The 112,421-nt window shown below is 44.4% G+C and overlaps 5 protein-coding genes across 9 annotated transcripts; 3 read left to right on the top strand and 2 right to left on the bottom strand.

Annotated features, from left to right (window-relative positions):
* Positions 1–3,963: 3,963 nt before the first annotated feature.
* On the top strand, positions 3,964–7,896 carry GJA8 (gap junction protein alpha 8). 3 transcript variants are annotated; one of them, XM_072138853.1, is made up of 3 exons: positions 3,989–4,116; positions 5,087–6,110; positions 7,683–7,896. In XM_072138853.1, exons 2-3 carry the CDS (start codon positions 5,097–5,099, stop codon positions 7,689–7,691), a joined length of 1,023 nt encoding a protein of 340 aa, XP_071994954.1. In that variant the 5' UTR covers positions 3,989–4,116; positions 5,087–5,096; the 3' UTR covers positions 7,692–7,896. The 3 variants fall into 3 exon arrangements, with proteins under 3 accessions (XP_071994953.1, XP_071994954.1, XP_071994952.1); XM_072138852.1 differs by having other exon boundaries at positions 3,964–4,031; positions 5,087–7,896; XM_072138851.1 differs by having other exon boundaries at positions 5,087–7,896.
* A 9,241-nt stretch (positions 7,897–17,137) lies between these two features.
* Positions 17,138–21,961, top strand: LOC140119624 (aquaporin-3-like). The gene is made up of 6 exons (XM_072138858.1): positions 17,138–17,508; positions 18,988–19,114; positions 19,953–20,090; positions 20,304–20,422; positions 20,838–21,055; positions 21,325–21,961. Exons 1-6 carry the CDS (start codon positions 17,386–17,388, stop codon positions 21,518–21,520), a joined length of 921 nt encoding a protein of 306 aa, XP_071994959.1. The 5' UTR covers positions 17,138–17,385; the 3' UTR covers positions 21,521–21,961.
* Positions 21,962–21,982: 21 nt separating this feature from the next.
* On the bottom strand, positions 21,983–30,669 carry GTPBP8 (GTP binding protein 8). Its single transcript, XM_072138859.1, has 7 exons — positions 30,510–30,669; positions 28,140–28,482; positions 26,583–26,681; positions 26,367–26,497; positions 26,166–26,265; positions 24,645–24,763; positions 21,983–24,497 (listed from the first exon to the last, which is right to left on the bottom strand). Exons 2-7 carry the CDS (start codon positions 28,464–28,466, stop codon positions 24,419–24,421), a joined length of 855 nt encoding a protein of 284 aa, XP_071994960.1. The 5' UTR covers positions 28,467–28,482; positions 30,510–30,669; the 3' UTR covers positions 21,983–24,418.
* A 172-nt stretch (positions 30,670–30,841) lies between these two features.
* GPR89B (G protein-coupled receptor 89B) lies at positions 30,842–53,332 on the top strand. Of its 3 annotated transcripts, XM_072138856.1 has the most exons (16): positions 30,842–31,024; positions 32,952–33,084; positions 33,331–33,390; positions 33,602–33,705; positions 34,591–34,697; positions 35,020–35,121; positions 35,241–35,361; positions 37,473–37,553; positions 46,610–46,719; positions 47,053–47,141; positions 47,999–48,091; positions 48,429–48,524; positions 50,286–50,375; positions 50,464–50,529; positions 52,257–52,512; positions 52,553–53,332. In XM_072138856.1, exons 2-15 carry the CDS (start codon positions 33,043–33,045, stop codon positions 52,461–52,463), a joined length of 1,368 nt encoding a protein of 455 aa, XP_071994957.1. In that variant the 5' UTR covers positions 30,842–31,024; positions 32,952–33,042; the 3' UTR covers positions 52,464–52,512; positions 52,553–53,332. The 3 variants fall into 3 exon arrangements, with proteins under 3 accessions (XP_071994957.1, XP_071994955.1, XP_071994958.1); XM_072138854.1 differs by having other exon boundaries at positions 30,843–31,024; positions 52,257–53,332; XM_072138857.1 differs by lacking the exons at positions 30,842–31,024; positions 32,952–33,084; positions 33,331–33,390; positions 33,602–33,705 and having other exon boundaries at positions 34,601–34,678; positions 52,257–53,332.
* Positions 53,333–55,540: 2,208 nt separating this feature from the next.
* Positions 55,541–63,065, bottom strand: PDZK1 (PDZ domain containing 1). The gene is made up of 9 exons (XM_072138860.1): positions 62,965–63,065; positions 60,470–60,681; positions 59,824–60,025; positions 59,520–59,656; positions 58,439–58,634; positions 57,767–57,963; positions 57,321–57,632; positions 56,423–56,797; positions 55,541–55,995 (listed from the first exon to the last, which is right to left on the bottom strand). The coding sequence occupies exons 2-9, from the start codon at positions 60,677–60,679 to the stop codon at positions 55,936–55,938; spliced, it is 1,689 nt and encodes a 562-aa protein (XP_071994961.1). The 5' UTR covers positions 60,680–60,681; positions 62,965–63,065; the 3' UTR covers positions 55,541–55,935.
* Positions 63,066–112,421: the final 49,356 nt, after the last annotated feature.

Here is a 112,421-nt window from a genome sequence, read left to right on the forward strand (position 1 = left end):
CTGTACTATACAGGGGATACACTGCTCTGCTGCTGTACTATACAGGGGATACACTGCTCTGCTGCTGTACTATACAGGGGATACACCGCTCTGCTGCTGTACTATACATGGGATACACTGCTCTGCTGCTGTACTATACAGGGGATACACTGCTCTGCTGCTGTACTATACAGGGGATACACTGCCCTGCTGCTGTACTATACAGGGGATACACTGCTCTGCTGCTGTACTATACAGGGGATACACTGCTCTGCTGCTGTACTATACAGGGGATACACTGCCCTGCTGCTGTACTATACAGGGGATACACTGCTCTGCTGCTGTACTATACAGGGGATACACTGCTTTGCTGCTGTACTATACAGGGGATACACTGCCCTGCTGCTGTACTATACAGGGGATACACTGCTCTGCTGCTGTACTATACAGGGGATACACTGCTCTGCTGCTGTACTATACAGGGGATACACCGCTCTGTTGCTGTACTATACAGGGGATACACTGCTCTGCTGCTGTACTATACAGGGGATACACTGCTCTGCTGCTGTACTATACAGGGGATACTGCCCAAGCTCTGAAGAAGAGCTCGGGCTCTTACTTCTCAGTCTACGCTTCAGCCTTCAAGCTGGAGTATTTTAAAGCAAAAATTGTGCCGAAGTCTACATAAAGCCAGGCTCATCTCACATGCAACGAGTGGTGTTGCTTTTAATTTAATAGTAGATAGATAGATAGATAGATTAGATATGGAATAGATTATAAGCCACATGTATCACTCGTTTTTTCTGTTGCTTTTGCGCCTTTTCATTCAGGCGCACCGTGTTTGCGCCATTTTTGCAATTAACCGCCAAACTAGCCGCGCAGCAAAAATAAGCAGCTTTCCCTCATCTATCTTACCAATCCAGATGTTTTATCTGCGCCTAATGATATTCATCACTTGCGACTTTTCATTTAGGTGCAAAAACGGGCGCAAAAACACTCGAGCCCGAAGGTGGCGTTATCTGAGAAGTAAGCATTGAGCCCCTTTGCAGAAGAGCTCATTTCTAGCAGCAGAGCTCAGCCAGACACTAGTACATATAATACAGACATTACACACACTACAGACACTAGTACAGATAATACAGACATTACATACACTACAGACACTAGTACAGATAATACAGACATTACATACACTGCAGACACTAGTACAGATAATACAGACACTACATACAATGCAGACACTAGTACATATAATACAGACATTACATACACTGCAGACACTGGTACAGATAATACAGACATTACATACACTGCAGACACTAGTACAGATAATACACACATTACATACACTGCAGACACTAGAACAGATAATACAGATACTACATACACTGCAGACACTAGTACAGATAATACAGACATTACATACACTGCAGACACTAGTACAGATAATACAGACATTACATACACTGCAGACACTAGTACAGATAATACAGACATTACATACACTGCAGACACTGGTACAGATAATACAGACATTACACACACTGCAGACACTAGTACAGATAATACAGACATTACATACACTGCAGACACTAGTACAGATAATACAGACATTACATACACTGCAGACACTAGTACAGATAATACAGACATTACATACACTGCAGACACTAGTACAGATAATACAGACACTACATACAATGCAGACACTAGTACATATAATAGAGACACTACATACACTGCAGACACTAGTACAGATAATAGATACATTACATACACTGCAGACACTAGTACAGATAATACAGACATTACATACACTGCAGACACTAGTACAGATAATACACACATTACATACACTACAGACACTAGTACAGATAATACAGACATTACATACACTGCAGACACTAGTACAGATAATACAGACACTACATACACTGCAGACACTAGTACAGATCATACAGACACTACATACACTACATACACTACAAACACTAGTACAGATAATACAGACATTACACACACTACAGACACTAGTACATATAATACAGACATTACATACACTGCAGACACTAGAATAGATAATACAGACATTACATACACTGCAGACACTAGTACAGATAATACAGACATTACATACACTGCAGACACTAGTACAGATAATACAGACATTACATACACTGCAGACACTAGTACAGATAATACAGACATTACATACACTGCAGACACTAGTACAGATAATACAGACATTACATACACTGCAGACACTAGTACAGATAATAAAGACATTACACACACTACAGACACTAGTACAGATAATACAGACATCAGATACTCTGCAGACACTAGCACAGATAATACAGACATTACATACACTGCAGCCACTAGTACAGATAATACAGACATTACATACACTGCAGACACTAGTACAGATAATACAGACATTACATACACTGCAGACACTAGTACAGATAATACAGGCATTACACACACTGCAGACACTAGTACAGATAATACAGACATTACATACACTGCAGACACTAGTACAGATAATACAGACATTACATACACTGCAGACACTAGAACAGATAATACAGACATTACATACACTGCAGACACTAGAACAGATAATACAGACATTACATACACTGCAGACACTAGTACAGATAATACAGACATTACACACACTACAGACACTAGTACAGATAATACAGACATTACACACACTGCAGACACTAGTACAGATAATACAGGCATTACACACACTGCAGACACTAGTACAGATAATACAGACATTACATACACTACAGACACTAGTACAGATAATACAGACACTACATACACTACGGACACTAAAACAGATAATACAGACATTACATACACTACAGACACTAGTACAGATAATACAGACACTACATACACTACGGACACTAAAACAGATAATACAGACATTACATACACTGCAGACACTAGTACAGATAATACAGACACTACATACACTACAGACACTAGTACAGATATTACAGACATTTCATACATTACAGACACTAGTACAGATAATACAGACATGAGATAAATTGCAGACAGGAGCTGCAGACTCTTACAGACTATTTACAGTTCATCACCTTCTATTTACAAAACATTCTGCAGAATACTGAGTTCACAGCAAGAGAGAAGAGAACTTTGCAGAATGTTGCAGATACTACAGACAAGTGTCCCCCATGTAATTCTGCACAGTATCACCAGTGTGTCTGAGGGGGATATTGTGCAGAATTACAGGGGTGCAGCAGGAGACCAGCACTGGGGGATCCCCTCCAGGAGAAGCCACTGCTGAGGAGGTCACTGGGTGCTGGGTGTCAGACACCTGGGTGCTGCTGAGGAGATCACTGGGTGCAGGGTGTCACACACCTGGGTGCTGCTGAGGAGGTCACTGGGTGCTGGGTGTCAGACACCTGGGTGCTGCTGTGAGGGTTATCTTCATTCTGGGCTGTGGGAGAAGCAGAGAGGAGCTTGTAGCAGGATCACATGTAAGAGCCCGAATCTAACATTGCGCCTAAACTGTGTTAAAGTAAAGTGATTAATAAGAGGCAGAAAATATACTTATCACAGATGGTTGTAGCTTGTGATAATTCTGACAAAACAGTGCGCCCGAATTTAGGCGCAACTACTACACTTAGGCGCACAAAAGTGATGAATGTGGCCCCATGTATTATCTACATGGTAATGATAAAAGTGAAAATAGATATGAGACATATACAGTAAATAAACAAATAGATTTTACTATTGGCAAACATGGAGTTAACACCCTATGAAAACCTATGTACAGTTTACGCCCGGTGATTGGTGATAATTCCTCACCTCTCATATTCCATACATTCCTACTTCCCACTGCTGTGTCTGCCCTGGTCTTGCCTATTGTCCGTCACGTCACCATTTGTGACCCTCTCATAAAGGGCGTCTAGCCCGGAGCTTAAATATTGCAGGACACTAAAACCCACCCATCAGGGTGAATCGAGTCACGTTTGCTTAGTCGTGCGATAAGTTTGGGACTTTAGGTAGGAAAGGCCAGAGACAAAGGTTCACTTTTGACAGCAGGTTGCCAAGAGTGGGGACGTCTTCTCCCGTGGAACTCTCACTGTGGCAAGTTGCCCACTTTGTACCATTTATGTGTCCTAATATCTTTCTGTATTCAGAGTTTCTTATGCTTTTTATGTTGTTTTTTTTTGTCTTCTGCTACAGTTCTTTTAACTTAAAACCTAAAATATGTGTCGTTTAGTAAGATTTAATTGTGTAGATACATAATGTGGGAGATGCTTTTGACTGAAATTTTTGAAAATCCTTAACTGCTTTGTTGTAAGTATATTTTGTATTATTTTAGTCTAGATTGCAGATTTGAGTAGAATATTGTTTGTTTTTGTGCTCAGGTTTTTGTTTTATTTTTGTGCTTTGCCTAAATTCCATGTGTAAGTCCTGTTGATTGAGCAGTCCATGTCTCAACACTGTAACATGTTTACATTTTGTATATTTTTGTTTACATTTTTTCTAGTATTTCAAAATTATCAATTTTATACATTATGCTTCTATTTTATACCTATTTTATCACAAATATTTCAACCATTTTTACGTGAAATCTATTAACATTATATATATGATGTAAAGTATTGTAGATTTCTTTATTTTTGTGCTAGAAATTACATTTAAGAGTTAATAGTGCCATGTTGAGTCTTATTTAGAGAATTGTATTGTAACAATGGCCAACTCTCTATATTCCAAAATATATGAAGACCCACCCACTGTCCTATCAAACTAATCATATAGCACCATAGTCACACAGTAAGTAAGCTCAATTCAATAGACCCCCCAGGTAGGTTGAGGTGTCACATGGGAAATATGGCTGTAGTTGTAGATTTGTAAAATTATGTTTGTGAATGCAACTTATTGTTTTTTATACATTTTACATAATTTATGCAATATATTATAACGATAGGTATTTGTATTGATATTATTAATACTATTGTGATTAGAGACTCTTTGTTCTACTCATAAACTAACTCATGAATCTAGTAACATTTGTATATATTTTTGTGTGTTTTTTTTTAATTTTTTACAGCCTGTAGACAATGGGAGACTGGAGTTTCCTAGGGAATATTTTAGAAGAGGTCAATGAACACTCCACCGTTATCGGCCGGGTCTGGCTCACTGTCCTGTTCATTTTCCGGATCCTCATCTTGGGGACTGCTGCCGAGTTTGTCTGGGGTGATGAACAATCTGATTTTGTATGTAACACTCAGCAGCCTGGTTGCGAAAATGTCTGCTATGATGAGGCTTTCCCACTATCCCACATCAGACTGTGGGTGCTGCAGATCATCTTTGTCTCTACACCATCCCTGGTATATGTGGGCCATGCCGTTCACCATGTTCGAATGGAGGAAAAAAGAAAAGAACGAGAGGAAGCTGAAATGAGTCGGCAGCAAGACATGAATGAAGAACGGCTGCCTCTTGCTCCTGACCAAGGGAGTATCAGAACTACTAAGGAGACGAGTACCAAAGGGATCAAGAAGTTTCGCTTGGAAGGAACCCTCCTAAGAACCTACATCTGTCACATTATCTTCAAAACCATTTTTGAGGTGGGCTTTGTGGTGGGCCAATACTTCCTGTATGGTTTTAGAATTCTGCCCTTGTACCGTTGCAGTCGTTGGCCTTGCCCAAACACCGTAGACTGTTTTGTCTCCAGGCCTACTGAGAAAACTGTATTTATAATGTTCATGTTAGCCGTGGCTGCAGTATCACTCTTTCTAAATGTGGTGGAGATTAGTCATCTCGGCTGGAAGAAGATTCGCTTTGCATTCCAGAGGAGTCCAGATCAACAAACAAATCAGCTGTTTGGAGAAGTTTCACATAAGCCATTGCACTCAATTGCCATTTCTTCAATACCTAAATCTAAAGGGTACAAGCTACTGGAAGAAGAAAAGGTTGTCTCCCATTTCTACCCAATGACCGAGGTTGGATTAGAAGCTAGCCCGCTTCCATCTCACTTTAATAGTTATGAGAAAAGCAGCACAGGCCTCCTTGACGACATCTCGAAGGCCTATGATGAAACTCTGCCCTCATATCGACAAGCTGAAGAGCAAGAGGTGGTGAAAGTACAAGTGGCTGAGAACTTAGAACAAGCACCTTCTGAGCGTGCCCCTTCAGTGAGGGCCCCTTCGGTGCGTGCCCCCTCTGATCGTGCACTTTCTGAAAGAGCACCATCCCGTGCACTTTCTGAGCGAGCAGCTTCAGAACGTGCTCATTCTTTGCATGCATTTTCTGCAAAGTTGCATTCCAACAATGCAATCTCAGAAAGAGCACCTTCTGATCAAGCAATCTCAGAACGAGCAATTTCTCGGGCTGCTTCTGAGCACGCCCCTTCTGAGCATGCACCTTCAGAGCGAGCCTCATCTCGAGCAGCTTCTGAGCATGCTCTTTCTGAGCATGCAACCTCAGATCGAGTCCCATCTCGGGCAACATCTGAACAGACCCAATTTGAGCGCACTCCCTCAGAAAGGGCTTTGTCTCGAGCAGCTTCTGACCATGCCCCTTTTGAGCGTGCACCCTCAGATCAAGCATTATCCCAGGCTCCCACTGAGCAAATACCTTCTCGAACAAATTCTCTCAATGCTCAATTAGATAACACAGGTAATGACCCCCCTCTAGATAATATACACTCTCCAGTAGCTTCTGATTCAACAAATTTTGGCCAAGTTCAATATGAGCGTGCACCATCAAGGGCTCTGTCAGACCATGCTGGATCTGAACACTTCCCTTCCGACCATGGGTTCCCTGAACCTTTGTCTGAAAAAGCAGATGTGTATGAAGTAGAACCTCCAGTCCCTGATCTGCCTTTACTGAGTTTCGAGTTAGTTCCCGATTCCAGATCCCTCAGTAGGTTAAGTAAAGCAAGCAGCCGAGCTCGATCAGATGATTTAACTGTATGAATGGAATCGGTGAAGCCTAAAATGTAAAAAAAAAGGTACGCAGATTCAATTTGGATTCTGAAGGTGCCACACGGGTTGGTTCAGAAGAAGGATAACATAAATGACAAGTGCCGGGATACATCACATTGTATGTTTTTCACAATTTCACACAATATAAAAAGGTTGTTCTTAGTTTTAGTAAGTGGAGTAGTATTTAAGGATTAATACTTGGGATTCAATTAAATCTCTGTGAATATTAAAGGCTAAATTCCAGAAAAAAAAATAATATTCCTTTAATCAGACCTAAATTTGACCATAAGCATCCAACTACTGAGCCAAAAACTTTATATAGGAATTACCTCGTAAATTGATACCTGGGATAATGCATAAATATAACGCATGCATATTATGTAAATACCAAAAATAATAGTTATACGGTCATTAATATTTAATACTTCATGAATCCATAAAAAATATAAATGTAAAAAATATTTAAATTTAACAAAAATAATTACAAAAATATTACATTTCAACTGTGAAAAAATAACTTGAAAATATTATTTTTAAAATAATACATTTTTAAAATATAATTTCTTAAAAAAATTTCTTTTAAACTCTAATGTGCTGCTCACAATAAAATCATGTCCTACTCCCCGACGGAACCCCCCCCCCCCTCCTCTGCCTAACCAGATCACTTTATGTTTTTTTTTTCTTAATGTTATAGTCACCAAACAACTTTTTTCTTCCCAGTGGCTGTAAGTTTCCTCCGGATCCCTGCTGTAACTTCCAGTTCAGTGTCAGTGTAATGCAGCACAAAAGGAAGAAAAATCATAAAAAAAGGTAGCGGCAGGCGCATTTCATATTTTACACTTTAAAAGAATTGCTGCAGGATAGAAGCCTTCTACTTTAACTTTTTCGCACAGGAATGTCAGGGAATTCCAAGCAAACAATGGGTTCAGCTAAAAAAAATTATGAGTTTACGAGTTTAAGAGTTTCCTTTTGTATTTTTTTTAAGGTTTTTCTATTTTTCTTTTAGTTTTTGGATATTTTTGGGAATTTGATATTATTTTTAATTGTATTTTTAATCACAGGGAGGGCTATCACCGATATTTTAAAGCCTGGAAGATTAGAGAGAAAATTCTTATGAAAATTTGTTTACAAAAATGTCAAAGGGTTAAAGGGACAAATTATGTTATCAAGACACTTGCACACCACATGTGCATGAATCCATTCATTCAAAATGAATTATGAAACTAAAGTGCATAATTTATTAGGAATTTTTCAAATTTTTTGATGCAAAATATTTGGGGGTTATATAGTATAATATGTTTGTTTAAGATACTTGGTTATTTTTTTCCCATATTTTTCTACACAGGTTGAAGAAAAATGTCATTTCAAATTAATCCTATAAATTGATTTCTTTTTATCAAAGTCTAAATTCTAACACTACCATCTTGCATGCATGAATTATGTTTTTCTTACGATATGTTTGAAAATGGGACTCTAGCTCTATATTAGAGGTCTTCTTAGGATACTGAAGTCTGTTCCCAATCTTAGAATGGCAAATGATAAAAAAACGGAGTGAATAAAGGAGAATAACTGACTAGCCATAGAAATAGACAAAATCATGTGTTGGGTAGAAGTCTACCGGCTGGTAGGCCCGAGACTGTATACATGTTTTCTTAGAGCCCTGTGTTGGTCAACTTTTCCCCAGTAGTTTGGAATGTTAAAGATTTCTTGTTACTAGCTCTACAGTAGAGATCATGTTATATGTGACCACTGATAACTGATGTCTAATCTTTACAACTTCTCTGTTTTCTATTATTTCAATGCTACTCCTGGTGAATTTTCTCGTCCTTCCCTGTGGACGGCTCTGAGCTCTTTTCCTAGGTAAGTAAATATATAGTGAATTTTGCCAATCTCTGCATTTCTTAAATGAAAATTTATAAAACATAAAAACTGCTATTTTAAACATGGATCAATAATTAATAATAATAATAATGTATGTTTTAATTTATCATTTTAAAATGATATTTGTAATGTTTATGAGTTTAAGATCATCTCAGTTTGAAAGATTTTTTTGGTGCCAATTTCTAAAAAGTTTTTTTTATTTAACTCTAAATTGAAATGTAGGTTTTTTAATGTGTTTTAACATTAACTACATTTTAGATCTGTAATACTGTATATACATATATTTTTTTTTACATTTTTGGGAAAGATTATGGGGTATATTATGGTTAGGTTAAAAGTTTTCCTGCACTGTGCAATGAATTCAATTTGCATTTTGAAGATATACATATCTTTTCTTCTTTTTTTCTTCAATGAATTTTATAATTACTCTGTTTAGAGGCATTAAATAAAACAAACCCAATATTTACTGAAATTTTTTTAAAATCTTTACTGTTTTAAATTTCACACTGTTTACAAAATATGTATTATCGGGTTGTCGTTTTTTCTTTTAGGGACTTGTTACTAAACGTCTCTGTTGTCTTTGTCTCGTGTCCTTTAACTCCTCTATATAAACATTGCCGCCAGATCTATTTTGGATTTGCTGAAAGCAGAAAATCTTTTCCTTGTTCCTAATGCACATTAAATTCCTAAAAGTTACTGGAGCTTGTAAGAATAAAATCTGATGTATAACTAGACTTCTGTAAGACCTCTAACCTCCCCTCTAACCTCCCCATGAACTTTCAAAATAGAGAAAAGTCATTTACTACAATAGAAAAAAAATAGGCTACAAAAGGCTACAAAAGTAAAACATTCAGAATGTGGATCTTGAATATTGTAAAAACTCTACAGAGGAATAGTCAGTTCAGAGGGGGACCTGGCACTGAGAGTTAGGACACTTAAACCTCCACAGGTCCTTGGCCATTATAGGACGCCGTCCTTTTTTGTTTATGTTTTCACGTTTTAATAGGAAATCTACCATCTTGAATCCACTTACGCCATTAGCTCTAGTGGCAGATTCCCCAGGATAGCGCGCCGCTGGCCATGTTCTATATTAGTTAATTTACGGCCTTCTTTGTCCTAAAAAAAACATTTTAAAAAATAGATATTAACTGCAAGTGCTACGGAGTGCATCACCATTTCCCCCCTGGCAATATTACACCCATCGGAGCACTGCTTACAGGTCCCGTTACACATACTCAATGTCCTTTGCAGACCATATTTACCCTTAGATCTCACATAGCACACACTATAAACCTTTTGCAAGTGTTTCACTGCTGGTTTATACTGATTATTACATGATGCATGCTCCTCCATGTGATATAAGCTGTAAGAGTAGTCAGTATATAGATCCTGTATGTAGACACTACACAGTGCTCAGTGGATTTACAAAATTTCATAATGAGAAAGCAACTGGCATCATGGGAACTGTGGGCAGACACATTTACTCAGCTTCAGGGCAGTTACAGGAAGAGTTCAGTCCACACCCACTTCACTGATGCTGAAAAAGGTTTTTGACAAGCAGTTTTCAAACAAAAAGTGCCATAACTCTGGAATGAAAAGGGTGAGCAGCACAATGTGTGCTTCATTCTGTATGTTTTTAAAGGTAACTTGTAACTAGATTTCAATAATAAGCCTAATAACAAGTTTCCATAGAACTATACTAACTTGCCCACACTTTAGCTAAATAATTCATAGTTCATACCCTCAGAAAATGAAGTTTGTAAGCCTGCCTGTCACCCTGCCTGAAGGAGCAAGGACTCCTAAGGGCGTGTGCTTTTCATGTTGCATGTGATCAGATTTTGGCGCAGCAGCACTTGCTTTCATGCGTCAGAAATCATGGGGCGGGCCGTCTGATTCGGACTGAGCGCGGGATTTAAGATTAAAATTGTGTCGCAACCAATGCACTTACATACACCAGGAAGAAGAAGGTGAACTCCGGCGGACCTGAGCGGGGAAGTGATATTAGGCACACGATGTTAGTGAATGCCGCATTGTTGTTGGACAATGCACTTTCAAGAACTCCTCCAGACAGGTAAGTATATGCGCCCCACTGTGTTGCATAAATAGCACATGCCCTTGGGTCACCCTGCTCCTTCAGGTAGGGTGCCAAGTAGGCTTACAAACTTCATTTTCAGGGGGTAGGGACTGTGATTTTTTAGCTAAAAACAATGTGGGCACAAGTGAGCAGAGTGTTATGGGAACTCGTTATTAGGCTTTTTAGTGAATATGGTGACAGGTTCCCTTTAAAGGGGGAGTCACATGTGACAATTTGGTAAAGGTCATTATAACATTGAAGTTACGCTTTATGTCTCATAACCATTTAAAAATGTAATTTCTAAATCTAATACAATCTTTATCCTTTTTTTTCTCAAACAGGTGTCTCAAGTGTACAGCTCCGTGTAGCCTTTTCCTTTCAAGCTGATGTGGACAGTCCTTCATCCCAGTGAAACCTGCTCAGGGGCCACTTGAGTAGATGTCCTTTTCTAGGGCCATCACTTCAGGGGCAAGGCTTGTTTACATAATAACCAGGTCCTATCTGGAATGGACCGGTGCCAAGAGAAATCGGAATAGCTTGTGCTCTGAGCACAAACCCTATTGTGAAACCTTTTTACTATATCTCATCACAAGATTTTTCCTATGTGGAGAATTTCAAAACTTTTTACTTCTTGATTTTGAATTTTTTAGGGACAGTAGTGACATCCTTCTAGAAATAGTACCATATCTGGTATTTGGGTTTAAGTTGGGACGAGGGGTCATGAGTGGTGATATGTGACTAATAGAATGACCACTGAATGTCACATTGGCCAGATTGCAAAGGATAATTGAAGGTATTGGTGTATATGAACACAATCGGTGACTGTGTACAACGGAGACGGCCATTTTGAACTGCAAATCAGTTTAAACCTATTGCATTTTGGTGCAAATTGCTTTAAAGATTTGCAACATCTTATCCGATTTTTCTGGAACAGCATTCCGATGAATTTATTATCTGACATTTACGAAAGTATACAGCTCCTATAATGAGATATATGTCTCCTAACAGGACCACAAACAAGCCAATATGTCTGATCCTACTCGCTATGGTCAGTTTGTTTGGTGCCTGTAAATGTGAAAACATATAGGACTGCATAGGAGCTGCATACACAAAACATGAATTTAATATCTATGATGTACATCTCAAACGTAACTCATGTTAAGTTTTAAGATATATTATGAGGGGAATGTTTGAGATAAGTGTGAGTAACAGCTCCACTCTGACCCAAAGGCTGTGTGTGGTATTGCAGTCTGGCCACATTAAATTATAGCTGTAATATCAGACAGATCAGAGATAGATGCAAATAGATTGTCCAAATAGTGTGGACTGTCCCATTGTTTCCATCCATTGACCTCTGATTTGGATATGGGCACAAGGTTATTAAAGATTTGGAATACACAAAGTGATATTGTATCCCCAGAAAGCCGTTCATTGTGATGCCCTGATAACACACAATGTGAAGGTGTAACAGAATGTGAAAATGTGGGGTCGGGGGGGATTATTCAGGACCAGGTTTGTGAACTTGAATACACAACAAATGATAACCTCTGTTTGTATATGTTTATTAATAAATCATTGTTTCTGAATATTCTGGCCTTGCCGTACACTGACTACTTATATTGTACATCAACCTGTACACCATAGTCTCTAGGTCTCATAGTCCCTGCCCTTGTCTGTGTGTAAAATCTCCCAATTTCACTCAGAAGCATCAGCAGCTTCATTCAAGGCATTATGGAGAGATACTAAGCTGTGCTGATGTGAATAAAGCACTTGGGGTGAGATAGAAGCTGACTATTAGCTACAGGAGATGCTGTCTGTGTTTGTGACTCTCCTCTCTCTCTCACTCACCAGTGTCATATAGGACATTATACCCAGGTCCGCGGACGAGTGCGTGCAGCTACCAGGAGCTCCGCGCTGAAGATCTCAGGGTAGACGGAACACAAGAGGCTACTGGAGCATGGAGGAGCCGCGCCGTGTAGCCTCAGCTCTGGCTACTCCAAGCCCCAGTAACCTTGTTAGACAATTAGCTGAGTTTAAAGGTTCTGGTCGAGTTCAGTGGGTTTCATCCTCCTCGTTGCTCTTCCTATCACCACATGTCCCTTCATCCCCATGTCCCTCCGGCTGTGCTGGGGTTAAAGAGGACCTTTAACCCTAAAAAAACGCTTACTAAAGTAAGCAGCTCCTAGCACTACCCCAGATGTAGCAGTGTTAAACGGCTAGCGTTATTGGAACTTCCGAACACTGCAGCGCCAGAGCCTCGGAACACCGGACCAAGCTTACAGCGGTCCGGTGTATTCATGAGGGGGTGGTCCGAGGAGGCGGTGACTTCTGCATGAAGCCTGGCCTATGGTGTGGGAGGGGGGTCCAGGGAAGAAGCAGCGCCTTGGACTGCCCACTCATGAATACCCTGGACCACTGTGAGCTCGATCCAGTGTTCTGAAGCTATAGCAATGCAGTTTTTTTAGGTTATCAGGTCCTCTTTAAGTTATGTCTGTCCTAGTACATAGGACACTGCACATAGTACACACTGCACACAGTACACACTGCACATAGTACACCCTGCTCATAGTACACACTGCACATAGTGCACCCTGCATATAGTACACACTGCACATAGTACACCCTGCTCATAGTACACACTGCACACAGTACACACTGCACATAGTACACCCTGCTCATAGTACACACTGCACACAGTACACATTACACATAGTACATACTGCACATAGTACACACTGCACATAGTACACACTGCACATAGTACACCCTGCTCATAGTACACACTGAACATAGTACATACTGCACATAGTACACCCTGCACATAGTACACACTACACATAGTACACACTACACATAGTACACACTGCACATAGTACACTCTGCACATAGTACACCCTGCACATAGTACACACTGCACATTGTACACTCTGCACATAGTACACCATGCACATAGTACACACTGCACATAGTACACCCTGCACATAGTACACACTGCACATATTACACCCTGCTCATAGTACACCCTTCACACAGTACACACTGCACATAGTACACCCTGCACATCGTATACACTGCACATAGTACACACCCTGCACATAGTACACACTGCACATAGTACAACTTGTACATAGTACACCCTGCACATAGTACACACTGCACACAGTACAACTTGTACATAGTACACCCTGCACATAGTACACACTGCACATAGTACACCCTGCACATAGCATACACTGCACATAGTACACACCCTGCACATAGTACACACTGCACATAGTACAACTTGTACATAGTACACCCTGCACATAGTACACACTGCACACAGTACAACTTGTACATAGTACACCCTGCACATAGTATACACTGCACATAGTACACAGGACACTGCACATAGTACACCCTGCACATAGTACACCCTGCACATAGTACACAGGACACTGCACATAGTACACACTGCACATAGTACACAGGAGACTGCACATAGTACACACCGCACATAGTACACCCTGCACATAGTACACAGGACACTGCACATAGTACACAGGCCACTGCACATAGTAAACACTGCACATAGTACACAGGACACTGCACATAGTACACACTGCACATAGTACACAGGAGACTGCACATAGTACAAACCGCACATAGTACACCCTGCACATAGTACACAGGACACTGCACATAGTACACAGGCCACTGCACATAGTAAACACTGCACATAGTACACAGGACACTGCACATAGTACACCCTGCACATAGTACACCCTGCACATAGTACACCCTGCACATAGTACACCCTGCACATAGTACACAGGACACTGCACATAGTACACACTGCACATAGTACACAGGAGACTGCACATAGTACACACCGCACATAGTACACCCTGCACATAGTACACAGGACACTGCACATAGTACACAGGCCACTGCACATAGTAAACACTGCACATAGTACACAGGACACTGCACATAGTACACAGGACACTGCACATAGTACACCCTGCACATAGTACACCCTGCACATAGTACACACTGCACATATTACACCCTGCTCATAGTACACCCTTCACATAGTACACACTGCACATAGTACACCCTGCACATAGTATACACTGCACATAGTACACACCCTGCACATAGTACACACTGCACATAGTACAACTTGTACATAGTACACCCTGCACATAGTACACACTGCACACAGTACAACTTGTACATAGTACACCCTGCACATAGTACACACTGCACATAGTACACCCTGCACATAGCATACACTGCACATAGTACACACCCTGCACATAGTACACACTGCACATAGTACAACTTGTACATAGTACACCCTGCACATAGTACACACTGCACACAGTACAACTTGTACATAGTACACCCTGCACATAGTACACAGGACACTGCACATAGTACACCCTGCACATAGTACACCCTGCACATAGTACACCCTGCACATAGTACACAGGACACTGCACATAGTACACACTGCACATAGTACACAGGAGACTGCACATAGTACACACCGCACATAGTACACCCTGCACATAGTACACAGGACACTGCACATAGTACACAGGCCACTGCACATAGTAAACACTGCACATAGTACACAGGACACTGCACATAGTACACACTGCACATAGTACACAGGAGACTGCACATAGTACACACCGCACATAGTACACCCTGCACATAGTACACAGGACACTGCACATAGTACACAGGCCACTGCACATAGTAAACACTGCACATAGTACACAGGACACTGCACATAGTACACAGGACACTGCACATAGTACACCCTGCACATAGTACACCCTGCACATAGTACACCCTGCACATAGTACACAGGACACTGCACATAGTACACACTGCACATAGTACACAGGAGACTGCACATAGTACACACCGCACATAGTACACCCTGCACATAGTACACAGGACACTGCACATAGTACACAGGCCACTGCACATAGTAAACACTGCACATAGTACACAGTACACTGCACATAGTACACACTGCACATAGTACACAGGACACTGCACATAGTACACACTGCACATAGTACACAGGACACTGCACATAGTACACAGGACATGCGTTTTTTAATGGACTGCTTAAAATGGACCAAAAACGGTTTCAAAACGCCATGTGTGTCTTCACCCTAAGATTAATGTCCCCCCGGGTCTTGTTACTGTTCACATTTGTTTCCATTGGTTTCCAGGGTGGTGGCACATGTGGCGTTTTGAACCCATTTTTTGGCCGCTTTTAAGCAGTCCGTTAAAAAACTTTTGAAAACGTATCCGTTTTTGACCATTTTTCTCAATGACCTTAATTAGGATAATTGGAAAAGGGACAAAACGGTCAAAAAAACGGCTGCGTTTTCAACGCACTGCTTAAAAACGGCCTATGACGGGTTCAAAACTCCGCGTGTGCCACCACCCCTAATGTGTTTTAAACCCAATCCAAAGCTCCAAATGTGAGCACATGTTGACATAACATTGTGTTTTCATTTCGAAACGTAATGTTAGTATGTATCATAATAAGAAATAATCTTTATTTATACAGCGCCATGAAGTTCCGCAGAGCTTTATGGCCGCGGTCACACGTACCGCTAGACGTCCGCTCATAACGCAACGCTAGTGCAGAGGGGGAGGTTCTCTGGAAACACATGTGCGTTCGGGCTGAGGACCTCCCCCTGTGCGCTAGCGTCGCGTTATGAACGGACGCCTAGCGGTACGTGTGACTGCGGCCTATAAATTATAGGAGATGTGTGGCCACTGTTGGAGCATTTGGAATGCGTTTCAAATGCATCAAAAAAAGCGAATGTGGCCTCAATCCCTGAGGGCGCGTTCACATGTTGCATTTTCATTGCGTTTGAAACGCATTACAACAGCTGATGAGAGGTAATTTGCCTAATTACATTACCATTTACATTTGTAAACAAAATGTTAACACACATGTTAACAAAACAAAATGTTAACAGTGATGTAATTAGGCAAATCACCTCTCCTCAGCTGTTGTAATGCGTTTCAAACGCAATGAAAACACAGGTCAAAACGCAACGCGTGAACGCGCCCTGAGGAGCCCTGTCCTCTACCTGTCTAGCAATTAAAGTGTTAATGCAGTAAAAAAAAGATCCATTGCATGAAGATGAGGCTGAGATCTGGGCTTGATTTCTCCTAATCAGAGGGATAAAGCATATAAGGTGCAGCTGCAGGACGGAGCAGAGGACAGGATCAGACCTGGGTGGCTGCAGGACGGAGCAGAGGACAGGATCAGACCCGGGCGGCTGCAGGACGGAGCAGAGGACAGGATCAGACGCGGGCGGCTGCAGGACGGAGCAGAGGACAGGATCAGACCCGGGCAGCTGCAGGACGGAGCAGAGGACAGGATCAGACCCGGGAGGCTGCAGGACGGAGCAGAGGACAGGATCAGACCCGGGTGGCTGCAGGATGGGGATAGAGCACACGGACACGCACTCCCGGCTCCTCAGAAAGTTCCAATTCAGGTTCAGGACAAGTAACCTGTATGTGCGCTGTGGGCTGGCCGAATTTTTGGGGACTGTTGTGTTAATTGTAAGTAGCATTTCATTTTAATATTACTAAGCGAGCTTTAGGCTGCGTTCACGTGCTGCGTTCTGTGTGCGTTTAATGTTTTCAAACAGCTGATGAGATTTACCTAATTACATTGCGTCAACAAAGGCCGCGGTCACACGTACCGCTAGGTGTCCGTCATAAAGCAATGTGTGAGAAGCACATGTGATCGGCTTAACCATCGCATGCGTTTCCCTGTTAGCGCATGTGCGTTCAGGCCGAGGACCTCCCCCTGTGCGCTAGCGTTATGACAGATGCCAAGCGGTACGTGTGACCGCGGCCAAAGCGCTAGCAAACGCAAACAAAATGCAACGTGTGAACGCAGCCTCAGGACCTGCATTTTGATTACAACAGAGGAGAGGTGATTTGCCCAGTTACATTACTGTTAACATTTGCGTATACAAGATGCATTGTAAATGCAATGTTAACACGTGGTGACCTTGTGTTAACAAATGTAAACAGTAATGTAATCAGGCAAATCACCTCTCCTCAGCTGTTGTAATGTGTTTCACACGCAATGAAAACAGACCAAAACGCAACGTGTGAACGCGTCCTCATCATTACCATGCGTTTTGCTTGTTTGAATTGAGTCGGATGGCCCCGTCTTTTCTACAACAATTTTATTTTTCTTTTAAAAATAAGTGGAAGCAGTGAAAAAAACTCAATTTTGGCAAATAGTTTTGCACAAATGGAGGGTAAAATATGAGATCAGCCATAGGAGTTTTGTATGTTTACCAAGTGTTTGGCTGGTTTGAATCCGTTTTTGCTCATTTCTGGAAGTGTAAGCAGCTGTGTTAACACTTAAACAGCTGCTTAAACCAACCAAACACTTGGTAAGCAGGTGTCTACAAACCCACCAAGAACGCACTGAATCTATGATGAAGTCGGGGGAGAGGAGGTTTTGAGATTGGTGTGAAAAATGGAAGTCTTGGTACAAGTCCACATTTCCAAAGGAGATTTTTCGTTTTTTTTTTTTATTTTATATCCAATTTTTTTTTCTACGATTTGCTCAAATATTGGAGGAAGAAGAAACTGACAACAATGTAAACTCGTTGAAATGAATGGTGGGAGAGGGAAACATAATTTCAAAGCCAAAGTGCAGGTGGGATCTGGCCCAGAGATCGCATTGACGCGCAGCAGTTATGTGCGTTAATGTTGCTGCGTTTCAGGGTTGGTCCGGTTCTTCCACCAGACAGGGAGTCCTGTAGTTTCTAAATGATGCAAAGACTCCCGTTCATTGCACGTGCTCAGTCTGTGGGTTTTGAATAGCACGTGATCCGATCTCAGACTGAACATGCTCGTGTGGAAGGGGCCGTAGACGTTGGATTTCCCACGTCCTACACGCCATGCACAGGCGACGTAATAAGTATTTGCCCCTTTTTGCTGTTGTGCGTATAGTCCTGCCAATATAAGACTGTGACCTAACAAAAGAGAACTTTATACTGTTTCTATTCCTCACAGCTATTTGGTTGCGGTTCCGTGGCGCAGATGGAGCTGAGCGGTACCGCCAAAGCTCAGTTTCTGAGCGTCAATATGGCTTTTGGTTTTGCAGTCACTGCTGGAGCCTATATCTGTGCCGGAGTCTCAGGTGAGCCGCGCCGTATAGACATGAGCTACAGAAAATAGTCAGTGTTGTAAAAGACTTAACGCTTGGTATTTTAGGAGAACCTGTCCAGTCCATTTTGGATCCCAGATCAACTACAAGTCCTTATGGACTGGTGATTTAGGGTCCCAAATCAACCTTTTTGACACCTGTAAATAGAGAAGAATTATATAACCAGTTTTATACTTTCGTAGATGTGAGACCGATGAGGCACATCTGAAAAGAAAAAGTTCCTGCGCCGATTCCTCCCCTCACGAGGCGGCAAATGAAGCCAAAATAATACTCCGGCTTCATTGCACATGCGCCTCACCGGCGGTGCTTGTGCCATGAAGCTGGAGTGTAATATGGTGGCTTTACTTGCTAAAACGCACAAAAGCCGAGGTGCTTCCCCTTCCCCCAACTGACCAAATGCTTAAAAATCATATAGGGCCATTTGGAATGCTAAATCACCAGTCCCTGAGGACCTGTGGGTGGTTTAGTGTCCCAAATTGAGGCAATGTATTCTCAGTATAACTGGAGCTGCTTTGTGAAGGCCTCAGAGGTTTGTTAGAGAACAATAGTGAATAAACGGCATCATGAAAAGCGGAGGACACACCAGACAGCAGAGGGATAAAGTCTCGGAACTAAGTAGAGCAGGGTTAGGCTTAATGGTGTCCGTAGTAGTCATGCGACTGAAGGCCCTGATGGCCCATCTAGCAATGTAAACTCTAACTGCAGGCTATACCTGAACAGAGTTCGGGTGAAGCATTCAGCTCAGCTCGACACCCTGCTGGTATCACCTGCGATCAGTGCTGGCCCCCTAATCTCTCCTTTCACCCTCCAGGAGCCCACCTCAATCCTGCCGTGTCTCTCTCCATGTTCCTCCTGCAGAAGATGTCCGGGAGGCTGATGCTGGTCTACTGCCTGGCACAATTCCTCGGCTCCTTTGTTGGGGCAAGTCTTGTCTTTGCGCTCTACTTTGGTAAGAAAGCGACCAATGTTTGTCCATAAATTTTGACTTTTTTTTTGGGGGGGGTCCTAGCTTTACAACACTACTTTTTGGGGTCTCTAAAGGGATTGCAAGATGTTCTCTGTGCACTGGAATTCTTTCCCTAGGATTGGAGGTTAATTAGAAGTTGTCTTTTCTCTGTTCTCTTGGCTTTATCAACCTTTTGTCTCCATTGATACCATCTAGATGCCCTTCATGCTTACAGTGGTGGCAACTGGACTGTATATGGACCACAGGCAACTGCTGGGATATTTGCCTCCTATCCATCAGAACATCTGAGTGTGATTAATGGACTCTCGGATCAGGTATGGCCACACAGGGGAATGTAATAAGTTGTTGGATATATAGATCTGATGTAAACCTGGTATGGTGGCCCGTGAGGCCTCTATCAAACTGAAGGTCGTGTGGGAGGAGCACTGTCAGGACACCCTCGTCAGCCAGCTATTTGGAGCACTTTGTGGGTATCCTCTGAGTCCTGTGTGGAGGAGTTGACCTTTGTCAATGATGGTTCCTATTATTGGTTGACACTTTCTTCTTTTAGCCAAAGGCCCATAAGCCAAATAACCAATGAGAATACCAAATCTATAGGTTGTCTTATGATGGCTTCTCTTTATGCACTGCATGTCACTTCAACATAGTTGCTATAAGATGATCGGCATAGGTAGTAGCGTGACCTGATATGTAGGAAAACCCTCTGACTTCACATATGTTCTTCCCCAGGTGATTGCCACCTCTGCCTTGATGATCTGCATCTTGGCCATCATTGATGAAGACAATAATGCAGCCCCCCGGGGACTTCAGCCGTTCGTTATTGGTCTTGTAGTTCTACTAGTTGGTCTATCGATGGGATTCAACTGTGGATACCCCATTAATCCAGCCCGGGACCTGGCACCTCGGATCTTTACATCATTTGCTGGCTGGGGTCTTGAAGTCTTCAGGTAGGTTCTGATCATCCATTGGGTTTAATTCCTTTTACTATAGAGAATATTCACTTTGTTTGGATGGTTGCAGTATTTGGCAGAGCGGTTAAGGTCTGTGATGACCAAGCCAATTGCATTAACTATTTTGAAGGCTTCAGAGCTAAAATATACTGGCATCCCCTGCCGGCTCAGTGTCTGAGCTTCAGTTGTATTCTTGGAAGAGCCATCTTGGCACCAAGCACACTGTGGTAGCTGTGGTCTTCTAGCATCAAATGTTTGTCTTCCAGGGCTGGTGACAACTGGTGGTGGGTGCCAGTACTGGGCCCCATGATTGGCGGGGTCATCGGCACCTTTCTCTATGAAATACTCATTGGGATTCATCATTCTGCCGACCAACAGGATGAGGATGAAGATGAGGACAAAGAGGAGAATGGAGGACGGCGTCATCCACCGGAGTATGAGCTGGTTCAGTCATCGGCTTAGGTCACGTGGTGGTCCCCTTGTAAAACTTTAAGCTGATGGATTTTTTTTTTTCCCCCTAATGGGTCTTCAGTAGTCTTGGTATCAGCATTTGATTGGCTGCATCCAATCCTTTCCTTCTGTCTTGTCCTGATCTAGCCATGTGGCCAGGGTAGGTATCGGGTTTTAAGGCCGGGCCATAGGACTTCCTTTTGGTCCACAAATCCTCCTGAACATCAGACTGAAAGCTGTACATGGGGGTCCATAGTCACCAGTCTACAGCTTGAGCATGACCCTGGCTGCATCCTTCCTCGTAATATCTGTAATTTTTGGTGTTTATTTGGTGTGTGTGACTACTTTTTAAAATTGATTTTTATACATAGATTTTTTTACCTTTGATCAGTTCTTGATTTCAAAGAATTCTGCGGCGTTGCAAATTTTCAATAAAGTTAACAAGAAACTGGTTACGATTTGTTTTTATTTGGAGAACATGAATTTTTTTTTTTTCCCATGTTTGCACTGGACCCTTAGTGGCATCCACAATACATCAATCCTCTTTCCAAATAGTCTGACCTGCATTTTTTATATTTATGCAAATTGCTGCATTGTTTGCTTCACCTGACCTGGTGGTTCTGTTCTAACCGGGTCAACCTTGTATCCTGCTATGTTCAGTACTATGGGAGTGGTCAAATTTTAGAACAGACTACATTGGTATCTCTGGCACTCATATTGACAGTCAACGAGGATGCTGGAGATACTAGAGCGTTGTGCTTGGCAATGTGACGCTCCCTGTGATGAATATAGGCCTGATGTGGGGGGGGGGGGCATTGTACTCATCACCCACTTTCTCCAGCCTTATCTTGAATAGCCTAATTGAGTCAAAGCTAGAAGTTTCATGAACTTTCCGGGAGGTATAGCCTCAAGGTTTTCTTGAGACCTGCTGGCACCAACTGTTTCCCTCCACTCTTTAGACAAAGGAAATATTAATATCCCGGTCATGGAGTTATGGTCCATCTTGACCAAAGGCCACATACCCTGGCAACCCCAATTCCAAACATGTATCGCACACCTGTGTCTTAACTGGGTTCTACCAAGAACTCCAAGTTTCTGGTCCTGATACCAGGTAGGAGGGGTCCTAGAGCCTTCCTATGTAGGTGTCTGCACCTATTCTAATCAGAGCACCACTTGGTATCATAGTTTATACGGTTGAAAAAACCCCCACATGTCCATCAAGTTCAACCAAGAAGGGAAGGGATTTAGGGGAAACAATTCTATATAACAGAACCATCAGTGTTATTTAGGTGTAAAAAGGCATCTAGACCCTTCTTGAAGCTCTCTGCTGTCCCTGCTGTGACCAGCGCCTGAGCTCTGCTATTCCACAGATTTACAGTTCTCATAGTAAAAAAGCCCTGTCACCTCCGGTGATTAAACCTTGTTTCCTCCAGACTTTCCACCATACTTTTTTGTATGGACCATTCATATATTTGTTATTCATGTCCCCTTGTCTCTTTTTCCAGACTAAATAAATCTAGTTGTTTTAATCTTTCCTCATAACTGAAACCCTCTGTACCCCTTATCATTTTTGTGGCTCTTCCTTGCACCCTCTTCAGCTCCAGGGCCTCCTTTTTATGGACCGGAGCCCAGAACTGGACAGCATATTCCTGAGGGTCAATACCACTTTTGATACATGACAAGATCCTACTGGCTTTAGAGGCAGCTGACTGACATTTTGCTGTTATTTAATCTATGATCTACTCACCCAGGTTCTTAACAAGGGACTCTCCCAGATTTACTCCCCCAAGGACATATGTTATACGTGGATTCTTAGCCCCCAGGTGCATAACCTTACATTTATCCGCACTGAACCTCAGTTGCCAAGTAGATGACCAAACACAGTTTGTCCAAGTCACCCTGCAGCCTATAGCATTAATAATGTGCCCATTGTCTTTGCCGGTGGAAGGATCACCAAGTGTGGACTGTCCCCATAAAGTTAACTTGCTGTGTGCTGATACTTGTAGTTCTACCCATGTGTTTTGTACTCTGTTTATATATAACATATGAGAGAATTATCTATTGTGTGTATTGTTTGGCTTGTGTGCCCTTAGGCAATTCAATCTAAAATTTAACCCTTATTGCTCTTATATCTCAATCCACGAATCCCCACATCCGTGTCTCGGTTGAATATATGCTACAAGGTTGGCTTCTCACCCGATATAATCCCGTTACAGACCAGGTTTATATCAAATAAGAGCTAGAGGCGGCCTCCTGGGCTGATAAGGTTCTGTTTCACTAAGGCGAGTGACAGGTCTCTGAGCCATTCAGGGTTGTGAGCTAGTATTGTGCCATATCTGGAGGTTGTGTGGACAACTATAACTCACTTCCTGCACCTCACAGAGTACAGGGAGTGTCTAGAAGAACGAAATTTGACCTTGTGTAATCCTCAGGGCTCCAAAAACGTCACACTGCCATTGCAGGCTTGATGTGGTGCTGTTGATTTATTAAGAAGAAAACCATTTGCAGTCTCAGAAATTGGTCCCACACTGATCAGATCATCCTCATCAACAGGATAGGAGATGACAATCAAACTTGGCGTAACCCCTTTCACCAAGGGTCTTGGCATTTAGGTGTACACTAACAGTATCACGTCCCAACATGAGCTCTGTTCTCCTCTACTACACTATAGCTGGACCATCCTCCATTGCTTCACAGGTCATAAGCTGTGTAATGGAAATAATTAGTCGCTTCACTGGGATCCAGATTCTAGTTGGTGAAGAACATACACCTTGATACCACAGCATTGTGAATGTGACCTTATATGTGGAACACCAGCCCCATTAACCCCCTAGACCACCGCGCTACAAGGCTGTGGCTTCCTCTGACTCGTCTTGTAGAAGAACCAGTTGAAGTCCTGGTGATGACTTCTTAGCTGACTTTCTGAAGGTTTCCTGTTACGTGGGCGATGAAACATCTGAGGAGATGAATCCCTGAGAAATGGAGAGAGCTGGAAGAGAAGATTACAATATAAGAACCAATGAGTCTCTAATAACATCCTGATCACAGGTCTTCGGTCCTACTACCTGGGTCATTCCACCAGGAGCCAGGATAGGACTCAGGCTCCATGTGCATGGCTACAAGAGATCCACATTACCTGACTATGAAAGGTTGTGGGAAGCAGCCCTGCGTCTGAGACTTGATAAATTCATGAATCTGCATGTACTGCGTGACCAAGACAGCCGGCCGGGATCTGTCCATCTTTGTCATGACCATCTGCAGAAAACAAACGTCCTGTATTAGTGACATCTTAAATGAATTTTGCTAAGAAAGTTGTGTTAAAACAACCTTGGACCAACTTCCTGTGGCAGTGATAGCGAACCTTTTAGGGACTGAGTGCCAAAACTACAGGCAAAAGCCATATATATTTCACAAAGTGCCAAATGCCAATTTAAACTCACAGGTTTCAAAACGTATTGGTGTCCTCAGGAGACCAATACAGTAGAAAGAAGGAGAAATTCAGATTATTATTGTAGGTTCCATCTAAGACACAGGCCATCACAAACCCCGAGAAGGGACTACAATGATAATCCAGCTCTGTCCACACCCACTTGAGTATTGAGTCCTTAATGCTGACCTTTGTGCTGGGTGATGGCCTGGGTGCCCACAGAGAGGGCTCGGAGTACCACCTCTGGCACCCATGCCATAGGTTCGCCACCACTGTCCTATGGGGTATCAGTCTGTTACTGGTGACCATGGCCAGTGTGTGGCAGCCTACCAGTGACTTCTGTAGCCATGAATGTTACGTCCGTGACTAAATTATTCAAACAGCTCTTCTCCTGCTATTCTAGAAACAATCCATCCCATGTGTCCTACGCTCAGTACATAACTTCCTGTATTTCCTTTCCTGTAGACTATTCCTTACATCACTAGTTGGAGATAATAAACATTATCTTAAAATCTTGACTGAACACACCCAGTCCATGTGTATAGGACAGCTTTTCTGGCAGGGTCGGCTCCAGGTATCAGTAGGCCCCTGCGCGACAGAGCCTCAGTGGGCCCCTTTACAGTGAACTCATATAGTGACATAAAAAAATTCAGAAAATAAAACTTACTCTTCCCTAAAAAAAATCCCTAGTATATCCTACCAAACAGCCCCCTCATGGTTATTTACTATAAAGCCCCCTCCCTTCCTACGGACTCATTGGATACAGCCTCCCTCACTCCTATTGATTCCTTATGTGAGCTCTGGGCCCTGGCTCTTGCCCTGTTCTCAAGGGTTAGTAACAAGCAGACAACAAGCTGACCCTCCCACAGATGGAGAAAAGCAGATAAAACAAGATATACAGTGACTGCTTTATCTGCTATAAAAGTTCTAGTTACAAGGGCAATCAGCCCAGCTACAGCAGTTATTCTGACAATAATTGGTTGATATTTAATGCTTTATCAATTATATGACAGTCAGGATACTCACTGGATGCTGCACATCTGAATACTGATGCTGTCATTTACCAATTCCTTCCTATATCCTAGCACCCTGTGGCCAAAAGGCCCTGACCGATGCTGTAGGTAGAAATCCTGTGTCTAAGTGACGCGGTTAGCTCTCGTGACCATGCGCACTGTCTTTCTATCATCTGTTTTACACAGTAAACGTTGCTTCCGGATGGACTGAACTTACAGCATAAGGAATTCCAAACTCCTCACACATCTCTATAGCGATAAGATCCGCTTCCTGAATCCCGATCGACCCGTCCACCAGCAGGAATGTTCTTTTTAGGCTGAAAGATAAAAAACAAAAAAAAAAAAACACACCTTCCAATCTGATCCAAATGTGAAGACTGGAGTACAGGCCGGTCCTCTATGGCCACACACTACATACTTGCGTCGCTCCTGTATATAGGCTTCCACCATTTCTGTGAAGTCCTCAGGGGCTCTATAGCCGTAGCCCGGCATGTCCACCAGAGTGAAGGCTTTTCCCACTTTGAAAAAGTTCATTTTCTTTGTGTGGCCCTTATCAAACGATATAGAAAGGAAATCTATAACTGGGCAGTATGCGGGCCGATCATACAATTCACAATCTCGAGTGTGGACTTACCGGAGTTTTGGAGACTCTCACTTCAATTCCTGGAACTAGAGCAAACAAGGCCTTGATCAGAGAGGATTTCCCCACATTACTTCTCCCTATGAAGCAGACCTGGAGAGATACGGACATGGGACTGACAACAGGAAGGATGGCGGGTATCATAATACAGTATATTAGGACCCTGTACCCCAAGCTCTTCCTATCTAGGCCCTTTATATTGTGCCAACGTTTAGAAGTCCTTTTAGTATAAACTATTGTGTACATATGGAATAACACTACTATATTGCATTGCTACTATTGCATTGTTTAGCACTTTTCCCTTCCGCAGGCTCTATCATTAAATCTCAGTTGTCTCAGAGCCGGTAGGTGGAAACTAATAGTTGCAGAAGCTTCTGTCTCTCTCACCCGCCTCCTTCCTCGACTCCTATGTCGATACGTAATCTGGGACTTTCCTGAGCCAAGCGCTTGTTTTGGTCTCCTATTCAGAGAGTATGTCTGTATAGAGTCTCATGCACACCACCTTGTGCTCAGCCTGGCTGGGACACAGGTGTGGCACGAGGTTGGGTGGAGGTGAGCGCTTCTTATGTCTCCATTCTCCATAGGAGTCTGGTGGGCACAAATCCGCAGATCCTATCACTTGCAGCCACAGTGCATTGAAACCCAATGATTGGTTGTCATAGACTACAATGGTGGACGTGACCTGGTGCGGCCACCCTTACAGTCATGTGCATGGGGCTGAGGAGCAAAATGAGGAAAAGAACCTGATAAGCAGCGAAAGAAACACTTTCCTTCGATTAGACATGACAAAGTTTCACTATTTGTAGTATTTATTTCAAGTATTTGCTTAACTTACGTATAAAGGTTTGGTTACATTTGTCAGTTGCAGACACCTCCCGTTTAGAAGTCAGTGGCCATGGACCTGACATGGGAGGTAACCAGAACAGAAGGGGTCAGGTAAGCTGATTATTTATTTCTAATGTATAGTCATGGTTTGTTTTCTGGGCAGACGGCTGCTTTAAAAAGGATCCATGCACAAGGTTGGGACCCATAAAACTCCAAACTGTCTTCATGTAGCTGGGGATTTGGGTCCCAAAGCTCTGCAGGACCTTACAGCTGCCGGTGCTGTGCTCCTGAGAACATGGCAGGGCTCTAGTGACTAGCACACACTCCAGATCCTGGCACGTGTAGTGGGTTCAGGGGGGATTCACCAGACGCCTATCATCTTTTCTCTCTAGAATCTCGCAAACATGTCATCCCAAAAAAAGGTTTGGGGCCCTATATCCAGCTCCACGGAGACATGCTGGTGATTTAGGCCGCGGTCACACGTACCGCTAGGCGTCTGTTCCTAACGCGACGCTAGCGCTCAGGGGGCGGTCCTTGGCCCGAACGCACATGCATTTCCAGAGAAACACATGCGATCGGCTTATCAATCGCATGCGTTTCCCTGGAAACGCATGTGCGTTCGGGCCGAGGACCTCCCCCTGTGCGCTAACGTCGCGTTATGACGGACGTGTGACCGCGGCCTCAGGGCTTTAAGGAACATATTGGTTGATAACTACAATACCTCACCTCTGGCTGCTGCAGCTCGGGTGTATGATCCATCCTGATAGCAGAGGTGACAAAGTCAATGACATGTTTAGCAGTCGGCCTAAATAGACTCTCAGCGGTGGTTATTTCCTCGATTGTCGGATCAAAAAGTCTGAAGTTACTACGGTCAATGTCCGGGCTCAGTAGTTTCTCCAGGTCCCTCGTGGGATAGACAACGCTGTTACACTTCTTCTCCTGCAGCTTCAGCACAGTCTGGATAGAAGCTAAACTTGTATTATTTCTCAGCAGCGGTCGCCATACTGGAAAACATGCGGCGAGCAGACGGCTGCTCCCTAATATAGTCCACATCTCAGCAGGAGACTGCCTGGAACAAAAGAAGACAATTTCAGTGCCCGTGGCTGAGGGCGCGTTCACACTTTGCGTTTAGGTTGCGTTTGAAACGGATTGCAACAGCCATTGAGAGGCGATTTGCCCAATTACATTACTGTTTACATTTGTTAACACACACGTAACAAAATTCATGTGTTAAGGCATTAACATCACGTTTACGATGCATTTTGTAAACGCAAATGTTAACAGTAATGTAATTAAGCGAATCACCTCTCCTCAGCTGTTGTAATGAGTTTCACACACAATGAAAACGCAGGCCAAAACGCAACGTGTGAACGCGTCCTAAGGGTGGAGAGGAAATGGTTTCATATACTCCCCCTACATATTAGAAGAACTGCCAAAGGAAACCAGAAAATACTCTACCGGGCTGTCCTAGGAAACTAAAAATGGCCAAATATCAGGAAACCGAGGGCTCCCGAGTCCTGAACATGGATTGGATTATGTCTTGCACTCTAACACAATGCGAGTGGAATACGTTTTTCAGTGATCCATAGCTATGGAAAACATAGATCACACGGGTGAAAAACTGACATGGTGAACAAATTCTGACAAAATAACTGATGGAAAAGTGCCACTTTTTTCTGCTTGTGTGAAAGGACCCTTTCACTTGTTCAGTGAAATGCTGCAAGCGCCTCCCAAAATGGGCGATCCTGACTTTGATCAGCAGGATAGAGCGCAGCCTGTTAGGCCCCTTCCACACTTGGTTGCAGATCATGTCAGAGTCTGATCAGGGTGCGATCAGGGTTTGGTCAGTGAAAAACTGACAATTTGCATCGGACTTCAATCAGTTTTCAGTCAGAGTTTGTTCAGTGTCTCAGTTTTTCACGCGCAATTTCAATGCATTTTTAACACACAGGTAAAAGGACTCGGGACTGAGCTCTATCTTTTCTACGGCAATTGATGCGTGAAAAACGCATTGCACTTGCGTTGGACTTGCAAGTGTCTCAGAGTGCAATGCGTTTTTGATGCGTCTCCATAGACTTCTTTGGTGCGTTTTTCACACGCGTGACATTCAAAAGTAAAGCATGCTGAGATTTAAACGTGCGTAAAAAAAAATGCAAGTCTGAAAAGACCCATTGACTACAATGGGTCAGAGTGCAATGCAAGTTCTGCGCATCAAAAGCGCACGTGAAAAACGCAAGTGTGAAAGGGGCCTTAGTTTACTTCTGCTGCCCTTTCACAGGAGCGTTACTGAAATTATCAAAATTCCATGTGGGGAAAAAAATTTGGCATCAGATTTCAATCAGTTTTCTGTCAGATTTTGGTAAGTGCGTCCGTTATTAACGTCATTTTTGTGTCAGAATTTCATCCATTTTTCACAGTGAAAATGCATATGTATTATAGCAAAGCTCCTCTCGTTGTAGTTCCTGATGCAGTCAAAATGCATTAAAAAAGCAATGTGTGAACACTGACTTGATTGGAGGGATTTATTTGGGGGTGGGGGGTCTGACATGAAGTAGACGTTATACAAGTTCCAGAAATACTATAATGCGTTACTGTAGCATTTTCATTACCTTAACAACGCAATGTTTACAGACTGTAAATGCAATGTTAGCGTATTGTAAACGCGGAGTACGAAGAAACGCCCACTCAGCAGTGCGATTATAAACCAACAGGATATAATGGGTCAATCACCTATATTTAGTACACATTTGCTTTTGAGATTCTTTCATATGGCAGTCTTATTAACAACACATTATAATGTACAATTCCTTTAATTTGTTATTATTGATAAAGTTTCAGGATTATGTGACCAGCAATAAAGACATTATTTATGGTTTTTCCAGCACTTCCCTATAGTAACCAATCACTTTGCTGCTTTCATTTCTCTGGCATAAAAGCTTGATTTTGATTGGTGGCTCTGTGACATCTGTATGTCATGTGACTTGGCGCTTTCATCCTGTACCTCTCACCCGAGGTACAGAGACAGCGACCGCCACGTGACCTATTTGCCCCTGTCTAGTGACCCTCTCCTCTGCCCCATCCCCGCACGTGACTCACTCTGACCACCGCTCTCCACGGACCCCTGCAGCGTGTCCCAAGACTCCACATTTCAGGTCACATTGCCAATGCTTCACGGTGTCAATAAAGTTATTCTAACTAGAGCTACATGCGGTTGTGTTCCAAGCCTCGATGAGGATGATACTTTTAACCAATCAATAATCAAGGAAAAATTTACGCCATTTGATTGGTCCTCCCTCATTAGCCAAATAAGGTGACGTTGTCTACTGTTAGCCAATCTACTTAGAGCAAGTACAAACAATAGAGAGCTCTCAGATCCTGTGACCGTTGTCCCCTACATGGGAGCCATTTTCGATAAGCTCATTCTTGTTAAAGTACAATGTTATTTTGTCTTCAAAAACATGTCTGCTGGCCCCGGAAAAGAAGGACAATTGGCACATAGGTGGTTTGTCTTGTTGTAGAGAAGCTGAGTGATGTGGACGAAGATAATGTGCGCCAGCTGAGTGTGTGGAAGAAATGAAGTGACAGTGTAGACGGCTGGACCTCTGTATACAGTATGTGGAGGGGACAGGAGATGCTGGGACTTGTAGTATTGATGGCAGGGGATGCTGGGAATTGTAGTACTGATGACAGGAGATGCTGGGACTTGTAGTACTGATGGCAGGAGATGCTGGAACTTGTAGTATTGATGGCAGGGGATGCTGGGACTTGTAGTACTGATGACAGGAGATGCCGGAACATGTAGTACTGATGGTAGGAGATGCTGGTACTTGTAGTACTTAAGACAGGGGATGCTGGGACTTGTATTACTGAATAGCAGGGACGCTGGGACTTATGACAGGAGATGCTGGAAAGTGTAGTACTAATAACAGGAGATGCTGGGACTTATGACAGGAGATGCAGGAACCTGTAGTACTAATAACAGGAGATGCTGGGACTTGTAGTACTTAAGACAGGGGATGCTGGGACTTGTAGTACTGAATAGCAGAGATGCTGGGACTTCTCGTACTGAATAGCAGAGATGCTGGGACTTCTGACAGGAGATGCTGGGACTTCTGACAGGAGATGCTGGGACTTCTGACAGGAGATGCTGGGACTTCTGACAGGAGATGCTGGGACTTGTAGTGCTAATAACAGGAGATGCTGGGACTTGTAGTACTGATGATAGGAGATGCTGGGACTTGTAGTACTGATGATAGGAAATGCTGGGACTTGTAGTACTGATGGCAGGAGATGCTGGGACATGTAGTACTAATAACAGGAGATGCTGGGACTTGTAGTACTGACGACAGGAGATGATGGGACTTGTAGTACTAATAACAGGAGATGCTGGGACTTGTAGTACTGATGACAGGAGATGCTGGGACATGTAGTACTGATGACAGGAGATGCTGGGACTTGTGACAGGAGATGCTGGGACTTGTAGTACTGAATAGCAGAGATGCTGGGACTTGTAGTACTGACGACAGGAGATGATGGGACTTGTAGTGCTAATAACAGGAGATGCTGGGACTTGTAGTACTGATGACAGGAGATGCTGGGACATGTAGTACTGATGACAGGAGATGTTGGGACTTGTAGTACTGATGACAGGAGATGCTGGGACTTGTGACAGGAGATGCTGGGACTTGTAGTACTGAATAGCAGAGATGCTGGGACTTGTAGTACTGATGACAGGAGATCCCGGGACTTGTAGTACTGAATAGCAGAGATGCTGGAACATGTAGTACTGATGAGTGGAGATGCTGGGACTTGTAGTACTGATGACAGGAGATCCTGGGACTTGTAGTACTGATGACAGGAGATGCTGGGACATGTAGTACTGATGACAGGAGATGCTGGGACTTGTAGTACTAATAACAGGAGATGCTGGGACTTGTAGTACTGATGAGTGGAGATGCTGGGACTTGTAGTACTGAATAGCAGAGATGCTGGGACTTGTAGTACTGATGACAGGAGATCCCGGGACTTGTAGTACTGAATAGCAGAGATGCTGGAACATGTAGTACTGATGAGTGGAGATGCTGGGACTTGTAGTACTGATGACAGGAGATGCTGGGACTTGTAGTACTGATGACAGGAGATGCTGGGACTTGTAGTACTGATGACAGGAGATCCTGGGACTTGTAGTACTGATGACAGGAGATGCTGGGACATGTAGTACTGATGACAGGAGATGCTGGGACTTGTAGTACTAATAACAGGAGATGCTGGGACTTGTAGTACTGATGAGTGGAGATGCTGGGACTTGTAGTACTGAATAGCAGAGATGCTGGGACTTGTAGTACTGATGACAGGAGATCCTGGGACTTGTAGTACTGATGACAGGAGATGCTGGGACTTGTAGTACTAATAACAGGAGATGCTGGGACTTGTAGTACTGATGAGTGGAGATGCTGGGACTTGTAGTACTGAATAGCAGAGATGCTGGGACATGTAGTACTGATGAGTGGAGATGCTGGGACTTGTCTCTTCTCTTAGGTTCCCTCTGGAGTAGTGTGCGACATGTGAGGGTCCTCCGCGCTGACCACCTACATCCCTGTATCTGCCCTGGGAGGGGCCATCAGCCGCCATGAGCTTCCTCATCGACTCCGTCCTGATGGTCATATCACAGGTGAGGGGCAGATCCTGGGGCAGATATCTGTCCTGTTATATGAATGGACGCGGTGTAATACTCCCCTTCTCCTGCGGGGGAGCTGTAGGGAGACTGAACACTTCCTTCTAGATTTCCCCACAGCCCATCATCTTATCATCTAGTGACCCTTCAATCAATCAGGCGGAGGGCCCCTTTAACCCCTTGTAGCCTGCTATACATGTTGTGTGCGGGGGTCTCTCATTGCTCTCTGTTTTTGTCTCTCAGCTGCTGTTCTTCGGATTCGGGTGGCTGTTTTTCATGCGGCAGCTCTTTAAGGATTATGAGGTAAGTAGTCTGGAACCTGGGAGACGATCACGTAGTGACAGTGTTTGCGCCCACTAGTGGTGGTGGAGGGTATCACACTGTACCTTATCCTCAGAAAGCCTAATAATTATAATCTTTATATAGCTCCATCATATTACGTAGCGCTTTATGGGCTGCATGTAGATACCTAGGGGTGACCTGGGGTCTCATCATGTGACATAACCCCCCGCAGGTGCGGCAGTATGTGGTCCAGGTCGTCTTCTCGGTGACCTTCGCCTTCTCTTGCACCATGTTTGAGCTCATCATTTTCGAGATCCTCGGGTTACTGAACAGCAGGTGAGTGCGAAACACGTGGGAGTGCTGAACTTTGACCTTCTAAGAACAGGAAGTTCGAATGTTACGGGGTGTTCTGTTTATTTCCTATTACCTAGGTAGAGTATTGGCTGAATGTGGGGGTCCCCCTGGTGGAATTATGACTGAGGGTCCCTAGTACATAGGAATGAGTGGAGCAGGGACTCTCTATGGGACTGATGGTGGAGGCAGTGACTGGAGTGGCTCCAATCTAATTTATTTTGGGGGTACAAGGGACTCCCCTATTTGAGGATCCTCCCCATTTAGCATGTAACGACATAACCCGTGGATAGGGGGAACTTGATGGTTCCCTTTAAGACCTGGTCTAAAGAGTAAAAGCTTAAAGGGAACCTGTCACCAGATTTTGCTCCTTTAAACGACATTTACCACCAGGATGAAGGCTTGTAAACTCAGCACACTGACATACTGTGAGCGCCCACCCTAGCAGGATCTGCTCTTCTTTTAGCTTTTTATGCCCTGGTTTTTAAAAAAAAAACTGTGTATAAAATTATGCAAATGAGCCTATAGGGCTCTGGGCTCAATAGGTGTTTATGGAGCCTTGAGCCCCTCAGGCTAATTTGCATAATCTTTAAAGCTTTTTTTTTCTTTAAAACCAGGACATAAGAAGCTAAAAGAAGGGCAGATCCTGCCAGAGGGGGCTCCCATCACCTTGTCAGTGTGACTGAGTAGAGTCATATTTTACCTGGGATGAGTAAAGTTTAGAGGCTGCAGGGGAAGGACATTCAGACGACCCTATATTCAGTTCTATAGCACCTAGAAACAAGATGCTGGTATCATATGAAAGATATAACTGAACAGTATAGAAATCCCCTGATATGTAGATGTAATATTATATTGTTGTTATCGCAGCTCCCGCTATTTCCACTGGAAGCTGAACCTGTGCGTCATCCTGCTGGTCCTTGTCTTCGTTGTCCCGTTTTATATCGGATACTTCGTGGTGAGCAACATCCGACTGTGTGAGTACAGACCTCTCCCCTCTACTATAGAGCCTGCAGCCCACCTCTGATGAGCTACAACTCCCAACATCTCCTGTACCTTCTGGAATCTCGCGCCCCTTCCGATCCCCTCTCCCTCATAGTAGGGAGCATCATTTCTCCTCATGGGTGACACTGATCAGTCTATAGGTTCCGCTATATGCACCGCTCCTTTCGTGAAAGGGGGTTAATTGACTCCGGAGATGGGTGCAGGACTCATCCTGTGTATATGACTTGGACCATCCCCTTTGCTGTGCAGGTAAGTGGATATTAAGGGGTTAATCCGGTTTTCTCTCCGCCACAGTGCACCGGCAGCGCCTCCTCTTCGCCTGCGTGGTCTGGCTCACCTTCATGTACTTCTTCTGGAAGCTGGGAGACCCCTTTCCTATACTGAGCCCTAAGCATGGTACGTGTGGGGTGTATTTAACCCCATCTTTTATAGCTTTGATTTGGAAGATCATGTACTAGGGGTAGGGAGTATATAGCAGTGTATACACCTCTTATACTGCTCCTCTCTATCTGTAGGAATACTTTCCATCGAGCAGCTGATCAGCAGAGTGGGCGTCATCGGGGTGACCCTTATGGCCCTGCTGTCTGGATTTGGTGCCGTGAATTGCCCCTACACATATATGTCCTACTTCCTAAGGTGAGAGGATGTTCTGTTATAGAAACTTCTCTTTTTTAAAGGGAACTTGACAGCAGGTGTGACCATGAGCAGCCAGTGTTATGTATTGTCCCAGGAGATGTGTAATCAGACCTTTGTGTATGTTGTTAGTAGCTGCAGGACTGTGATATATGGATTTATATTCCAGCTTTGTAGATCCTCCAAGGGCACTGGGGCCATGTCCTCACACTGCTGTGCTCTTTGCATTAAGCTACCCCACAGCCCCTCCCCATCTTCTCTGAGTGACTGCTGTAGTATTCAACCAAAAGCACAATACAACTTTACTCGCACTAGCAGGTACGAGCTGTGCAGCCATTCACTAGAGAGAGATGAGAGCACAGCAGGGGGAGGGGGCTGGCTATATACCAATGACAGGGGGCTGTCTATATACTGAGGGCAGGGGCTGTCTATATGCTGAGGGCGGGGGGCCGGCTATATGCTGAGGGCAGGGGGCCGTCTATATGCTGAGGGCAGGGGGCTGTCTATATGCTGAGGGCAGGGGGCTGTCTATATGCTGAGGGCAGGGGGCCGTCTGGATGCTGAGGGCAGGGGGCCGTCTGGATGCTGAGGGCAGGGGGCCGTCTGGATGCTGAGGGCAGGGGGGGGGGCCGTCTGGATGCTGAGGGCAGGGGGGGGGGCCGTCTGGATGCTGAGGGCAGGGGGGGGCCGTCTGGATGCTGAGGGCAGGGGGCCGTCTGGATGCTGAGGGCAGGGGGGGGGCCGTCTGGATGCTGAGGGCAGGGGGGGGGGCCGTCTGGATGCTGAGGGCAGGGGGGGGGGCCGTCTGGATGCTGAGGGCAGGGGGGGGGGCCGTCTGGATGCTGAGGGCAGGGGGGGGGGCCGTCTGGATGCTGAGGGCAGGGGGGGGGGGCCGTCTGGATGCTGAGGGCAGGGGGGGGCCGTCTGGATGCTGAGGGCAGGGGGGGGGGCCGTCTGGATGCTGAGGGCAGGGGGGGGGCCGTCTGGATGCTGAGGGCAGGGGGGGGGCCGTCTGGATGCTGAGGGCAGGGGGGGGGGCCGTCTGGATGCTGAGGGCAGGGGGGGGGGCCGTCTGGATGCTGAGGGCAGGGGGGGGGGCCGTCTGGATGCTGAGGGCGGGGGGCTGTCTATATGCTGAGGGCAGGGGGCTGTCTATATGCTGAGGGCAGGGGGCTGTCTATATGCTGAGGGCAGGGGGCCGTCTATATGCTGAGGGCAGGGGGCCGTCTGGATGCTGAGGGCAGGGGGCCGTCTGGATGCTGAGGGCAGGGGGCCGTCTGGATGCTGAGGGCAGGGGGGGGGGCCGTCTGGATGCTGAGGGCAGGGGGGGGGGCCGTCTGGATGCTGAGGGCAGGGGGGGGGGGCCGTCTGGATGCTGAGGGCAGGGGGGGGGGCCGTCTGGATGCTGAGGGCAGGGGGGGGGGCCGTCTGGATGCTGAGGGCAGGGGGGGGGCCGTCTGGATGCTGAGGGCAGGGGGGGGGGCCGTCTGGATGCTGAGGGCAGGGGGGGGGCCGTCTGGATGCTGAGGGCAGGGGGGGGGGCCGTCTGGATGCTGAGGGCAGGGGGGGGGCCGTCTGGATGCTGAGGGCAGGGGGGGGGGGCCGTCTGGATGCTGAGGGCAGGGGGGGGGGCCGTCTGGATGCTGAGGGCAGGGGGGGGGGCCGTCTGGATGCTGAGGGCAGGGGGGGGGGGCGTCTGGATGCTGAGGGCAGGGGGGGGGCCGTCTGGATGCTGAGGGCAGGGGGGGGGGGCCGTCTGGATGCTGAGGGCAGGGGGGGGGGCCGTCTGGATGCTGAGGGCAGGGGGGGGGGCCGTCTGGATGCTGAGGGCAGGGACTAGGGGCGGGGGGCTGGTCAACTTTATATTGACTGGAAACTGACCAATGCATTTCCCACCCTAGGCTTATACTCGAGTCAATCGGTTTTCCGAGTTTTTTTGTGGTAAAATTAGGTACCTCACTTGTACTCCAGTATATATTGGAGACAAAAATATTATTTCACATCTCTCCAGGGACTATACCTCACTCTGGCTGCAGTCTGTATGGTTACACCTGCTGATGGTTTCCCTTCAAATTATATGCTTAGTTTTTTTGAATATTTGCTGGTATTTTCAGGAATGTGACAGAAGCTGACATCCAAGCGCTGGAAAGAAGATTACTACAAACCATGGATATGATTGTCAGCAAGAAAAAAAGGTAATACTGTCAAGGACCACTAGAGGGCAGCAACATGTGATAATTTACCGATAAATACAACTGCCATAGAGCAACTAGCAAATAATTATTATTAGTGAAATATTTAATGGGCAGGAACCTGATCCTCATCACTAATCATGTGTAAGGTAAGTGATAGATAACAGGACAGAATGTGGTAAATGTGCCTGTCCCTTTGTTTCCTTCTAGTGAATAATATAACTACTATAATACTGCCCCCTATGTACAGGAATATAACTACTATAATACTGCCCCCTATGTACAAGAATATAACTACTATAATACTGCCCCCTATGTACAAGAATATAACTACTATAATACTGCCCCCTATGTACAGGAATATAACTACTATAATACTGCCCCCTATGTACAAGAATATAACTACTATAATACTGCCCCCTATGTACAGGAATATAACTACTATAATACTGCCCCTATGTACAAGAATATAACTACTATAATACTGCCCCTATGTACAAGACTATAACTACTATAATACTGCCCCCTATGTACAAGAATATAACTACTATAATACTGCCCCCTATGTACAAGAATATAACTACTATAATACTGCCCCCTATGTACAAGAATATAACTACTATAATACTGCCCCCTATGTACAAGAATATAACTACTATAATACTGCCCCTATGTACAGGAATATAACTACTATAATACTGCCCCTATGTACAAGAATATAACTACTATAATACTGCCCCCTATGTACAGGAATATAACTACTATAATACTGCCCCCTATGTACAAGAATATAACTACTATAATACTGCCCCTTATGTACAGGAATATAACTACTATAATACTGCCCCCTATGTACAGGAATATAACTACTATAATACTGCCCCCTATGTACAAGAATATAACTACTATAATACTGCCCCCTATGTACAGGAATATAACTACTATAATACTGCCCCCTATGTACAAGAATATAACTACTATAATACTGCCCCTATGTACAGGAATATAACTACTATAATACTGCCCCTATGTACAAGAATATAACTACTATAATACTGCCCCCTATGTACAGGAATATAACTACTATAATACTGCCCCCTATGTACAAGAATATAACTACTATAATACTGCCCCCTATGTACAGGAATATAACTACTATAATACTGCCCCTATGTACAGGACTATAACTACTATAATACTGCCCCTATGTACAAGAATATAACTACTATAATACTGCCCCTATGTACAAGAATATAACTACTATAGTACTGCCCCTATGTACAAGAATATAACTACTATAGTACTGCCCCTATGTACAAGAATATAACTACTATAATACTGCCCCTATGTACAAGAATATAACTACTATAATACTGCCCCTATGTACAGGAATATAACTACTATAATACTGCCCCCTATGTACAAGAATATAACTACTATAATACTGCCCCCTATGTACAAGAATATAACTACTATAATACTGCCCCTATGTACAGGAATATAACTACTATAATACTGCCCCTATGTACAGGAATATAACTACTATAATACTGCCCCTATTTACAGGAATATAACTACTATAATACTGCCCCCTATGTACTGGGATATAACTACTATAATACTGCCCCCTATGTACAGGAATATAACTACTATAATACTGCCCCTATGTACAGGAATATAACTACTATAATACTGCCCCCTATGTACAAGAATATAACTACTATAATACTGCCCCCTATGTACAAGAATATATCTACTATAATACTGCCCCCTATGTACAAGAATATAACTACTATAATACTGCCCCCTATGTACAGGAATATAACTACTATAATACTGCCCCCTATGTACAGGAATATAACTACTATAATACTGCCCCCTATGTACAAGAATATAACTACTATAATACTGCCCCCTATGTACAAGAATATAACTACTATAATACTGCCCCCTATGTACAAGAATATAACTACTATAATACTGCCTCCTATGTACAAGAATATAACTACTATAATACTGCCCCATATGTACAGGAATATAACTACTATAATACTGCCCCCTATGTACAAGAATATAACTACTATAATACTGCCCCCTATGTACAGGAATATAACTACTATAATACTGCCCCTATGTACAGGACTATAACTACTATAGTACTGCCCCTATGTACAAGAATATAACTACTATAATACTGCCCCTATGTACAAGAATATAACTACTATAGTACTGCCCCTGTGTACAAGAATATAACTACTATTATACTGCCCCTATGTACAAGAATATAACTACTATAATACTGCCCCTATGTACAAGAATATAACTACTATAATACTGCCCCTATGTACAGGAATATAACTACTATAATACTGCCCCCTATGTACAAGAATATAACTACTATAATACTGCCCCCTATGTACAAGAATATAACTACTATAATACTGCCCCTATGTACAGGAATATAACTACTATAATACTGCCCCTATGTACAGGAATATAACTACTATAATACTGCCCCCTATGTACTGGGATATAACTACTATAATACTGCCCCCTATGTACTGGGATATAACTACTATAATACTGCCCCTATGTACAGGAATATAACTACTATAATACTGCCCCCTATGTACAAGAATATAACTACTATAATACTGCCCCCTATGTACAAGAATATAACTACTATAATACTGCCCCCTATGTACAAGAATATATCTACTATAATACTGCCCCTATGTACAAGAATATAACTACTATAATACTGCCCCTATGTACAAGAATATAACTACTATAATACTGCCCCCTATGTACAAGAATATAACTACTATAATACTGCTCCCTATGTACAAGAATATAACTACTATAATACTGCCCCTATGTACAAGAATATAACTACTATAATACTGCCCCCTATGTACAGGAATATAACTACTATAATACTGCCCCCTATGTACAGGAATATAACTACCATAATACTGCCCCCTATGTACAAGAATATAACTACTATAATACTGCCCCTATGTACAAGAATATAACTACTATAATACTGCCCCCTATGTACAGGAATATAACTACTATAATACTGCCCCCTATGTACAAGAATATAACTACTATAATACTGCCCCCTATGTACAGGAATATAACTACTATAATACTGCCCCCTATGTACAAGAATATAACTACTATAATACTGCCCCCTATGTACAAGAATATAACTACTATAATACTGCCCCCTATGTACTGGGATATAACTACTATAATATAAGTATTATAGTGGTTTCCAGCTCAGCTCAGTATTCATCCTCAGTGTCTCTCTTCTGTAGTGGAGACTTTGATACTGCATATAAGATATCGCTATCTCTATATTACAGAGGTCACCTCCTTGCATCTTATCTTGGTCCTGTATATATAGGTGTTGTTATTCGCCACAGAGCTGGAATGAGAGAACATGTTTTTTATTATTACATTGTTTTCCCTTTTATTTTTATATATTTTTAGTGTTTTATATTAATTAACATGCAATATCTTCTGTGTCTATAAATCTTTTACACCTTCCCCTGACCCAACCTCTCAGAGAGGAGGTCGATATCACTCATCTTTTCTAATCTATTGTAAAACCTCTTCCACCGCTGTGATATCCCGGTCAGCAGATTAGTCCTTATGAAACCTTTTGAAACTTTTTGGACGTTGAACTTGTTGTCACTTTGATGCACCCACATCATGCTGCTCTCCATACACTTACTATTAGGAGTCACTGTGCAGTGTTTAGGCAGGGAAACCATCAGCAGGCAGGGTAACTATTACTGACTGATGCCATTTATAACTTTAACATGTGCCTGCCACTCCATCAGTTCTCTATGGCTCCTCTGTGAACAGTGAATGGAGGGAACGTGACCCATACATTCAAGATTCTACTGATCCATAGCTTATCCCCTTTACTGTAGAAGAGGGATTTGTATGTAAATCTACAGGACATGGGATAAATATCTGACCCAATGTATTAGCAGAACGAGGGACCTAAACTCCCCCTGAGCCATCCTATAGTACATAGGGATAGTACTTTGGGACCTCTGGGACCACTTATAAGATCCCAAAAGTCCTAGTCTGTAATGAGGCACAGTTCTAGTTCCTCGTCCTGCAAATACATGGACCCCCGTTGTGAAATATTTATTCCCTTTCCTTTAGATATGATATAAGGGTACTTAAAGTGAACCTGTCATCAGATTTACCCCATTAAACTAGCTGCCCCCTCAGGTTGGGTATGAATTGTCCCTCTTTTATGTGAAATCTCATAAAAAAATCTCCTACAAAGTATCAGCAGAGAAGAGTCATATTTTATCCGAGATGAGTCAACGGGAGAGTAACTTAAAACTCCCGCTATAGTAACTAGAAACGTGATACTGGTGTCATATTAAGGATGACAATCTCATCTTGTGGTCCTGTGATTTACAGAACTGGAGATACAGACAGGTAAAACATAGTTGAACTACAGATGAAGATCCTGTTTCCGCCTTTTTTTTGTTACTGTCTGTATCTCCCGCTATGTAGATAACAGATCCACAAGCCTGGTCTGAAAGATAAGATTCTTATATTTAATATGAAACCAGCAACGAGTCTGGGTGGGGAAGGTTGGTTGGGGTTGTGAGTGATCAGGGCTCATCTTCTTTCATTTCATCTTTTTGTGGATTGTCCTTCTCCTTTAAGAGCCCGGACTCGTCTGTCATATTCTGGGAGTTACAGGCATCATGGAAAAAATGATCATAACGACATGTGGCGCCACGCCAGGACGATAGATATTCGTTATGCCATTAATCGTTTCCTAATCTCCAGCGACATCATTAATACTAATAGCCCTCACTCATTTCCCTCTCTCTCATATTTTGTTGATATGACGGCAGCCATGTTCTTTTCTAGTTCCTTTTTCCCACGGTAGACGCTGTGATCATTCTATTTAGCTTTATCCTAGTCGTATATATTCCTGGGAAAGCTGGGTTAGTTATATTCTGGCGACATCCTCTGCGTCAGCTGTAATAGCGGCCATGTTAGTTATATTCTGGTGACATCCTCTGTGTCAGCTGTAATGGCGGCCATGTTAGTTATATTGTGGTGACATCCTCTGTGTCAGCTGTAATGGCGGCCATGTTAGTTATATTCTGGTAGCCTCCTCTAGGTCAGCTGTAATGGTGGCCATGTTAGTTATATTGTGGTGACATCCTCTGTGTCAGGTGTAATGGCGGCCATGTTAGTTATATTCTAGTGACATCCTCTGTGTCAGGTGTAATGGCGGCCATGTTAGTTATATTCTAGTGACATCCTCTGTGTCAGCTGTAATGGCGACCATGTTAGTTATATTCTAGTGACATCCTCTGTGTCAGCTGTAATGGCGACCATGTTAGTTATATTCTGGTGACATCCTCTGTGTCAGGTGTAATAGTGGACATGTTAGTTATATTCTAGTGACATCCTCTGTGTCAGGTGTAATGGTGGCCATGTTAGTTATATTCTAGTGACATCCTCTGTGTCAGGTGTAATGGCGGCCATGTTAGTTATATTGTGGTGACATCCTCTGTGTCAGCTTTAATAGCGGCCATGTTTGTTATATTCTAGTGACATCCTCTATGTCAGCTGTAATGGCGGCCATGTTAGTTATATTCTAGTAACATCCTCTGTGTCAGGTGTAATAGCGGCCATGTTAGTTATATTCTAGTAACATCCTCTGTGTCAGCTGTAATGGCGGCCATGTCAGTTATATTCTAGTAACATCCTCTGTGTCAGGTGTAATAGCGGCCATGTTAGTTATATTGTGGTGACATCCTCTGTGTCAGCTTTAATAGCGGCCATGTTTGTTATATTCTAGTGACATCCTCTGTGTCAGCTGTAATGGCGGCCATGTTTGTTATATTCTTGTGACATTCTGTTTGTCAGATGTAATGGCGACCATGTAAGTTATATTCTGGTGACATCCTCTGTGTCAGCTGTAATGGCGGCCATGTTAGTTATATTCTGGTGACACCCTCTGTGTCAGCTGTAAGGTCGGCCATGTTAGTTATATTGTGGTGACATCCTCTGTGTCAGCTGTAATGGCGGCCATGTTAGTTATATTCTAGTGACATCCTCTGTGTCAGCTGTAATGGCGGCCATGTTAGTTATATTGTAGTGACATTCTGTTTGTCAGCTATAATGGCGGCCATGTTAGTTATATTCTGGTGACATCCTCTGTGTCAGCTGTAATGGCGGCCATGTTAGTTATATTCTGGTGACATCCTCTATGTCAGCTGTAATGGCGGCCATGTTAGTTATATTCTAGTGACATCCTCTGTGTCAGCTGTAATGGCGGCCATGTTAGTTATATTCTGGTGACATCCTCTGTGTCAGCTGTAATGGCGGCCATGTTAGTTATATTCTAGTAACATCCTCTGTGTCAGGTGTAATAGCGGCTATGTTAGTTGTATTCTGGTGACATCCTCTGTGTCAGCTTTAATGGTGGCCATGTTAAATATATTCTGGTGACATCCTCTGTGTCAGGTGTAATAGCGGCCATGTTAGTTATATTCTGGTGACATCCTCTGTGTCAGGTGTAATAGCGGCCATGTTAGTTATATTCTGGTGGCATCCTCTTTTTCAGCTGTAATAGCGGCCATGCTTGTTATATTGTAGTGACATTCTGTTTGTCAGCTGTAATGGCGGCCATGTTAGTTATATTCTAGTAACATCCTCTGTGTCAGGTGTAATAGCGGCTATGTTAGTTGTATTCTGGTGACATCCTCTGTGTCAGCTTTAATGGTGGCCATGTTAAATATATTCTGGTGACATCCTCTGTGTCAGGTGTAATAGCGGCCATGTTAGTTATATTCTGGTGACATCCACTCTGTCAGGTGTAATAGCGGCCATGTTAGTTATATTCTGGTGGCATCCTCTTTTTCAGCTGTAATAGCGGCCATGCTTGTTATATTGTAGTGACATTCTGTTTGTCAGCTGTAATGGCGGCCATGTTAGTTATATTCTGGTGACATCCTCTGTGTCAGCTGTAATGGCGGCCATGTTAGTTATATTCTGGTGACATCCTCTATGTCAGCTGTAATGGCGGCCATGTTAGTTATATTCTAGTAACATCCTCTGTGTCAGGTGTAATAGCGGCTATGTTAGTTGTATTCTGGTGACATCCTCTGTGTCAGCTTTAATGGTGGCCATGTTAAATATATTCTGGTGACATCCTCTGTGTCAGGTGTAATAGCGGCCATGTTAGTTATATTCTGGTGACATCCTCTGTGTCAGGTGTAATAGCGGCCATGTTAGTTATATTCTGGTGGCATCCTCTTTTTCAGCTGTAATAGCGGCCATGCTTGTTATATTGTAGTGACATTCTGTTTGTCAGCTGTAATGGCGACCATGTTAGTTATATTCTGGTGACATCCTCTATGTCAGCTGTAATAGCGGCCATGTTAGATATATTGTAGTGACATCCTCTGTGTCAGCAGTAATGGCGGCCATGTTAGTTATATTCTGGTGACATCCTCTATGTCAGCTGTAATAGCGGCCATGTTAGATATATTGTAGTGACATCCTCTGTGTCAGCAGTAATGGCGGCCATGTTACTTATATTCTGGTGACATCCTCTGTGTCAGCTGTAATGGCGGCCATGTTAGTTATATTCTAGTCACATCCTCTGTGTCAGCTATAATGGCGGCCATGTTAGTTATATTCTGGTGACATCCTCTGTGTCAGCTATAATGGCGGCCATGTCAGTTATATTCTAGTGACATCCTCTGTGTCAGCTGTAATGGCGGCCATGTTAGTTATATTCTGGTGACATCCTCTATGTCAGCTGTAATAGCGGCCATGTTAGATATATTGTAGTGACATCCTCTGTGTCAGCAGTAATGGCGGCCATGTTAGTTATATTCTAGTCACATCCTCTGTGTCAGCTATAATGGCGGCCATGTTAGTTATATTCTGGTGACATCCTCTGTGTCAGCTGTAATGGCGGCCATGTTAGTTATATTCTAGTCACATCCTCTGTGTCAGCTATAATGGCGGCCATGTTAGTTATATTCTGGTGACATCCTCTGTGTCAGCTATAATGGCGGCCATGTCAGTTATATTCTAGTGACATCCTCTGTCCGCTGTAATGGCGACCATGTTAGTTATATTCTGGTGACATCCTTTGTGTCAGCTATAATGGCAGCCATGTTAGTTATATTGTAGTGACATTCTGTTTGTCAACTGTAATGGCGGCCATGTTAGTTATATTCTGGTGACATCCTCTGTGTCAGCTGTAATGGCGGCCATGTTAGTTATATTCTGGTGACATCCTCTGTGTCAGCTGTAATGGCGGCCATGTTAGTTATATTCTGGTAGCCTCCTCTAGGTCAGCTGTAATGGCGGCCATGTTAGTTATATTCTAGTGACACCCTCTGTGTCAGCTGTAATGGGGACCATTTTAGTTATATTCAGGTGACATCCTCTGTGTCAGCTGTAATGGCGGCCATGCTTGTTATATTCTGGTGATAACCTTGGTTGCTTCTCTACTTTTTCTGTGTGCCATTTTTAATAAATCGTTATACCAAAATCTGCTCATCACCCCTACTTTAAGGACATGTCCACATATCCCATGTCTCCAAAACAGTCTAATGGAGAATCTGTCCATGTTGTCTCCCGTCCCATATGTTTCTATGGGCACTGTCAGGCCCAGTGTGTGTGAACATGTCCTGTTTAGTAATAAAAAGGGTTATTTATCTTGGTCAGCTTTCTCCTGCAGCCCCATAGAAGAGAATGATGCCCTGGCCGACCATGTACACCCTATGTCAGCCATATAGAGCAGTCAGGAACCCCCATACTTATGATTGTTGGGGGGCCCTGTGTAGCCCCACACAGATCGGACACTTATTGCTCTCTTATGGGTAGGGGATTAGAGAACACCCTGAAAATATCCCTTTAAACAGAAATTTTCCTACAAAGATGTAAAGGTGGGAATGTTATATTATTATATAGGGGAGCAGCGGAATATTTGATGTAGTTTACAATTCATCTTCTCTTGACTATTGATGCTCTATCTGCAGGATAGCCATGGTGCGGAGGAATATGTTCCAGCGTGGAGAAGTGCACAACCGGCCAACGGGATTCTGGGGGATGATCAAGAGTGTGACGACATCGGCTCCCGGAAGTGAGAGTATCTTTTATCACCGATGAGAAACTCCTGGTTCTCAACCTTCTACCCCAGTATGGGGCAGAAAACATATATACAATATGGTAAAACAACCATATTGTATAACAGGAGAAGAGTCGGCTAACAAGCCAAGGTCAAAGCCAAAGTAGACAGGACACCATCCAATCAGTCATCAGTGTCAGAAATGAATAAAGGGGCGAAAAATCAATTTATAGGCACTCTATAGGCAAGGACTGCAGCATACTGATGAGACTAGATGACCCTATAGATTGTAGGGTTTTCTGCTATGGCAATGGGTGTGATCCGCTGTCACTCTGCCTCCTTAACTCCTGCCAGACCTGTCTCTGATCCAGCAGGAGGTGGACGCTCTGGAAGAGTTGAGCCGTCAGCTGTTCTTGGAGACGGCCGATCTTCATGCCACTAAGGTGAGGTCCTGTCTACACACAATAGTTTAGTGTCATCTACTATTGTATAACCGCAGTACAGGGGTGCCTGTATGTGATACAAGTCTGTGCAGCATGGAGAGGCAGTCCCCTGTGTGCTACTAACATATGTTCAATTATTTCCTTGTCTATAAATGCTCTTCAAAAAATTAGCTTGTATCAGCTTTTAGCTTTTTTTTCAGCTTTATACTCCAGTCCCTTCCAGAGCTGCAGCAACGTTGTATTGTTCTTACAAGATTCTTAAGGGGGCTCTTATTTGATCCTGGATTAAACATATGCCCTGGTTGGTGATGAGTCCTTCATCATAACCTTGGAGAAAATCCATGGCCTAAATACAGAGAAATCTTGATTTTTTTTTTTAGGCAAATGAGCATTTAAGTGCACAGTGGGCGTGGCCACCAGGTCCAGTGCACCCGCTGGTCCAGGTCCACTACCACAGGGAACTGTCAGTTAATATTGAGCAGGAGGAAGTGCAGCAGACCTCTCGGCCCCGGCCATGCTGCACCTAAATGGTCATTTTCATAAAAAAATTTGATTTCTTTTCATTCAGGATATGGATTTTTGATGCTTATGATGCAGAACGTGCCACCCCTTTAATTACTACAGAGACAGGTTGCCTTTAACTAGTGAAAACTGAATCTGGCGTGAGGCGACTCATCAGACACATTACAAAATACATATGAAATGTCTCATCTTTATGTTTGTAATAAATTTACTTTGGATTTGGGCCATAAGGCAGAATTTGAGTGCAGCTTTGGCTGTGATTGGAGGAGACGCTCTGAGCACTATATGTGCAGCAGTATACGGTGAGATGTTTATGGTCTGTTCTCTCCCCTCAGGAGCGCATTGAATACTCTAAAACCTTCCAGGGGAAATACTTCAACTTCTTGGGCTACTTCTTCTCCATCTACTGCGTGTGGAAGATCTTCATGGTGAGATCTGTACAGACTTATCTTCTCAGTAATCTTCATTACTGGAATTTAAGTAATGTTTAAGACAATGCAGGACCTGAGTTTAAGACAATGCAGGACGGGGCTTGACACCAGGGGCGGGGCTTGACACCAGGGGCGGGGCTTGATGGGACTTTTCATCCACGGTTCATGCTCCGCAGCCTGATCCTTGCACCGGGTATTACACATACATTAGTATTGGGTGTAGTGCAGTGTACGGGGGTAAATATATTAAACCGGCCAATGGAAAGTGGCTCTTAGATCCCCAGATGCAGTGGATTTACTGTAAGCATTTTGTCTCCCGATTCTCTCTTTCCAGGCCACAATCAACATTGTCTTTGACCGAGTGGGAAAGACGGACCCGGTCACTAGAGGGATTGAGATCACAGTGAATTACCTGGGCATCCAGTTTGATGTAAGTGTTTCCTTCTAGACATAGAAATATCCCTGTAAAGAAACCTAATATAAAGCTGACACTTATAGTGTAAAGGAAATCTACCATCAAAGTCCATCCATGATCTATGATAAACCAGGGACTAAAACCAGTTCTAAAATCAACTTTTATAATTATGCTGATGAGCCAGAAGGACTGGGGGTGTAACTGGAGCCCCTCCCTGCTGCAGATGGATAAAGCAGTACATGTAGGTAAAAATATAGTGAATACTTCCTAACTGCAAAACTAATTGAGACATGACCTGACATGAACTCAAAAAACCCTTAAATTATTGCATTAAAGTGTAATAAATGATATCCGTGATTGGACCACAGATCTGATCTCTAAATGAGTTCAGACCCCAAACCTTAAAAGAAATCAGAACCCATATCTATAAGAACTAACCCCTAAAGGAACTCGAAACCCAGATCCCTAAATTCTGTCCCTTATTTCTGAACCCTTATTTCTGTTCCCAGAATTAAAGGGTTAATAAAGGGTTACAAGTCCTCTGCACATCACCTAAAATTGGCTGCCAGTGCTACCTTAATTACAGCAATTTTTTATATGCAAATTAGCTTTTCTGACTCGTGTCTACTGGCTCTGACTCTTCTCTCTCTCAGGCTGGCAGTGAACCACGCCCCATTATTCTGACTGACAGCTCTGTGTCTCTTCAAATCCTTGCTCTGCCTCCTTGTACTTAAGGACTGTCTGCTAATATTCAACTACAGACATATAAAGCTCTATTTACTTTTAGGAAATAGTGTGTCAATTTTTTTACACAATGCCTCATGTTACATTCCTGTCATGTGGCCAGAGTGACATCATCGCAGGTCCTTTAGCCTCCTAACGTGAGCAAACTGTAAACCATGTATGTAATCACACCATGTATGCTATAACATGAAATCATAGCAGCATCCATGGAGGATGAGTAAGAGTAGAAGTCCATGGAGGCTGCTGTGATTTCATATCATTACATACATATATGGGGCACAGTTTGCTAATGTTGGGAGGCTAAAGGACCTGACATGATGTCATTCTGGTCACATGACATGAACTGCTGTATAATGCAGAGGCATAAAGCATGGGGAGGAGTATATGGGAGGAGCTGGGCAAGCAGGACACGCCCTCTCTGATGCCAGGTAAAATAAGATAAAGTTGATTTATGGGAATGTAAGGGGGGGAATTTTTTAGCTAAAATAAGGGGATCAGTCAGTTAGTTTATAGTGCTCTATAGGGACCTCTCACTGGCTGTATATGTGCAAATGTGGTGACAGGTTTAAATTATACTCCTCGTAAATTGATTTAACCTTTAGTCCTGATCCCTGAATAAATTAGACCCTGGGTCTTACTACAAAACAAATCGGACCCCAGTCCTAAAAGTTAATTGAACTACTAACATCTGCGTTAGTTCTTCAGTTTATTTCGACCCAAAACCTGCAGTAGTTAAACACAGACAACAGATATTTCTAACCCCACACCACCTAACAGAACCCTAAATGAAGTCAGACCCCAGACCCCTAATCAGACCTCAAAGCTTTAATTACTGCATTATGGGATGGGCCACACAGTAACTCGGCAGAGGTCCTTATAGTACAGGACATTCCTTGGTCTATTATTGTAGAAGTCGAGGCCAAACATCCATTTTCTTAAGAAACTTTGTTGAGAAACGGAGACGCCCCCTTCCGAACCGGAAATCTAAGGCGGCAGGTGGAGACCTCTTATGTGATTGTCCTCTCTACACAGGTCAAGTTCTGGTCCCAGCACATTTCCTTCATCCTAGTGGGGATCATCATCGTCACCTCCATCCGAGGGCTGCTCATCACTCTGACCAAGGTGAGCGCCGCCCTTGTGGCCTGCCCCCGTGCAGCAGCTGAATACTAAGAACTAATAATAATGACGGGAAGATTATTTCTTGTTGCAGTTCTTCTATGCCATCTCCAGCAGCAAGTCCTCCAATGTCATTGTCCTCCTCCTAGCCCAGATCATGGTGAGTAGATCTCACTTACCTCACACTGAATTTCATCTTTCAGCTACTTACTGTCTGTAGATCTTCACGGAGTAAATGATCTGTAGGATAAACGTAAAAAACTAAAAAAAAAATCCAGAGAACCCCTTTAATGAAAAGTAAAATTGCATAGAACAGTATGCGGGAAGCTCATGGGGCCCCTCTAGTGGCAGCAGCAGGCGGAAGGGATTTTATCTTTTAGCTCTAAGGATTTGGAAAACACCCCTAAGATATATTAGCAAATTAAACCTCACAGGAGGGAAAGGAGTGCCTGGAAATGACATCAGACAGACATCCCCTTTAAGGTAATTCTATAAGGTTATATCTGCTGGGATGTCATGGGGGTTATACTCCACACGCTTCATGGTCCGTCATGTACTTTGTCTGTGTATTCTGTAAAGTTTTAGTTAATTATTGACCTGCAGCGTACAGACATACACTCTCATGTGAAGAGATCACCCTGCTTATATTCCCACTGCCCAGTTAAAGGGATGATCCACCAAATAACATCCTCCTCATCCTTGGGTGCCAATAAGAGGGGTCATCATTAATCAAAAGTCCTATGCTGCGTTAGACGTCAATTGTGACCGATTGTGGTACTACAGCTCCGCCCCATTTACACCAAGGGGACTGAAACGTAGTACTAAATACAGACACAGTGGAGGAGAGGGCGCTGTTTCACTTCTGTATCTCTCACTGACTGCACTGACATTAAAGAACATCTACCACCAGGATGAAGGACTCTATGCAAATGAGCCTGAGGGGCTCCAGTCTCCATTAACACCTGTGGAGCTTGGAGCACCTCAGGCTCATTTGCTTGCAGTCCTTCATCCTGGTGGTAGATTCCCTTAAAGTAGACATAAAGCGAAAATTTAAACTCGCATTACAAAGTTTTAGATCTCTTTAAAAGGAAACTATAAGCAGTTTTTATTATGCTGCCGGTGTTATCCATTGTCCCTAGAGAGATGTGCAATCAGACCTTTGTGTATGGTGTTAGTAACAGCAGGACTGTGATTTATGGATTTGTATTACAGAATTGTAGCTTCTCCAAGTGCACTGGGAGCGTGTCCTCACACTGCTGTGCTCTCTGCTCTTTTGATCTGCTCAGGTTTCCTGTTACATTCATTATGTGGCAGAGGATAGCAGCAGTAGAGCAGTTCAATACAGAGAGCCAAGTGCACAGCAGTGTGAGGACACATCCAAAGTACCTAAATTTTGTCATATAAATCTATATTTCACAGTCCTGATGCTAACAACATAAATAAAGGTCTGTTTACATATCTTGCCGGAGACAATACTTAAAGGGGTTTTCCCACCAAACATGTTAGGCCGCATCCACAGGATAGGGCCTTATTTGCTGATTGGTGGGTTTCAGTGATGAGACCCCACAGATCAAGAGATCTGTACATCTGCCTGACCTCTCTTCGCTCCTCGAGATTAATGGAGTATGCGGCCACGCATGAACGTTCTGCTTCATTCATTCACGCCCCCAGTGCACTTGGAGAAACTACAATCCTGGAATATAAATCCATATATCATAGTCCTGCTGCTACTAACAAGATACATAAAGGTCTCATTACAAATCTCAGATCAACAGATCAACAGTTTGCATGATCTGACCTGCTGACAGGTTCCCTTTAAGAGAATTTTTGCAGTGTGGTTGTGCTGTACTGTCGGCCATGTTTATCCTTCCTACTTGTTTTTTCCAGGGAATGTACTTTGTCTCTTCCGTGCTCCTGATCCGGATGAGCATGCCCCTGGAGTACCGCACCATCATCACCGAGGTCCTGGGAGAGCTGCAGTTCAACTTCTACCACCGCTGGTTTGATGTCATCTTTTTGGTCAGCGCCCTGTCCAGCATCCTCTTCCTGTACCTGGCACACAAGCAGGCGCCCGAGAAGCACATGGCTTTGTGATCAGGGCCACAGAGAGGAAGCTGTTGGTATCTCCTGGTGGTGTCCCCTGGTGGTATCTCCCAGTTGTATCTCCTGGTGGTGTCCCCTCTGTGGTATCTCCCAGTTGTATCTCCTGGTGGTGTCCCCTGGTGATAACACCCAGTGGTATCTCCCAGTTGTATCTCCTGGTGGTGTCCCCTGGTGATAACACCCAGTGGTATCTCCCAGTTGTATCTCCTGGTGGTGTCCCCTGGTGATAATGCCCAGTGGTATCTCCCAGTTGTATCTCCTGGTGGTGTCCCCTGGTGATAATGCCCAGTGGTATCTCCCAGTTGTATCTCCTGGTGGTGTCCCCTGGTGGTAACGCCCAGTGGTATCTCCCAGTTGTATCTCCTGGTGGTGTCCCCTGGTGGTAACGCCCAGTGGTATCTCCCAGTTGTACCTGCTGGTGGTACAGGATCTTTTGGTGGTATCTCCTGTGGTATCTGAGCCTCGTCTGGTGGATACACCCATTGCACATTATTTGGGGATTGACTGTGGAACTTTGCCAAAACTTTGATCCGTGTGACACTGTGCACCACACCCCAACCCGAATTCTAGATTTTATTTTTTGAAGGCCTCTGGAACACTGTTTACTGATGATAATCACTGTATCAAAAAAGTGTCTTATTCAGAATTCACCATTTTGCATTCTTACTTCTTGGCTACACTGGAGGAACATTCCCCGGGCACCCTGAGCTTCCCGAAATAATAGTACAGACTGACACACAGCAGGGAGGAGATGGTAATGATATAACCAATGTATCTGCAGGGTCTGTGGAAAGCTGGGTGAGGCAACCATTAACCCTCAACTTTTTTTTTTCATATTCGCATAGGAGAGCCCCCCCCCCCCCCCCAAAAAAAAAGTCCACCTGCTTTCCTCTCTAGAGATACCCTACAGCCTCATTGTCGGCTCCCCGTCGTGTTGGACTGGAAGTGCTGATGTCATGCTCGTGGTACACGTGACCACTGAGCCAGGTCACATCTCAATGAAGGGCTTGTGACCACTGAGGCTAGGGTATGGCACGGAGGTCACGTGTACAATGAACATGATGGCGGCACATGTCAACAGTCCAATAGGAGTCATTAGGAGTTTTTTTAGGCAATATCTGCCCCCTTATCCGAAATCTACTATTAAAATCCATCATGATGAACCAGGGGCACTTACTCTTAAATCCAGGCACTGACACTAGTAATCTTCTTATATTCTCTATCCACGGCCTCCTTTCTTCTAAAATCAGCTTTTATAATTTTGCAAATGAGCCAGAAGAGCTCTGGCGAGTGTTACCAGAGCCCCTCCGTGCTGTAACTTCACAGGCTGTTACACTGTCTCCCTCTCCCCCCCTGCTCCCTCAGCACTACTCCTCCCTCTGCCTGATGTAACCTCACAAAGTGGGAGAGTGTAACAGCATGCGAAGCTACAGCACCCCAAGAGCCAGTCTGGCTCATTACCATACTTTTAAAAGTTGCTTGTAGAAGGAAGGAGGCCATGGATAACAAATCCCGATACCAGGACCTTTCCCGAGCAATCCAAGTCAATATTTATGGATCTCCATTGTCAAATAGGAGGCGTCAGTTTGTTCAGTCATGTGACTGTAGGGAGTCTTATTAGCATATTGGATACTTAAACCTCCCTGAAGCTATCCTAATCTCTAGTGTACGTTTCAGGGAAAAGCTGGGTGACATTAGTTGGCGCCCAGCTTTCCTAGAAGCAAATAGAGCTTAGAAACGGACGAATCAGCTTAGACGAATAGGCGGACTCATAAATGGTGTCCCATGAATTCACGGGCAGATACTTGAAGATACTTGAAGATAATATAATTTTTTTTTTCTATTAAAAGTTTTTTCTTTTTATGAAAAAAAAACTGGGAAACTGATTTTTTTGTGCGTTGAATAATCCTAGACAAAGATGTAGTCCCGGCTCGGCTGCACCGTCCTTTTGTCTGACCCTAAGGCTTTAGGTGCACAGGGGGCGGGGCCACTATTGCTGGTTGTAACCGTTTTCTTCTCGTTAAGCCTTCATTACATAGACGGCGTCAGTAATTGTGTAATAGGGAAATTCTCAGCAATGTAGAAAGAAGACATCTGGTGCTCCAGCAGTCATGGCCCCGCCCCTAGTGCACCTAGATGCTCATTTGCATTAAGAGATGATGTGAAATTTCTCTAAAATGATCTCTGGGAAACAGGACAGACAATTATGTCTGGATAGAGTGTCCTACACAATGCTGACTCTGATTTGGGAACTGGTCTTCTCTCCATCTAACCGGTGTGATCCTCACCTTAAAGGGATGATTCTAGAAATTTCCAACTTTACCAGGAAGTAAAAAGCCAAAAAATAGATAGAAAACATCTAAAATATCTGCTAATGGATCTTCTATTTCCGGCCGCAGGATTGCCAAACGCCCTTGGACCAGAAGTGCATAGTTACATTGTTCACATGACCATTACCTCAATCGTTAGCTTTATTGTGACCTCAGGAGATCAGTGATTGGATGAGCAATAGACATGTGATCATCTCAAATCCCAAGGAGCGGAACTGCAGTGCTGGAACAGGATATTCGAGATGGACGTAAGGATCCTGTCTGATGATGATGTCTTTAGATCCCTGTATCTCAGGTTCCATAGCTCCCAGAACCACAGGTCTGATACGATTTTAAAGATGAGATTCTGTTCTTTAGGGCTCATTCCCACAAATGTAATGGGAACCGATATGCGACTTCATATACGACGCCTGGTCCCGGTGCGGTGAGCACACGTTGTCTCTTTGCACCGTGACCGTCCAAAATATAGGACATGTCTATAGGCTGCTCTATGGAGAGGGGAGAGGTGAGCCTCTGGATGGGGGAACGTCTTTACGTGAGATGAGTCATTTAGACTCCTATATCATGGGTTCTAAAGCAGCTATAATTGGGAGAGAGAAGTCATTGGTGACTCATGTATTCCGTCCATGTTTGATTTGGAACCCCACAAATCTCATCTTCCTGGACCCCAAAGAAACATGGGACATCTTTCTGTCCAATCGTACTTTCTAAACCAAAAAAAAGGACACAAAACCGAAGTGGAATTCACTAATAGACTCTTTATTAACAACTTTTTACCAGGGAAGGGTGTTGGTCAAGTTGCAGCACCTAACTATTGGACCCCCCCACTGCCGACTCCTACGTCACCACCAACTCAAGTGATCTCTACCTCGCGAGCCTTCAAGATGCAAAACAAGTCGTAAAAGTTAGATATTTTACTGCCACAATGCTCTAAACAGGTTAATTATTACCACACGACCATAAATAATCAACCGGAGACCAAGGAATGATAAGTAACTCCCCCCGCTCCCTTTCGGGTCGGGTGGTTGGGGTCTCGTGGCTTGAGTCTGACAGTATCATTTACTGAGCTGTGTTTGAAGACCAGCCAAGATCTTCATGTTTGGCCAAGCTAAGACCTCTCCTGGTGGAGGTGTCTACAGAGCGGTGTCATCATCACCATCTTTAGGAGGATCATCCACCACCGGTGTATTTTCCTGTAAAAGAAAACCATCACAGTAAACAGAAATTTCTTTGGCTTTCTACAATGCCTAATTTCCCAGAATGCCGTGTGACACAGAAAGGTTTCACAGGGGGTTGGAACGAGGACACATGTCAAAATCACTGCAGGTTATCTGGTTCGAAGGGATGGTTGAAATCGGAGCCAGTCACACGGTGTGGAAAAACTGCGGCTTGTCCTACCCCTAAAACCACCACCTAGTGAAGCCTACACAATATAATACCCCCCGTTCCTATGATACCCCACTCTGTATAATTCCAGGTTCCTGAAACATATCCATCTTTTCTTTGTGGCCTGAAACCGTAAACCTTCACCACCACCGAACAGCCCCCATCCCCACTAATCCACTAATCAACTTTCTTGTTCAGGCCTTCAAAAGTGTAGGTCAAACTGGACGGACTCACCGTTTCGACTGGTTCTGGTGCCGATCTTGCTTTGCTGGGCTGGCTTGTCTGGTTTGAGCTTGGAGGAGGCACATTATTGGTTTGTGGTAGCGGGTCAGCTTTGCTAGGTGGAGCTGTCTGGTTGGAGCTTGCTGGAGGAGGACTGTTGGTTTCCGGTAGAGGGTCAGCCATAGATGATGTAATTTGGATTTTTTGTGCCTTAAAGTACTCATAAGCCTCCTGTGAAGCCACCAATAATGTAACATTCTTTCCTGCTTCTTTGATCTTCAGCACAACATCCTCATAAGCCGCCTTCTCTACGTTGACACCATTGACTTCCACCAAAAAGTCATCTTCTTTGATTCCTGCCACATCTGCGGGACCACCCTTAGTAACCTTCAAAGAGTACCGGGATAACGTCATAAAATTTTAGAAGATGTTTCCGACTACATTACACAAAATTCTTACATAACTTTGTTTCCTAGATGTTGAGAATTCCAAATCATCAGTCTCCTAGACTTGGAGATACCTAACGACCCATTGACCAAAATGCGAGAAGGAATGCGTGGAAAACCCGGTTATCTTTGCCAATGAGTCAACATGGAAGCCCAAAACCACCCCTTAAAGACTCAATTGTTTCCTTCTTCTGGCTTAATTGGGAATTCTTCTGTACCCCCAAAGTTATTGATAATTTTGTCAATATATTAGCCCGGTGCTGTCATCCAAGGACCACCCATCTGATATTTGTCAAAGAAGCATAGATTTAGGGTAGTTTCAGGTAGACAGGTGGGTGGACCTGAATAGACAGTATGGCTTTTCCAGCTTGACCACCAGGATCCCAAAATTACTCCAACTATGACTGGAGCAATGTAGTGGCATCTTGTAAAGGATGCATAGATGGAATCTCCCCTCAACTTACCTGCTTGATAAATTGCCCTGGAACATCTTTGATAGCATTGAGGTTGAAACCAAAACCTGAACTGCCCTTTGTAAGTCTGCATAGTTTGGGCTTGTGTTTTGGGTCAGTAGAAGATGTGGTGGTGGTGGCAGGAGCTGGGGCTGGAGTTGGTGCCGGTGCAGGTGATGGCTTCGTAACTGGTACTTCTGCTGGAGTTGGTGCCGGTGCAGTTGATGGCTTCGTAACTGGTACTTCTGCTGGTTTTGGAGTTTCTGTTTTGACTGGGGTTTGAGCCTTTGAAGTTTTTAGGTATAAAAATGGAGATACACCGGCCTGAAACCAAAAATGACACCAGGTCATGAGGCCCAAGTATGGCAAATTGGGTTTACAACACTTTACAGTTACCTAAAAAAAAAAGTAAAATATTTGAGACCTCCGTAATATATCTACTTTTATGGGGCACCAACCTTGGCATAGATTTCATCTGTTGCTTTGTTGGAGATCAGTAGGGTGGTCTTGTTTCCCCCCTTCTTGATGGCCTCCACCACCTGTTCATGTTCAAAGCTTTCCACAGAGTCCCCATTCACTGCGACAATGCGGTCGTGGTCCTTGAGGCCAACTTTTTGCGCTGAACTTTTTTCTTCTATCTCCACAATAAAGTGACCTGCGAGGAACATGAAGGTCATAAGATACATGGCTACTGTCTTGATGTGTAGCCATGACATTTCCAAACTATCAGCCAAGGCCTTACATCTACATCACATGAGTCCCAAATATGTTGTTACAAATTTTTTGTCCTAAGAAATCTCCATAAAATGTTTTGTCTATTCTGTTAGATAGGGCTGGTTTGATGGGAATTAGCAATCATGTCTTTCTTGTAGCTAGTGGAACCAACCATTGTAGATGGTCTAATGTTTATGGATTCTTGGTGGTCTACCATAATGATCTAGGCATAGATGGAGCTAATAGGAAATTTTTTGGTGGTCTAGGTCAGTTTAGAGGTCAACGATCAATTCAGGTCTTATGGAATTTGCATCCATCAATTTGGAATTGGGTGAACTTGGCAAATTTCAGTTTTCGAGCCCCAAGAAATGTAACAACTTCCGTTGTGTCCACACAAACCGTTTTCCCCCCCTTACCTTTACGATTTTTCTCCTGCCTGAGATAAAACCCGTAACCATCTGCCCCCTTGTCCAGCTCCACGATCCTGGGTGGGCTTGGCAGTAGCTGCGCGGTCGCCTCATCTGCTGTGATTTTTTTCTTTTGTTGTTGGAAATAGTCAGTGGTTTCTTTATCCACCAGGAGGAACATGACGGAATCTCCGGAATCTCTCACCTGCCGGAAACAATGAAGATACTGACTGCATTCACTCAATGCAAAAGAGCGAATTACCAAAAGTTACCAAAATGCTAATTAAAAAAAAATGCCTGATTTTACTTGTCTGTTAGATACTCCAAAAAAAATTATAAAAAGTGATTAAAATAATATTATTTATACAGTGCGGTGCAAAATGTCAAAATTTTAAACTTAAAACAACAAAGGCAGAATTGCTTATCCCCCCCCAAACAGTTACAATAAGGTAATTAATTAGATATATAAACCCCAAAATGTTGGCATTAAAAACTATGGCTCATTGTGCAAAAAACAAACCCTGTACCGTTCCGTTAGAGGGAACCTGTCACCAGGAGTGTTATTTTTTGTAGGTGACAGGTTCCAATAGCCTCTGCAATGATGGATTTAAAAATGCCTTGCTAATCATTTTAGTGCTTTATAAAAGTATATTACACATTACCTGGCTCCATGCCATACCCGTCCGGCGATTCATGTGGGACATTCATCCTCCCCTCCTCCACACTCACCCTGCTCCCTCCTCCTCTCCCCTTCTCACTCCCCCTGCCTACGTCATCTAACCGAGGGACACGGGTTGTTGGAGCACCTCAACCCATGACTCACTGGACGTTGCATGGAGGGAGCCAGGTACTGTCTTTTATAGAGTTCTGAAATGATTCAGAAGGCCAGGAAAGGGGTTTATAAACTTATCACCAACTAAAAATTACATTCCTGGTAACAGGTTCCCTTTTAAAAGGGAAATTAACAAGTTATGGGTCTTTGAATTTAAAGAAAAAACTCTCTGGTGTTAAGGTACAGACCCCACCCCCATCATCAACCCCAGGGGAAAGGCCACTATGGGTAATCTCTACCCCCTGGGTACAATCTTACCAGCTTGACAAGTTCATTGTAGGAGGAATTTTCAACGTTCTTGCCATTTACTTCAACAATACGGTCTCCTTGCTTCACACCAGCGTTAAGCGCCGCGCCACCAGCAGTCAGAGCGTCAAGGTAAAATCCTATAGTACCTGCAGGGGGAGACGTGTCACGAGATATTTTTGTCTAATATTGTATCTCTGGGCCTTCACTTCTACAGAATGGAGCTGCAGTACCAACCATGGACAGGTGTGGCGCTATTTTTTTGCATCCTGCCCCACCCCTTTTTATGTATGGCGGCCATTTTGTGACTTCTTACCTTTTACTGCCTTTAAAGAGAATCCGAAAGACCCTTTGTCTTTAACCACGTAGCAGAGTCTTGGCTTCGGAGACTCGACCTGTCCTGCAGGTGCTTTATTCTCGGGGGGATTTGCTTTATTTTTCTTGGAAATTAAATAGGACTCTTCATCCAGGACGGTCAGAGTCACAGACTGCCCGCTGGCCTGGATCATCTCCACCACCTGTGGACGGTCAAGTTCACCTCCATGAAGTCACCGAGCTAAACATCATGTTCTCTGGGCATTGTCACGAGGATGGACCACTTATTCTCTAGTCACATCCAAAGTTGCATTCTGAATTACAACATGCCTGATTTTTCGGTTCCCAGATAAGATTTCCACCCTCAATAAAAAACAAGTCCCAATGGCCAGGTGTTCATGTGTATGAGGGGAATGACCATGAAAAGCACTAGATGCCAAAGTTTACCACACATACAAGAGGCCACCACACACTGGCTTGTGTTTGTGTGTAGCCATGGGGAGGGGGGGGGGGGGGTAAGTCAACGCAGGAGCTGTAGACTAAAACCTGAGCTCTACACCAATGATTTTACGACCCGAATAATCTGATAAAATAAAAAACACAAGGGAAGTGCTAACAATACTGTACTTAAGAAGAGTCTTCCCTACCTTTGGATGTTCTTTGTCGTCTACAAATTCTCCGTTGACCTTGATGACTCGGTCTCCATCTTTTAACCCAACCTCATCTGCTGTGCTCCCTTTTTCCACCGAGCGGATGAGGTGGCCCGGTGTATCCTGCTCCACACGTAAGAAGAATCCATAGCCTTTCCCATCCGGTTTGGTTAATGAGCACTCACGCGTTTTGGTGTCCAGGGCCATGTCTGTGGCAGAAGAAGACACATATTTATAACATATAGAATATTGTGTAGACTATGGACAAATCGAGGATAAAAATACTGGAGATCAAAATTTTAGAATGTAATGTATAATAACAGTAATATTGAGTAATTTATCAGTATTTTAAGCATATTTCATGAATTGTATATATTCTAAACACAGAAGAAAATGTTTTCGAAAGACAAATGTAATAGAGGACAGGATAATGCAGAGAATCTCCGTGGGTAATTGTTCCATCACTGCAATTGAAATTGCTTGCCAGTTTAGCACTGAAGAGGGTAAGGATCTGTCTCCTCATACAGTGTCTGAAAGGCACTTTTGCTGTGACCAAATCTCATTAGCAGAAAGAATCAAAAGGCTGGACTCGCCTTTGCTGAGGAGCATGTTTTTTTTGACAGATAAGTGGTTCACAGTTCATTTTAGTGATGAAAGCAAGTTTACTTTATTTGGAACTAATGGGAAACATTATATTTGTTGAGAAACTGGGGAAAGACTAAACCCAAAGTGTGTAAAGAAGTCAGTGAAAGGTGGTGGAGTAAGTGTTATGGTTTGGGGAATGTTTTCTAGAGCAGAAGTTGGACCTCTCATACAGCTACATGGCGGAGTGAATGCAAATGTGCATGAGAACCTTCTTCAACAACATGTGGTTCCTTTTCATGCAGGACAATGCCCCCTGTCACACAGAAAAAATTGGTAAAGCCGTTCTTTGAAACAATTAAATGTCTGTCCAGAGTCCTGATCTAAACCCAATAGAAAAACTGTGGGAAATCATTTGTGACAAAGTTATGGCCAAGAAACCCACAACCGTCACAGAACTGTGGAAGAGACTTGAAGAAGAGCGGAGCAGATCCCACCAGAGCCGTATGAGATGTCCTGTGGCCACTGCCGAAGTCATTCAAAGCAAAGGCCTCTGCACTTCCTCCTGATAGCTGACTATTATGATCATCAGTTTTTTTTGTAAAATAAAGGTTTTATGTTGATAAATGTTGGTAATATTGTTCTAGTGGCATGGTGCACCCCATCAAATGTTGATCAATGGAGATCACATTATTTCTAAAAAGAAAAAAATCAAGTGATCAGACCTTGTTCTCTAATTTTGATTTCCAGTCATCCTCTATCTGATGAGATCATTCAAAATGGCCACCACTCTAGAGTTCCTCAGAAGAGATGTGACCTACCCTTAATAGACTTTCCAGAGAAAAATCTCAGACTCTGTCCATATGAAACCAAATATTTTCTTCTGCTCTCTGGGAATACTTGTAATGTCTTTAAGGACAACACAACCCAATCCTGAGCCATAGGAAGCTTTTATGTAGGACCTTACCATGGTTGAGTTGCCCTGGATGTCCTGGTGACTACCAAACCTTTATCTTCTAGAGAGTATTCGCATGACGCCGAAAATTTAGTTCTGTATGTCTTAGTTTTACAACACAACCCAATCCTGAACCTTTTCTGTAGGACCTCACCATGGTTGAGTTGCCCTGGTTGTCCAGGTGACTACCGAACCCTTATCCGGAGACTCTGGAGAATCTCCATCCTGTTAGTATTCACATGACGCTGAAATTTAGTTCTGCATGCCTTAGTTTTACAGTAATTCTTCTCAAATTGCGCCATAAAATTTGGCTACACCATGAAAATAGTGAAGTATAAGCCTTGAAGACCATCACAGGTTGAAGACTATCAACATGGACAACTAAAGGAGAACCCCACCAAGCAGCATCCTATATCTAAGCCTTCTGGGCTCCTGTGAATGTGGCATGGGAATAGTAGGGGTAATATTCCAACAATAAACATTTGTAGAGGTGGGTGCCTCCTCTGGAATGTGGAATCTTCAGGCTCGGGGTCTCTTGGTCTCATTCCTGATGGTGTGGAGGCTTCCACATCCAAGTAGTGAATAATTGGTCTGACTCATGGAGCTTAATGGAGGGTTAGACATATGCAGTCACATATCCATTGATTCTCAATCTAGAGTACCTCACCAGGCTTCACGTAGGGTTGAGGACCACTACTATGGAGATAGCTGGAAGCCACTCCAGTCAAAAGTAAATTTTTAGGTTTTTCTAACGTTCCCTTTTAAGAAACATCACAAAAAGTTACTGACATCCTAAAAGTCCCCAACACGGTAGGAGGAAACAATCTGCTGTCTGCACCAGTAGAGACTTTCCACCAGTTGCTATTTTCTGCATGTGGTCTTCTCCTTCCCGCTCCAGTATACATGTAAATCCCCTAGATTTGTGTCTATTCTGTACACACATGTGGAGCCTTACCTGTCCGATGTGGCTGGGGAGGGCGGCTGGCTGTCCTCTCGCTGAGGATGAAGTCTCAGCTGGAGTTGGCACAGATCTTCTGGACTTTGGTTGGGCAAAGGTTGTATTAAAAGATGATCTATTTAACTCTGCATTAGTGGATAACCAGGGAGCGTTATCTGCTGTCACCGCTGTGGTGACTCGTCAGGACTTTCACTGATCGCAGAAAATAGGACTGTGCAGAAAATAGAGAAAATACAAAAAATCTCTAGAGCAGAGCCGCAAATTCCATAAATGTGCCCATACATATACAACTAAAGATTGGCCAATTATCCTGACTGCAACATACAAAAGGAACAAAAAGGAGTTTCACTACTTTCACTAAATAATCAATGTATTTTTTGTGTGCAATGCAAAGTTACATCCCTGGTCATGTGATGTCACACAGGTGCACAGCTCGTGGTATCCCTGGTCATGTGATGTCACACAGGTGCAAAGCTCGTGGTATCCCTGGTCATGTGATGTCACACAGGTGCACAGCTCGTGGTATCCCTGGTCATGTGATGTCACACAGGTGCACAGCTCGTGGTATCCCTGGTCATGTGATGTCACACAGGTGCACAGCTTGTGGTATCCCTGGTCATGTGATGTCACACAATAGCATGGCTCGTTATATCCCAGGTCATGTGATGTCACACAGGTGCATGACTTGTTATATATCCCTGGTCATGTGATGTCACACAGGTGCATGACTTGTTATATATCCCTGGTCATGTGATGTCACACAGGTGCATGACTTGTTATATATCCCTGGTCATGTGATGTCACACAGGTGCATGACTTGTTATATATCCCTGGTCATGTGATGTCACACAGGTGCACGGCTCCTTATATCTCTGGTCATGTGATGTCACACTGGTGCACAGCTCGTGGTATCCCTGGTCATGTGATGTCACACAGGAGCACGGCTCGTTGTATCCCTGGTCATGTGATGTCACACAAGTGTACGCTTCTTGTATCCCTGGTCATGTGATGTCACACAGGTGCACAGCTCATTATATATCCCTGGTCATGTGATGTCACACAGGTGCACGACTCGTTATATCCCTTGTTATGTGATGTCACACAGGTGCACAGCTAGTTATATCCCTGGTCATGTGATGTCACACACGTGCGCGGCTCGTTGTATCCCTGGTCATGTGATGTCACACTGGTGCACGACTTGTTATATCGCTGGTCATGTGATGTCACACAGGTGAACAGCTAGTTATATCCCTGGTCATGTGATGTGACACACGTGCATGACTTGTTATATATCCCTGGTCATGTGATGTCACACAGGTGCACGACTCGTTATATCCCTTGTTATGTGATGTCACACAGGTGCACAGCTAGTTATATCCCTGGTCATGTGATGTCACACACGTGCGCGGCTCGTTGTATCCCTGGTCATGTGATGTCACACTGGTGCACGACTTGTTATATATCCCTGGTCATGTGATGTCACACAGGTGCATGACTTTTTATATATCCCTGGTCATATGATGTCACACAGGTGCACAGCTCCTTATATCTCTGGTCATGTGATGTCACACTGGTGCACAGCTTGTGGTATCCCTGGTCATGTGATGTCACACAAGTGCACAGCTCATTATATATCCCTTGTCATATGATATCACACAGGTGCACGACTTGTTATATCGCTGGTCATGTGATGTCACACAGGTGAACAGCTAGTTATATCCCTGGTCATGTGATGTCACACACGTGCGCGGCTCGTTGTATCCCTGGTCATGTGATGTCACACTGGTGCACGACTTGTTATATATCCCTGGTCATGTGATGTCACACAGGTGCATGACTTTTTATATATCCCTGGTCATATGATGTCACACAGGTGCACAGCTCCTTATATCTCTGGTCATGTGATGTCACACTGGTGCACAGCTTGTGGTATCCCTGGTCATGTGATGTCACACAAGTGCACAGCTCATTATATATCCCTTGTCATGTGATGTCACAGACGTGCATGACTTGTTATATATCCCTGGTCATGTGATGTCACACAGGTGCATGACTTATTATATATCCCTGGCCATATGATGTCACACAGGTGCACGGCTCCTTATATCTCTGGTCATGTGATGTCACACTGGTGCACAGCTCGTTGTATCCCTGGTCATGTGATGTCACACAGGTGCACAGCTTTTTATATCCCTGGTCATGTGATGTCACACAGATGCACGGCTCGTTATATCCCTGACCATGTGATGTCACTCAGGTGCATGACTCATTATATCCCTGGTCACACAGGTGCATGACTTGTTATATATCCCTGGTCATGTGATGTCACACAGGTGCACATCTCATTATATATCCCTGGTCATGTGATGTCACACAGGATTACACATGCAGAGACATCAGATCTTTGTGTATGTTCTTAACAGCAGGACATATAATATATGATATACACTCACCGGCCACTTTATTAGGTACACCTGTCCAACTGCTCGTTAACACTTAATTTCTAATCAGCCAATCACATGGCGGCAACTCAGTGCATTTAGGCATGTAGACATGGTCAAGACAATCTCCTGCAGTTCTTCCGAGCATCAGTATGGGGAAGAAAGGTGATTTGTGGCCTTTGAACGTGGCATGGTTGTTGGTGCCAGAAGGGCTGGTCTGAGTATTTCAGAAACTGCTGATCTACTGGGATTTTCACGCACAAACATCTCTAGGGTTTACAGAGAATGGTCCGAAAAAGAAAAAACATCCAGTGAGCGGCAGTTCTGTGGGCGGAAATGCCTTGTTGATGCCAGAGGTCAGAGGAGAATGGGCAGACTGGTTCGAGCTGATAGAAAGGCAACAGTGACTCAAATCGCCACCCGTTACAACCAAGGTAGGCAGAAGAGCATCTCTGAACGCACAGTACGTCGAACTTTGAGGCAGATGGGCTACAGCAGCAGAAGACCACACCGGGTGCCACTCCTTTCAGCTAAGAACAGGAAACTGAGGCTACAATTTGCACAAGCTCATCAAAATTGGACAGTAGAAGATTGGAAAAACGTTGCCTGGTCTGATGAGTCTCGATTTCTGCTGCGACATTCGGATGGTAGGGTCAGAATTTGGCATCAACAACATGAAAGCATGGATCCATCCTGCCTTGTATCAACGGTTCAGGCTGGTGGTGGTGGTGTCATGGATCCATCCTGCCTTGTATCAGCGGGTCAGGCTGGTGCTGGTGGTGTCATGGATCCATCCTGCCTTGTATCAGCGGGTCAGGCTGGTGGTGGTGGTGTCATGGATCCATCCTGCCTTGTATCAGCGGGTCAGGCTGGTGGTGCTGGTGTCATGGATCCATCCTGCCTTGTATCAGCGGCTCAGGCTGGTGCTGGTGGTGTCATGGATCCATCCTGCCTTGTATCAGCGGCTCAGGCTGGTGGTGGTGGTGTCATGGATCCATCCTGCCTTGTATCAGCGGTTCAGGCTGGTGGTGGTGGTGTCATGGATCCATCCTGCCTTGTATCAGCGGCTCAGGCTGGTGGTGGTGGTGTCATGGATCCATCCTGCCTTGTATCAGCGGCTCAGGCTGGTGGTGGTGTCATGGATCCATCCTGCCTTGTATCAGCGGGTCAGGCTGGTGGTGGGGGTGTCATGGATCCATCCTGCCTTGTATCAGCGGGTCAGGCTGGTGGTGCTGGTGTCATGGTGTCTTTGGGCCCCTTGGTACAACGCCACAGCCTACCTGAGTATTGTTGCTGACCATGTCCATCCCTTTATGAGCACAATGTCCCCTGTAACATCTGATGGCTACTTTCAGCAGGATAATGCGCCATGTCATAAAGCTGGAATCATCTCAGACTGGTTTCTTGAACATGACAATGAGGTCACTGGACACAAATGGCCTCCACAGTCACCAGATCTCAATCCAATAGAGCATCTTTGGGATGTGGTGGAACGGGAGATTCGCATCATGGATGTGCAGCCGACAAATCTGCGGCAACTGTGTGATGCCATCATGTCAATATGGAGCAAAATCTCTGAGGAGCTTCCAGCACCTTGTTGAATCTATGCCACGAAGAATTGAGGCAGTTCTGAAGGCAAAAGGGGGTCCAACCCGTTACTAACATGGTGGACCTAATAAAGTGGCCGGTGAGTGTATAATAATAATTTTTATTTATACAGGGTCATCACATTCCATAGCATGATGAATATATATGGATTTATATTCCAGAAGTGTTGGACTTGGACCACTGGGATGTGTCCTGTCACTGCTGATCTCTTGGTTGTATTTAACTGCTCAACAGCCATCCCCCAGTGCCCTGAGTCCCTGCTGTAGCAGGCTACTGATTGATTACTGCAGCAGTGCCTCAGAGCACAAGGGAGCAGCTCAAGACAGAGATATAATAGCAGTATCAGTCCTCCTGCTACCAATAACATAAAGAAAGGTCTGATTACACATCTCTCCAGGAACAATAACTAACACTGTCTGCAGAGAGCACAGAGCACAGCAGTGTGAGGACACACCCTTTCAGTTCACAATCATGGAATCTAAATTCACATTTCACAGTCTTGTTGCTACTATAGGGATAACCCTCTGTGAACTCCACAAGTCCGGGGTTACTAGGGTATATTTCTTAGGGGTTGATGGAGGGTGACCCAGTCCCACACTGGTTTGCCACATGTGTCTAATGGATGGGGTTCTGCTAGATCCGTGTCCATTCTATGTACATACCATGGATCCGCCGGTATATGTAAGATAATAAAAGCATAAACCCTGAGCTGTATTGATCCCGTTATCAGTCCCTAAGTTATTATTTCCTAATTATCCAGCGGCACAGAGTGACTCGGGTTAATATGTGCTCTTTTATGGCCGACATTACTACAGCTCTGGAGTGATGAGGAATCCATGGGACCAAGGGTTATGTAAGCGGGACAGCAGCTGATCCTGCAAAAACGGCTAGGATTATACATAGTCTCACACTAATACACTGATAGAGTCATGCAGACGTTGAGATAGTGGAGGCTGCATAGGGAGGACCCCTTTACCAATGGGAGTTGTCCACATCCTGCATGTAATATGTAGTAGACACCAGCAGTGCAATTCACAGAATATAAGGTTTCTCTAAGCAGATACTTATCTTGTCGCCCATTATGGAGCGCCCCACAATCCACTGCAGATATGCATAAAAGCTTCCAGTAATTCCACGAGGTTGACATCAGGAATATGCAAATCAGTTGTCCTGGCATCACCATTGGGTAGGTAGCTCTCTATGGGTCAATGTCGGAGTTTCAAGAAGCCTTGTAAAGTGACTTAGGATTGAGATCAGTTCCATCTGTATCAAGGGTTTTACTCCTCATCAGTGCAGAGCGGGCCTTATATGCTCCCAATACCCTAAGAATTATGGGAAAGGGAATAAGCTAATGCTTTAGCCTGGAGGCAAAAAATGAAAACGATGAGACCTATGGGTCAATGTCCAAATTTTAAGAGATCTGGAGACATGATCTGGGATTAAGCCAAACCAATTCCCATCTGCTTTGGATTTTTGTTCCTCATCAGCGCAGAGAAGGGAACTCGAGAGTCAATGTGGTCAGTAGATGTCTCCTATGGATGTGTATGGATTCTTATAGGCCCATAAATACTTTGAAAGAAAATATGCAAATGAGTTAGTCTAAATACCTATAATGTGACCTTTGGGAAGGTAGGTCAATGCCTGACTTTCAAGAAGCCTTGTGACATGATTTAGGATTGAGCCAAACCGGTCCGATCTGTAGTCAGATTCTGTTTCTGCGTTTTTGCTCCTCATCAGTGTAGAGGATTAGCCACAGCATTTATTCAGTGAAAAACAAAAAAAACCTGGGGGTATCCACACAGAACCTATGAAACAACTTTATTGAACAATGTTAGCATACACCGAATGACAACCATCACTTAAGGGTAACCCAGATGTGCTGTTTAGTCACATGGTGCTGACATATTCTACATTCCCTACATGTACTCATGATATTTCCATGCTTAGTCAGGAAGGAACTCTAGACCAGGTCCCAGGATGAGGATGACTTTCCGGAGATAAGGAAGAATTCCTGACATTTACAGGTATCCTATTATTACCTCCTATCAGAACGGTCATAAATACTCAGCTGAAAAAGACATATGTTTAATGATACCTTACAGATTGCTGCTTAAAGGGGCCGTCTCACCCTCTCCACCAACTCCAACTCTCTGTATAGTTTAAAAGATCTCCCTCCACCGATTCCAGAGCAGCTGGAATTTTTTCTGTACACCCTACCATTCCTGAGCAATCAGCGTCGCTAATATGCAATGGACTGAAAAGTCATGCGCCACCCACTTGTCCATAGAGATAATAATTAGCATATTGTACGCCACAAATAATGGTGCTCATTACTCGGGAATGGTAGGGGCTAGAGAAAAAATTCCAACTGCTCCGAAATCAGAAGAGCAGGACCTATTAAAGGGCGCAGAGAGTGGTGGAACTGTTGAAAGGTCTTTTTTTTACAGGGGATTTTTGAAATAAATTGAAATTGATGAACTATTTAGTGTAGGAGAAGAGGGAAGTAATTACTATGGGGGGGGTGGGGGAATTATCCATCCCATGTCCACCCGTGTTCTGGAAGACAAGGCACATTTAAAGCCCCATTTTCATCGGTTTTGTTGGAATTCCACCCTGTACACAACTTAAGACGTGATGGGATGGGTCAGACCCCAGTCTTAATAAATTCCCCCCTATAGGGCACATTTATCTGGGCTTATACACCTGGTAACTGGAGTACAAACCCTGAAATAGGTGTAATTTCTGGCACCTATATTCCCCCTTACGCCACTATATTCCCCCTCACTTCACTGCTGGATATACACCCCCTTTACATGCCTAGCTGGCATGGGCCAGCTAGGCATGGAAAGGGGGTGTATATCCAGCAGTGAAGTGACCAGACACAGGAGGTTCCTACCCCTGCCTTTACACAAATCATAGCCTGGACCTCTTCAGGTGCAAATGCTACTCCAGGCCAGACCTGGCGTAGAACAGCCCAGCAGCCATTCAGGCTTGACCCTTCTGATAAATTCGGTGGGTGAAGGGGATGGGATGTCACCATGTGCTGGGATACTTACCACCAGCTTATGATAAATGTGCCTATATGTCTTTATTATGGTCTGTGTGGTAACTGGTGTAAGGACTGTTTTGTAAAGTATGTGGATCCCTGGTGGTTAGTGGTAGTACTTATGTATAGTACCTGCTGGTCCAGGTAATATACTATAATATTTGATAAAGTACTGGAGGTCTGCAATCTGGAATATATAGTCTATGGTGAGGAAAATAATTTTCCAAATGGATAATCTGGTCAATAATCCCTGGTGGGCTAGAGTTTTGATTTGACTATCGTTGGTGGCCAAAGTCTTTATAATCTTTGATGGTCCAATCCACTGTATGATCCAGGGGGTCTAGTGGTTGGATTCTACAACTCCCCAGGAATGAGGGATCCACCAACCCCATAATATACAGAAGTGTCATTCACCATTCATGAGCCCCCAAATTCATGAACGGGAACTTGACTCCAGAAAACGCCAGAACCAAATAGTATCAACAAAAAACTCAAACATTTTGGTTCAAATGTTAAAACTCCTAATAATACCTGATAGAAATCTCCATTGTGGTATATAGTATATACTCTGTGTATATGGTAAGTGGAGGTTTATTGCTGTAGGAGACCAGACCTTGAGAATAAGCCGCGGTAAATGCTTTTAGTTAAGATAAAGAGAATGCAATTTACTTGTAGACTTTGTGCCTCGATTATGACCCAGAATGCATTGCTGCCCAATACAGTCCTCTAAACAGGACCATAATATATGCAGCGGAACCCATAGAAGATTCCAGAAGTTTAGCCCCTGCAGCATTGTGTTCCCATACATTTCATAAGTTTAGCCCCTGGAGCATTGTGTTCCCATACATTTCATAAGTTTAGCCCCTGGAGCATTGTGTTCCCATACCTTTGTGTGTGTAGTAAGTAGCAGTAGGACTGGGAAAATTGAAGTTTTACTAAGTTTGCAGCTCCTAAAGTGCTCTGGGCAGGTCTGAACAGCTCTCCGCTCCTTGCAATGAACTGTTCCACAGTCCCTCCCCTCTGCTGAGTGATTGCTGTAAGTATCCAACCAAAATCCTGATACAGCTCCTACTCATGGCAGAGGGGAGGCGCTGTGGAGCAGTGCAGAGAGCAGTCAGCAAAAAGCTCTTCAGGCTGGAAATGCTGAGAGCAGTCAGTAGAAAGCTCTACAGGCTGGAAGTGCAGAGAGCAATCAGTAGAAAGCTCTTCGGGCTCTTCAGGCTGGAAGTGCAGAGAGTAGTCAGCAGAAAGCTCTTAAGGTTGAAAGTGCAGAGAGCAGTCAGTAGAAAGCTCTTTGTGCTCTTCAGGCTGGAAGTGCAGAGAGTAGTCAGCAGAAAGCTCTTCAGGCTGGAAATACAGAGAGCAGTCAGTAGAAAGCTCTTCAGGCTGGAAGTGCAGATAGCAGTCAGTAGAAAGCTCTTCAGGCTGGAAATGCAGAGAGCCGTCAGTAGAAAGCTCTTCAGGCTGGAAGTGCAGAAAGAGCAGTCAGTACAAAACTCTTTGTGCTCTTCAGACTGGAAGTGCAGAGAGCAGTGAGCAGAAAGCTCTTCAGGCTGGAAGTGCAGAGAGCAGTGAGTAGAAAGCTTTTCAGGCTCTTCAGGCTGGAAGTGCAGAGAGAAGTCAGTAGAAAGCTCTTCAGGCTGGAAGTACAGAGAGCAGTCAGCAGAAAGCTCTTCAGGCTGGAAATGCAGAGAGCAGTCATCAGAAAGCTCTTCAGGCTGGAAGACCCACCCAGAGCCATTCAAAAACTGCAGAGCTGCATTATAACTTCACTTTTCACTGCCCCGTCACTAATAATAAAATACACAGAGGTATGATTACATGTTCTATCCAGAAAAATATCTAATAGTGGCTGCAGAGAGCACAGAGCACAGCAGTGTGAGGACACATTCCTCGTACACTTGGAGAAGCTACAATCCTGGAATATAAATCCATATTTCACAGTCCTGCTTCCACTGACAACATACAAAAAGGATTACATCTCTCCAGTGACTGAACTCTGGCAGCAGAAGGCACAGAGCACAGCAGTGTGAGGACACACCCCCAGTGCACCTGGAGAAGCTTGGAATATACACAGTTGTAGAGGCTGGCACTTATCTAGGGCTCGATGGCTGTGTGGCTCTGTAGTATGGTATTTGCCCTTGTATCGAGGGCAATGTATCTGCACTTTTATGGGCACCCCGATGATATGGATGGCGGCTGGCATCGGTACAGAGGCTGATACTTTTATGGCGCTTTATGGATAGTTTATGTATTTGGACAATGGTTTACATTGGTATAGTGCAGTGTAATCGCCCCTTCTATTGGGGGCGCTGTGACAAGTTATGTAGGCTGCATATGGCTGGTATTTTATGGGGCACTTGGGTTACATTGGTAGGGTGCACTGTAAGCGGCACTACTTTTGGGGGCACTGCGATTATATTGGCTGGCATTGTTATGGGAGCTGGTACCGGTAATTGATGATTATAGCTGGCGTACCCATCATGCACTGCTGCCGACACTGTTATGGGGGGCGCTGTGCACTACACAGCCAATGCTTGAGATTCTTAGGAGGTAGGTGACTATGTGACTGTTTCTACAAAGAGGAATGAGACCCTAGTGCGTCTCTATAGATAGGTCCTGGGCCACGTCTACACTGGAGGAGAAAGAAAAAGCTACAGACCCCAAACAGTAAAAACAAAACCCGGGGGCAGCGCGACGCTCAAACTGCAAGAACATTCATCAGCTTCATAGTCTGTAGGATCGCAGGCGCTCACCTTCCAATCATGAGGAAGGGATATCTTGGGATTCTTGCTCTATTGCCTCTGACCTTTACTACCATTCACACAAACCGTAAGTCCAAGGGTTAATGATTGTGTGATTTCACTTATTTTTAAGGAAAATTCTACAGAATCGTCTATTATGTGTCACATAAGTGGGGTGGTCACTAAAACTCAACTGATCCTGCAAAATACAAGTCCCATTTCCAATAATACAAGATGTACAGGATAAGTAATGTCATGTATGTACATAGTGACTGCACCAGCAGCAGAATAGTGAGTGCAGCTCTGGGGTATAATACAGGATGTAACTCAGGATCAGTACAGGATAAGTAATGTCATGTATGTACATAGTGACTGCACCAGCAGCAGAATAGTGAGTGCAGCTCTGGGGTATAATACAGGATGTAACTCAGGATCAGTACAGGATAAGTAATGTCATGTATGTACACAGTGACTGCACCAGCAGCAGAATAGTGAGTGCAGCTCTGGGGTATAATACAGGATGTAACTCAGGATCAGTACAGGATAAGTAATGTCATGTATGTACACAGTGACTGCACCAGCAGCAGAATAGTGAGTGCAGCTCTGGAGTATAATACAGGATGTAACTCAGGATCAGTACAGGATAAGTAATGTCATGTATGTACACAGTGACTGCACCAGCAGCAGAATAGTGAGTGCAGCTCTGGGGTATAATACAGGATGTAACTCAGGATCAGTACAGGATAAGTAATGTCATGTATGTACACAGTGACTGCACCAGCAGCAGAATAGTGAGTGCAGCTCTGGAGTATAATACAGGATGTAACTCAGGATCAGTACAGGATAAGTAATGTCATGTATGTACACAGTGACTGCACCAGCAGCAGAATAGTGAGTGCTGCTCTGGAGTATAATACAGGATGTAACTCAGGATCAGTACAGGATACGTAATGTCATGTATGTACACAGTGACTGCACCAGCAGCAGAATAGTGAGTGCAGCTCTGGAGTATAATACAGGATGTAACTCAGGATCAGTACAGGATAAGTAATGTCATGTATGTACACAGTGACTGCACCAGCAGCAGAATAGTGAGTGCAGCTCTGGAGTATAATACAGGATGTAACTCAGGATCAGTACAGGATAAGCAATGTCATGTATGTACACAGTGACTGCACCAGCAGCAGAATAGTGAGTGCAGCTCTGGAGTATAATACAGGATGTAACTCAGGGTCAGTACAGGATAAGCAATGTCATGTATGTACACAGTGACTGCACCAGCAGCAGAATAGTGAGTGCAGCTCTTGGGTATAATACAGGATGTAACTCGGGATCAGTACAGGATAAGCAATGTCAGGTATGTACACAGTGACTGCACCAGCAGCAGAATAGTGAGTGCAGCTCTGGTGTATAATACAGGATGTAACTCAGGATCAGTACAGGATAAGTAATGTCATGTATGTACACAGTGACTGCACCAGCAGCAGAATAGTGAGTGCAGCTCTGGGGTATAATACAGGATGTAACTCAGGATCAGTACAGGATAAGTAATGTCATGTATATACACAGTGACTGCACCAGCAGCAGAATAGTGAGTGCAGCTCTGGAGTATAATACAGGATGTAACTCAGGATCAGTACAGGATAAGTAATGTCATGTATATACACAGTGACTGCACCAGCAGCAGAATAGTGAGTGCAGCTCTGGGGTATAATACGGGATGTAACTCAGGATCAGTACAGGATAAGTAATGTCATGTATGTACACAGTGACTGCACCAGCAGCAGAATAGTGAGTGCAGCTCTGGAGTATAATACAGGATGTAACTCAGGATCAGTACAGGATAAGTAATGTCATGTATGTACACAGTGACTGCACCAGCAGCAGAATAGTGAGTGCAGCTCTGGAGTATAATACAGGATATAACTATAATGAGCAGAGCCAGTATAAGATCCACAATATGAAGTAGGTTACACTAAAGTATAAGGTAGATGAATATTTCTGTACTTCCCCTGGCTTTGGTTATTCTAGTAAAGTGCAGGTTGTGGTCTCTTCTATAACCTAATCTAGAATTGTATTTTATAGGGACTGGATCTTCCTGTGTCCCATCTCTAGATGTCCCACCAGACACACAGACCACCATAGAGGGCCAGGCTCTCACTCTGAGATGTTCGGTCCAGTCTTGTTCGGAAGAATTGCCCAGCATGACCTGGTGCAGAACACAAGAGGAGGAGGTCTGGGAGGCTGTGACCTCTGGACAGAGAGTCTTCTCTATGTGGGAGGATAATGTCTATGTCCTGAGGTTCCTGGAGACACAGAGGAGGGACACTGGACACTACAGATGTACCGCAGACTATGGAGAGCGGAGGATAAGCGGGAACATCAGTACCGTCCGTGTATTCAGTGCACGAGGTAAGAGGAGAAATCCATGTGGTCAGACCAAGTATAGGAAAAGGAAGTATTTCTCCTCACCACTAGAGGGAGCTCCATCACAGTAATGACCCTGCAGCACTGATTAGATTATCATTTATTTAATCAGGTGATCGCTCAGGACTTGAGATGAGTGATTCTATTGGTCGATTTAAAGATTCAGCATAAATCTGTTGATTTTCCGTCACTGAATTGACGTAAAATAACTAAAGATCACTAACCTTGATCTTAAACATAATCCTGACCCTTACGCTGAAACTAATTCTAACCCTGATCCTAACCCTCCCCATGTTCCTAATACTAATTGTAATCCTGACCCAAAAGCTAATTCTAATATTGATCCTAATGCTAACCCTGATACTAACACTAACCCTAACCCTGATACTAACCCTACCCCTGATCCCAATTCCTCATACTAACCCTAACCCTACCCCTGATCCTAATGCTGATCCTGATACTAACCCTAACCCTGATCCTATTGCTGATCCTGATCCTAACCCCTGATCCTAATGCTGATCCTGATACTAACCCTAACCCTACCCCTGATCCTAATGCTGATCCTGATACTAACCCTACCCCTGATCCTAATGCTGATCCTGATACTAACCCTAACCCTGATCCTAATGTTAACCCTGATACTACCCCTACCCCTGATCCTAATGATGATCCTAATCCTCACTTTAACACTAACCCTGACATTAATGCTATCCCTAAATCTAACCCTACCCCTAATGCTACTACTATATATAGTGCTAACCCTGACCCTAAAATTTGAAGAAGCTTCAGCCAATCAAAAATTAGATGATCTGCTCTTCTTACCTTGGGGTTAAGGCCTGTAAAGATATAAACTATTTCACTGTTTAAAAAGAGAAAAATACTATGGGGCACATTTACTTACACGTCCGAGTCGCGATCCCCGATCCGGACTGTCCGACGATGATGCACTGTGCCGCGATCTTCCTGGTGCATGTAAGAGCATTGGATGCGACACAATTTAAATGTTAAATCCCGCGCTCAGTCCTAATTCATCAGATAGTCCGGTGGCAGCCCCCCCCCAACCCCCCTCCCCCGATTTGTGTAGCGTGAAAGCAGCGCAGCCGCACCACAATATGATCGCGTGCGACACAATCCCCGGCACGATCCCTGAAAAGGACAAAAATGCAGCCACGGGACCCTTAGTAAATAAGCCCCAATATGTTTCCATGTAATGGGTAAGTGTGAACTGTGTTTTACTTGTTACAATTTTGTGTTTATTGTGTGCACCGATACATGACAGTAATGCGCTGCCATCAAGTGGGCGATTTTGTTACAATTACTAAATGTGAAAGGACCTCCGAGTCCCATGTCCATGTTCTGCAGGTCCAAGAGTAACATATTGGTTATATTATTCCTATTGTATTATTTCTATCAAACGATTTAAAGGGAATGTTACCAGATCCTAGTAACAAGGTTACAGTGCGGTCACCTGCATTGGCTGCTTTGCTTATAAAGTTACCCCTGAACCCCGACAGGACAATGAAGAAGAGCGAGACACAACGCAAATGTGGTCGGGTACAAGTCCTAGGTGATCCCAAACTAGAGGAGACCCCTTAAAGGAAATCTACCACCAGGTTGAAGGATTGTAAACCCAGCACACGGACATACTGGTGTGCGCCTCCCTCTGGCAGGATCGGCTCTTCTTTTAGTTTCGTGTCTCCTTCTGTGGTTACAAAAATATATGAAATTAGCCATAAGCAGTTGTCCCCAGTCCTTCCATTACAACCCCCTTAAGTCATAGCCAGACAGAAAGTGACCAATTTGTAAATGTTAATTATCCTTTAAAGCCGAGACAGGATCTGTCTGACAACCCTGGGGTTCCCTGTTCTCCAGGCTTTCAGAGATCAGCCGGAAAATTGCTACATACTGCCATACAGTAGCGTCTTAAATAATGGTGATAAAAAATATATATATATTGTTTAAAAAATGTAAAAAAATACAAGTTAAAAGGGAACCTACCACCACTGATCTACTTATAAAGGTAGATCGGCTGGTAGGTGGATCTATAGGACGTGAGCTTAGCTCTTTTTAGTCCTTTTTGATAACTTTTATTATCAGAATATGTAAATTTTCTAAAGCGGCGACTGGGGCGTGGAGTAGCCGGAGCTAAGGTTACACGGCGCGGTTACTGCTCCAAAGCCGAGGAGCTACGCGTTGAAGATTTCAGGTAGAAGGAACAAAGGGGCTACTGGGGCGTGGGATGAGAAGATAAAGTAAGAGAGGATCCTGTGAGAGTACACACACCTCTAAGTGTGATTGGTTTACAGTCCCTGATGATGGGGGTAGATTTCCTGCTGTATTAGAGGATCAGTATTTTTGGTGACTCCGCCTCAGCTGCAATATCTATGTGCCCTCTGCAGGTGCTATTATTCCTCCGCCTCCATGCTTTACATTGAAGCTCTGCTTGTACATACTAACCAGGTGACAAATCCATCTCATCTACCTCCAGGGCAGGTCATCCGGGACACCAGTAAGACCTGGATCACATACTCCTCTATAGCGCTGCCGCTGTCACTGACCATTGTATTTTACATATGGATATTCTACTATCTGCACAAAGTCACAAGTAAGTCCCTGCCAATACTGATAGATAAAAGGATAGATACATAGATAGATAGGAGATAGATAGATAGATAGATAGATACATAGATAGATAGGAGATAGATAGATAGATAGATAGATAGATAGATATGAGATAGATAGATAGATAGATATGAGATAGATAGATAGATAGATAGATATGAGATAGATAGATAGATAGATAGATATGAGATGGATGGATAGATAGATAGATAGATATGAGATGGATAGATAGATAGATAGATATGAGATGGATAGATAGATAGATAGATATGAGATGGATAGATAGATAGATAGATATGAGATAGATAGATAGATAGATATGAGATAGATAGATAGATATGAGATAGATAGGAGATAGATAGATAGATAGATATGAGATAGATAGGAGATAGATAGATAGATATGAGATAGATAGGAGAGAGATAGATAGATAAAGATGAAAAAACGGCAGCACTCCATATAGTGAAAAGAAATGTGGTTTTTATTCCACCTCGTGCGACGTTTCGGCTGTTTCCCAGCCTTTGTCAAGCCTTGACTTGACAAAGGCTGGGAAACAGCCGAAACGTCGCACGAGGTGGAATATAAACCACATTTCTTTTCACTATATGGAGTGCTGCCGTTTTTTCATCTTTATACTTCGTGGACTCTGCATGGGGAGAGTGCAGGATAGCACCCAAAGATCAATCTTTTCAAAGTGACTGTGCTGCTATTTTTTCTTGAATTTTAGATAGATAGATAGATATGAGAGAGATAGATAGATAGATAGATAGATAGATAGATAGATAGATAGATATGAGAGAGAGAGAGAGAGAGATAGATAGATAGATAGATAGATAGATAGATATGAGATAGATAGATAGATAGATAGATAGGAGATAGATAGATAGATAGATAGATATGAGATAGATGGATATGAGATAGATAGGAGATAGATAGGAGATAGATAGATAGATAGATAGATAGATAGATATGAGTTAGATAGATAGATAGATGGATATGAGATAGATATGAGATAGATAGATAGATAGATAGATAGATGGATATGAGATAGATAGGAGATAGATAGATAGATAGATAGATAGATAGATAGATAGATAGATATGAGATAGATAGATAGATAGATGGATATGAGATAGATAGGAGATAGATAGATAGATGGATATGAGATAGATAGGAGATAGATAGATAGATAGATAGATGGATATGAGATAGATAGGAGATAGATATGAGATAGATAGATAGATAGATATGAGATAGATATGAGATAGATAGGAGATAGATAGATGGATATGAGATAGATAGATAGATATGAGTTAGATAGATAGATAGATAGATAGATAGATAGGAGATAGATAGATAGATATGAGTTAGATAGATAGATAGATAGATATGAGTTAGATAGATAGATAGATAGATAGATGGATATGAGATAGATATGAGATAGATAGATAGATGGATATGAGATAGATATGAGATAGATAGATATGAGATAGATAGATAGATATGAGATAGATAGATAGATATGAGATAGATAGATAGATATGAGATAGATATGAGATAGATAGATAGATAGATAGATAGGAGATAGATAGATAGATATGAGTTAGATAGATAGATAGATAGATAGATATGAGTTAGATAGATAGATAGATAGATGGATATGAGATAGATATGAGATAGATAGATAGATGGATATGAGATAGATAGGAGATAGATAGATAGATGATAGATAGATAGATATGAGATAGATAGATAGATATGAGATAGATAGATAGATATGAGGTAGATAGATAGATATGAGGTAGATAGATAGATAGATATGAGATAGATAGGAGATAGATAGGTGGATATGAGATAGATAGATAGATATGAGATAGATAGATAGATATGAGATAGATAGATAGATAGATAGATAGATAGATAGATATGAGATAGATAGATAGATAGATATGTAAAGTCATTACAAATCCACACCAGGCGCTCAATGGAACTTATGACTCCAGGTTCAGAGGTTCACCTCTAAGCTTCACAAGTCTGATTATTGGCCAGAGTCATGGTTATTATAGCATTTTCCTCAATCCCTGCATGTAACAACACAACCACCAAGTGGGTATACATCCGTGCAATGTAATACCAAGCCAAGGTTATACATTCTATTCTATTTACATTATATTGTATCAATCCTGTGGTAAGCCAGACTTGTCATTGGTTGGCAGTGGCACCTCTGAGCCTATAGGTAATAAATCAGTTCTGGTCTGCAGCTCTGGGTTCTTCTTCTTTCTGTACACTTCAAAGTAAGCAGACTGCTATTGCTGAGCTGCTGATGCAGCAAAGCCAAACAGGCTCCAAAGAAGACAATCCAGCCTACCTGACCCCTAGGTCCAGGGCTGTACCACATTACTTCGGCATTAACATCAATGGCCTCCCTTCTGCCACCTACCAGGGATTGACCATCTATATAGTGGGATTGCCCCAGGGGGACTATCAACCATACTACAGCCTAATCCTCTTATTCTTGTGTCTGCTCCGGCCCAGACAGGGGTGGGTGAGGCCGAGTTTAGGATCAAGTCACTGTGCCACTAGCAAGACAGTCCCTCCAGTCCTAACCACCTAATTGCCCCAATCCACTGTCTGCCCCGGTGGGGTACGTTGCAGATAGATATTAATAAATAGACACTGTACATAGTAGATAGATATAATAATATAATATGTACTTCTTCTACAGGGGTTAACTGTGTTGACCTTATAACCTTTTCATAGCCTGACCTTTCTTGGAGATAACTTTTCTTCTTGAGATGACATTTTGTTTCTTCTGCATTTTCCTTCCCGTTTCTCCTGCAGATAATCTTCATATCTTGTAGATTCATCAGATTTACATGTTCTGGGTGTTTTTTACATTTTGCATTTTTACTTCTCTTTTTGAACATCACTGTCTCTGTATATTTGAGGTATTTGGGACCCGAATAAAATCATCTGCATATGCAGAGATAGGTAAAGCATGAACACGGCTTTACTCATGAGGGTGCCGACCTACTGGCTATAGAAGATAACAAGAGGCAACTGACTTGGTGGTTTGGTCTCTTAGTCTGTGGATCGTCACCTGGACCCCCGCGTTGCGTTTACTGCAGGTGTCACAGTGTGGCTCCTGCCCCAATGGCTGCTGTCAGTGATGACCTCATTGATGCCACTCCCAGTGCTAACTGTGGTATCTAAGGGGTTAGCAGGAGGAGGGGGCTGTATCATCAGTATCCCGGCATTGGGTTCATGGGATGTCATCATGGGGGGCTCTTTCAAGACGACCTCAGTTTACACTGACAGATGATTATGGTTTGGCATTCAATGATGGAACCTATTGGAACCATAAAAACCAATAACTGCAGTGAAATAAAGTTTGTTGTTTTTGAACACGATAAAACCATTTCTCAAAATAAATTTAGTTTTGTAGAGATGTCTGGATCTTATATTTTTGCACCCGTCCTAAACATCTGATCCTCTAGTTCTGCAGGTAACAACATATCCTGTGGAAAACCAATTGCAGGGAAGGTAAAAAGTGATTATTAGAGATGAGCGAGCACTAAAATGCTCGGGTACTTGTTATTCGAGACAAACTTTTCCCGATGCTCGAGTGCTCGTCTCGAATAACGAGCCCCATTGAAGTCAATGGGAGACTCGAGCATTTTTCAAGGGGACCAAGGATCTGCACTGGGAAGCTTGGCCAAACACCTGGGAACCTCAGAAAAGGATGGAAACACCACGGAAATGGACAGGAAACAGCAGGGGCAGCATGCATGGATGCCTCTGAGGCTGCCTAATCGCACCATTATGCCAAAATTATGGGCAACAGCATGGCCATGACAGAGTGACAGAATGAAGCTAGATAGCATCTAAAACATCCAATAATTGACCCTGACACTATAGGGGACGGCATGCAGAGGCAGCGGCAGCAGGCTAGAGAGTGGCATGGCGACATACCCCATATGGACTCAGGCTTAAAACCAATGGGTGGCAGAGAGGAACCAAAGGAGGTGAGCAAGAAGCGCTCAAATAATATCGGTAAATGATAAAAGTTTGCCAGTATATTTTGTGGATAACACAGCAGGGTGGCGACAAAGTTAACAAGTTTGATGAGGAAGCCATGAAAACAACCCAAAATTCTGCCTGACACACCTCGTTTGATAAGGGGACCATGTATGGAGGCAGTGAACTAGTAGTAGATTAAAGGTGCTGCAGTTAAAACTATGTTAGTTGGATCTTGGCATGGAGCTGGCGCTCCGCTGCCAGGTGAGCTTTTGCCAATCTAAGCCCCAGTCTCTAGGCTACTCCCCAAACAGCACTTCTAAGAACCTTTTGTATAAGATCAAGTGTAGTAGCGTTCTTATAAGTTTGGGTTCTGGCGGGTGAGGGGAATGTAAACAGATGCGCAAGAAGCGCTGAAATAATATTGGTAAATGATAAAAGTTTGCCAGTATAATTTGTGGATTACACAGCAGGGTGGCGACAAAGTTAACATGGAAGCCATGAAAACAATCCAAAATTCTGCCTGACACACCTCGTTTGATAAGGGGACCATGTATGGAGGCAGCTATATGGACTACTTTTGGAGGCAGCTATGGCGATGACGTGTGGAGGTAGAAATGGAGACAACGTGTGAAGGCAGCTAAAAAGACGACGTGTGGAGGCTGCTATGGAGACAATTTAATTTGGATAGTGCCTGTATGTGGCAGTCCAAAAAAGTTTTCAAACCAGAGGAGCAGGTAGCTGGTCCTCCAGAAAAATTACATAGATTGAGTGCCTGTATGTGGCAGTCCAAAAAAGTTTTCAAAGCAGAGGAGCAGGTAGCTGGTCCTCCAGAAAAATTACATAGATTGAGTGCCTGTATGTGGCAGTCCCAAAAATTGTTTAAAACAGAGGACCGGGTAGTTGGCCCTCCAGAAAAATTAAATACATAGAGTACTATAGCCAGAGCCAGTTGGCCCTGGCAAAAAAAAAGACCAGTTTCCTCTGCTTTAGTGTACAAAGAGGAGGAGAAGGAGGACAATGAGGAGGAGGAGTGCATACATTATTCAGGTTCAGCTTCTTTCACCTGGTGGAGAATGGAAATGCGGAGAAATCCAGGCTTTATTCATCTTGATAAGCGTCAGCCTGTCAGCGCTGTCAGTCGACAGGCGTGTATGCTTATCGGTGATGATGCCACCAGCTGCACTGAAAACCCGCTCGGACAAGACGCTAGCGGCAGGGCAGGCAAGAACCTCCAAGGCGTACAGCGCCAGTTCGTGCCACATGTCCAGCTTTGAAACCCAGTAGTTGTAGGGAGCTGTGTGATCATTTAGGACGATGGTATGGTATGGTCAGCTACGTACTCCCTCACCATCTTTCTGTAAAGATCAGCCCTACTCTGCCGAGACTGGGGACAGGTGACAGTGTCTTGCTGGGGTGACATAAAGCTGGCAAAAGCCTTGTAAAGCGTACCCCTGCCAGTGCTGGACAAGCTGCCTGCTCGCCTACTCTCCCTCACTACTTGTCCCGCAGAAGTACTCCCTCTGCCGCTAGCGCTGTCAGAAGGGAAATACTGTTTCAGCTTGTGCACCAGGGCCTGCTGGTATTCATGCATTCTCACACTCCTTTCCTCTCCAGGGATAAGAGTGGAAAGATTTTGCTTGTACCGTGGGTCCAGGAGAGTGAATACCCAGTAATCGGTGCTGGAATAAATTCTTTGAACGCGAGGGTCACGGGATAGGCAGCCTAGCATGAAATCTGCCATATGCGCCAGAGTCCCAACGCGCAAGAATTCACTCCCCTCACTGGCCTGACTGACCATTTCCTCCTCCTCCAACTCCTCCAACTCCTCTTCTTCTGCCCATACACGCTGAACAGTGAAGGACTGAACAATGGTCCCCTCTTCTGTCTCGCCAACATTCTCCTCCTCTTCCTCCTCATCCTCCTCCACCTCCTCCGATATGCGCTGAGAAACAGACCTAAGGGTGCTTTGGCTATCAACAAGGGAATCTTCTTCCCCCGTCTCTTGTGACGAGCGCAAAGCTTCCGACTTCATGCTGACCAGAGAGTTTTTCAACAGGCCAAGCAGCGGGATGGTGAGGCTGATGATGCCGGCATCACCACTGACCATCTGTGTTGACTCCTCAAAGTTACTCAGCAACTGACAGATATCAGACATCCACGTCCACTCCTCATTGTAGACTTGAGGAAGCTGACTGACCTGACTACCAGTTCTGGTGGAAGTTGACATCTGGCAGTCTACAATCGCTCTGCACTGCTGGTAAACTCTGGATAACATGGTTGGTGTTGAATTCCACCTCGTGGGCACGTCGCACAACAGTCGGTGAGCGGGCAGTTGGAGGCGGCGCTGCGCTGCCCTGAGAGTGGCAGCATCTGTGCTGGACTTCCTGAAATGCGCACAGATGCGGCGCACCTTCGTGAGCAAATCAGACAGATTGGGGTATGTCTTGAGGAAACGCTGAACTATGAGATTTAACACATGGGCCAGGCATGGCACATGTGTCAGTCTGCCGAGTTGCAGAGCCGCCACCAGGTTACGGCCGTTGTCACACACAACCATGCCTGGCTTCAGGTTCAGCGGTGCCAGCCACAGATCAGTCTGCGCCGTGATGCCCTGTAATAGCTCTTGGGCGATGTGCCTTTTATCGCCTAGGCTCAGCAGTTTGAGCACCACCTGCTGTCGCTTAGCGACGGCACTGCTGCTGTGCCTAGAGCTACCGACTGATGGCGCCATGCCCACGGATGGTAATTCAGAGGAGGAGGTGGAGGAGGGGTGGGAGGAGGAGGAGGCATAGTAGGCCTTTGAGACCTGGACCGAGGTAGGCCCCGCAATCCTCGGCGTCGGCAGTATATGACCAGCCGCAGGGTCAGACTCGGTCCCAGCCTCCACCAAGTTAACCCAATGTGCCGTCAGCGATATATAGTGGCCCTGCCCGGCAGCACTCGTCCACGTGTCCGTGGTCAGGTGGACCTTGTCAGAAACGGCGTTGGTCAGGGCACGGAGGATGTTCTCTGACACGTGCTTGTGCAGGGCTGGGACGGCACATCGGGAAAAGTAGTGGCGGCTGGGGACCGAATACCGAGGGGCGGCCGCCGCCATGAGGTTTCGAAAGGCCTCGGTCTCTACCAGCCTATAGGGAAGCATCTCCAGGCTAAGCAACTTGGAGATGTGGACGTTGAGGGCTTGGGCGTGTGGGTGGGTTGCGCTATAACTCCTTTTGCGCTCCAGCGTCTGGGGTATGGAGAGCTGAACGCTGGTGGATGCTGTGGAGGATCGTGGAGGCGAAGATGGGGTTTTCGCACGGGAGGTGTTTGGGCCGGGGTCCTGGGCAGGGGGCTGACTAGCAGATGACGAAGGGGAAGGAGCAGTGGTGTGCCCGGCCGGAGGTGAACGGGCTTGGTGCCATTGAGTGGGGTGTTTAGCATTCATATGCCTGCGCATACTGGTGGTAGTTAAGCTAGTAGTGGTGGAACCCCTGCTGATCCTGGTTTGGAAAAGGTTGCACACCACAGTCCGTCGGTCATCCGGTGTTTCTTTAAAGAACCTCCAGACTTCTGAAAATCTAGCCCTCGCCACGGGAGCTTGACTACGGGCAACATTTGGCGCTGATGCACCAGCTCTGGCCCTTCCTCTCCGTCTGGCCCCACCACTGCCTCTTCCAACCTGTTCTGCTATAGGACTCGCCTCCGTCTCAGAAGCACTGTGTTCACCCGGCCTATCAACCCAGCTTGGGTCTGTCACCTCATCATCCTCCGATCCCTCAGTCTGCTCCCCCCTCGGACTTCCTGCCCTGACAACAACTTCACCACTGTCTGACAACCGTGTCTCCTCATCGTCCGACACCTCTTTACACACTTCTTCCACTACGTGAATAATGTCATCATCACCCACAGACTGCGACTGGTGGAAAACCTGGGCATCGGAAAATAGCTCAGCAGCAGCAGGACAAGTGGTTTGTGACTGTGGGAAGGGTCCAGAAAACAGTTCCTCAGAGTATGCCGGTTCAAATGCCAAATTTTGGTGGGAGGGAGCAGACTGGGGGGAAGGAGGCTGAGGTGGAGGAGCTAGAGGAGTGCCAATTTCGGTGACATGGGTGGACTGCGTGGAAGACTGACTGGTGGACAAATGACTGTGCCTAATTCTACTCAAACCCCTAATAAATTGTCCCACTTCGGTGTTTGAGGTGGATATGTGTGTCACTAAGAGCTAAACACAACGGTAGCAAGTCCCCCTGTAAATTCCTCACAATATGGTAGTAGATGCACTACTAGTGCCAGCAAGCCCAGCCACAAGCAAATAAAAAAAAAAAAAGTATAACGTTATTGTAGCCCTAAGAAGGGCTGTTGGGTTCTTGTAGAATCACTCCTGCCTAACACTATTCTAATAGAACAGCCTAACGCTAACCCTGACCAGCAGCAGTTCTCTCCCTAGCGGCATCCAGACAGAGAATGATCCGAGCAGCGCGGGCAGGGGCTAGTCTATTCCAGGGTCACCTGATCTGGCCAGCCAACCACTGCTATCGACGTGTAAGGGTACCACGTCATGCTGGGTGGAGTGCAGAGTCTCTTGGCTTGTGATTGGCTCTGTTTCTGGCCGCCAAAAAGCAAAACGGCGGGAGATGCCATTTTCTCGAGCGGGCGAAGTATTCGTCCGAGCAACGAGCAGTTTCGAGTACGCTAATGCTCGAACGAGCATCAAGCTCGGACGAGTATGTTCGATCATCTCTAGTGATTATCCATATTTTAAAAAATATTTAAAAATTACAATGTTTTTCTTTAATTTTGTCCCCCTTATATCTTCTTTTTCCCTTTTTCTTTTCACTCGTTGCAGGTTCAGGGGTTGTTGGGTGTCGGGAATGGTTTAAAGATGACCTTTACATTTTCCTATATTTTCCTATTCCTTACATATTCCTAGCCCCCACAGTTGCTGAGATATCAGTCCCAGTATCTGACCATTGTAATCCTCTCCACTGTCAGAGAGGGGGTTCTGGTGCAGAGGAGGAGGGGAATTTGTTATGATCGTCTCAGTGTCAGAGTAGATTATCATAAAACATGTCCCCCTGCTCTAGCACCACCTCACTAACAGTGGAGAGGATTGCAATGGTCAGATATGGGGACTGATATCTCAGCAACCTTGGGGCTTAAAACAAATTAAAATGGGGTGCTGAATTTCTGTAGTAATCCCTACACCTTAGTATATAATAATAATAATTCCTTTACTTGTATAGCGCATACAGATTACACAGTGCTACACAGAGCTTGTTACATCGGTCCCTGTCCCCATGGGGCTCACAATCTAATCAGCCTACCAGTATGTTTTGGAGTGTGGGAGGAAACCGGAGGACACCCACGCAAACACGGAGAGAACATACAAACTCTTTGCAGATGTTGACCCTGGGACTGGAACCCAGGACCCCAACGCTGCAAGGCTGCAATGTTAACCACTCAGCCACCGTGTAGCCCTCAATCCCAGAGCATTAGGAAAATATGTCATTTTTGGGGAGTTGCTTTAATATATTTTTTGTATGTTATGCAAAATTTAAAAAAAATATATATATAATGAATTACCATAAATTTATAGTGGTAGCAACTAGCAAGACTCCACTTATTATCTAGGGACTCATCTGTCACTCAAGTAGTTGTCAGGGTCAGACTGAAGCCCTCAGAATACATGATTCTCTTTCCATTATCTTCTCAGATATAGGCCTTAGGAGCCTCCACATCTTCTGGAGATCTTCTCCTGGGTCTCTGGGGCCATTATTATGTCAGAGTCTGGGCCACCGGAGGATCTACTATCAATTTGACGAGACCTAATAGTTTCCAGGCTACTGTTACTTGTTTTAGGTTATTCCAACTCAGAGAGTGACATGTACCCATGGTGGTTTAGGATGATGGGGAAATTCATAGTCATAGTATCATAGTATCATAGTATATAAAGCTGGAAGGAGACGCAAGTCCATCAAGTCCAACCTTTAAGAATTAAATAAATGTTTTATCCCCATAACCCGTGATATTTTTTCTCTCCAGAAAGTCATCCAGGCCTCTCTTGAACATGTACATAGAGTCCGCCATAACAACCTCCTGCGGCAGAGAGTTCCACAGTGTCACTGCTCGTACAGTAAAGAACCTTTGTCTATGTTGATGGTAGAATCGCCTCTCCTCTAGGTGTAGAGGATGCCCCCTGTCTATGGTGATGGTAGAACCTCCTCTCCTCTAGAAGTAGAGGATGCCCCCTGTCTATGGTGATGGTAGAACCTCCTCTCCTCTAGGTGTAGAGGATGCCCCCTGTCTATGGTGATGGTAGAACCTCCTCTCCTCTAGGTGTAGAGGATCCCCCTGTCTATGGTGATGGTAGAACCTCCTCTCCTCTAGGTGTAGAGGATGCCCCCTGTCTATGGTGATGATAGAACCACCTCTCCTCTAGGTGTAGAGGATGCCCCGTGTCTATGGTGATGATAGAACCTCCTCTCCTCTAGGTGTAGAGGATGCCCCCTGTCTATGGTGATGGTAGAACCGCCTCTCCTCTAGGTGTAGAGGATGTCCCCTGTCTATGGTGATGGTAGAACCTCCTCACCTCTAGGTGTAGAGGATGCCCCCTGTCTATGGTGATGATAGAACCTCCTCTCCTCTAGGTGTAGAGGATGCCCCCTATCTATGGTGATGGTAGAACCGCCTCTCCTCTAGGTGTAGAGGATGTCCCCTGTCTATGGTGATGGTAGAACCTCCTCTTCTCTAGGTGTAGAGGATGCCCCTGCCTATGGTGATGGTAGAATCTCCTCTCCTCTAGGTGTAGAGGATGCCCCTGCCTATGGTGATGGTAGAATCTCCTCTCCTCTAGGTGTAGAGGATGCCCCCTGTCTATGGTGATGGTAGAACCACCTCTCCTCTAGGTGTAGAGGATGCCCCCTGTCTATGGTGATGGTAGAACTCCCTCTCCTCTAGGTGTAGAGGATGCCCCCTGTCTATGGTGATGGTAGAATCTCCTCTCCTCTAGGTGTAGAGGATGCCCCTGTCTATGGTGATGGTATAGCCTCCTCTCCTCTAGGTGTAGGGGATCCCCCTGTCTATGGTGATGGTAGAACCTCCTCTCCTCTAGGTGTAAAGGATTCCCCCTGTCTATGGTGATGGTAGAATCTCCTCTCCTCTAGGTGTAGAGGATGCCCCCTGTCTATGGTGATGGTAGAACCTCCTCTCCTCTAGCAGTAGAGGATGCCCCCTGTCTATGGTGATGGTAGAACCTCCTCTCCTCTAGGTGTAGAGGATGCCCCCTGTCTATGGTGATGGTAGAACTCCCTCTCCTCTAGGTGTAGAGGATGCCCCCTGTCTATGGTGATGGTAGAATCTCCTCTCCTCTAGGTGTAGAGGATGCCCCTGTCTATGGTGATGGTATAGCCTCCTCTCCTCTAGGTGTAGGGGATCCCCCTGTCTATGGTGATGGTAGAACCTCCTCTCCTCTAGGTGTAAAGGATTCCCCCTGTCTATGGTGATGGTAGAACCTCCTCTCCTCTAGGTGTAGAGGATGCCCCCTGTCTGTGTTGATGGTAGAACTGCCCCTCCTCTAGGTGTAGAGGATGCCCCCTGTCTATGGTGATGGTAGAACCACCTCTGCTCTAGGTGTAGAGGATGCCCCCTGTCTATGGTGATGGTAGAATCTGCTCTCCTCTAGGTGTAGTGGATGTCCCCTGTCTATGGTGATGGTAGAACCTCCTCTCCTCTAGGTGTAAAGGATTCCCCCTGTCTATGGTGATGGTAGAACCTCCTCTCCTCTAGGTGTAGAGGATGCCCCTGCCTATGGTGATGGTAGAATCTCCTCTCCTCTAGGTGTAGAGGATGCCCCTGCCTATGGTGATGGTAGAATCTCCTCTCCTCTAGGTGTAGAGGATGCCCCCTGTCTATGGTGATGGTAGAACCACCTCTCCTCTAGGTGTAGAGGATGCCCCCTGTCTATGGTGATGGTAGAACTCCCTCTCCTCTAGGTGTAGAGGATGCCCCCTGTCTATGGTGATGGTAGAATCTCCTCTCCTCTAGGTGTAGAGGATGCCCCTGTCTATGGTGATGGTATAGCCTCCTCTCCTCTAGGTGTAGGGGATCCCCCTGTCTATGGTGATGGTAGAACCTCCTCTCCTCTAGGTGTAAAGGATTCCCCCTGTCTATGGTGATGGTAGAATCTCCTCTCCTCTAGGTGTAGAGGATGCCCCCTGTCTATGGTGATGGTAGAACCTCCTCTCCTCTAGCAGTAGAGGATGCCCCCTGTCTATGGTGATGGTAGAACCTCCTCTCCTCTAGGTGTAGAGGATGCCCCCTGTCTATGGTGATGGTAGAACTCCCTCTCCTCTAGGTGTAGAGGATGCCCCCTGTCTATGGTGATGGTAGAATCTCCTCTCCTCTAGGTGTAGAGGATGCCCCTGTCTATGGTGATGGTATAGCCTCCTCTCCTCTAGGTGTAGGGGATCCCCCTGTCTATGGTGATGGTAGAACCTCCTCTCCTCTAGGTGTAAAGGATTCCCCCTGTCTATGGTGATGGTAGAACCTCCTCTCCTCTAGGTGTAGAGGATGCCCCCTGTCTGTGTTGATGGTAGAACTGCCCCTCCTCTAGGTGTAGAGGATGCCCCCTGTCTATGGTGATGGTAGAACCACCTCTGCTCTAGGTGTAGAGGATGCCCCCTGTCTATGGTGATGGTAGAATCTGCTCTCCTCTAGGTGTAGTGGATGTCCCCTGTCTATGGTGATGGTAGAACCTCCTCTCCTCTAGGTGTAAAGGATTCCCCCTGTCTATGGTGATGGTAGAACCTCCTCTCCTCTAGGTGTAGAGGATGCCCCCTGTCTGTGTTGATGGTAGAATCGCCTCTCCTCTAGGCGTAGAGGATGCCCCCTTGTCCTGGTCACAGGCCTAGGTATAAAAAGATCTTTGGAGAGATCCTTGTACTGTCCGTTCAGTTATTTGTACATTGTAATGAGGTCTCCCCTCAGCCGTCTTTTTTCTAAACTGAATAATCCCAAACTTTGTAATCTGTCAGTGTATTCTAATCCCCCCATTCCACTAATAATCCTGGTTGCTCTCCTCTGCACCTGATCCAGCTCTACTATATCCTTTTTATACACTGGTTCCCAAAACTGTACACAATATTCCATGTGTGGTCTGACCAGGGATTTGTATAAGGGCAAAACTATTTCTTTATCATGAGAATCTATTCCTCTCTTGATACATCCCATTATTTTATTTGCTTTAGCAGCAGCCGCCTGGCTCTGGTCACTAAAATTAAGTTTACCATCCACCAATACCCCCAAGTCCTTTTCAGCTTCAGTTTTACTAAGTAATTGACCATTTAGAACATAATTATACTTTTTGTTTCCATGGCCTAAGTGCATAACTTTACATTTATCTACATTAAACCTCATCAACCATTTCTCTGCCCACTCCTCAAGCTTCCACAGATCCCTCTGTAATGCTAAACTATCGACCTCAGTATTTATTACTTTACACAGCTTAGTATCATCTGCAAATATTGAAACTTGACTGTGTAAACCCAATAGAGGGGACATTAATAAAAATATTAAAAAGAAGTGGCCCCAATACTGACCCCTGTGGCACTCCACTGGTAACATCAACCCAATCTGAGAATGTGCCATTAATGACCACCCTCTGTTTTCTATCACTAAGCCAATTACTTACCCAAATACACAGATTTTCTCCTATTCCCAGCAGTCTCATTTTATATACCAACCTTTTATGTGGCACGGTGTCAAATGCCTTTGAAAAGTCCAAATATACAACATCTACAGCGTCCCCCAGATCCAGTCTTGAACTTACCTCCTCGTAGAAACCAATCAGATTAGTCTGACAGGACCGATCTCTCATAAACCCATGCTGACGCTGGGTTATAAGGTTGTGCACAGTGAGATACTCCAGGATAGCATCTCTAATAAACCCCTCAAATATTTTCCCCACCACAGCAGTTAGACTCACGGGTCTGTAGTTTCCAGGATCGCTATTTGATCCTTTTTTGTATATTGGTACCACATTTGCTATGCGCCAGTCCTGTGGAACATAACCAGTCCTCAGTGAATCTTCAAATATTAAAAATAACGGTTTGTCTATCACCGTATATAATTCATGCAGAACCCGGGGGTGTATGCCATCTGGCCCCGGTGATTTATCTATCTTAGTGGTTGCGAGGCGGCGCCGTACCTCTTCCTGGGTTAAACTGTTGACATTATAAAAAGAATTTACATTATTCCTCATTGTGTCTTCCACCAGGGGATTTTCCTGGGTAAAGACAGTTGAGAAGGCGACATTCAGTAGATTGGCCCTTTCCTCATCTCCTTCCACCATGACCCCCATGTTATTCCTAAGGGGACCCACACTCTCTGTTTTTAGTTTCTTATCATTTATATACTTGAAAAATAATTTGGGATTATTTTTGCTCTCCCTGGCAATATTTCTCTCAGTCTCTATTTTTGTGGCCTTTATCTGCTTTTTACAGGATTTATTTTTCTCTCTATAATCCTGTAGTGCCTCATCGCTACCTTCACGTTTTAGCACCTTAAACGCTTTATCTTTCTCGCTTATTGCTTTCCTTACAAGACTAGTTAGCCACATAGGGTTTTTCTTGTTCCTCTTATGCTTTTTCTCATAAGGTATGTGTTTCTCACAGGACTTTTTCAGAATATATAAGAAAAAGTCCCATTTTTTTTTGGGGGGGGGGGGGGGGCTTTTGTCTTTGAGAACATTATCCCAGTCTATGCCTTTAAGGTCTTCTCTTAGTTGCTGAAAATTTGCCCTCCTGAAGTTTAGAGTGTTGGTTGCCCCTTCCCTAACGCTCTTAGTAAAGCGTAATACAAAATCAATAATATTATGATCACTATTCCCCAGGTTCCCCCCAACCTGTAGTTTTGATACCCAATCAGGTCTGTTGGTAAGGATAAGGTCCAGCAGTGCCCCTCCTCTTGTTGGCTCCAGGACTAGTTGCGACAGGTAATTGTCTTTTGTTGTTGACAAGAACCTGCTACCTTTGAAGGACCTGCAGGTTTCTGCCCCCCAGTCAATATCTGGGTAATTGAAGTCCCCCATGATAAGTACTTCACCATGCTTTGAAGCCGCATCCATTTCACTTATCAGCATTTCCTCTGCTGCCTCCATTATATTTGGAGCCTTATAACAAACCCCTAGTAATATTTTATTATTCTTTTTCCCTCCTCTTATCTCCACCCATAGGGACTCCACATTTGCATTTGCGTTACTGATCTCATCTCTCAGGACGGGCTTGAGGCGAGAATTCACATATAAACAAACCCCTCCCCCTTTTTTATTTATACGATCCTTTCTAAAAAGACTATAACCATCTATAGTAACAGCCCAGTCATAGCTACTGTCCAGCCATGTCTCACTGATACCCACTATATCATATTTCCTCTACAACATCAAGAGTTCCAGTTCCTCCATTTTGTTTGTGAGGCTTCTGGCATTTGTGTACATACACTTTATATGGTTTTCCCTGTCCGTATTCCTTTTGTCCTTATTCCCCAATCTCATTCCAGCCCCCCTTCCTCCCCCATGGACTATGACTCTTCCCAGCTCTCTATGTACACTGTCTATTTGCCCTGCACAAGTGTAGTTGCCCTCCCCCCAGGTCTCTAGTTTAAACACATTGCCAACCTTCTAGCCATTTTTTCCCCTAAAACAGCGGCCCCCTCCCCATTGAGGTGCAGCCCATCCCTACTGTAGAGCCTGTAGCCGACAGAAAAGTCAGTCCAGTTCTCCATGAACCCAAAACCCTCCTTCCTACACCAACTTTTGAGCCACTTATTTACCTCCCTGATCTCCCGCTGCCTTTCTGGTGTGGCACGTGGTACAGGTAGTATTTCGGAGAAAATTACCTTTGAGGTCCTTGCCCTGAGCTTATGGCCTAAATCTCTGAAATCATTTTTAAGGACCTTCCACCTACCTCTTACTTTGTTGTTAGTGCCAATGTGGACCATGACCGCTGGTTCCTCACCAGCCCCTCCCAGTAATCCGTCAACCCGATCCGCAACATGCCGAACCCGAGCACCCGGCAAACAACACACTGTTCGGTATGCATGGTCTTTGTGACAGATTGCCCTGTGTGTTCCCCTAATAATCGAATCTCCCACTACCAGCACCTGTCTGACCTTGCCTGTGCTCCCATTACCCTTCTTACCGTAGCAGACATTCCCCTTGTTGCTAGAGGCCACGTCTTTCTGCAGCATTGCTACCCCAGAGCTGATACCCCCCTCATCCGCCAGCCTGGCAAACTTATTGGGGTGTACCAGATCAGGACTAGACTCCCTACAACTCTTCCCTCTACCCCGCCTTCTACATGTTACCCAACTAGCTGCCCCCTCACTCTGCACCTCCATACTTCCCTCCCCACAACCATCTTCCCCAGAGAGTTTGTGCTCCAGGAGCAGCAAACTTCGTTCCATATTATCAATTGCCCGCAGCCTTGAAACTTGCTCATTTAGATCCAGAATCTGGGCTTCCAGATGAGCAATTTTCACACACCCCACACAGCAGTATTCCCCCTCACACATCCCACACAGCAGTATATACCCCTCACACACCCCACACAGCAGTATATACCCCTCACACACCCCACACAGCAGTATATACCCCTCACACACCCCACACAGCAGTATATACCCCTCACACACCCCACACAGCAGTATATACCCCTCACACACCCCACACAGCAGTATTCCCCCTCACACACCCCACACAGCAGTATATACCCCTCACACATCCCACACAGCAGTATATACCCCTCACACACCCCACACAGCAGTATATACCCCTCACACACCCCACACAGCAGTATATACCCCTCACACACCCCACACAGCAGTATTCCCCCTCACACACCCCACACAGCAGTATATACACACCACACAGCAGTATTCCCCCTCACACACCCCACACAGCAGTATTCCCCCTCACACACCCCACACAGCAGTATATACACACCACACAGCAGTATTCCCCCTCACACACCCCACACAGCAGTATATACACACCACACAGCAGTATTCCCCCTCACACACCCCACACAGCAGTATTCCCCCTCACACACCCCACACAGCAGTATATACACACCACACAGCAGTATTCCCCCTCACACACCCCACACAGCAGTATATACACACCACACAGCAGTATTCCCCCTCACACACCCCACACAGCAGTATATACACACCACACAGCAGTATTCCCCCTCACACACCCCACACAGCAGTATTCCCCCTCACACACCCCACACAGCAGTATATACACACCACACAGCAGTATTCCCCCTCACACACCCCACACAGCAGTATATACACACCACACAGCAGTATTCCCCCTCAAACGGCTGTTCAAGGAAAGCATACATGGCACAGGATGTACACCGTGTAGCAATGCCACTTATGGAGTCCATTGTTCTAATGGGAATTACAATAGAAATATGCACAGAAAGAAGAATTTACAGTCGAAGTAACACAAAATACAGCAGTTACCTGCTAAAGTCCCTCAAAATTAAGTCCCTTAAACTTAAGTCACACTTAAGACACTGCACACACTAAGGATCAATGCACACTCGCCGCCAAGCTCACACACTCGCTTTTCTGATCCTTTTTTATAGGTAATGTGCCTCAAAACTCTGCAGAGCTCACTGCACAAGATCTGGCTGCAGATCTTATTATTAATTGCTTATTCATGGTGGTCTAGGCTGATGATAAATGTTGACTTCTTAACTTTGGTCGTCTTGTATAATAATGATATTTATATTGATTGCCTAAAGTGGTCTCAGATGATGTTGAAAATAGTAATGATTGACTATCCATGGTGGTCTTGGACGATGATGGGATTACTGTTCATTGACAATCCATGGTGGTCTAGCATGATGATGGAATTCAATTTGATGAACTATCCATGGTGGTCTTGGATGATGATGGGTTTGATGTTGATTGACTATCCATAGAGGTCTAGGATGATAACAGGAATAGTATTGATAGACTATCCATGGTGGTCTGGCATGATGATGAAATTAATTTTGATGAACTATCCATGGTGGTCTTGGATGATGATGGGATTAATGTTCACTGACTATCCATAGTGGTCTCACATGATGATGGGAATAATATTTATTGACTATCCATGGTGGTCTGGCAATAATTAGTGAATTTATTCTGATGGACTATCCCTGGTGGTCTTGGATGATGATGGGATTAATGTTGATTGACTATCCATAGTGGTCAAGGATGATAACAGGAATAGTATTGATGGACTATCCATGGTGGTCTAGCATGATGATGAAATTAATTTTGATGAACTATCCGTGGTGGTCTTGGATGATGATATGATTAATGTTGAATGACTATTTATGGTGGTCTTGGATGATGTTAGGATTAATGTTGATTGACCATTCGTCGTGGTCTCGGTTGATGGTGGGATTAATGTTGATTATTTATGGTGGTCTAGCATGAAGATACAATTAATGTTGAATCATTATTCATTATGGCCTAAGATGATGCTGGGGATAATATTGATGGGTGGTCTAGGGTGATGTGATTAGCATTGATTGATGTCAGTGGAATAATATTGAATGAATACTCATGGTGGTCAGGGAGGACAAGAGGATTAACATTGATATCCAACATCTATGGTGATCTAGGATGATGATGAAGGGGTTAATGATGAGTGATAATTCATGGTGGTCTAGGGAGATGATGGGATGAGTATTGACATTCAATGTTTGGAATTTTTGGCAGGTAAAATATGTGCACCCTTCCAGAGGAGCTGCCATGACTTCTACAAAGCACAATACTGAGATGTCTTATCACCATCCTAAGGACAGAGATCCCCCAACAGAATCCTTCGAGATGATTTGTGATGATCTGGATACGTGTGATGATGAACTGGGAGACAAGTCACCTCAAGGACAAGGCGCCATTGGTGAAGAGAGGCTCACCCAATGAGAAAAGCCAAAAACCGTATTATTACATAACCAAAAATATGGGGCACATTCATAGTAGGTTGGCACTAAGTGCACCAGTGTATGATGGCACACCCGACCCCCATCACACACCAGATCTATCAGGAGGTCTGACCCGGTGTAGAATTGTGCCATAACCTTTTCCTGAACCGTCCACGGGCTATAGGCAATGCACAGGACCAGGGCAGCAACGCCCCATCATAAATGACCCCCAATATGTCTACCTATCTAATAACTACCTACCTATAAGTAATAGGACATCATACGAGTCTCTTTAGATTGTGAGATACTACAACTCCCAGCATGCACCCCTGCAGCACCCCAGCTCTGTACAATCTCTGTATACACCTCGGACATTACTGCTGTGTATTTTGTGGTCTTATGTCTCGCCTTATTTTCCCATTATGTCACAAGTGAGAACTTTCTGTTTTTTCTTCTTAGTTACTCATCTGCAGTGGTTTCCTCTCGAGAGAATGAGTTATTTTTGGCCATGTAACATTTCTGAGGCCACCACTTTACATGATCTGTGAATATATATTGATATGTTTCATGAGCAACTCAAAGGGGGGGGGGGGGGTTCTCACCAAGTGTCAGTATAAAATAAAAGAAAGAAAAATACAGATGAAATATATAATCCCACAGGGGGTCACTGGAAGCTATGGGGGGCTATTATAGGCATCACTAGTAGCTATGGGGGCCTATTGTACAGTAGACCCTGCAAATAGGCAAGGTCAGCTGGTAAGGGGGGTTTAGTCTCAGGGCCCACTGTTTCTGTCTGTGTCTCCAGTCCATTCCTAGACCCTACATAATCTATTTAGTCATCTTATATCTATTACAAAATAAGATTGTGCCATGGATCTGCCACACATCTGCTGTTGTCTTACACACCTGAATCTATGACCTCATGCACACGGCCATATTTGGAGCCATGAGTTCGCTGCACAAATTCTGTCCCCCATTGACTTCTATTGTGCATGTGTTACGTCTGCGTCTTCCTCGGTTCTCGCTATAAGGAGGAGGAGATGCTTTCCCTGTGCTTTACTTTCCTCCAGCAGTGTGAACTACGTCCTAGTGGCTGCCTGTGAGTTGTGTTCCCCACACCTTTCTTTTTGCAGCCAGTCCTGGACCAGCAAGAGTTAACACCATGTGAGTGTGAGTGCACGCTCCTACCACCTGGGGAAGAGTTCCTTCTCATTATAAATATCCAGCGCTCAGCTCATACCCTGATGGTTAACGTCATTTGCTAGCTCTATCATCTTCTTTGCTATAGTTCTCTATTCCTGTATTCCTGGTTATTTGATTTTTGGCTTGTTTTTGTGACTATTCTTTGGTTGTGCTCTCTCAGTTATGACCAAGATTTGTTTACTACACCTTGTTGTGTTTTTACATTTTTTTTGTCTTGTTTCTTGCCTGTACTGTGACCGAAAGGGGGGGCTGTCTTCGTAGTTGTCCTGTATTATGTAGGATACATTGTGGCAAGCAGGCAGGGCTTCCAGTCTTCCCATTACAGCCTGGTCAGGGTGTGGCGAGGCCGCCATGTTTTACTGCACCGTCAACATGGACATGGGTGGGGTGAGCAGATGTCACCCATGTCAGCCAGGTCACAAACAATGTGAAGCTCTTTCTCTATTATGTGGACATTTTATTTTATCCTTTATGTTTCTGTTGTTTTATTATTTAATTTCCCAAGTAGCTTCGTAAAAGGACATTTTCTGGTGGGAATTTAATTTCACTGTGAAGTTTCGTCAAATTTCTAAAATTTTCTTGGCTAAGAAACACAAAATACTTTTCCAAAACCAACAATAAGTACTGGGAAAATCACAAACCCGGGATCCACGAGCAGTCAGGACAAAACGTCGTAAACTATTTGGATTCTTTTCTGCATAGAGAATAACTGTTTCTAAAAATATTATTTTTTGATGCTACGACATAAAACATAAAGAAATTTTAAAATACTAAAGTTTTCCACTAAAGGCCACAATAAGCTTTTATTCCTCCTTTCTGTATCACCGATGTCATAATGTGGGGGGAATTGATGAAGACCAACGTTTTAAACGTCAGTTTAACTGCTCCGGTGCCGGTATCTAGGCTTCGGCCTCTCAGTAGATCGAGCGCAATCTCCAGTAGGTCGGACCAAACACCAAGTGGGACCTAGCAGAGTTATCCCCTATAGTCACTGCCGGCCGCTGACCACCTGCCACTCACCTGCTCCTCACCCCAACATGCCCAAAGTGGCATGCAGGTTGGAGAAACCAGAAAACTGGCTGTGAGGGGAGGATGTACCTTCTCCCCCTAATAGAAAACTGGCAGAGAAGACACATTGGAACTCATTTATTAAGGGTCCGAATCGCGCATTTTTGTCGGGGATTCCGAATTTTTCTGATGTGCGCGGAATTGCCCCGGGATTTTGGAGCACGCGATCGGATTGTGGTGCATCGGCCCCGGCTTTCACGCAACAGAAATCGGGGGGCGTGGCGGTCGGAAAACCCGACGGATTCGGAAAAACCGCCGAATTAAAAAAAAAATTTGTGTCACAAGAATAGCACTCACATGCACTGAGACGGAGAAGGTGAACTCCGGCGGACCTCCGCGCAGCAGCGACACCTAGTGGACATCGGGCGCACAATCCCGGCAGAACCCGAATCCGCATCGGAGAACGCACTGCGGGATCGCGACTGGACCGGGTAAGTAAATGTGCCCCAACGAATCTCCCCCAATATGTCAGAGAGGGGATTGGAACTCAAGACCATTGGTATTAGAGGCAGCAGAATAATGGGGCACATTTACTTACCTGGTCCTGTTGCGATCCCCGCTGTGTGTTGTCCGACGACCATGCACTCTGCCGCGATTCACTAAGATCGTGCTCCCGATATCCTGCATGTGTCGCTTCCCCGCTCAGGTCCCCGGAGTTCACCTTCTTCTTCCTGGTGCATGTAAGTGCATTGTCTGTGTATAATGCGCTGTGCGGGGAGTCACTAAGATTGTGCCCCCGATATCCTGCATGTGTCACTTCCCCGCTCAGGTCCGCAGGAGTTCACCTTCTTCTTACTGGTGCATGTAAGTGCATTGTCCGTGTATAATGCGCTGTGCGGGGAGTCACTAAGATCGTGCGCCCAATATCCTGCATGTGTCGCTTCCCCGCTCAGGTCCCCGGAGTTCACCATCTTCTTCCTGGTGCATGTAAGTGCATTGTCCGTGTATAATGCGCTGTGCAGGGAGTCACTAAGATCGTGCGCGATATCCTGCATGTGTCGCTTCCCCGCTCAGGTCCCCGGGGTTCACCTTCTTCTTCCTGGTGCATGTAAGTGCATTGTCCGTGTATAATGCGCTTTGCGGGGAGTCACTAAGATCGTGCGCCCGATATCCTGCATGTGTCGCTTCCCCGCTCAGGTCCCTGGAGTTCACCTTCTTCTTCCCGGTGCATGTAAGTGCATTGTCCGTGTATAATGCGCTGTGCGGGGAGTCACTAAGATCCTGCACCCGATATCCTGCATGTGTCGCTTCCCCACTCAGGTCCCTGGAGTTCACCTTCTTCTTCCTGGTGCATGTAAGTGCATTGTCCGTGTATAATGCGCTGTGCGGGGAGTCACTAAGATCCTGCACCCGATATCCTGCATGTGTCGCTTCCCCACTCAGGTCCCCGGAGTTCACCTTCTTCTTCCTGGTGCATGTAAGTGCATTGTTTGTGTATAATGTGCTGTGCGGGGAGTCACTAAGATCCTGCGCCCGATATCCTGCATGTGTCGCTTCCCCGCTCAGGTCCCCAGAGTTCACCTTCTTCTTCCTGGTGCATGTAAGTGCATTGTCCGTGTATAATGCGCTGTGCGGGGAGTCACTAAGATCGTGCGCCCGATATCCTGCATGTGTCGCTTCCCCGCTCAGGTCCCTGGAGTTCACCTTCTTCTTCCTGGTGCATGTAAGTGCATTGTCCGTGTATAATGTGCTGTGCGGGGAGTCACATAGATCGTGCGCCTGAGATCCTGCATGTGTCGCTTCCCCACTCAGGTCCCCGGAGTTCACCTTCTTCTTCCTGGTGCATGTAAGTGCATTGTCTTGCGCCACAATTTTAAAGTTAAAAAATATGGTCATGTGATGTTCTTGTTCAAAAATAGAAAAAATAAAAAAGAGACATCCGCACAGGCAACTGTTAAACAGAAAGTCTTCTTCTGTATTTTATTAATTACATATTTCAAAAAGTCACATCACAAAAATAAGGAAAGGGGGAAAAAAAAGCCGAAACACGTTTTTATTTTTGGATATTCTTACCCTGGATCCAGACTGGGTGATTTTTGGATTTTTGAATTTTGGAACGTATCTGTGGAATGGTGAGCACACACTAACTTTTTTTCTTTTTGGTATATGTTCATGTTCAGTCTGTATCGTGTATGCATACGTTTTATTTCCATGTCTGTATGTCATCCGTTTTTTTTAAAGCTACAAAAAAATGTATGGTTTTCTAATCCACGTCCTGCACTGCCCAGTTGGTTGCCTTGCAACATCTGAGAAAGATCAGACCCCATATGGATGTTCTCCGTGTGCCATAGGTTTTTAGTTTCTGTATCCGTTGACTTCTGGAGGTCCATGGTCTGCATGTGAGGAAAAAATAGAGCGTGCCGTAATTGTTTTCTTACAGTCCACACATCCATGAAAAAAAGGACATGTGAACTGTCCCATATAAATCAATAGGTCAGTATGCTATCTGCAAAATAAGAATGATTGTATACAGGTGTCAAAAACGCCCATCTGAATGAGCTCTTGGGCTGGAATTGGACTCAGGACCCTTGGTATCAGAGGCAGTAACATAGTGTGGGGTAGCCTTTATTAGCATGAGGTTTTTCAGAGCCTGAAGTGATCTTATTCAGTGCAGGCATAAAATACTGAGATATGAAGATAAAACTACCTACCTCACAATGTTTCCTTTTCAATATTCCTCAATATAACAACATTTCGTATATGGAATGCAAAAGAAGACTTTTGAGGCTGCTAGACAACTTGGAATCAGGTTCATCAAAAAGTATTTGACCTTCAGGGGCTCAGGTTTGGATTAGAATTTTTTGGGAGTATTAAAGTGGGTAGGAGTATGGAAAATAGTGTACCTACCTCATCTCCGTGTTCCAGCATTGTGGTGGTTGGCCTCTTCATCAACACTGCAGGATCGGAAGTGTTGGCAATCATGGCCCCTGCTATGGTCAATCAGGGCCCTCACGATGCCCGGTCACATGGAACAAGTAATGTCACCAACCCCACAGAAAGCCTTGAACTGGGCGTGAGGTAAGTAGAGGCACTTTTATCGGATATTCCGACGATTTCCGTTTTGCGGCGCCAGATTTCATGTAGCAAAAATCGGGGGCGGGCCTTCGGACGATCCAACTGATTCGGACTGAGCGCGGGATTTAACTTTAAAATTGTGTCGCAAGACAATGCACTTACATGCACCAGGAAGAAGAAGGTGAACTCCTGCGGACCTGAGCGGGGAAGCGACACATGCAGGATATCGGATGCATGATCTTAGTGACTCCCCGCACAGCACATTATACACAGACAATGCACTTACATGCACCAGGAAGAATAAGGTGAACTCCAGGGACCTGAGCGGGGAAGAGACACATGCAGGATATCGGGTGCACGATCTTAGTGACTCCCTGCACAGCGCATTATACACGGACAATGCACTTACATGCACCAGGAAGAAGAAGGTGAACTCCTGCGGACCTGAGCGGGGAAGCGACACATGCAGGATATCGGATGCATGATCTTAGTGACTCCCCGCACAGCGCATTATACACGGACAATGCACTTACATGCACCAGGAAGAAGAAGGTGAACTCCGGGGACCTGAGCGGGGAAGCGACACATGCAGGATATCAGGCGCAGGATCTTAGTGACTCCCCGCACAGCGCATTATACACGGACAATGCACTTAGATGCACCAGGAAGAAGAAGGTGAACTCCTGCGGACCTGAGCGGGGAAGCGACACATGCAGGATATTGGGCGCAGGATCTTAGTGACTCCCCGCACAGCGCATTATACACAGACAATGCACTTACATGCACCAGGAAGAAGAAGGTGAACTCCAGGGACCTGAGCGGGGAAGCGACACATGCAGGATATCGGGTGCACGATCTTAGTGACTCCCCGCACAGTGCATTATACACGGACAATGCACTTACATGCACCAGGAAGAAGAAGGTGAACTCCGGGGACCTGAGCGGTGAAGCGACACATGCAGGATATCGGGCGCAGGATCTTCTTTTTTTTTTTTTTTTAAATCAAATAGTTTTTATTGATTTTTAACATTTTTACATGTATACCAACAATCCCCCATTCCCACCCCCCCCCCCCCCCTTTCCAAAGACAAACTCCCTCCCTTCTACCCCTCAAACCTACAGGACAATAAAGCATTTTGCAATAAATACTTCAAAATATCAGTGTTGCATGGGTGTACAATGAATGAGTAAATATAGAATTGTACAGGTTATACAGAGTTTAAAGTATTACATAAAGGCAGAAAAAGGATTACGTCTCAAATGTGCAGATGGGAGACCCGGAGAGTCCAGCCAGGGGCCCCATATGCGCTCGAATTTTGCATTAGCTCTTCTTTTACAGTAGACACTTTTTTCTAGCCGAATGATATTATTCATTTTATTTACAAAGGCCTCTAACCCCGGTGCCTCCGGGCGAAGCCACTACATAGCGATAAGTTTTCTGGCTTGATGCAACATTCTGCTAATCCCTATAATCACCCCATCTTCCAAGTCATTTTGATCTAATACTCCAAAAAGACATACCATCGGTGTGGCCCTAACTGTTACTCCAAACACTTTCAAAATCAGGTTTATAACGTTTTTCCAGAATCCACTTAGTTTCCTACACTCCCAGATCATATGTAACATATGTGCTCCTTCCATACCACATTTTGGGCACCTGTCTTCTCCCCTAAAGCCAACCCTGTATAACCAATGGGGAGTGCAGTACACTCTATGTATTAAATATAATTGGGATAGCCGGTGAGCCTCACAGAGTGAAAGTGAGGGGACAGCGGATAACACATCTGACCATTGCTCGTCCGTAAATGGGAAGTCTTCTTCCCACCTAACTCGGGCAGTTAAAGGGTATTTCTCATGTTGGGAGTCTAGAAACGTGATATATATCCTTTGGTGCCATCTTAAATTGTAAGGTCTTCTATTAGATCATGGGTGGCAAGTGTTAGAGCTTCAGCTCTATTCTGTACTTCTAAGGCATGCCTTAGTTGTAAGTACTGATAGAAACAATCATGTGTGAGTTGAAATTCCTCTTGCAGTTGTTCAAAGCTTTTTAAAATTCCCCCCTCATATAGCTGAAACAAACCATGTATACCCTTATCTTCCCATTTCCTAAATCCGTCCAGACCCATCACTTCGCCCGGGCGCACGATCTTAGTGAATCAGGGCAGAGTTCATCCTCGTCGGACATTCGGGATCGGGTAAGTAAATGTGCCCCTATGGAGTTGGACCTTGACCTACAGTGTGGCTTCTAGATAGTGAAGAAGATGTTTGCATAGTTGAGCATTACCTTCCATCTCCACAAGTAGAATTATAATTTTTTTTTTATTTTCAAGATTAATAAACAAACAGGATCTTTCTTACAAGAGATTTATGTTTAGGGCTCCCCTATTGCTAGACTCTGCTTCTTGCGGTGTCATGGGGACATCTGGTCCCTCTCTCCTCCTCCCCTCAGACTTGATTGTCCCTCTCCTTCTAGTTCCTGACCTTTTGGTGCTTGCAGAGAAATCAAGGCTGAGAGGAGGAAGAAGAAAGCAGGACCAGAATGTCCACCTAACACCCCAAGAGGGAAGAGTCTAGAAATATGGGGCCCTAAACAATAACCTTGCATTACCCCCAGCCCCCTTAAATGTCAAGTCCATCCATCATGCAGTCGTAGTGTCCGTGACAAAAATCATAAACTACTTTCAGTTCTGAATCAGTGGCTCGTGGTGCTGGACTCCAAAACCTGGACTCTCAGTTCTCCCAACAGTTAGGAAAATCCCTTGTAAGAAAGATCCTGTTTGTTTTTTTTTTAACTGTAAATTTTTATTGAAAGATTTTTTTTTTTTTGTAATAACATAGATTAAAACACAGTATAAAACAGCGGGTAATGCATGCATTGCTTGATAAGTCATACATTTTTCTGCATTTACAGTGTACAAAGCAGTGAATAAGAGGTATATGCACATTCAGTTAAAAAAGCTTTCGGGTGGAAGACATGCTTATAGTGCGATACAATGTAAATCTGCCTTTACCCCTTAAACTAAATAAAGCTGTAGCCTTATACCAATAATGCCAATAAGCCTCCAATATTCCCTTAATTGCAATAATGCTACAACACCCGCATCAAAGGATGAGTAACCGGGATAGCACACTAGACAAGACACACCACACACACTAGGTAAGGTAGGATCTGTGATGGGGAGGGGAGGGGGGGGGGGGAGAGCCGCATTATTAGTGATTCAAAGGTGATGTATCATTCACACCCGGGGAGGACCCACCGCATTTACAAATCATTGAGTACACAAAAGGAGTTCCAAGGCTCCCATACCTTCTGGTAGGCGTCAATTGTATTATTGAGGGAGGCCGTTAGTTTTTCTAGGGAGCACATCTCTTTCAATCGAGCGAATAGTTCGGATTCTGCCGGGGGTCGTACTCCTCTTCCATGCCCTTGCTATCAAGCATTTGGAAGCTGTGCAGAGACTTAAGAAGAAACTAGAAAGATGTTTTCTCAGATTGCGTGGGGGGACATTGAGAAGATACTGCATAGGGTCTAACGGGACGACATCACCAAACAGCTCCCCAGTGAGAGCTTCTGTTCGTCGCCAGAATGGGATTATAATTGGGCATGTCCAGAAGATATGGAACAATGTGCCTACCTCAGTCTGACACCTCCAACAGGCATCCGGAACCATTGGATTCAGCCTATGTAGCAGCGCTGGGGTATGGTACCAGTGCATTAGTACCTTGTACTGAGATTCTTTGTAAGTGGTACAAATGGACGACTTGGCTGTTCTGCTCCATATAATTTGCCAAGTCTCTATTGAGATCTTTTTGTTGAGATACCCCTCCCATTTTGTCATATATTTATGTGTTAGCGGGGCATCACCTGGTGGGGTGCATAATATTTGATATATTCTAGAGATCGTCCCTTTTACTGATGTACCTAATTTGCATAGTTGTTCAAATTCAGTAGGCTTAGAAACCTTAGTAGATCCAAATAAACTAGTTATATAGTGCTTCACCTGGAGGTAGTGGTACCACTCATCCTTATGGAGGGACCGCTCACTTAATAGATAAGTAAAAGGCCTTAGTTCCAGTGTAAGTGGGTCCACCATATCTGCCAGATGAAATACTCCTGCCCTGGTCCATCTCTGGACCATATTTGTCGTCAAGCTGTCAGGGATGTCTGGATTATAGAGGACTGACATCAATGGCGGGCTACTGGAGGATAAGTTAAAGCGCTTTTTACGATCCTGTTTGTTTAATAATCTTGAAAATCAACTTACCCCTTACTGGAGGGCAATGCTATCAATGATCTCTAGCGCCACCTATAGGTCAATGTCCAACTTGGTAAATGCTGTGAAACATTGCTCCGGTATAGGTGGGCCGGTGCACACTGGGTGGTGGGTGTATGGCCTTTAGAGGAGGGGGCACCTAGCGCCAGCTTGGTCCACACATCAGCCAAAGTAGGCCTAAAGCAATATGGGTTATCCCCAGGATTCAACAAGAGAAAGCCATCAATTTGTGGCGATGTGGGTCTACTGCCTCGGAGGGTTGAGTAAGGTTTATGGGAGGACCTTGCGTAACTTACCTTATGTATATTTTTCGAAATTATTTTGTTCAATTAGTAGTATTGTATATACCGACCTTGATTATCTCTGATTCATTCCGATCATGTGATACCCTCGTGCCCGATCACTACACGTGGTTCCCGATGTGACATATATTCTCACATGTGTCAAGCAGTGATTAGACTACGACTAAGAATCTAAGTTGATTCGAAACGCGTCAGAACTGTCTTTCGCCCTGGCGCTATGATGCTTTTTACAATTTCGAAATAAAGAAGTATTTTTTTAGGAATATTTTTCCAACGGAGCCCAGCATTGCTGGATTTTGTTTTCTACTCTTCGTATATGGGAGGACCTATGTTTGAGGTCGGTCATGTGCAGCCGATGTCACGCTTCAGATGTATAACTATCACATGGGTAACTAATAATAAACTACCTGGTCTTTCTGAATGAAGTAAAATCCCCCAATTTCGATCTCACGCTCATTCTTACTCACCAGAAACTGCAACCAGTTTGTTTCAGGAGCTCGCACCTTACAGGAAGCCTCCGCTGACTTCTTCACTTCTCTGCCTTAACATATAGAACTATATTAAACTCAGTACAAGAAGAACGCAAGACAAGAACGTCCAGTGCCGGTCCACTCCGCCACTTACCGTGGCCCCTTCACTATCCTCCATGACCACGTATCAGGGAGGGGTAAATTAATTGAAATTTCTGCCCATAAAAGTTGTGTACAAGCCTCAATAAATGTCCCCATTTAATCTATGAGGCTACAAATACTGTATCTGAGTAATGTCTGAACAATGATCCCCGGGAGATATGTCCCCCATTCTGCTTGACTGCTGTTTTGTGATCCTGCTTATATAATACTGTATAAAGACTGTAATTACACAATGCAATAACCACCACAGCCACTGATTGGCTGAGCAGCCTCCCCCACTGCTTCCTGTATCAGGTGACAAACAGGAAGTGGAGTGGAACATGGAATGGGATTGGTGGCACCAGAACAGCAGGAGAACAGGGAGCAAAAGTCCATGTTTATTACGTCACTTGTGCTCGGCAGACTCTTTCAGCATAACTTTACGGAAAATGTTATACTAATAGAATCAAAATGTGTCATAAACGGGGGGCGTGGCTTGGCCGCTGACTGTGATGGCCGCGTGAGGAGAACGCTCCGGCTCCATTACCACTCAGGCAGCGACTCTTTGAGCGACCAGAGGGCACAATGCCCAGCAAAACGAGCGCCTTACCCCCCTCCACCTCTGGGAGAAAGCGGGGTGCGAAAGACCCGGGCGGGAGGCAGATCGGGCACTACTTTCCACCCGAACCGCCAGCAGGCACCACGAGGCGCCAAAATGGCGCCGCAGCGAGCGCTTCAGCAAACAGCGGGACGCAACGGAGTGACCTGGCACAGCGCAAGCCCCGCTCAATCCCGCAGTTAAGCGGTCACTCACCGGCCCCATTTGATTCACCAGACAGCTGGAGTTCTGGAACGGGCTCCCGCCGCACTGCTACAATCTCCTCTCCAGCGCAGGTAGAAGAAGAATGCAGCATGCCGCCATTAACTCTGCAGCTGGAGGACAACTCGCCAGCCTCAGCTTCTCCCCGACAGGGATCATCAGGAGACTCACGCTCCCCCACAGATAGCCCTGCCAAACAGAGGGTGAGAACACAAGAGCAAGCTCAGCAAAACCAGGTGAGCCCAGATAATGTGCACCAAGCTGATTTTTTTACCACCTTTCAAGCTTCAGATAAAGCAGCATCTGAGCACACTCTCATGTCCATGTTAATTGCTCTCCGCTCTTCTTTGCATAATGATCTGTCTGCCCTTATCAAACCTATGCAGATTTCTATTGTGGAGCTAGGAGAAAGAGTGTCACATACTGAGGATAAGCTGGTGTCTTTTACAAATTCTCACAATGAACTTGTTGATGCACACAATGCCTTAGAAGACTCTGTCTCAGCAATACAAGCAAAACTCATCAACAATGAGGATAGAGACAGACGCAACAATTTAAAGATCAGGGGCATTCCAGAGACAGTTCTTGCTTCTCAACTCAAGCCATACGTTCAGCAACTAACAAAAGCTCTTATTCCTGATTTAGCTGAATATGAACTCAGTATAGATCGTGCTCATAGAGTACCTAAACCAGAAAACCTGCCAGACACAATTCCCAGGGACACTCTTGCCAGATTTACATTTTACCATGTTAAAGACCAACTGCTGGCACAGACTAGGAGGCTCAGCACATTACCTACACCTTATGAATCAATCAAGCTATTTACTGATCTGTCTGCGGCCACTCTCCAAGCTAGGAAAAGCTTCAGTCCTATAACCTCCACACTCAGGGCAAATGATATCCCATACAGATGGGGATTTCCCACTAGAGTTTTGGTCAAAAGACAGAACAACATAATAGCCATAAGGAGCGTAGAAGAGGGCCTGGCAATCTTGGATAGCTGGGGCATTCCCAGTCCGGAGATGCAACTGAAAGCGCCTCTAAGCAACCTTCAACGCCTAGATCCAGAGTGGAGGAAGAAGAGTCACACATGAAGAATACCAGTAGTGGTGGAGCTGAATGGGTCTCCCTCACGTTTCCACGAGGACTGAATATCCCCAGTGTGGTACCTGGTAAACCATTGGTACAAAACTTTTTCTTCTTTGTTTTCCCTTAATGTGTTTGTGCACTGTTGAAATGTGTTATGTTATTTGCCCATGTACACCGCATCATTTGCTGTACTCTATATTGTACTCCGAGGTTATAACGAACGATTTATTACACCTTAGAATTGTTAATACCCTATTCCGCAGCACCTCACTGACATCCTGTGATGGCTGTATCTTTGCTCTCTCTTAACGCTAAAGGGCTCAATAGCCCATTTAAGAGAGCTCAATTATGGAACGAGGCAAAGAAACAAAAAAGTGATATACTATGTATTCAGGAGACACATATATGCTCCTCAAACCCACCCAAAATCTCTCACCCATCTTTTCCAAACATTATCTTTTCCTCCTTCCATAAAAAAAAAGAGGAGTTCTTATAGCATTCAAATCATCTATAGCAGTAGATATCCAACAAACTATTGTTGATCCCCAGAGCAGGTATATTATCTTGATCTGTAAGATAAACAACTTGCAATACACACTAGTTAATCTCTATGCCCCAAACACCAAACAGGGTCCCTTTCTTAGGAAACTCTTAAAAAAAATTCAGGAGATTAAACAAGGTCTATTAATAATTTGTGGGGATTTTAATGCAATTAACCACCCCCAAATGGATACCTCCTCTGCTGCCCCCCCCAGATCTTTCACACTCAACCGCCTACTTTGGGAAAATGAACTGCACGACATCTGGCGCATACAACACACAACGGAAAGAGATTACACATTTTTCTCCCCCAGACACAGGACGTACTCTCGCATAGATTCCATTTTAGTTGACAGACAGATGATCGATCAAGTCATCTCATCAGAAATCGGGACCATCCTTTGGTCAGACCATGCCCCAGTGATGGTTAAAATTTCAGACAAACACTCAGGATATAATGATTTTATCTGGAGGGCTAATATGACCTCAGTTTCCCAGACAATGTACTCGTCTCGTATGGAGCTTGCTCTGAGAGAATTTTTAAGATTTAACGACAACGGGGAAGCCAATATCTTTTCTATATGGATAATGATGAAAGGATTCGCGCAAGGAGAATTCATAAAGATAGGGAGTACTATTAAGAAAATAAGAGATAAAGAAATTAACACCACACTATCCAAAATAAAACATCTTGAGGCTCAGAATAAACTAACTCAGACACAACCACTAACCCTGGAACTAAATAACCTTAAGGAACCTTTTGCTGCACACCTACACGCGCTCCTTTCAAAGACTTAAAATGCGTTATTACTCTCAAGATCAGAAAGCGGGATCCCTGCTAGCAAAAAGACTTAAACAAAGGACATTAAAAACTAAGATCCCATACCTACAACATCCGCAGACAGGGGGCAAAGTCATGTCCCCAAGAGACATCGCAAATGCTTTCATGGACTTCTATTCTAAGCTCTACAATTTAAAAGATGATAAATCTAACAAGATCCCATCTCAGGAAGATATCCAGAATTTCCTAGATAAATTATCTCTTCCTAGGGTTTCCCCGGAACAATTGGCTTCCCTCAACGCCCCTATCTCAAAGACAGAACTAACTAGAACTATTAAATCCCTCCAAAACAATAAGTCTCCGGGTCCAGATGGGCTTCCTGGGGCTTTCTATAAGAAATTCTCCCCAGTTTTAACGCCCTTCCTCCTAAGAGTATTTGAGGAGGCTGCAAAACGGGGAGAGTTCCCAGAGAGAATGCTGGAAGCCTTAATAGTGACTATACCGAAACCTGGTAAACCTACAGACAACACTGCAAACTATCGTCCAATCTCATTGTTAAATGAGGACATCAAACTATATGATAAGCTCTTAGCGAACAGGCTAAAAACAATTCTCCCTACCCTAATAGCACCCGACCAGGCGGGTTTTACCCCCAATCGCCAAGCATCCGACAATACTCGTAGACTTATCAACCTCATGCAAATATGCCAACTAAAAAAAACCCCTGCCACTTTTTTGACCATAGACGCTGAAAAAGCGTTTGACAGGGTGAACTGGGACTATACTTTTGCGACGCTTCGTAAGTTCGGGATAGAAGGCCATATTTTTATGGCTATTAAAGCACTTTACTCTGCTCCTTCAGCCAAAGTTTTTGTTAACGGAACTCTGTCCCAAAAATTCTCCCTGTCAAATGGCACTCGCCAGGGCTGCCCTCTTTCCCCAATCATCTTTGTAATCTCGATTGAACCCCTAGCAGAAGCCATCCGTTCTTATCCAGAGATATCGGGTATAACAGTAGGAGGGCATGATCATAAAATTGCGCTTTTCGCAGACGACATCATTTTAATGTCATCTGACCCCGAAAGATCCCTTCACTATATTTTTAAGTTAACCCAAGAATTTGGCGCGCTATCTTTCTACAAAATTAATAACACTAAGTCCCAGATTTTGCCAATAAATATTGCCTCGATTACTCTATCCAGACTAAAATCGAGATTTCAACTAGATTGGCAAACTAAACAAATAACTTACTTGGGAATAGAGCTGACGTACCCGACCATAGATTTGTTCCATCTAAATTTCCTCCCTTTGCTAAAGAAAATTGAGAAGGAATTAGCGGACTACTCCAAACATACTCTTTCCTGGTGTGGGCGTATAGCAACATATAAAATGTTAATACTTCCCAAGTTTTTATATTTATTCAGAACACTCCCTATCCCCATCCCAGAATCCTTCTTTAAAACAGTAAGAACCCAACTTAGAAAATTCATTTGGCAAGAGAACAGACCTAGAGTAGCATATAAGACCCTGACTAAACCAAAAACTACTGGAGGCCTTAGTATCCCAGATGTAAAAGACTACTATCTCGCAGCTACCCTAGACCAAACATACTACTGGTGGAATGGAGAGGTGAATATGTCTTGGAGAGCAATAGAGGAACAATATACTGGACAGCCCCTTCTTTTCCGGCTAATAGACAGTCTCTGGCAGAATCCCCATCCTCCAGCAAAACTAGACACGATAAAAGCTACAGACTCAGCCTGGCGAACACTGTCAGAAACTAAAATAGACAAAGTGGAACTTCCCTTACACCTAATTCCTTTGGAGTATCTAGAATATAGAATTCCAGACTTAAATTTATCTCGATGGCGAGA

This window comes from Engystomops pustulosus, chromosome 2 (genome assembly GCF_040894005.1).
Source record: "Engystomops pustulosus chromosome 2, aEngPut4.maternal, whole genome shotgun sequence".
NCBI lineage: Eukaryota > Metazoa > Chordata > Amphibia > Anura > Leptodactylidae > Engystomops > Engystomops pustulosus.

Excerpts from the sequence above, each read along its gene's own strand:
- PDZK1 (XM_072138860.1), bottom strand. The coding sequence starts at position 60,679 with ATGGCCCTGGACACCAAAACGCGTGAGTGCTCATTAACCAAACCGGAT. Across the intron at positions 60,026-60,469 it reads ACGACAAAGAACATCCAAAG|GTGGTGGAGATGATCCAGGC; the intron begins GTAGGGAAGACT and ends GACCGTCCACAG. Across the intron at positions 55,996-56,422 it reads CACCAGAACCAGTCGAAACG|GAAAATACACCGGTGGTGGA; the intron begins GTGAGTCCGTCC and ends TTTCTTTTACAG.
- GJA8 (XM_072138852.1), top strand. The coding sequence starts at position 5,097 with ATGGGAGACTGGAGTTTCCTAGGGAATATTTTAGAAGAGGTCAATGAA.
- LOC140119624 (XM_072138858.1), top strand. The coding sequence starts at position 17,386 with ATGGGGATAGAGCACACGGACACGCACTCCCGGCTCCTCAGAAAGTTC. Across the intron at positions 19,115-19,952 it reads TATCTGTGCCGGAGTCTCAG|GAGCCCACCTCAATCCTGCC; the intron begins GTGAGCCGCGCC and ends TTCACCCTCCAG. Across the intron at positions 21,056-21,324 it reads TGGGGTCTTGAAGTCTTCAG|GGCTGGTGACAACTGGTGGT; the intron begins GTAGGTTCTGAT and ends TTTGTCTTCCAG.
- GPR89B (XM_072138856.1), top strand. The coding sequence starts at position 33,043 with ATGAGCTTCCTCATCGACTCCGTCCTGATGGTCATATCACAG. Across the intron at positions 46,720-47,052 it reads ATCGGCTCCCGGAAGTGAGA|ACCTGTCTCTGATCCAGCAG; the intron begins GTATCTTTTATC and ends AACTCCTGCCAG. Across the intron at positions 48,525-50,285 it reads ACCTGGGCATCCAGTTTGAT|GTCAAGTTCTGGTCCCAGCA; the intron begins GTAAGTGTTTCC and ends CTCTCTACACAG.
- GTPBP8 (XM_072138859.1), bottom strand. The coding sequence starts at position 28,466 with ATGTGGACTATATTAGGGAGCAGCCGTCTGCTCGCCGCATGTTTTCCA. Across the intron at positions 26,682-28,139 it reads CCGAGCTGCAGCAGCCAGAG|GTCTGCTTCATAGGGAGAAG; the intron begins GTGAGGTATTGT and ends GTATCTCTCCAG. Across the intron at positions 24,764-26,165 it reads AGTTTGGAATTCCTTATGCT|ATGGTCATGACAAAGATGGA; the intron begins GTAAGTTCAGTC and ends TGTTTTCTGCAG.